The sequence below is a fragment of the Vanellus vanellus genome (genome assembly GCF_965231255.1).
Source record: "Vanellus vanellus genome assembly, chromosome: 3".
In the NCBI taxonomy this organism is placed as follows: Eukaryota; Metazoa; Chordata; class Aves; order Charadriiformes; family Charadriidae; genus Vanellus; species Vanellus vanellus.
In genome coordinates this window covers 110,886,713-111,030,891 of record NC_138907.1, presented here as the reverse complement: position 1 = coordinate 111,030,891, position 144,179 = coordinate 110,886,713, and the positions used below count along the sequence as shown (strand labels likewise).

At 41.6% G+C, this 144,179-nt stretch overlaps 3 protein-coding genes across 3 annotated transcripts; 1 reads left to right on the top strand and 2 right to left on the bottom strand.

Annotated features, from left to right (window-relative positions):
* Positions 1–55,685: 55,685 nt before the first annotated feature.
* On the bottom strand, positions 55,686–118,834 carry RNF144A (ring finger protein 144A). The gene is made up of 9 exons (XM_082481191.1): positions 118,655–118,834; positions 101,242–101,331; positions 79,506–79,651; positions 64,175–64,279; positions 63,903–63,963; positions 62,653–62,860; positions 60,652–60,799; positions 59,290–59,379; positions 55,686–56,218 (listed from the first exon to the last, which is right to left on the bottom strand). Exons 3-9 carry the CDS (start codon positions 79,638–79,640, stop codon positions 56,087–56,089), a joined length of 879 nt encoding a protein of 292 aa, XP_082337317.1. The 5' UTR covers positions 79,641–79,651; positions 101,242–101,331; positions 118,655–118,834; the 3' UTR covers positions 55,686–56,086.
* A 4,541-nt stretch (positions 118,835–123,375) lies between these two features.
* RSAD2 (radical S-adenosyl methionine domain containing 2) lies at positions 123,376–128,860 on the bottom strand (the record flags this gene model as incomplete). The annotated part of the gene is made up of 6 exons (XM_082481240.1): positions 128,519–128,860; positions 128,170–128,331; positions 127,505–127,734; positions 125,960–126,109; positions 124,102–124,134; positions 123,376–123,540 (listed from the first exon to the last, which is right to left on the bottom strand). Exons 1-6 carry the CDS (start codon positions 128,853–128,855, stop codon positions 123,376–123,378), a joined length of 1,077 nt encoding a protein of 358 aa, XP_082337366.1. The 5' UTR covers positions 128,856–128,860.
* Positions 128,861–135,018: 6,158 nt separating this feature from the next.
* CMPK2 (cytidine/uridine monophosphate kinase 2) lies at positions 135,019–139,596 on the top strand. The gene is made up of 4 exons (XM_082481346.1): positions 135,019–135,247; positions 136,185–136,386; positions 137,540–137,773; positions 139,452–139,596. Exons 1-4 carry the CDS (start codon positions 135,091–135,093, stop codon positions 139,570–139,572), a joined length of 714 nt encoding a protein of 237 aa, XP_082337472.1. The 5' UTR covers positions 135,019–135,090; the 3' UTR covers positions 139,573–139,596.
* The last annotated feature ends 4,583 nt before the right edge of the window (positions 139,597–144,179 follow it).

Sequence of the window (144,179 nt, the reverse complement as noted above, 5' to 3'; positions counted from 1 at the left end):
GAACAGGTTTACTCAAGATCCTGACATAAATTGTCATGTTATATTTCCTGAACTATGTTTCATTGGATGACCTTCAGAACAATTAGCAGAGCAACTTCTAAAGTTTTCAGATTGCTTTAATATATATGCCATTCAACTAATATTAAAATTTTAAGGCATTGTATTTATTGTGATGCAAACACCCTAGAGTTTTCCTTTCATGAAAAACCAAAGAACAAAGTACGTTAGCACATTGCCACTTTCAGTACCATGACCATGTTGTGCCAAGGCACCTGTATGAAGTTAGATCCTTTTATTGAAGACAACTTTCTGTCTATAAGTACAATAAAAAGTGTATTGAGGAGGGAAAGAACAAAGTGCTTTAACACTTTATCAAAAGCAATAGATCACTTATATCAATACACCTTTAGATACGTGGTGGGATAGTCTTGGCTAAGGACCAAACGCCCACCCAGCTGCTCCATCTCTGCCCTTGCTCAGCAGGACAGTGGTGAAAATAGGATGAGAAAGCTCATGCATTGAGCATCCATTACTGTTGTGAGCAAAACAAACTCTCCTAGTGGAAAATAAATTTAATTTTTTTGCCAATTACTATGGATTCAGGTAGTGAGAAACAAAAAGACAAACTTTAGAACAACACCTTTCATCCCCTCTTTTCCAGACTCGACTTCACTCCTGCACTCCTTCACTCATGTTTTATTTCCCTCTAATCTCTTTTTTCTATATTTCTATCTTTTCCTTCTACTCTATTATCAGAAATCATGTTTTTATTTCTTATTTGTTACTTTGAAACACTTACTATATTTTTAAGTAGGCAGCAGTGCAACCTTACTTCAGCAAACATTTTAGACAAAGGGGTTTTATAACACCCTTATTTCCTTTCAGCCATCAGAATTACCAGAACAGAGGAAATAGACAAGTGTTTGTTCTGTAAAACTTTTTTGTTGTTATTTCTGGAGCTGGTTGAAAAATAGAAATAGCTTTCTGTGAAAAATATAGCTGAATATGATTCCTGGTTTTAAAGATTCTAAACCTTTTTCAAAATGCTATGGAAGTGGTAAAAATATCAAATAAGTTCAATGCAAAAAGTAACAGTTTAGTGTTGTTAAAAGTCACCAAAAGCTCTCGGACATGCTGAAGTAATCTCTGTGAAACACCGCTGTGAAACACTGTTTCCAAAGCTATTCAGAGTGTATTTGATATCTACTGGTGAATTTCTTTTGTAGCACAAAACCATTGACAAGTTCAGTGGAATTGTTCTTATTTCACAGCAAATTCAGTTTCAGTGAAGTGTTGACATTTTTTAGTTAGATGCACTTACCTATCAAAGCCCGCATCGCTTGATAATTGATGCTGTTCAAAAGTAGCTTTGTAATGCTGTGGGCAATTATTAAGCATAGGAATTGGTCAGTTCAGTTCCAGAGTATTATATCAAAGGTATACTACAGTTAAAGCTGTATTGTCTCCAGCTTTGCTTTCAAAGTTATATGCTTATGGCAGCTACTCTGTTTTATGGAGTTCCACAAACTTCTTTTGTTTCCATTGCCACCGTATGTCTGGAATGATTTTCTTATATTCGAGCGCAAATCTTGCTTTGTTCACCAATTCTACAAAATATTTTAAGATTTTCTATCACTGCAGTGACACCTGGTGTTGAAAGCAAAGTTGTTAATAGCTCAAAGGGATCAGAGAATCTTTTTCATGATACGGATTTTCTTAAGACCGCCATCTGGGACTTTTCACCACCTGCCAACATGAAAGAGAAAAAAAGGGAAAGGAAAGGGGGAAAGGAAAGGAAAAGGTAAGGGGGAAAGGGGAGAAGAAAAGGTGGAAAGGGAAGGGGAAGGGAAGGAGAAGAAGGGAAAGGCAAAGGTGAAGGTGAGGAAGGGAAGGGAAGGGAAGGGAAGGGAAGGGAAGGGAAGGGAAGGGAAGGGAAGGGAAGGGAAGGGAAGGGAAGGGAAGGGAAGGGAAGGGAAGGGAAGGGAAGGGAAGGGAAGGGAAGGGAAGGGAAGGGAAGGGAAGGGAAGGGAAGGGAAGGGAAGGGAAGGGAAGGGAAGGGAAGGGAAGGGAAGGGAAGGGAAGGGAAGGGAAGGGAAGGGAAGGGAAGGGAAGGGAAGGGAAGGGAAGGGAAGGGAAGGGAAGGGAAGGGAAGGGAAGGGAAGGGAAGGGAAGGGAAGGGAAGGGAAAGGAAGGCAAGGCAAGGGAAGAAGGAAGGAAGGAAGGAAGGAAGGAAGGAAGGAAGGAAGGGAAGGAAGGAAGGGAGAGAGAGGGAGAGGAAGAGGGACAAAAGTAACATTTTCACAAGTATTAACTGATACTTATCCACTGTTGCATGGCTAAGACCTTCCCCTCCCCCCCCCCCCCCCAAAAAAAAAAAAAAAAAAAAAAGAACTTAGTTTAATATGAGCTTGTTTTCTGATGTTCCTTGTTTGTGGTCTTCTTACATAGAACAAAAATACTGAAATAATTCTCCTGCACCAAAGACTGGCTTGTGCATTAGCACAATTGATAAGGTTAATTTCTCAGCCTCAGAATACTGACTTTTAAAATTAACTAGATTTAGAAAAGCTCAAGGTGTCTGTGAAAACAAAGTGAATAGAGAAGTGAAAGATCACTGTTTACTTTTTTTGCCTGAGGAGAACCACTAACATTTTTAAATTTGTTTTAAGGAAAATTAAAGCATTCCTTTGTATGTATGTGTGTTTGTAGGTATATACATACGTTTCGGTTTCAACTAAAGAAACTGTAGCTGTGTGGTTGCATACGGAAAAATGCTTCAATAAAGCCTAAGTGGAATATACAATCAATGGATTTAAATCTATATATACAGTTTTGTCTGCAACAGAATTCCTGTGTGCTAGCATACATAAAATATGAGCATCACTAATAAACAGCAGCTGGAGTATATAGCAAGCTGGATCTTTGTGTGGAATATCTTTAAGGTGTTTTTGGCACAACTTCCAGGACTGTCTTGACCAACACTTTCCCAGATGTGTAGGATTATGGGATATATCTGTTGGAATCTCTCAGGAAAGCACTTTAATTCACAGCCACACCTGGGCTGGATATTGCAATCAGCTCCCATTTTCCATTTACAATTTTCCTACCTCGTTCATTTTAATTTCTCTGTTTTCTCCCTTATCACTTAATATATTTTCCTCATTATTGGCATCTGGGCTGTGTGTTCTAACACAAACACCGAAAGACCAAATCAAGATTAAAAAAAAAGAGCAAAAATATTCCCATTTCAGATGGAAGAGCAGATGGAGCTCTTGGCACTTCAGAGGATTCAAATTGACCCTCTGCACCAAGCTCAGGGAAGACAGACTGTCACTGCTGACTGGAAAACACTAAAGAGACCTGTTTTCCCATCGAATATACAGTAGCATTTTCTAATTCTTTAGCTCTAAGCTGTGCATGGCCATGAAAGAGCAGCTGATTTTTTTCAGATTAGACTCCTTCATATGTCATGGATGCGCTTCTCTTGCCTTTATGTTGAAATGATTGTTCTGAATTTTGAGATCTCATTTTGATTCTGCCATTTTCTTATCGGTGCCTAAAAGGGGCTGTGATTAAGGGGCAACTATGCCCTGCTCCTTTCCACACACCCCTACGCCCCCCTTCTTGGTAATTTTAGCAGCCACATAGCCATCATCCAGGGATTAAAACCTCTGAACAGAAAGGGCTAGAAGCTCAGCTGGTGCAAAAGGATTCAGTTTTGCCCAGAGCAGCTCACGATCTGGCCTCAATTCTCAAAGCCAACCTATGAATGTTCCCAGAAAAACCGTCTTTCCCAGGTACTGCGTACTATGTTGGTTGCCTACATTCAGCATTAACACAATGAGCCTTTAATGAGCTTTTCTGAATGTTTTATGCTGTTCCATTTTGGTTACAGCATTGTTTCAATAGACTGATGCAAAATATTCAGTAGGAAATGTAACTAATAATTTATTTCTAAAAAATATAAGGCCAATTTGAACTCTTTTTTTTTTTTTTTTTTTTTTTTTTCTGAAGGGGAGAAGAAAAGTTATACTTTGCATAAAGATTTTCCTGAAGAAATAGGCCAGACACAAGTGGTATAAATGTTAGCAAAACGTATGCCTTCTTAAAGGGCATCAAAGTTTCAGCTAAGTTTAGAAGCTGAAAGACAGACATAAACCAGAATCATGCAAAAGGTTCAGGTAAGTCAGGCTCTGACAGAGTCCAAGAGATTTCCCCCAGACATTTCCTACTTTGGTATCTCCATTTTACTCCTGTTTCTGATCAAAATGTGTCCATTGCCTTTCTACAGTCACATTCAGGAAAAATTCTGTCCAAGAAGGACACAGGAGTTTTGAAATTATTTTTTATGTGAACAAAACGGTGTCACTGGTTCTTGACCAGCCCACCTAACACATCTTTGTTTCTCCAAACCAGAGCAAAGGAAGGAGTGAGGGATTAAGTATGTCTACATGGCAGGTTCAGAAACAGTAATATGTTGTCAATATTTTAGGAAGGTCATCCCATGAAATGAACCGTGCTAAATCCGGTGTGGTAAGGAGCACACTGTGACAATATGGGGATTGCCAATGCTGTGAGAATTTTAATTCTCCTTTGACACAATGCACAACTGAGAATGGACACATCAGGACTTGGCAACTACGTGACTATTGTTCATGAGTAGGGAATTCTTCTTTTCCGAAAGCCAGACTGAGCACAGCAATAGTGCTCTGAAACACTCTGTTCAGCATATGTCATTTCAAGGAAAACACCAGAGACTGAAGAGGTTTTACTCTCCACGTATTATCTTCTTGACAAATGTATCATGAGAATTGGGTGCAAGTTGCTATATTCAAGACATTATTTTTCTAAAGAATTTTAATCAGCACTTCTAAAGAAAAGGTGGACTCCGAAAGACATGAAAATGCTCTCCCCTTCCTCCATGGAAGGGAACTCTACCCAGGAGATGCCAAGGATCCTCTTCCAAGACATCACTCATGGAAACACCAGCCTTTCACTTCTTTGTCCACTCTCTCTGTTTTCTTTAATGAAAGTCTCAATAATCACTGAGCTAATTTTAAAAACAACTCTGTCAAAAAGCCACCAGTCTCACTTTCTGTGTCATGTTGTGTCATGCCGTGGTGAATGTATTACAAAGAAGACTTAAATGTGATGGCAGTACTTCCTCTGGCAGGAGCTGCAGAACCATATCATGCAGAGCCTCCTCCAGGAAAGCTGCAGATATAATCTAAAATGTGCTGAGATCCCTCATGATTATTTAAATCCCAAATTAAAAGCCAGAGCTGTACAAAAATATTTCTTCTTATATTTTGCTCAAACTTGTATAATAAAGAAAAATCATTCACTCTATTAAATGTATAGCAAGCTGAATTAGGCCCTTCTATTAATAGAACTTTAGCTGTTGCTAACATAGGCTGGATTCCACATGGACTGAAAGTATAAACTCAATATTCAACAAGCAATCCCACTCTACCTGGATTTTAAAAATAACTCAATTTGATCATGTAGCCTTATTTTTCTCTGTAAGAGTGGCAAAACCAGCCTAGCTTCAAGTAACATTTCCTTTTTAAATAGTTATTTTTCAGTTTTAAGAGGACATAAAAGCATCTGAAATGATGAACATCATTTGCCACTCGAATATATTTTTGTGCCAAGTTTTGGTATAAAGCAAATTTTCAGCTGAGTGACAAACCAATAAATATGTAGGCTTACAGTAGCTCTTCTGAGAAACTGAACTTCAAAGAGTGTCTTTATAATACTAACAAAAATGTGCTAATTTTTATGCTTATTTTTCTTTCTTAGTTTGTTCCTGATGGTTAGGAAGTTGATCGTTCATTTTTCTGCTGCCATTCACACCAGCTGCTATAAAACAGCTATAAAAATACTCCCAGTGCAGATCTTGACCGTAGATCACTGTACCTAGACCCAGCTGCAGATGGATGGAGCAGCTGGTCCAGAGAGGTGCTGTTCCTGACTCCCACACACACTTGGTCATGATGCATGAAGCAGCACAGTTGCTCCCCAGCCACAATTCCCATTCAGTCACAGATTTATGAAGTAATGAGCCACCTACCAGAAAAAAACAAAACCAGCAGCTCTCCAGCACACTTTAAACAAACACCCAAGAATATTCCATAATTATAAATAACTGCCACTCAGCCATCAGATGAACTGCTAAAACTTTTTTACATAACGTGTTAAACAGGAAGCAAATACAGTAGAACAAGGAAAGAAGGGAATATGCCTATGTAGAGAGATAACAACGTAAAAATTGGCAATTATTTTTCAGGACACTTTTTTTTTTTAACATTTGTGTGATGGTTGATGGGGCTCTTCTGCAAGGATTTATGAATATTTCATGTGACCTGGCTATTCAATAATTATTGTGAGAACATGCCAGCTTGTCCTGACTGCAGCTATAAGAGAAACAAGCAGGAAGAATGAAGAACGGTGTGAGATAAGATATGAAACCTGTAGTAAATGCTAATATACTGTGGAGGGACAATAGACAGCCTATAACCAGTGAGGATGCAAACTCCTGACTCCGAGGCAATTAACATTATTTTTGACTAGCTTGGGTACAGGAGACCACCAAGGATTTATGGCTAAATGGAAATGATCTCTCCAGAGGGGAAGCAAGAATTTCTTGTGAGGTATTTGGACGGTGTCCCCTTTTGTGGTATGTGTGCAAAACAGACCTGTCCAATCCACCAGCTTGAGACAATGGCATTTTTGGAAAGGAGGGCGAGCGTAGAGAGGGCTTATTGTTCTGTAATGATTTTCCTCTTTGTGTTTTGCTTCCAGTTTTAAACTGTTCATTTAAGAAAACCAGTTATTGCAGCTACCAAAACCAGGGTGTTTTCAGGTTCCTTAGGGGTGTATCTATCTCCCAGATGTATCCTGAGACTGCATTAAGGCATCGAGCTGGTGTAAGCTGCTGTTCTCTCCTCATGTCTAATGCTAGGGTTTCCAGGTAAAAACAATCCCAGAACAAGACAGAAAAAAAAAAAAAAAAAACAGTGCGTAATTAGAGCAGTGGCTTGATCTGGACACTCCAGTTCCCAGAGGTGCGCTATGGTGCACCCCTGCATCAAAAGAGATGCAGCTCGCTTTCATCAGCGATCGTAGTCTCCAAAAGGCAAGAACTACAGTTGTCTAACCAGCTTGATCTGCTGGCAAAGTGCAGTGACTCTGTTGGAAAATAACAGCACATCACACATGGAAAAAGACTAGAAATAGGAACCCAAGAGTTAAAGTCATAAAACATGTCATTGCAAAAAGATTTATATAACATTTATCTACCCTGCTGTGCCTTTCAGAAACTTAATATTATTTGACTTTTTGCTTAGTAGCATTTAGTGCTGATAAGAATTGTGCTCACAGCTCTAATGAACCCAGCCTCATGCATACTATTTGTTTGTTACTACAGATGTAATATTAACCTCTATTATTTATGTACATTACTACTAATTTATCTTAGAAAATCAGTCACTGATCTTAAAGCTTAAAAATATTACAATAACAGTGGCTGATTTTATCAGATGTGAATTATCCTTGAAAGGGCAGGTTCAACCTTTTAGGTCTCTCTTCTTCAATGAGCATAAGTAATTCAATGACTTCTCCTGCATCAGCGGGGAGACTGCTGCATTATCTAATAGGCTTCTTCAATATCTAACTTGTAAGATTCTATTAATGCCAATGGAAGTTTGAATTGTGTAACAAGGCTAATGTATTTACAGAAAACCAAGATAATGGAAATAATGAAATCTGGACTGAGGAACTCGGAGATTTTAATAACATGATCTGTTGATTTTTTTCCCAGACAAACATTTTCTCTTTTGTACTCAGCAGCTCTCCTCATTGACTTTGTCCTCTTGCTTGGAGAGCTCTTATATGGATATAATCCCACAAGAAATTAACCATGGCCATATATAAACTGATTAGTTAAACAATGCTTGACAGCAGGGGCTTGTATACACGGAGACTGAAGGGAGTTTGGGACAGAAGTCCAAACTGCGACCTTCCCAGGTACTAACATTTCATCATGTAGGAAACGAGAGTACGCACCACCCTAGAGGAGCCCAGAGTGAAGTCCTCCTTTAATCTTTGCCTACTCCCACAGAATTCATTGACCTTGCTCGTTCCATTAACACTTTATCACAGTGAGATCTGTCCTATGCAATAACATGGGAAACAAAACAAGGGGTTTAAAATTGTCCCAGCCTGGGCTACCCATGCTAAGGCAGAAGACAGCTAATTTCATAAGGTGACTACATTCTCCAACCTGTCCCCCTCACAACATGTAAAAACACCAGCAAGTTGGGTTTAGTGGAGGTAACAGTTGGAAGAGTCTATTTTATGACGCACTCGTGAAATGCGCTCTTTGATATCGGTGACGTACCACTGATAACTCAATGTGGTCATAGAGATTTGTAAAACACACACCAATACAGAAAGCCTGTCCTTGCTAGCTGGGAAGTTTAATTTTATTTCCAAGAAGAACAGTTGCTAGGCAAAAAATATACTTGTAACGGCCACTTCATCTCTCAAGCTATGAACGAAATCTAAAATATGATCACATATTGAGGGTTTGCTGCTCTGTGGCAGCAGGCAGAGCGACACGCACCTGGCCACAAACACAACATGCTTTTTTGTTTGTTTTCTGAAGCGTTAGCTCAAACTCTGTGACTTTTTCCCTGGATTTTTGTGTGCTGCCAGATGGGACGCTCTGAGAGCTGTAATGTTGACTATTAGCACCCCAGCATCACTTTCTGTGAAGCACTTTCGGACTTGAGTTTATTTTAGAGGCACGTGAACAGCAAACGTCTCCAGAGGAAAGCTTGTTAGGATCGTGGCATTTCTGAACCTGCCTTCCCACAGCTCCTGAGCAGTGTGTGTGCACTGTGTTTTTTGTGGTACAGCGTCATTTTCCACTGGCTCCAAAGAATGCCTTTTTGTGCTGTAGTGGCTCACCTGCTTAATAATGGCAAATTGCTGTACAATCATTAACCGACCAATATCTGTTAAAGTAAAACTGAAATAAGGAAAAACAGATGTTGTTTTCTGTGTTTAATGAAAAAGGCTTATGCATCCTCATACCGTATTGTCTGACCTCTCTCGGGTTTGGACCTTATGTACCAGACAGAGGTATTTACCACGTAATCCATGTATTTGAATGCCGTTTACAGAATTACCCAGAATACATTTGAAAAGCAAAACAACAGCCCTTGGCAAACTTGCCAGTGAGCATAACCTCTGAGCAAATGAAAGCAGGACACCTGAGAGCTGCAGATCCCACAATGCAACCGCTCGCATGCTCAGTTGTCCCCTGGAGGCATATGAAAAGTTTTACACTTAACGAGAAGCCAGAACAGTTCGCTCACTTCAAAATTTCACAGCAAGGTGAGGAGGAATAAATACCACCCCATCACCAGCGCGCTTCAATTATTTCATTCTTTCTGTTGCGGGGGCGGGGGAGGGGGAAGCCACCATTAAAACAGTCTTCCAGATAGAAACAGTTTCTAACACGTCCAAAGTGAATGGCAGCTCTTCATGGCTGAATGGAATAAGTACTTAACCCACAGGGCTAATAGTAAATGTGAAATGGTGGGATGATTACTGCACAAATGGGGAGCACAAGCGAGAACTTCTGTTTTCAGACAGGGCAAGTCACCTTAGAGATAGCATTGACGTGGTTGTAAAGCGAGTTTCAAGGATATCTTTGAAGGTATTGGAGCCCATTTTACTGGTATAACTCAGATGATTAACCCGGGAGATTTTCATCTTAAGACAAGAGGTATTATAGCCTGAATTATATGATTCTTTTATGGTAATCAAGGCTTCAGCAGGGTCATCATTCTCTGTCTGTGACCCAGTCACCACTGGAGAGGAAGGGTATCATACCCTCTCGAAGAGGCGAGAATAGCAGTAAGAATAGCAGCTGCCATAATCTTACTTCGGCACTGAAGACAATATCTACACTAGTGCAAAAGGGCAGTGTCTCAGGAGGAACCCAATCCACTGCTATAATTTCTAGTATTAAGTAGCAAAGTCATATAGATATGCTAAAATTAGTGTCGTTGCTATCAAAACTATATTAAAAAAACACACCTCCACCCTCTCACTTATTGTCCTATAGGAAACCAACACCTTTCCTCTCAAGGGAAGTCTATCTGCAAGATTTTGACCCTCCTTGTATTCAGTCAGACCAAAGGTTCTTCCAGTACCTTGACTCTTACAGTGAGCAGCAACAGACAGTAGGGAAAGAATAAGAGCAGGTCACGCGTTGAGTACTCCCTTCCCTGTTATGCACTTCTGGTTTCTGATAGCCTATAAATACAGCAAAGTCATGCCTTTTCTTTTCAACTTTTTGTTTTCTTGGTTGTTTTTAACCTGTTGCCAGCTAATTTCACTGTTGTCCCTCATTGTACTTTGTCATACAATGGTCCACAGACACAAAAGTGACAATTTTCCAACTATACCAGTTGCTCTGATTAAAGATAGGGTTTCTCTTCCTGCCAACCTCGGTCTGCCGTTGGCTGCTTTCTAGCTCTTGCTTTCTGAGATATGATGATGAATCTACCCTATATATTTTACTCAAACAATCTGTGTTTTTTTTACACCGTATCACATTCCTCTCCAATTGCTCTTTTCCAGAAGAAGAGTCCAGGTCTAGCCTCACTTCTAACGGAGATGAGAAGAAGGAGTTACTGGTATAGTGTCTGAGATTCTTAGTCAAGCTGGTCAAGAATAGTTCACCAAAGTATTTATTCTTGGAATTGTCAGTTTGTAAAAACTTAGTATTTTTCCAAGAACATTCCAGTCTTGATAAATCTTTAGTAAGAAGTTTCCCAAGTCAGGGTAGCTTTTCTGGCCAAAATAAAAAGGAGAAATGAGGGAACAACTGCACATCCTTTAGCTGTTGGGATGGGTGAACATAGACATGTAAATGTCATAAACAACCTATCTTCACCACTGGAATGTTTATACTAAGTTAAAGAAATGAATGCTGAATAAGTAGTTTGTAATTTATTGTGGTCAAAGAATGAACCAGTAGAGTGGTATATTGTACGCACATATTTTCATGCTTTTGGCATTGCTCTAATCTCCCTGGCACAATGCACTCCTTTCCCCTTCACCCTAGAGCTCTTTTACCAAGACTAGCAATATAAAGAGACTTCAAATTGTAAAGTAAGAATAAATTATTATCCGTTTTCATGTCCTTTCACTACCTGTGTGCTGCTTCCTGAGAATCAAACAAATTGCTCTGAAATTATAACAGAAAGGAAAATCATTCACCAGAACTGTGAAATCTGCCTCTGTCACTGAATAGTGGCTTGAGCTACATCAGGACACCAGGCTCTGTCTTTGGTGAATTTGGCTTCAACGTTTTCTTTTGGAGGAGAGGACAGTGAGAACAAATTCATCATTTATCATTCAGGAAGCTAAAGATTGAGGTATCTAAGGGTCATTTCTGGTGAAAGGCAGTTTTTGGGTTGTATGCCACAGTTCTCAGATACTCAGCATGTCGCTGCTTATTTTGTATAAAGTCAGCTGTAGTGCTAGCTACACATCAAGGATGTCATATTTAACATTTCGTTTCTTGGCTCAGTTAAACATTTCAGAGAAGATGCTGCTGACTGTGAAAAGTGGGGAATGAAGTATTTGTACATGGCACTCACTGCTGAATAGATGTTTTACTTAACTTTGAAAAGTTTCAAGAATTTCTTGGTTTGCTAAGTTTAATACTGATATTATTTCAAAAGAAACAACTAAGGCTGAGCCTTCCAAGGGCTCAGTTTCCTAAGCTGCAGCTAAATTCCAAATTAAAAGCAGCCTTGAATATGTAGAGTGTGTATATGGTGCGGATCAGATCAATAAAGATACTACCTGGAGTTGTACAGCGACATTAGCCGTACAGCAGTTCCTGGCAGATATTAGCAGTACGGTGGTTCCCAGCAGCAAGGCACACCACTACACCACTTCCAGCCCTGGACATCATGTGGGCAACTCCACGCAGTAGTAGGTAATTTCTCTAACCCACGAACCCAAAGGGATAATTAAAAAGAAGTATGCTTTGAAAAAGATGCTAATTGTTTTCTCCGTGTAATTCTCTTGCAGATCGGAATAGTCTTCTGTCTCCATCCTATAGCTAGGGAGGCCAGTGAGCTGAGCCAAAGTGGAAAGATCAGTGAAGAATCAGTGGGTTTTGCTATTTAAGCACCATGTAAGAATACAGCTTTGGAACAAATTTACCTCTGCTGACAGGTGGAAGAGATAGACTTACTCATGTTGATATAGCTATATGAGAAAGGAGCTAAATTGTCACTTTTCTCTACCATTCAATATCCATGCTGGGAAGAGAGCTTATTATCGCTATGACAATTACTCTCCTGTGCATTGCTATATGGATAGTGGCTCAGCTAAAGCATGTTGTCTCTGCTGAACTAAAAATGACAAATTTCACAAACTCATATTCAATGTCAGTTCCTCCTTTGTTCTTCAATTTTTGTAATCCACAAGATTAATCTCCTGGTTAAACTACTTAACAGTGCGTACAGCTTTATTGTTTTCGCATTATCTAGCACATCAATACCCAAGCCAAAACATAGCCACCCAGGCCAAATTTTTGAAAGGGTGTGGCTACGAACAAGTTTTTCTTTGTGAATAAGGAAGCATTTATATAAGGGTTTGATTAAGACTGGATACTGTACAGCCAGTGAAAAAATATTAATTTCTTAGTGACGGTTACAGCAAAATGTCTCCTGTTCTGTACTGTGCTGTTGGCTAAAGTGGGAAATACAGTTTGTACCCTTATTTTATCTACCCATATGTCAGAGTCCACAGTTCTCCACATTGCAATGAGTTTACAAAAATGCAAGGTCAGGTGAGGAAAACCCCAGAATGATGAATGTTACGTTCAGACATGAATATACCCTGAAGGATTATCAAAGAGAAAGAAGAAAAGTCGCATAGAAAAAAAAAAAATAAAAAGGAACTTCATAAAATGTTTTTATTTTACTAAAAATATTTTTTCTTTTAACCTGCTAAAAAGCCCCAGTTCTTCAAGGACCATAGATTTAAGATCTTTCCAGGAAGATAATAAAACTGATTTTCGTTACTACATATATGTCACATATAATTTCTGTCTTAATTCAATTTTCTCAGTCTAATGAAAAAACATCATTTTAGTATTCTGGAATCAGATGCTTCCATTGAATCAGAGGCTTTACAGAAGGCCAGGTAGATTAGATTTTCCAGATTTTCTTTGTCTCAAAAATCAGATATATATCTTAAAAAAAAAAAAAAAAAAAAAAAAAGTGAACAAGCTAGTACATATAATCTGCCTTAAGCTCACTTTTTGTTTAGTTTTCAGTTGTATTTTTCTATGCTTAACGCATTCTTTTACAGTTTATTTTACAGTCTCATCCACTTTTAAGGTGAGACCAGCAGCCCCCATCAGTGCCTGCAGCAGCCAGATGTAGGGAAGACCTGCCCCAGACTTTTGCAGAGATTTTGCACTATTTTATTTGTCTGTGACTCCAGTGGTTATCTGTGAAATGGAACTGCCCTTCCTTTCGACAAGGTTGGGAAGAGATTAGCAAGACTGATATGTCTCACCCTATAAAGTACTTACATAAATAGCTGCATTCATGCATTTACATGCACACATTCAGCTTTTTCATTGACATTTTACAGCTTTTACAGACACCCTAGAAAGCATGAGAGTACTCGGCAGTATTTCTTCTCAGGCGACATGTCTTTCTGTGAGTGTTCATGAGGTTGATAGACACATCTAACCCGGTATCAAGCAGTCTCTGATAAAGGTTCTGGATGGCCGATAGGAAACATGACTTGCAAAACATTTATTGCTATGCTGCAGAAAAACACTCCGATGCCTCCTGCTCGCACAGGCTACCAAGTATTGCCTTTGCAAAAGGAGAAAAAACATGAAATTCAAGGCATTTCTGCATTAGAAGAGATAGGAAAGGATGCAGCAGGAGTAAATGTTGCAGATGTGGCTGTAGGGGATACAGATATCCTCTTTGCACTAAATATGTCTGCAGAAAAATACTTGAGATAAGCTTCGTTGTCTTTCTATAGTCACTTTTCTAACACAGGTGGGATTCACTTAGGTAACTAGTAGATGAAGGGTTTGCTCAAGGTCAAACAAAGTCGTCAAAGTCACTGCTAAAATCAGGGAAAAGAAAGTACACTGAAAGCCTCCTGCAAAAAAAGAAAAAAAAGAGGCTCTTTTTTTCTTCTCAAAATGCAAATTTTCTCAGAGAACTGTTTCATTTTTTTTTCCAGTTTTTCCATGAAAAGCGTGAACAAATGTTTGATTTTTAATTGTGATTTTTTTAAAGCCCTGCATATTTCATGTCTTTCCAGTGTTTTCCGTGGACAGTACTGCTTCCCTCTTAGCTGTAGTCAGTGCCAGTAGTGGAATCTGGAGGTACTGATTTCCAGACCCTTGCACTTAAGTATTTAATTTTCTGCTACAATATTTCAGAAACATTATGTTTAATAAAACAAAAAAAAAAAAGAAAAGAAAAGAAAACTCCCCAAACACAGCTCCAAATTATCTACATAAAGCAACAGAAATGTAGATACTGGATTGTGTCCAGGACTCCTGGTTTCCTGCGACACTTACAAGACAAAAGTTAGGGCAGCATGCTGCAAAAAGATACCGAGCCTTTCCAGCACTGATAGACTTCCCACATCTGCGATGCCGCGGCTATACAACCAGCTGTCAGACCCAAATTATCTCTACCGCAAGCTGCACTGCCTGGGTTTGCAAGGCTATAAATCAAGGCTATTCCCTGGAGATGGGGAGGGGAATGCTGGGCACTCCCATCCTCAGCCCCCCACGACCTCCCACCCCAGTCCCTTCCTCCGTGGCGGCTCTCTCAGAGGCCTCCTCTGCACCGGGTTTGGTAGGCATTAGCCTGATGAAGACATTGCTGGCTGAAAGGGGAGAGACACCGAGGCCAGAGCTTTCAAAAATGTTGTTCCAATCAACTTTTTAATCTGATGTTTTGGTTGGTTGGTTGGGTGGTTTTTTTCTTTTTTTCCCCTCTTGCTTATTATTTTTGTGAAGTAAGCAGTGGATTCACGCGATGGGACTGCTGGAACAGGCACCGGTGGGAGAAGAATAATGTGCCTTCAGAACTGACTGTTTTAATTAACAACTGAGGATACTCTAGGAACAAAGATAGGCTAGAATGAAAATCTGGATTTAAATATTGCTGAACTGTGACCAGCTCAGGCAAAAACTTCAGATGCAGACCGGTACCTTCAGAAGCAGCTCAACCACAACAGCAGAACTGAATTCAAACCTGGTTTGAGCCAGGTCCAAAATAAACGGCTCGATCTTACATCTCATTTCTTGATGCTTGTCTTTGTTGATTTCCACATTAATGGAAAGGCAGTATTTGTGCTCCCTTTTGATGTTGAAATTTTCTGGCTTCAGAAAAATCAAAGGGTTTCATGAGACAGGAGAAAACTATGTGCGTCTCAGGGCAGGGGGGGCTCCTGCATTTCTGAGGAAGCACAGTGAAAAAGAAAATTTTCATACGAGTTGGAAACCTGAACATACATCCCAGTAGGAAGGCAGCGGGCAGCTGAAGTGCTACAGCACCATCTTCTGGAAGTTGGACATTTCTGAATTTCTAAAACCAATTTAATACATAGGCACACAGACGGATGAAATTTAATGGTCAAAACTTGGGGTGAATTTAATACATTTTTCTTTACAAAAATTCTTTAACAAAATATAGAGCTAATAGAAAACATTCCCATGACTCATAATCTTTGCATATATTTTTTTCCATATAGGAGATTATTGTCTTTGGGTAGTACATCCTTAAATTCAAGCATTTGATACTAAATCATGAGAAGTCATAAAATTTGACAGCAAAGTTGGTTAGAAATTGTCCTTCAACAAACAGTATTTTGTTAGTTTTTCATTGTCTACAGTGAGATAAATAATAATAAAAATATCTAACTAATTTTGCAAAAAACATTGAAATTAGTCTTTCAGTTTTGAGAGAATTTTTAAATTACCAAATTCTGCTCTCCTAGAATCATCTTTAAAACCTAAAAGTATAAATTAGCCTCTTTAAAAAAAAGTGATAGTTTATGTGTACGCATGTATTTTAAAAACAAAATACAAGTTATATAATATTTTTCTGCCATGAGGGTTTATGATGATTTCTTCCCAAATACCAAATTTTTTTAGCTGATCATAGTATCAGTCTATGCAAGTTTTTTCCTGAAATCAAAGGTTTTCTTCCATGTTAAGAGAGCAACTTCCCACTCCTGCTGAGGACGTGACTCCTTGACTAAACGTGCCCTGTTCATCTCCCATTCTGGCTTGGACCCTGTCCCGGGTGTGAATTGCCCATAGCTTCTCCCAGCTACTGGTGGGATATCTACCTGAAGTAGCATTGACTCTTACCGCATGTAGGGTGGTGCGGAGCACAAGCCATGGCCTGAAAAGACCTGAGTGAGGCAATTCACAAACAGGATTTGGTCATTCACCTCTGTTTTCCAGTTCGAATATTTTGTGTTGGGACAACAAGTCCTTCTCTTGGTCTAGTTTTGTTCCATATTCATTTTATCTGAAGACAAGTGTACCCCACTCTGAAAAAAGAGTGGAAAATATTCAGTTTAAGAAGTAGAATTTAGGTGGTGCTCTGCATGAAAGAATAATTCAGAGAGCCCTGGAAAGGGGTTCCTCTTGCTACAACTCAGTTCAGCAATATTGATGAGCATAACAGGCACTCAACAGATCTCAATAGGCTTTACAACAATTTACCCTCAGGTACCACCGCTGTTGTGTATTTTGCTTTTTTACCCTGAGTCCTTCCCTCTTTTCTGCCTGCTCTCTGCAAGAAGCCGTGTCTTGTTGAGACACATCCAGAAACAGCTTATGTTTTTGCCGTATTCAGATTTCTGTTTTAAATTTACAGTGTGAAACGTTATCAGCCAAGTTTCGCAGTTTCGGGCAGATCGCTCCATCCTGCAGCAACACCGCTCCTTGCCGCAGCGCTTCCAGGCTCCCCCCGGGCGGGTTCCGGCGAGTCAGACCCCGGCACCCGGGCATAACGCCTGGCAACACGCTGCTGCAAGAATCCACACTGTCTGCAAAATCTGTGAATGATGCCGCGTGTTCTTCGATGCCATTGGCACCTTGGCTATAAACGCTGCGTGTTCCTTCTGCAGAGTGCCTCTTGTAGTGCTTGCCTTGCTGTTATGGCTCATGTTAATGTACCAACTCGGAATATTGCCTGGGTGCATCCCCTTATGGCCAGTGAACAGTCACAGAATCACAGAATGGTGGAGGTTGGAAGGGACCTCTAGAGAGCATCTAGTGCAACCGCCCCACCAGAGCAGGGTCACCCAGAGCAGGTTACACAGGATCACGTCCAGACAGGTTTTGAATATCTCCAGAGAAGGAGACTCCACCAGCTCTCTGGGCAGCCTGTTCCAGTGCTCTGTCACCCTCAGAGTAAAGAAGTTTTTCCTCATGTTCCGCTGGAACTTCTTGTGTTCCAGTCTGTGCCCACTGCCTCTTGTCCTGTCACTGGGCACCACTGAAAAAAAGCCTTATTCCCGTGAATGACATGAGAGAGACACCTCAGAGGAGTCAAGGGCTTCAAACTTTGCTCCCCTGAGCATTTCTGATCCCAGCTAGGTTCACCAAGAGAGGAACTCGAGCTCAGCACACAGAGGGTTGTTACAATAGTGCATTCAATGTGGAAAGTAAATTTCTGTGTAGACAAATAATGAAAAAAAAAATCACATTTAAAGATAGTGTTTAGCATAGGGCTTTTCCAAAATTATTTCAATTGTGAGTGAATCACAGCCAAACACTGAATTCCTCTTTCATTTAAAAAAATAGAACCGTAGAAACAATCCAAAATAGGATTAGAAGTGACCTCAAAAACCTACAAACCTACTCTTGTATGATGAAATCAGTTATACTTTCTAATTATACCCTAACTATACCTTCTAATTATAGGTATATACTACACCTATGCCTCCTAACCTCTAGGTAACCTCATCCACTGGTTCACTAATTTTGTTTTCATCAACTTTCCCAGTGTCTGACATGAATGTCTCCTGTTTTTCTTCAATTCCCTTGTTTTTCAGTATATCCCTACTGGACATGAAAAACAGATTATCCCTTTTCTCTTTGCACCAGCTCTCTACATACTTGAAGCCTGGTATTTTGTCTTGCTTCAGGTTTCTCTTCTTTAGGTTGCCTTCCTTTCCCCTTTCACTATTTGAGTCAATATTTCCTCATGCTTCATGCTTTTTAGACCTCTAATTCCACTTCCAGACTCTCCAGCTGGTTCATGTATTTCATGTAGTATGGTGCTCAGAAGTACAGTGCTCAAAAATAGCTGTGGTGGTCCAGCTGAGCCCGTACCAGCAACGCAGAAAATTGTTGTTAGCGATTCTTCTGACTTGTTTTTGATTTTGTTTTTTTTTTTTTTTTCAGCTACGTAGGTGTCTGCTTCCTTATATGCTCTTCTGGTATTCTGTCATCAAATGTACAATATATTTTATTATAATTATTATTCAAAACTCCAAAATTAATAAAAGCATACCCACCAGCTTGAAATCCACAGTCTTCAGTTTTGCATGTGAATTCTTCAAAGTCGAAGCACTCTCGTCCTTGAAACTGAGACTCGATGCATGTCAAATATATTAAAGATTGACTTTGTGATGAATGTTACAGTCTAACAAGAAGCTAGAAACCAAAGGGGCTGAGAACTTGGTTCCATTTAAAACAACGGCTCAAAGGATTGCTAAGCTAGAGTCATGACGGCATCAGCTGTAGTTTACATATTTTTATGATTTTTGTGAAATTCCAGGAGAAAGAATGTTGAAACACTGCACATTTTACATATCAAAACCACCTGGACAGATGTTGCTTCATCTATTGACATTACATCATGACAAGTGAAATAGCATTGCATAAATCTCTCTAATACCCTTCATGAAGGTCATCAATTATTTTCAAATGCGCAAAACACTGAAGTGTAAGACAGAGAAGGTAGCATTGCTCCTTCAGATATAGGGATGCAAGTCACTTAGCCACAGCATTTTTAATGAACTCTCAATAACGAGAAAGTACATAGTGGTACGATGATGGCCTGGATTTATAACTCAGTTACATCTGACAATTGTAATATTTTATTTTTAAGCAACTTTACTTGCAGTGTTTCCCATTCTCTGCTTTCTGATAGTTGTAAAATGGGCTTACTTTAAGGTACAGTTTGAGATCATTTCCTGATCAGAAATATATAAGGGACCTGGAAACACATAGCTCTTATTTTCACATCTAGACAATCAAGATAGAGCTAAGTAAAAATTAAAGACCTGCCCTAAAAAAATACTTTTATGAACCTTACAGCCCACTATTTGCCTGATTTAAGAACAGCAGAGGAGGTACCGTACCGCAACTGTTGTAAGGATCTTGCAATCTAAAACAGACTGGTAAAGAGCAGGGCTTTGGGCTATCTGATAAAATAAACTGGGAAGAATATCAGTGGACATAGAGTGAGGGACAACATTAAAATAAAATAAAAACGGCATGTCATTAGACGTGTAACTTGTTTCCCCTTTCCTTTTTGCCTTGAAATTATTAGTCCATGAATATCCTGCACTTATCCTGACGGCTGTGCCGAGTGGTGTGTGCCCACAGAGGGAGGGAGCTCCATGCGTGCCACTCTTCCCACACCGGAGAACCTTGTAGACCATGGACAGACCTGACGGCACTGGCAAGCCCAAAGCCCCAGGTGCCACATGCAGACCACCCCTACATCATCTGAGTGCCGTGGGGAGAGATTGGTTCTGTTTTACTTGTGTGTGCAGAGGTGACATCCTAAAAATGCTGCAGTTCACTGAGCCGAGCAGTTCCATAAGCAGTATGCCTTATGGAGCTAAGGGATCAGGAGATGGGAGGAAAGGAAAAAGGATGATGAGAAAAGGACACTGCAGCTAATGAAAGGAAAGGTGATGAAAATCGTTGGTGTGAGAACTGAAAGGAAACGCTATGCAGGATGAAGCGTAGGAGTTTGGAAAGGGCCTAAGCATCTCATCCTCCAGCCAGGCACCAAAGGGATCAGAGATGCTGAGAAGCCTTGTGAAACACACCCTCCTGGAGCAGGCGTCCCACGCTGGCTCGTCCCTCCTCGCTCCTCGCCTGGCCAGGTAACCCCCACGTCCACAGCTCTCTGTGAGTGAGAAGTGTATTAGATCTGTCCCTGGGGAAGTGAAGCAGCAGTTTGATTGAGGAGGAAGACAAAGAGCTTTTTAGTCCCATTGTGATTGTGCTGAAGGCGATAGTAAGGAGGAGTTTCCATTTATACAAGCACTAAATCCAAGATGAACGAGCAGGAAGGTCAGTTTTGAGTCATTGTGGGAATGTGGGGGAACCGATTTGACCACTTAGGGACAGAAAGTAAACCAAGGAAAGGTGGAGGTGTAAACTGTATATAACCAGATGACGTGAAAAGCGGGGAAGAAAGGGACTTGCTAAAGGAAATTACAAATTAAGGGTCAAAGTGACTGAAAGGAAACCAGGAGAGGACAAAATTGTGAAGTTCCAAAAAAGGACAGTGCATCCGTACTGAAAACAGCATTTCGTTAGGACTGGTGAGAGTTTCAGAGAACCTGAAGAGTGTGAATGACACAAAGGGGAACAGATTATATGAAGTTAAAGACATACTAAAGATTTGTGTTAAGCTTAGTCGAAAGACAGCAATTTGAAAAAAATAGTGTCTGAAACAAGCAGACAACAGGTATAGGAGGAGTTGTTTTTAAAACCTGAAATAATGCTGCAGTTTTACCACATTCAGGGAAATCCAGGAAAACTCCTGTTCCCTTTCTTCTCCTGACTGGAAAACTAGGAACCTGATAGGATAGGCACAAGAAAAGTGAGGTTGTATCAGAAATTGTGTTTAGAGGACAAACATACAAGATAGGAGGAGGAAAGGGAGGAATTAGATTGAGGATGCAGCAACACTCTAAAGTTAAAAATAAACCAAAACAAAACAGTAACTATTTTTCTGGAATTAAAATAGCTGTTTTTTTTTTTTTTTTTTCTCTCTGCCTGCTGTCTATGAATAACATTTAGCAATAGCTATTCTGGTCCTTTGCCCAAATGTATACTGAGACCACTGATAGCTCTGTGGTAACCGAATCATTTAAAAACCTCTGTCAGACTTGAGCAGATGAAAATATACTAAAGCTCATCATGAAAAATATGACATGAGGAAAAAAACAGGAGTGTGTGTACTGCATCTTGTTCTGGAAAATCTGTCATACCGTAGACATAATTCTGATTTGATGTAGAAAAATAGCCACACAGCAAGGTGGAAAAATAAGCTTTGCCACTTTTCTACTTTTTCTTGCAATCTCTTCACATCTTCCTGTCATCACATCTCCAGCGTTTAGACGATGGACAAAAGACCTGGGTGGATTTTTTAGAATTTGAGATTTTAGGAACCTCTCAAAGTACTTCGCCAAGGTTTCTGACTAAAATAATAATAGTCCTAGTCTTATGCTGTGCTGTTTAGCACTAACTCTCAGAAGATTTTCTAGAATAGGTAGTTGTTTTTTTTTTTCCCATTAACAAATAAGTGACACCTAGCTCACAGGTGGTTTTTCTTTGAAAAGACTTTTCTTTTAAAATATGACTGTAATAGCACTAGACTAACAATCAACCTGCTCTGAAGACTACAGGAATCACTACAAAAATCCCGGTACCACTAACCCCGATGGCTTAGGTCAGACTCAACTGCAGCTTTCCTTTAGATTCCTCTCCACCTCCCCAGCCAAAAACTTGTTTTTCTTCATTTGCCTCATAAAAGGTGCCAACTGAGGAGTTGCCAAAAAACAGGTAAGGAGTTTAGAGGGGCTGCTGCTGATCCCACTGCAGAAGTCAGTCCCAGAAATGAGTGGGGTCCTAGACAGCCCATTGCGCTTAAATATGGAGGTTTAACCCAGACTGTTCATCTGATCTTGACTGCGGTGGCTCAGAGACAGCCTTCGTGAGGGTTAGTTACTGCTTGTGAAATGTTGAATAGTAAAATGTGACTAAAAACCTTTTCAGCTCATCAACTGACAGGGTATCACGTTTTGATTTAAAATTCAGTTTCAGCTTTGAAATATTAAATTGGAGACTTAGAAACTCCCTTTCCCATAGAAAGGTTGGGATTGCTTAACCAGCAACAGATGGCAACAAGAGAGAACTTCATAAGGAAACTGGAATAAACCAGGATTCAGAGAGTTTACAGGGCTATGGAAAAAGGGTAATAAGGCTGAGCAGTTCCTCCTTGCTAAAGCTGACTCAGCAGCCAGCTCTTCCTCTACCTGCCTATGTAGGGGAGCTACGTCCAGACTAGGATCCCAACCATAGGTGCTTTTATCTGGGTCACAGTCTGAATTCTCAGTGAATGTGGTTTATAGCAGAATCCAGAGCGCCAGGAAGTGTAATTTCCTAGAAATCAAATGGAAGAATTACAGGAAGGGAGGGTGGGCTGAGAAGCATGAGGGAATGCAAAGACTTCATAGATGTACTAGACGTGGAGACTCCAAGAACAAAGAAGCTGAGGTCTGCAGAAGCCCCAGCAAAGGAAAAGGAACACATTTCTCCATGGGGAGAAAGCTGGCTGTGATCTGCTATTGCTGGCAGATGGAGCTTCAGCCTCAGCTGGCAATCTATCAAGCTTTAAAAAAAAAGTAGTAAACTGTCTTGGCAGTGAGTGGGAAACCAATTGCAATGCTGAAGGAAGGAAAACCACATGCTCTGACGGCTAAGTGGTTCATGACCGTTGCTTGCAAAAGAAAATGAAAGGTGGTAGTGGTTGGTGACTCACTTATCTCAGTAACAGAAACATCCATTTGTTGGTGTGACCTAATGCTTATGGAGAGGTTCTGCCCAAATCGGAGCTATTGCACAAGTTTGCCAAGGCTCATTCAGCCATCTGACACCTCCTCCGTGTGGCTCATTCACTTGGGAGCCAATGCTACTGCTCGAGGAACAAGCTAGAGAAAGCCATAAGAAACAGCAAGGCTCCTGAAGCGATGATGAGAGAATCGGAGCCTCAGCTGGCGTTCTTATCAATCCCATCGGAGAGGGTAAAAGCCCGAGCAAGGACAGACACATCCTGGAGATAAATATATGGCTATACAGATGGTGCAGCTTAGAGGACTTGGGTTTCCTGAAGGGGGGAGGAGGTATTCATAATAGGGTCATAAGAGGGACGAGAAGGAAATGACTGAATCAGTTGTAGATATGTGTAAAGCGTTTTGCCTTATATGATGCAGGATGCACATGTTCACTCCGAGATCTGGAATCTGGTGGGAGACAGACCTGTTGAAAGTCTCCAGGGTAATAACAGAAGGAGGAAAAGGGCATCTTTAGGAAAGAAATACAGCAGGACACAAAGAATGCAGAGCTGGGTATATTTAATTTAATTTTAGCCTTTTCATAGTTAGGTATCTAATTTAAACTAGTCATGTAGGCTCACATTGCGATCAGTCCCTTCCACCTGTCTTAGACCTCTACCTTACGATGGGAAGAATTGCCTCTGGATGAATCTGTCTCTTTACACAGACTATGGAGGAAAGCTAGATAGCAAAGTGTCTAAGATATAGTTAAAGTCAGATTAAATGATTATCCCTTAAACTGTAAATGTTGTGAGAAAATGCTGAGTGGAACCTCTTTTCTTCTTGATTCCAATCAAAAAGGAAAAAAATGATGGAAAACGAGGAGGGGCAGGCAACTTAAAGGAGAATGATCAGTGAAGTGGCAGAATTGATAACTCTTCAAATTGGAGGAGGAGAGAGCAGTGGGAAAAAGAACAGTGGGCTTCAGGAAAACAGATTTTCATAACTCAGAAATGATCGGTAAGACCTAATAGGAAATACAACTATAGGAAACAGAGTCCAAGGGATCTGGCAGGTTCTTAAATAAAGGCACAAGAGAGATGAACAGTAAAGTCAGTATAAGGAAGAACGGCCATCTCCAGGACTGATTTAACGTTCTAATTTAAGGGTCCAATACCATGTTCAGCAGCCTTGCAAACCAGAGCAGAGGAGACTACTTTCACTCCCTCACAAGTTTCTTCATCCCTGGCCTCTTAGTTTCCCTTTAGTTGTAATGAAAAATAATTTTAGTTATAAGTTCCACCTCAAATTCTCCTTAATAACTAATACCTGAACTTACCAGTGTGAAGCTAAACTCGGATCAGATCTTCAGTACTTCACTCTTAAGAAACAAATTAATATAAAATAAAAACTGGACAAATAGTTAATGACAAGCATGAAGAATAACATAAACATGAAGTGGCAATATCAGAAAGACCAAAACACAGGATAATTTCAGTACAGTTGTTCCAAAACAGTAACAAGAAAAACAGTAACTAGAAAGCATTCTGTTATTTTTTAAGTAGAAAGATCTAGTCTTCTGCTTAATGGAGAGGGAAGGCTAATGACAGATGTCACCAATGGATCTGAACTGTTTTATGTTTTCCTGGCTTTAGTCTTCACCAACTGTGATTAGATAGCTAACACAATTAACATCAATGTCAAAGAAGTACGAAGTCAGCTGGCATAGAAAAAGAGCAACTTGGAGGTTATCTAAATAAGTTAAAGGTTTTCAAATCATTTGATACCATGTTTAAATTCTCCTCAGAGTACTTAGGACACTGTTTAAGGCAATACCAGAAAATCTAGTGATTATGGAGGTTAGCTGGGCTCCAGAAGACTGAAAAGATAAAATACAGTGTCACATGTATAAAAAGGGGGAATGGAATTCTCAGGCATTTATGGACCAGTGGAGCTTAACTTCAGCTCTAGAAAGACACTGGAATAAATAGAAAAGATTGTAAGCATTCAGCTTGGTAAAGAAAAAACACTGTCAAGTCCATTGAAAGGCCTTTGATGACAGAATAAAAGGCTGTGTGGATAGGAAAGAAGAAATTAAGATGACATATCTTTGTCTTCTAAGCTTTTGACTTTGTCTTCTATCCCAATTTCATAAACAGGGTAGGAATAGATGGTTAAAATAAATGTGTGCACAGAATTAAATGAGAAATTTAATCCCAGTGTTTAGTACTAGTTGTTCATCAACATCAGGCTGGGAAGATGCATAAAGATGGGATCTATAAGGTTCTGTGGTTGGTATGGTACTCTCCAGTATCCGCATTAAATAACTTGGACAACAGAATGGGAATATGTTTCTGAAACCTGATATTGTGCCAACCTGGAATTGCAAATATATTAGAGGGCAGGATAAGAACTCAAAATGACCTTGATAAAGTGAATACATTCTTGACGTCAAGAATGACATTGAGAAATTGAATAAATAACATGCAATAAATGGGACATAATTCAACAAGGATTTGTGCAAATCATGGCACTGTAAGAAATAAACAAAGGTGAAGCCCAAGTACAAGCAGCAGTCAACTGGTTGGAGACATTCCACAAAAAAAGCTCTTTACGCTATGGTGGATCACATGCTAAAGATAAATTGATAAATTGATGGTGACATACACTACAAAAAAGGCTAACATTGCATTGGTGATAACAAGAATGTGGAAGACGTGATGGAATCCCTTCCACTTAAAATAAAATTGACTTCAGCCAGAGCTCCATTCTACATGTGCCCCTGAAAGACAGAGCACTTCTGGAGAGGATCCAGAGGTCAGTGACAATTATGATCAGAAATTTGAAGACAAAGTCGTAGCAAGGAAACTTGAATTAATTGCTTTGGGGGGTTGGGGTTTGTTTTTTATATTTAAATGTAAATAAAAGAAGTGGGGGAGAGGCTTAAAAGCCGTATTCAACTATACCAATGTTTACTGAAAAGGAGAGAGAAATGTTTGGTTCTAGGTGTTTCAGATTTTCATTTTTTCACACACACTGGAGGTAGAACAAGTATGGTGGGCTTAAAGTTGCAGCAGTGGTAATTTGCATTAAGTTTTCTTACTGAAAGGAGAGGGAAGCACAGATTAGGTTGCCAACAATGATTATAGAATGCTAAAAGTTTGTGGACCCAGTTAAGCAAACAGCTATTACACACAATAAGTAGATAGGTAGGTAGAGATTTTGCCTTAGGTTTAGGCCGTTTGGATTATTTCTTTTAGGCTCTTTCCCACATACTTTCTTTGATTCCATAACCCTTACTGGATCCTATTCTTTCTTTCTGAGGGAACAGAAATGATTCAGAGCAATATTAATCTCTTTTTGTTGCTTCAATCCTGTTGTCAGTTACTGGAAATGGCATCCATTTTGAGAAAGAGAAATGTGGAGAAGAGAATATGAGAAATAGTCATGACATTGGGGTTACTATCTGCTCTGGAAGGGTGCAAGATCTGCGATGGACATAACTACTGCTCCTCTGAGGAACTTTGCTCTCGCTTGCAGATGAGACTCGCTGTAAAGCATACGGTTATTCCAAAGGAACTGAGTTATCCGCGAGCCTAGAGTTAGAGAGCTATTTTTAGATATCCTTCGTTTAGACTATAGCCTATCTTGAAGTCTTTGAAAACACCGTAGAGCTTGGAAGACAGTTGTGTTGTTGACAGATTCATATTCTGGTGTACGGTATGAAGTTAGTCCGTTTGGGGAGTGAAAAAGGCATAAATAACTTCCTGTTCCTTATCTGTCAGGTAGAGCATTCTTTCATCAGCAGGGTATGACTGAAAGTTTTACCCATGAGCACTTCTGCTTGAAATCTTTGCACATAAGTCAAAAATCCTTTTAATCTGGGAAAATAAAAGGAGAGGCCTACACTCATTTTTTAATACATACAAAATAATAATAAAAAAAAGGAAAAACAGATGCAACAGGAAAGCATTTCTTGTCAGCCCTTTGTTTAGTGGATTTTGTCTCATAAACTCTAATGTAAAACGTATATGACAAGCCCCTAAAAATGTAATATTTACCTACAAATTGTGTGCTATAGACAAAAAGAAATTATGCTGCTTCCTTGATTTAATAAAGTCTGATGTCTTGTTTTATGTAAAAAACAAAGAAACAAAGGTAGTCTCTTTTATGATAACAAATATATAAAAATTAAATTACAGTTCTAATTACTGTGGAACTGTCTTACCTCTCTCCTTTTTAAATACATACCTTAATCATGTAATTTCATCATTACTAATGGCAATTTTAATTTTTCTCATGCATGTATGGGACGAATTTGTATTTCAGAGTGGGATTAATTGATTTTGCTTATGTACTCCAAGAAAAAGAAAATTTAAAAAATAATTAACAGACAAAACACCAAAGAGACATTTTTATGTACCAAGAGATCTATCATTACATCAAATTATTTCTAACATCTAACTGCCCTAGTCAATTTACATTTATATATTAGCTCAGGAGGGAAAACTCAAATAAAAATAAGTCTTCAGCAGTCCCTGTAGGTAGTTGAACTTTTTCTTCTAATTTCATGCGAAACGTGGGAATATACTATAGGCCCTCATAGGTTTTTTTGTTGAATATTTATTATCAATTCTATCATCTAATGCAAATTTAACATTCAGGAATTAAAAAAAAAAAAAGAGAAAACTTGATTGATTAAAGACAGGTTTTTTTTTTATTATGTACACTTTTTATGTGCATTGGAATTTTAAAGAAATTTATTTTAGGAATCTTTTCAGGGGACAAAAATTTTCATAGGTGTGTTCTATAAAATTACATGAGGCTTAGTCTAGGATAGATCAGGCAGTGATTATGTTCATCCAGCTTTTACCGTGTTAGAAGAATAATGATCCATACCTTTACTATTCATTTCAGCCGAGAATGTCTTGCTTTTTGAGAGTGGTGTGTACTAGAACTGAATGCTGTTTCACTTAAATGTTGTTTCTTCCTTTGGAAAGCTGCAAAAACAGACCTCAGCTACTTTTCTTCCTGGCAACGTTTTTCAGTGCAAATAATCAATGCCAGTAAAAGCCAGGTAAGAGAGCTTAAAGTTGACTTTAAATTTTTCTTACTCATAGGACCGTCACAATAAGAAAGATTATGGATTAACTTGCATGAATAAACTTTGTGCACTTTGCAACGCACAAAGGTCTAGACTGGAGACCACTTATTTTACATTATTTTTGCACTATCTCTGTGACATTGCAAGGAAAGCATGAGGATGATACAATCTCCATAAGGTAAAGGTTAGATAAAAATCTCTGTAACAAAACTTGAGAAAGATATATATACTAGTGGGGCACTTCAGAGAGAGTGTGGAACAGCAGGGAAACTGTTCCATGTGTCCATGTCTCTTGGGCAGTGTCAGTGGTTCTAGAAGTCTTCTGAGTGCATCAAGAAGATTTCTGCTTCCTGGTTTCTAGAGTGACTGATCTAAAATTAAGGCAAAATTCTGAGCAAATAAGAAATTCTGGGCACTTCCATCCACAGAATCACACATTCACAGAATCACAGAGCTGTTGAAGCTGGAAGGCACCTCTGGATCTCACCTAGTCCAAGCCCCTGCTCAGAGCAGGGTCAGCTAGAGCAGGTTTCTCAGGACTGCGCCCTGTTAGGTTCTAAATATCTCCAAGGATGGAGACACCACAACGTCTCTGAGCAAACTGTTCCAGTGTTCAACCAGCCTCACATTAAAAGAGGGTTTTTTTCTGATGTCTAAACAGAATTTTCAGTATTTCAATTTGTGCCCACTGCCTCTTGTCCTCTCACTGAATACCACTGAGAAGAGTCTGATGATGTCTTCTCATCAGGTATTTAGATACATTGACAAGATTGCCCCTGAGCCTTCTCTTATCCAGGCTGAATCAGCCTTTCCTCATATGTAAGATGCTCCACTTGCTTCATCATCTTTGTGGTCATTCACTGGGTCTGCTCCAGTATGTCTCTCTGGTACCAGAGCTCACTGTACTCTCAGAATTGGATACAGCACTCCACATGTGATATTCAGGGCTGAATAGAGAGGAAGGATCTCTTCTCTTGACCTGCTGGCAATGCAGCCCTAATGCAGGCCAGGATGTTGTTCACCTTTGCCATGAGGGCACATTGTGGGCTTATGGTAAACTTGGTATCCAACATAACCCCCAGGACTTTCTCTGAAAAGCTGCTTTCCAGCAGGCTGGTGCCCAGTGTGTACTGGTGCATGGGGTCATTCTGTCCCAGCTGCAGGACTTGCCATTTTCCTTTGTTGAACTTCATAAGATTCTTGTTGGACCATTTCTCCAGCCAGTCGAGGTGTCTCTGAACTACAGCACAAACATCTGGTGTATTAGCTACTCCTCCCAGTTTTGCAGCCACATAGATACAAGCTGATGCCATGGATTTACGTGCGGTATTGGTGGTTCTTCTTAACACAGAGACGTACATACACACAAACATAGATATTATGCACTAGAATATATAGAACAGGTACATACGCAGTTGGACTAGATGACCATCGTAGGTCCCTTCCAACGGAAATTATTCTGTTCCGTTCTGTTCCATATATGTGTTGGGGAGTGTGTATACATATAAACACACATATTGATATCCACATAAGTATATCTTAGGTAAGATAGAGAAGTTCATGTGGTGTGAACAGATTTTAGTTAGCTGAATCTCATTTTAAGCACATTTTAGAAAGTATCAGTCCCAGTCATATTCTACAGTCAATGGAGATAAATATGCTTATGGACAGTGATCCCCCCAAAAAATCGGATCACCAGCATGTGCCAAGCGCAACCACAGGGACAGCACACACCAACACCCTCCTAGTCCTATCTGTTCTTCAGAAAGTCTGGAGATTGCTATACATAGTATCATGGTTCATTGAAGCAAACACACACTGTCTGTCGGCCAGCTGAGCCAAACGTACCTACCTTGACAGTAAACCGTGGGGAAGATGGCATTAAAATGCCTCTTTGCCTCTACCCAGTGCAATGTGAAGGCAAAACCCCTTTTAAAAATTCTCTGCACAGCAAGAATTGTGCAAGCTGTTGGGGTCAGATATTCAAAATTCAGAAGTCAGTCCCACTTTGATGAGCATTTTAATTAAATGGTGCCTAAAGGTGAGCCAACTTTCTTGAATGTCCCTTATTAGGACATTCCAGCCAGCACCAACTCTACAAAAAAAGCCGTACTTAATGTCCTTAGTAAAAGGGTTTTCACGATGTAGCCAGAGCAGGAAGTAAAGCCTGGGCTTACATAGAAGCAAGCGGACGATTAGACTGAGAAAGATTTAGAGATGAGATTTAGGCAGAATGGACAGAAAAGATGTAGATGAGTAGACACAGTGCAGAGATGGAGAGATGAAGAGATAGATGCAGCAGATAGATTCTCATGAAATAGTCTTTCCGTGTTTGGTGTGCAGCTGCATAGCACCTGCCTGACATTTACAGCAGATAGCTTTTATTCATTTCATGGGATATTCATCAAAATGTGGTTGAGAGATGGAGAAAATTCCAAGTATGTGTCATCACTTTACTGGCTTGTGCAGCTGTTTCCTAAAGCACACAATGATGTTGTGTTGTTAAGGAAATACACTGTCACCCTGCTGAACAAATAAAGCATTTAGTTTTATTGAGGAACATTACAATAATGATGGGAGATAATAGACTAAAAATACTGTTTATTCAGTGAGAATAGACAAAAACTTTACTGTCCATGAAAGAATCACTTCATGTACAGAAAATAAAAATCGTGTGATTTATTTAGCTAATATTAATTAATTCAAGCTACCTTTTTAATAGTACTGGTGTAAAATACTTACTGACATAAGCTTTGATCAAGGATAAGAACCAGCAAGCATCCTTAGCAGAACTCATCAGAAATACCAGAGCTCAGGCTACTGGAACCCGACAGAGGACTGTCTCTATCAAGTTTAACAGATAGCAAATAATTATGCTGGGAAATGTATAAGTCTAAGATAGATGGGGGGTGAGGGGGTGGGGGGGTGGTGTTGTTGTTGGGATACTGAATTCATAAATTTCTGATCATACCAAAGGCTCATGTTACCCTTTCCTGGGAATAAAACTGTGTTGATTTTACATCTCTTTAAAAGATTGCTAAATATTTCTCAAAAACCGGTGCTTTTAGTAACATTTATTTAAGATATTTCCAATTATGATATTTCAGCCAAATTATCTAAGCCACAGCCCCACAGGATAAGACTGTTAATTGCATGGGACTCTTTTGCACAGGCAAAGGTAGCCCTATGTCACAACATTTTCTTCCTTTCAATTTTATTTCTTTAGATTTTGCAACCGCTGCAGAAGAAAAAGAAACTCACCATAGTATTTCCTTTCAGAGGGGCAGCTGAGACCCATTTTTTGGTCACGGTTTCATTTGTAATGATTCTTCATAGTTTTTTCTTATGTTTGAACCTGTGTTTTGAAGCTCTTGAATTCACGTAAAAGCTCAGGGAAAAGACATAGGTTTTACACGGCTGGTATGTGTGACTGTGTGTTGGCCCAGACTGGACCGAAACTAGACTTAATCTCAATCAAGACCCAGTTCACGCGCTTCACTTGCCTCATCCTGAACGTGTCACCAACCTCCCACACATCGGAACTGCCCTTCTGGGAGAGTCAGCAGAGACCCCCGTGCTTGCTCAGTGGCATTACTGCACAATATAATGACAAACCCCATCCTTGGGCTCAGGGCTTCCTTTGAGGGCAGTCTTGAAGTACACACAACCTACAACACAGCTGTGGGACAAAAGCTAAAGTAACGCCTTACTGGCCCAGGATTACCCAGCAAGCTAATACGAGCTCCCCTTGCACGGCCGCAGGCCGATGTGCAAAGGCAGGACACCAACAATATGTGACCTGCTACACCTGCCTGGCTGGAACGGAGGCCTGTAATGGTGCTGGGGGCCAGGAGAAATAAAAAGAGTAAGGCTTCTACAAGTGAGAGTGAGGGGAAAAATAGTGTTCAATAGATTTATGAAGTTTACTTACTGATTACGAATCTAAAAAAAAACTACGAAGAAGCTGCTGCAGAGGGCTGAGTGCTGAACTACTGATGTAAGACCTTAGGACGATCTCTGCAATCACAGATATGGTGACATGCAGTTACTGAACCCGTCCAGGCCATCTGTGGTGGCAGCTGAAGAAGGGAGTTGAGATGCACTGTTGTAATTTATGGAGAAAGGTTCGGAGCTCCCTGAGAGCCCTCACTGTTCTAGAGGCAGCCCTAACCACTGCGACCACAAGCTTTTCTAACTTGAGCACTCGGTAGCATCCTCTCAACTAAAAGGATAGTGGATTCAATTCAAAGTGCAAACTGTCCATTGAAGCCTCCTGCAGCTAAGTAAGGAACTCACGAGGGTTGGAACATTTTAGGCTTTGTCCTTTAGAACAAAGTTGTTAAACTATGACCTCATGGTGCCTCTGTCATTACCGTGGCTGAGATCCAAAAGCAATTGAAGTCAACTCCTATTGACTTCAGTGGGCTTTGGAAAAAGCCTTCTTCCACTTCAGCACAAGGCTATTTTTAATGAATCAAGACAGCCACATCAGAATCCGTTTTGGCCTTTAAAAACGAAGTGTACTGTTGCACTGGAACTGAAAGTCTCATCGTGATGCTTGGCTATGATATCAGGATGGAAGGGGAGATAAAAGCCCTTTTCTTGCATCAAGCTGCTCCTGCTGGAGCTGCCTTTTTCTTGTTTCTTGTTGCTAAAATAGCAGTACTATTGTTTGCTTTTATTAGTCTCATCTTTTGGGATTTGGAAATCCCTTCTAGGGGAGAGCAGGGCAACCTGCACGCACACACATACAGACACACCTGTCTTGTGTGCTCAATGCTGTCTATATTTCTGCAGAGTTATTTTATCTTTGTGGTCTACAAGTCACTGGTTCAAAATAAATTTATTCAAAATAAATTTTTTACTTATTTATAATCCAGGACAGATTTCCCAGAAGAATCCACTATCATATTGCTCTGCATAAGCACTTTTTCCATTCCTTAAACATGTAGCAGAACAGCTTTCATACTGCTTTTTGTGCTCAAGGGAGATTTTTTTACTTTATTGCCTTTATTTTGCAGTGTGTTGTCTTGTCTTAAAGGATCAAACAATTTCATTGTAACATAAACAGGAGATACTGATTAAAAAAAGAAAAAAGAGGGGAAAAAAGAGATTTCATTTGTTACTATGTTACTACAGAGCAGTTCTCCCCCCAGTTTAAAAAAAAAACAAAACTAAAATAACTGGATTTTTCAATCGTATTTTGATCACATTATGATGTATTACAAGCAGTGATAGTTAGCATTCAGACAGTAATTAATGCTAGATGTTGGCTGTCACATGCATAAAAAAAGAAAATCCCATTTCATAAGTAAAATATAAAATTGAAGAATGGTCTCTGACTTGATATTTCACAATCCGAATAACTACTTATGTTCTTATGTTTTATAATATTTGTTTCATAAAAATGCATTGTTCTAAATCAGAATGAGAACACATTTCAACACGTTACAATTTCTTATTCAAAATTAATTACAATTTTCAGTGGGCTCTGAGCTATGAAAGTAGTAGAAGGTAAGAAGACCTGTATTTCAAGATGAAAGGTCTTTGTCTTGCTTGATATTAATAGAACTCATAAGAGGAAATATTATGGGCTTTCACTGAGCTCTGTGGATGGAAGTCACTATAGAAGTGGAAAGTGTTGTTATTAAAAAGAGAAACAGCGATTTCAGGTCCTGAGCCAAAATGAGCCAGGATATGGAAAGAGTCCGATCCAAAGCCCTCTGGAGTCAATCAAAGCCTTTCCGTTGCTTGCTGTGGAACTTGATTCAAATTGTGAATTTCTCGTGGTGACATCTGCGCGTCCTTCATTGATGGATGTGGTGAAACAGTGCTGGAGACGATCACAGATAGATGCCATTGCTGCAAAATGACAATTTCCTGGCTTTGTGTAGCATTTCTTCAGTTTTTCATGCCATTCTTTGAATGTCATCATTCATCTGTTTCCCATGGCTCCTTTCTGTTTCCTACTTTGATTTATTTCTCTCTCTTTTTTTTTTTTCTTTCACAAGATAAAGTAATAACATATACAATCAGATGTAAAACATTACTTTGGAATATGACCAGTCAGACTTTAAACTCTGTTTTATTCTGTGGTGTTTTGTTTCTTTGCAACCATTGAAGTTGCCTTTTTCATTCCGTACAATACAATACAGGTAGGAAGGGTGGAAATGAAGTATTGCATTTGTGACAACCTGAAGAATAACACCTTCACTCCTTTCCCGTGTAAGATTAAATTATGAGCATCTTTTCCTGCCACTCCTCCGTATGTAAATTCTGCTGCTATCTCACATTAGAAATATGCAGGAAAAATGAAAGTGCAGCTGTCTCCTTGCTTTTCACCTCATAGGAAAACACATTAATAGGATTTTGTTCCACTGCTTTGGGAGTAGAGGAGAGTTTAGGTCCAGCTGGGGTCTACCAAACACGTGCAATATTGTGTGAGATCAATCTGTGTAAGGCTTGCATGAGCACTACCAAGCCTGACTACTGGTCCTCAGTGCATGTATTGTTCTGCAATATAATTGTCCAGCTCATAGCTAGCCCAAAGGGACTAAGGAAGAATATAGTACACACCTGGAAAACAGTAACTTGCCAATATGTCCCTGGGAATGTTATCTTCACTTTGATCTACACAAAGTGGGAGCAGGAACAATTTGGTTTTGTGCAGTCTGGATGTGTAGGTTTAGAAAGGGTCTTTCGATTCCGGAAACACCATGGTATGACAGGCTTTTGCGAGATGATTTCACTCCGCTGAAACAATAAGAAGACAAAGAGAGTAGAGATTTAGTCTATTGACTTCCCAAGTAAGTCTGACTTGGCAAACAGCACTGCCTGCTATTTCTTTCCCTTCATAAAAAGTTTTCCTTAAGCACTGCAGCCAATACTGCAAAGACAGCAAATCTTGACTCCAAGCAGAGAAGTATTTTATTCTGTTTTAAATCTAGTCAACCTGGCACAGCCAGCGTGCGAAACTGTCCTACTGTTTGGTTATCAAAAAGAGAATAAGGTTATTGAATGTGTCTACATCAGATCTTACCTTCTGGACAAGTAAACTTGCCTTCTATTGCAGGTTTGACATCCCCTTCTCTCAGTGTCCTTTTGCTTCTTTAGCTCTCTTCACTCCCCAGCTTTTGTTGAAACAATTACAAAGCCAGAGATTTTGTCCTCTTATTATCTTTTTTCAAAGCCTCTGTGAAACTGAGCGCATTGCACAGGGTGGTCTGTCCTTTCGTTGTCACTGCCTTTATTGAGGGCCTTTAGAAGGGCAAGAAAAAGCCTCTTCCATTTATTAAGAGAGACTCCACCTCTTTTGTTCACAAACAGCCACTTACTAATGACAGGAATTACCTGCACCCCTGGAATAACGTGAAGCAGCTGCTGGGATAGACTCAGACTCGGACTCTTTCTTCCATGTGCTATCTTGAGTATTCGCTGCCAGGGAGCAGGGGTTGGTAGCCTTCCTGGATTATAAAACACCTTAGGGGCCAGTTCTGTTTAAAATCTTTGTCAATGTTCTGAACGAGGGGATCGAGTGCACCCTCTAAGTTTGCAGATGACACCAAGTTGGGTGGGAGTGTTGATCTGCTTGAGGGTAGGAAGAGTCTACAGAGGGATCTGGACAGGCTGCATCGATGGGCTGAGGCCAATGGTATGAGGTTCAACAAGACTGAGTGCTGGGTCCTGCACTTGGGTCACAACAACCCCGTGCAGTGCTACAGGCTTGGGGAAGACTGGTTGGAGAGCTGCCTCGCAGAAAAGAACCTGTGGGTGGACAGTTGGCTGAATATGAGCCAGCAGTGTGCCCAGAGGGCCAAGAAGGCCAACACCATCCTGGCCTGTATCAGAACTAGTGTGGCCAGCAGGACTAGGGAAGTGATTATCCTGCTGTACTCAACACTGGTGAGGCCCCACCTCAAATACTGTCCTCAGTTTTGGGACTCTCACTACAGGAAAGACATAGAGGTGCTGGAACATGTCCAAAGAAGAGCAACAACACTGGTGAAGTGTCTCGAGCACAAGTCTTAGGAGGAGTGGCTGAGGGAACTGGAGTTGTTTAGGCTGGAGAAAAGGCAGCTGAGGGGAGACCTTATCACTCTCTACAACTACCTGAAAGGAAGTTGTAGCCAGGTGGGAGCCGGACTCTTCTCCCAAGTATCAAACAATAGATCAAGAGGAAACAGCCTCAAGTTGTGCCAGGGCAGGTTTAGATTGGATATTAGGAAAAATGTCTGCACTGAAAGGTTTGTCAAGCATTGGAACAGGCTGCCCAGGGAGGTGGTTGAGTCCCCATTCCTGGAGGTACTTAAAAGACTTGTAAATGTGGCACTTAGGGATGTGGTTTAATGGTGGACTTGGCAGTGTTAGGTTTACAGTTGGACTCAATGGTCTTAAAGTTCTTTTCCAACTTAAATGATTGTAAGATTCTACGTTTTCCCAGAGGTGCCACCATCTTGGCTAATGGGATTGGCTCTGTCCTGTGGTGGGGCTGTTGGAGCCAGTTGGAACCAGCTGCTGAGGTGGTTGAGTCCCCACCCCTGGAATTATTTAAAAGATGTGTAGATGTAATTTTTAGGGCCATGATTTAGTGGTGGACTTGGAAGTGCAAGGTTATCAGTTGGACCTGGTGATCTTAAAGGTCTCTTCCAACTTAAATGATTCTATGATTCTGTGGTGACCTACCCAAGTGTCTGAATGCACCTCTGAACTTTCCTGAAGGTTTGCAGTAGGTGCTACTTGAATGGTTATTGATAACGCTAAGCCTTATCATGGATTTAGAGTTGGACCGCAGAGTTTGGAGAGGTTTCAGGATGTCCCAGTACATCACCAGAATGCCCTTCCTATGAAATATTTGTCCAATCTATTATTAAAACCTCTAACACTGGAAACCACCAAAAATTCTGAGCCTGTTCTGGGGCTTCACTAACTTAGCCACTAGTAAATCTTTGTTTCTAGCCTCATTCTCCTTTTTTTCATGCTAAAGCCACTGTTTACCCATCCACTACAGACAGAACATGCCCCAACCAGCCAGCATCTCACTCTCCAGAAAAGAAAGCAGCTCAAGCGTTGCAGGATAGCATGCTATAGTGGGAAAAGGCGATAGTAAATGACCACAAAGCCCTGTCAGGTGAATTTTGATGTAATCTTTGATTTAGCAATATAAAGTACATATTTTCAAATGACTTCATAACTCCTGGTTCATAACTTAGAAGATTACAGTTTAGGTTTTCAAGGGCTGAATACTTGCAGATGCCAGTAATTGGCTGGAGGGTGACCAGTTTTCAAAAAGACATTCAACACCTACCCAGCTGTTAGGACTGTCCAAATTGAAGAGAACTAAAGAAAGCCCTTGCTTTTGTCATACAGCCAATGTAGCCCTCCTCAAATGCCACATATATTTCAGCAGCCGAGTAGGCTGCTAACTGCAGAATCCCCCAAACACTCAAATGGCTCAAAAATAAACTATTTTTATTTTAATTCTGTTCCCCAGGACCTTGTCACTTCGAGTTAGAAAGGGACTTAGAGTAAAATAAAATAAAATAAAATAAAATAAAATAAAAGGAATAGGTGTTTTGTCCTAGATCTTACTACTCCAGAAATAATCTTATTGGTCGTGGCCCTTCAGATTTAGGAGATTATGTTTTCAAACAAAAACGAACCTAGGGTGTAAGCGTGAGCCTTGAATTTAGCCAAAATACATTGGAGAGTAAGACTTGCCAAAAGTATGTTAATGGTAACAGCAAAAGAATTTAGTTTGACTTGCATTTTTTGAACTTCCTTTTCATTAATAAAATACCATTTTGGCCTATCAAACTGCTCAGAAACAGACAAATACTTGTGTTAAGCAAGTCCTAGAGAATCACACCAGCTGAAGAACTATTATTTAGCACATTTTTGAATAAGAAAAGATCAAAGCATTCATCCTTCATCAGGATTTTTGAATTTAACACACCCATCTATTTTTAAACTGATGAATTGCTCTAAAAACAAAGATCAGTCAGAAACAATAAACCAAAGGGGACTATAGACTACTTATAAATATTCAAAGTGAAGACATACGACTTCTGACATCAGTGCTCTGTGGTTATGCTGGAAGAGATACACAGAAACTAGAAGAGAACAGAAAGAAGGAATATTACCTGAGATGATATTGATTTAAACTATGAATGTCCAGAAACTGATCTTTTTGTATATGGGCTACATCTGGATATATGAAATGGTGAACTGTTAGCTGGAAAAAGCACACCTGCATACCTGATGGGTATAAACAACAATAAACAGAAGAGTTGCAAAGACGGCCCCAGGTGTTGTAGGTGAGTTTAGGCAAATCTGTTTCACGGAGAGCTCAGTTGACTGTTTCTAATCAGAGTTCAGAGCAGAAGACACAGAAGTTTAACCATTTGCCATTTTTACTCTTAATCAAATTCACTTTGCTTTCCCATGTATGGCTGTATCAAGTTCACTGTTTCCACTTACTCCAGTATTGGGTGCTTCCCTCAGGAATTCAACTGCTGAAATACGCATCTTGTACATTACTCTGTTTTCATTTCCCAAAAAGGTTTCTAGACTTTTTCTTTTCCTTTTTCACAGAAGTAACACCTGAAAACAGCAAGTGCATCCTCACAGCTCAGAAACCAGAATGGGAACCAAACTCTGTAGTAAATAGTCAGGAACAAAATCCTCTAACCAGTCCCACAAATGCAAACACACAAAAGAAAGCAGAAATAAAATTATTTCAGGACAATTAAGCAGCTAAAAGTTATTCATCTCAGATTGCAATTTTGCAGTGACTTCAGTGACCCTTCTGCTGGCTGCTGTGCCTGTGCATTTTCACTCTCCATTTTGCTGGACCTGGGGCACACTGGACTAAATTAAAATTTATGACTATGGCAATGTCCTGCTACATAAGCATGCGGAAAAGGATCCCACAGGCTCCAGTGTTGGTTCTTGGGAAGGGAAGAACCAAATTACTTTTGGAGGGAAGGCTCATACCAGCCTTCTGTCAGGCTGCCTACAGGGAAATGAACCCCGCGCTTCTTCAACATGAATGGACTGAAACAGTGAGCAGTTCATCTCATCCCATCCCTCTTAGACACCAAACCTAGAGACAAAACTGAATCTCATTGTGACCTCCGAAGGTAAATGTTTCTTTCTATTGAATGTAATGGGAGACTTTGCTTTCTAATTTCATAGAATTACAGAATGGTTTAGGCTGAAAAGGACCTTGAAGATCATGGAGTTCCAACCCCCCTGCCATAGGCAGGGACACCTCCCACTAGACCAGGTTGCCCAAGGCCACGTCTAGCCTGGCCTTGAACACCTCCAGGGATGGGGCCTCAACAACCTCTCTGCGCAACCTGGGCCAGTGCCTTACCACCCTCAAAGGGAAAAACTTCTTCCTAATGTTTAATCTGAACCCGCCTTCTTCCACTTTAAAGCCATTCCCCCTTGTCCTTATTGCTACATGCCCTAGTAAAAAGTCCTTCCCCAGCTCTCCTGTAGGGCCCCTTTAGCTACTGGAAGGCCACAATAAGATCTCCCCGGAGCCTTCCCTTCTCCAGGTTGAACAGCCCCAACTCTTTCAGCCTCTCCTCATAGGAGAGGTGCTCCAGCCCTCGGATCATCCTTGTGGCTCTCCTCTGGACGCGCTCCAGCAGGTCCATGTCCTTCTTCTGTTGGGGACTCCAGAGCTGGATGCAGTACTCCAGGTGGGGTCTCACGAGAGTGGAGTAGAGGGGCAGAATCACCTCCTTTGACCTGCTGGCCACACTTCTTTTGATGCAGCCAAGGATACGGTTGGCCTTCTGGACTGTGATTGCACATTGCTGGCTCATGTTGAGCTTCCCATCCACCAACACCCCAAAGTCCTTCTCCTCAGGGCTGCTCTCCAGCCATTCCCTGCTGAGCCTGTATTTGTGCTTGGGATTGCCCCGACCCAGATGTAGGACCTTGCACTTGGCCTTGTTGAACTGCATGAGGTTGGCTTGGGCCCAGCTCTCCAGCCTGTCCAGGTCTCTCTGGATGGCACTCCTCCCCTCCAGCGTGTCTACCTCGCCAAACAGCTTGGTATCATCAGCAAACTTGCTGAGGGTGCACTCGACCCCACTGTCCATGTTGCCAACAAAGATGTTGAACAGTACAGGCCCCAGTACCGACCCCCGAGGAACGCCACTCGTCACTGCTCTCCACTTGGACATTGAGTCATTGACTGCAACTCTTTGAGTGCGACCATCCAGCCAGTTCTGTATCCACCAAGTGGTCCATTTGTCGAATCCATGTCTCTTCAATTTAGAGACCAGGATATCATGTGGGACAATTTGTAGACATCCAGTTTGGATGAGACAAAAATTGCAAGAATCAGGGTGAGAAACTCAATTTTGGGCTCCTCACTACAGCTCTGTGAAAGGAATGAATGAATAACTTGGCAGAGCAATAGAAATGAAGCACACCAAATGTAAATACTGGGAATCTATATGTATGTATGTATGTAAGAGGGAGAGAGAAAAAAAGATTTTGAAGAAATAAGGCTGCATTGCAAATCTCTATTTCTTGTAAACACATTTCACTGTTGCCATCTACATCCCAGTCCCCAGACTGAAGTGTGATGTGAACTTGCTGGGTTACAGCAAGGTTTTGTTGCTTGCTACTTGACCACTGCTAGAGCCACCACCGTTGTTTTGATGCAGCTTCCTTTGCTGCTTTTTAAAATCAGAAGTTTCTCCAGGGTATTTAAGGATTTGCCTGCTTGGTAGAACGGAAGTAAAAGAAAGAAGATGATGAATAATATAAACCAAATGACTTTGTGGTTGCCTTTTGGGTCCATTTCTCGATTGGCCTTAACGTTTGCTTCGAACACTTAATACAACAACATGGTCTTAGAAACCAAGGATGGGAAAATCAGGGCCAGAAACTTTGCAAAGGTGGTATTCAGACATATTATATTGGAAAGACATTGGGACCCTATCAGCAGGGCCAGCATAGGTAGGGATCTAAAAGCCCAGTCTCCTACGAGAGGCAGCAGTTCCCAGCCGTGGCTCCTGAGGGGTTTGAACCTCTCATCAGTGGCACATTGTCTGGCAGAGATGCAGTGCCTCTGACTCCCATCAACTTCCCACCAGCATGCTTAACCTCTGCTTTGGGCAGGAAAAATGCTGACTGGCACAACACCCTTGAAAGGGTGCCAGTCCCTGATTTCAGTCCACCTTCTGCCAAGGTCAAATTCTTCTCCATTTCCAAATTCATTTCATTCAGTTTTATCCTCCGTGGTTGAGAAGAGTTTCCCACGGACATCTTTGAAGCCGCTTCATCATTCTTTATAGCTACATAACTCTTTGTAAATGTTAAGCAATGAAATACTAAAATCACAAGGTTTAGTTCTTGAACTTGCCCTGTACGAAGGTGCAAAGTGCCCCCTCTTTGGTGAGGTGGGTCGAGTGCTAAACGAAGGTAAGTCTATTTGGGCTCAGCCAGGGGGGAGTGCTGCTGCCCCTGAGGGACCGTGTCCTGCCCGCAGTCCTGGCTTGACTAGATTTGCACAGCGGGCGCAAAGTAACCCTGATCCGCACTTTTCTACACAAATGGTTTATCAAACACAGTAAGAAGAGTCTTTTACACAGATACGCTATGAAATAAAGTATGTATGTTTTTTCACACAAACATTTTACACCTGCTTAATTTGCATTTGGTGCTCTTTCTCCTTTCACTTATACTTGCATTTTATAGTTTGTTGTGGTTTTTGTTGTTTTTTTTTTTTTTTTTATTATACTGCTGTTTGTTTCTCTTTTTTTATTAAATACAGTATCCTCTTGTACTCTACCGGACACCTTTCCCCTGACTCTTTCTCAGAGCCTTTGTCCTTGCCCCACTATGAATCTGCTCTGCCAAGTTTTCAGCTGACATAACATTGCTCATATCCAGGAAGTTCCTGGGCTCCTACTGCTTTCCCACTCCTGGTTAGCTATGGATTAAACATACAGACTCTCTTCAGCTGCCTGCGAGGTCTCACTGTTTTGCTAACTGGGACCACATTTTTCACAAGTGGCAATTTGGGAGCGTGCCCCTGGGAAAGAGGGGTTACTGGTACACGTCAGTCATCTTCACCACTGCTTGCCAGTCCATATGGAAAAAAACCTGGGTCTCATTATCTCCCTGCATAAAAGAAACACAGTCATTTAAAACAATATCCAAAATAAGTGGCAATAGTCATTTGTGGAACCATCTGAAAACATGCTAGAGTAATTCAGATGCTATAAATCCTCCAGTATCATCTGTGGCTATAAACGGTGTTGGCTACAGGCGGTACGGATACAAAACACAGAAAGAGCCACAGTAGGAGAGCCACAGCTAAAGCACTGCTCCTCAGAGTAACTGAGGACTGGTAAATCTGTTTGTTTCCTTGTCTCTTACTCGCTCTTCTTTCGCCTCCCAGGTTTCTTCAGAAAGCTGATTCTTCGGGGGTACCACACAACAGAATGTCTCCATCCTCCATCCTGGGGAAGTGTCTACACCCCCCAAATATTTCTGTCAAAGAACTGAGTGAGTAACTTTCCTTCTTCAAAAACGCAGCTAACAGAGTCTTTGTTCATCTCTTTGATGCTCCATATGTGGAGACAAGAGGAATCGGGAAAGGTGCCTGGACTCATCTCATACATCTGGTAAGTGGATCAATTCTCCAACACACGGTATGGAGGACACGTGTCAATGTGTTGTTCAGTGCTTGTTCCTACTTTTCCCACATGTTCTTCCTCAGTTGTTGCAATGAGTAGCTGTTGTTCTAACATAGAAATTAGTCACAATATTTAGAGATCAGTTATGCAATACCACCAATCCCCGATGCCAAAGCCCGGGGTGGCATTATCTTCTGGAACTTCTACTGTCATCAGCTCATCTTGTGCAATAAATCCTAAAAATTGTGTTGAGACCACAAAGGCAAATAAGGGTGGAGAGACTTATGAACAAAGTGCCTTCCAAGTAGCTCCGACTGCAGGCAAAGGCTCGAATGACAGTGATGCTCACAAGCCTGGTGCCTAACTCCTGAGGGATTATCAACTTAGTTCAAGGTCTTCTCTTGCGTTCTTCGTGAAATCAAGAACTAAATGCAGAGAAACACATGAATATAGACTTTTTTTTTTTTTTTTCCCAAATGGATGTATCTTTCCATTCCAATAAAAATTAGCATTTCTCCTTCCATTTAAAAAGAAAGAGAATATCCTGCTTAGTCAACAGTAGGTTTGTGGTTACCTGATACCTGGAACATGTAATTCAGGACTGACTTGGCACAAAGGAAATAAGCTGCGTGTGAAATATTTCATACAAATAGAAGAATAAAAAAGCAACACCTTGTTAGATTTATTATTTATTCAGAAGTCCTGCTTTCGGAGCTTGTGCTGAATCTCAGTTTTGGTTTTGGTTTCTTTTGTTTTTTTTTTTTTATAAACACATTGATTCTGGTCTATCTTGCAGATATGGATACTTATGGTTCAAAAGCCACTTACGGACATAAAGAATCCAGAACTTCCTTTTTCTTTATGATTAGGCCTTCGCACCCCTCATGATTTTTGGGAAGCCGCCTCATAAATGGGTCACTCATTCATCGTAGGGGGTTATTTCTATGTTATGCAGAACAAAGACCGCAGGAATCTGCTCCAGGGAAATCTCAGTCTTCGCAACCTCTCCAACCAGCTGTGGTCCCTTCACAGGACACATGGTACGTCTGGGGGTGGAACTGCAAAATAGCCTCTGTGGCACAGATTTGCAGAACTGGCTTTCCAGGTGTAAGAATGCTATTTAATGGTTAGAAAGTTGAATTTAGTGCGTTATATTGGAAAATGTATGCAATATATGACTCTTTAGCAATGCAGAGCAGAAGAGAAAAATGAAGAATTTGGAACTTTGTATTTGAATGCGCAAGTGAAACAACTGTTAGGCTGGAAAGCCTCGTTGAATTTTCATTGAGTTCTCTTTGTGTACCATCAAAGCGTCTTTAAGGTTAAAGCATCATCATATCAAGACAGGTACTGATGAACATTTCTCAGATGAAACACATCCTCATATCTGATTATTAAGCCCATAAATCAAATCTTTTTAAAGAAATTGTTAACAGCAATGTTCATTGAGCTGTTTCTATTGTAAAAAGCATTCTTTATTTTACCCATGGAGTTTACTAAAGTTTAACAAAATCTGTTTCTCTTAATCACTTACTATCTTTTTCTGATTTTTTCTGATTTTTGCTTCCAATCTTCTTTTTTTTTTATATTTTTATATCAATTCAAATTCGTAATTTTCATTGGCAGGTTGCTACATGTTCAAATTAGACACCACAAGATTTATTTACCAGAGAAAGAAAAATCCTTAGTAGCAAAGAGTGCTATCGATATTGTTTTGGCAAAAATAAAATCACAAGGCCATGCTAAACCCACCATATAATGCAAGTAGAGGCCACCTTGCCTAGATTATAACTAATTTTGAATTCTTCCTGTTGCCATGACACCACGCATGAAAAGAAATAAGCCAGGCATTGTGCAGCACTCAAGAGCTTGTTGGAATTTGGGGTTTTGTTTCTTATGTTTAAAATAGCAAGAAAATTCCATTTTAGTGAAACAAAAGTCAGCAGTAACACCAGAGAGGTTTTAAACTCTGAAGAGTGGGAGAGGGGTGGATGCCAGATATCTTTTGAAATCCTGCTCGTTGAAGGAAATAATAATAAGGAGTCAGAGAAATTTGCTTAAATTGCCTGATTGTACTCGTGGCAAATCAAGTGATTATCGGCTTTTCTAATCTTTGTGGACTACCCCCATTTAATATTCCCCTGTGGCCACCCCCTCCCAGCTGCTTCAGGGGCAGCGATTAGCCGGAGCGCAGCACACAACCCACACACCCATCACACAAACCTTATGTTGAGTCAGTAGCTCTTTGCAGATGCTACAAGAGGGTGACTTCTTCAGGGTGAAAATACCTACTTTATACAAAGGACATACAGGACACTCTAGAGAGTAATGGAAATTTTTTTGGACTTCACGTTCTGACTGCTTTTATGGCCTTTAAGGAGATTAGGATGTTTTTCTGTAAAAAGAAAAGGTTTTCCTTCCCCTACCAACACATTGAGAGCTCCTTGCATCCAGGAGCTTTTACAGTTCGTAGTGTTTCACACATGTGGCTGTTGAATTCTCAGAAACATAAAGCCCTATAAAACCCTTCCACTGGGGCATCGTTAGCGGTTTTATTGGCAAATCCCACCCAATGCTGCCTCCTGACTGAGACCAATAACTGCTGCTTGAAGCAAGACACACAGTTGTCCCTGTGGGGTTGCTGCCCACCAGAATTTGCAGATGAAAAAAAAAAAAAAGGTGGAAAACGATCTGTGGGTGTTGGTGGACAGCTGGCTGAATATGAGCCAGCAGTGTGCCCAGGCAGCCAAGAAGGCCAACACCATCCTGGTCTGCATCAGGAATAGTGTGGTGAGCAGGACTAGGGAAGTGATCATCCCCCTGTACTCGGCACTGGTGAGGCCCCACCTTGAGTACTGCATTCAGTTTTGGGCCACTCACTACAAGAAGGACATTGAGGTGTTGGAGTGTGTCCAGAGAAGGGCTACAAAGCTGGTGAGGGGTCTGGAGGACAAATCTTATGAGGAATGACAGAGGGAACTGGGGTTGTTCAGTCTGGAGAAGAGGAGGCTGAGGGGAGACCTTAGCACCCTCTACAAGTACCTGAAAGGAGGTTGTAGCGAGGTGGGGGTTAGTCTCTTGTCCCAAGTATCAAACAATAAGACAAGAGGAAACAGCCTCAAGTTGTGCCAGGGCAGGTTTAGATTGGATATTAGGAAAAATATCTGCACTGAAAGGGTTGTCAAGCATTGGAACAGGCTGCCCAGGGAGGTGGTTGAGTCCCCATACCTGGAGGTACTTGAAAGACGTGTAAATGTGGTGCTGAGGGACATGGCTTAGTGGTGGTTTTGGCAGTGTTGGGTTACTGGTTGGACTTGGTGATCTTAAAGGTCTTTTCCAGACTAATCGATCCTACTCTATTCTATGGTCATCTGTGAGCGGAGACAATTGTGAGCATTTCTTACCGAGTGCTCCATGGTGCTGCGAGCCACAACGAAGGAGCAGGCAGGCAGCTTCCAGCTGCTTTGCTGGAGTTGGATAGCAGCTAGAACTCCTCTGTGAGCTTCATATTCGAGTTGGAGTAAGGAAAGTCATAGTCCATCCAGCCAAAAGAAGTGCTGACAGGCTGCACATCTGAGGTTGCCATCAAAAACTTTTAAGACCTTAAGTACTAAGTGTCCTGAAGGGTCATTAAGGTACCCTGTGATTTAAAGCAGATGTTGCTGGAACCTCAGGCGTTTCTCAGCTTCCTTTGCCTCGCAGCCACAGCCTCTGGCCAGACCCTGTGGCTCAGAAGGGGTTTTCTCAGGCACAATGGTAAAAGCTATGACAGGGAGATGGTTGCACCCTCTCTGGGTTTCAAGAGAGCCCTGGGATGTCTCTAGAAGGACCAAGGATACCGCTTGCAGGCACTGTGGCTTTTTGCATTCAGTTTGTTTCCGCAGACAAATGGCAGAGAAAGTATCTGGGTGAATTGCCTCAGTGCTAGCGCACAGGTGAAGCTGACTCGGAGGGTCAGCTCTCACATAAGGCGCTCAGACTTTAACTCGGTCACAGCCTCCCCTCTGCCTCCCTTACCAAGTCTCAGCTGTAGGGAGGTGCCAGTAATTGCCTGCAGAGCCTGCAAAGCAGCACATCCTAAGATCACAAGTGAAAGAATAAAAAATTGCTGGTAAAGGTGATGCCGCTAAGCACCAAACTTACCTCTCTATATGTCACCGCATAGATCGCGGTGAAAGCAAAAGGTGCCTCTCCCTTCTGCTGCTCCGGATCTCTCTGCTTTCCGTTTCCTACCCTGAGAAGCAGTGAGATGGCCCCTGTGGACATGTGTCTTCCAAGGACCATTCTTCGACAAGCAATGCTGCCGTGCCCCTAGAAACTATACCCTGTTGCTGGGAAGCCAGGAAACATTGCAAGCAGCACCAAAAGGCTGGAGGCATCCTCCATTGAGAAGGTCCTCAGTCTGTAGCCACCTAACCAATGCTGAAGGCAGGGGAAATCTGCCGAACAACAGGCAGCGATATGGTGGAAGCAAAGTGCTAGCAGATTGGTAGGACACGCTGTACTACCCCTATCCTTTAATTGCACCATTTTGCATAAGATAACTGCGAGGTCCTGAAAAGGAAAATTGGATCCAGCTGAAAAATGGGCTCCAAACACATCCCTAACAGGCTGTAAATGGCATGAACCAGAAGTTTCCCGGGAGTCCCTGGAAGTTTGGCAGGGAGACGGTGGCAGCCGGGACAGCATATTTTCTTTAAAAGTTAGTTTGTGTTAGTGTTGGCAGGATCCTGAAACATACCTCTAGACCACAAAAAAAACCAAACCAAAACAAAACAAGAAACTAACTTTTCGCTTTGCTTTACGCAGATATACTTGGGGAGTGGGGGGAAGGAAGACACAGGAACATTGGAACATATATAAATAGAGTGAGGTGAAGGCAGAAGGACTCACAGCAACCCCCCCGTTGCAGCTTGCCTCCCCTGCCAAACATGTTGACTGCTGAACGGATGGTTAGAGTTATTGTTTGGACAGTTGCATTGTTTCTTCTGAACATCTGTATTGAGGAACACAGATATGACAGCAGGCGTGGGTAGGAAGGGAGAACAGAATAATTTGGCTCAGTTACAACATCCGTCAATTATAAAATATAGAGAAGATGCAGTGTTATTAGCCAATACTTAATCGGTTCTGAAGCAACTCAATTTTAGTGTTCCCCCTTCTTCTCTCAGTGTGACTAATCAGTGTGCTCTGATCATGGTATTTTGAGAGAGACCTCTGGTTTGTACCTCTCATTTTACATTTGCAGATTGAAACATCTCTATGCTTATATCAGTTTTCTGAAAGTTCAAATACTTAGGCTTTTTCACTTTCAGAAAAGGTTTAAATACTCTCAGAGAACAGGAGCAGTAACATATGTTAATATCCAGAGACTAGAAGAGCCCCAGCAGAGTGTGCAGGCCCATCACAACATCGTTATTTTTAGCCATGATATCATTACAATTAACTCTGTGGAGGTTTGGAAACGCAGACTTTAAAAGCTTGAGATAGAAATCTTGTTAATATGGATTTATGTGCAATGCTCTTAAAGAAAGCCAGTGCTCATTGCCTGCGCTGGCGTTCAGAGACTGCACCCTGCTGGCTCACAGCAGCACCGCGTACCGCGAGGGCTTCAAATACCCTTTCTGTGCACTTTTCTAATGCATCAAGAAGTCTATCCATGCTCCAGCTCAGGTATCCCTCACTCGACCCATAGCCATCACAGAAGTTACGGGATACTTGAACAAAACGAGTACGCTAATAATTACTAACGTGTGCAAATAAAGACAGAAATGCTGCATTATGCTCATCTGCCACGGCAATTTTAAAATGAAAGAAGTTTAACGGGCTCTGAGCATCCAATTAATAGCATACATAGAGTACCACTTACTCAAACTCATAGGCATTTGTTTTGACTTTTCCAGCTATTCGAGGAAAAAAAGGCAGTGTTTCGAAGGAGGAAGTGTTTTAATTCTATTCCTAATAACACTTTTTTCCACATAAAGCTACAAAAAGTATCCCAGAAGCTTTATGGGTCTATTTAATACGGGCAATCTGCATTGCTCCAGGATCAGATTCCTTGCTCTACAAAATTACACAGTAGAATTTCTTCTTCCTGTAGACATATATAAGCTACAGTGACTAGAAGCCACATTTGACATTTAAGGACATGCCGTGCATAAAAATAAAGTACCACACATCAGCTAGACACACATATTTACAATCAGGTTTTAGAAAACGGCATTGAGTCAGGACACCCAGAATTTACTCCCAGGGTCTCTCGTCTTTGGACCTAGGTTTAAATTTAGCATTTATATACTGATTATAGTGCTCATTTCAATTTTGGCTTTTAAAAAAAAAGTGACCAAGGAACACCAGGAATAAATTAGGAGTTAGCACATACAGCTTGATATTGTCCTCTCCTGTGCACACACCACAAAGGAACTGCACTATTCAGTCTTTCAAGAGCATTTCCTTTGCTTGCGTGTGTGAATTGGTTTGCATGATTTACAGCATCTAAACGTTTTGTGTATGTGCCACATACGTGTTAAGTTATAGTCATCTCACCCCCCCCCCCCCCATTCATCTGGAAACACCGTATGGGAGCAGAGTAACCCGGTTCTAATTTGTACCAACAAGTTCTGCCCTGGTACCTGAAAGCAGTACTTGTGATAAGGCACTCTACGACTGTTTCACTCAGTTTTAGCCACGTAAAAGCTATATGCTTGGACAGGCAGTCGCCTGGACTTCTCTCATCAAAGTGGGTGGGGAAAAAAGCCACACCTGAAAAGCACCTTGAGAGGCTCCAAAAAGCCAAGCTGTCTAGACAACTATCTTGATAAGCAGCATAGGATGGGAAGGGAAATGTCCCAAAGACCCAGGAGATGTGTCTTTGCACTGACTACCATCAGTTAAGCCAGACGCCTGAACGTTAAGGCAAACCTCATCGTTAGAGTGGTGTCAGATTCAAGGCTGAATCTTTGTTCCCAGAGTGCAGAATCCAGGCAGCAAAGGCTTCCTTGTACAAAACAGCCTTTCGTCTCTTCTTATTTTCAAAATTAATGAAAGTTCCATCTGTTTCTATATATCCTGCATATAAAACATCATATAAACAAAATAAGACTCTCAGTATAGATGCACTGCTCATGGGCAAGTACCCACAGCACAAAATCTCCTATGAGAAACATCCTAGATGATCTCCAATACAAAAAAACAAACAAACAAACAAAAAAACACTAAAAAAAAAACCCCACCAAAATTGGGGTGTTTTTTTCTTTTTGGTTTGTGGTTGCACTGTGCTTGCAGGTTGGCAGTGGCAATTTGTAGCACTGCCCCCATCCGTGTGTGCGTACATAATTCAATTTGAACAGTTACATCTCTATTAGTACCACTATAACTAGCAGAACGCTAGAACTACCACTATGGTTTTGTGCTGTGGGATTCAATTGTCTCATGCATTCAGTTCTTTCCGGACAGTTGCTGGCATGATTTTGACCTGAACTCTCCCGCCCAATGCCCAGGTACAGTTCAGGAGTTATTCTGGAGCTGGGGCCCCTCCTAACAGAACTTACTGATATGGATGAGGGTCACCTCTGGTGACTGAATCATCCTGGACACTCTATTTATGAGAGCATACAGGGGCTAGAAGTTTGCCATTTAAGAATTCAAACGTAACCACTCTAATTTTAGACAGCTGAGAGCCTGAAGTCTGTTAAGGGTCTCCTTAAAACTCCACTTGAGAGTTTCTGCAGTGCTTGAGTTGCTGATTACAGACCTTTTGTGCAGAATCCCAGTCACGCAGCTAAGCAAAATCCTTCTGTGGCGAGGTAAGCTGACCCTGGCATAGAGACTGAGGAAATGCCCAGGAGCTAAATGTTACTAAACTACAAGATAATTGCAAGTGACTGAGAAATAATCCTCTTCTCTAAAAGAAAACTGCAAAGCAAAACACACCCTATTTGGAAGCAAGAGACTGTGGGAGCAGAGGAAGAAAGCAGAAAGATTGCTTTGTTAGTAATACCTGCTCCTAGAATAGGTCAAAACCCCTTGTGGTGTTTATAGACTATTTTCTGCCCAATAAATTGAACGAAATATCTAAACTGATCTTTCCCTTACAAAGAAAATCATTATGCTCCACGAAAACGAAAGCATGACTGAGCAGTAGCTATTATGTGGCCTTGATTTTTCTTAAATTGTCGGGTCTAAAGGCATACGTGCATATTATGCATACAGTTACGCACACCATTATTTTTTTTTCGTAGAAATCGCGCCCACGCTTTTTTTATGGGTATAGACAAAGTGTATCCTAACAAGTGAGAAAGAAACTATGGGGACTGAAGGAAAGACTGCATCCTAAACTGCAGTTCAGGCAAAATGCAGAGTGCCCGTTAACGGACTCGAGAACAGGAGAGCCAATTCCCACTGTCAAAGAGGGTTAAGTGTGCTCTGTTGTTCAGGAGATTGCACTTTGCCTTTAAGTTTCGCCTCCACGCCACCAAACCGAGGGGAATGCAAGCTACTCACAGCCACCTCCACCAGGCCTAAACCCGTGATGCGAGAACATACACACATCTCGGAGTGATCCCCGGAGCAGCACATTCACCCAGCTAGAATGTACATCAGTGGACTGCAACGGGAGCTGGACCGAAGCCCCAGCTGTGGGCCAAATTAGCTCTAGGGATAACCACAGTCACTCCTTCTGCCAAGCTGGGAGATGAGTCAGATACCAGTTATGCCAGGAGTGAGGCAGGACCTCTGCAAGCTACAGGCTGTGCTTGCTCTGAAGGAGCGACAGGTAGATACGCACAGGGAGTCCTACCGTAACAAAAGCGCTTTTCTTTCATGAACATATAGCACTGAAAAGTCACTACGAAGAATCACAGGAGACACATTCATTTAAAATATCTATTGAAATTACAAATTAAACTCTTCAATATGATTCAAAGTACAAAACACAACATTAAAAGGCATTCAACAGCTCTTTTATACATCACAGTGTTAGTGGCACAAAATGTACTTACATTTCAAATACATCAACAGAACTATTTTTACACCGGTCAAATACATTATTTATACATATGCATGACTCCTTCATGCTTATCCCTATACAAGTTTAAAATACACCCATGATAAATTGATCCAGAAAGGTTCAGTTATGCACCACGTACCTGTACCTAACATTCCTGGAATTCTTATAAGAGACATATACAAATCAAAGCAATAATGAAGACCACAGGGCTCCAAACACAAACGTCATGCCTTACTTAGTATAAGTGCATTAGCAATTAAGCACTGATGCAGACTTTTTTGATGTCTTTAATACCACTGTCATCAACAACCGTATTCTACCTGTTTTCCTCAGGATTTTAGATTACATGTGTGAAATGCACAAACTTTGGTTTTCAAAAAAGCAAACCCGCACAAAGCTTTATGCATGCTGCACCTCACTGGGATGAGAAAGGCCTGTGTTAAATATATTTATTCCTATACAGTAAAAGACTTACAGATGAAATGCACTGAACTTCGTTTTTATTGTCCTGCCCATAACAATTTTAAATCAAAAGCACTTCATCTTTTTCTGATCTATGAGTATTTTATCCTGTCAGCTCCATAAACAAGAGAGCTTTTCACTAATTTTGATTGGGTTTCCTGCACGTCAGGAGATCGACTGTAAGATGAGAGTTGACCCAGTCAGCTCTTATTTGGGATTTTGCCTAATTCATAAGCCGGAGTATTTGCCTGGTATGTGGGGGAAAGCATCCCAAATTCTTGGCATGCTAATGTCAGTAGTAGGAGGTTTCAGGACGCATGCCAACATGAATAAAATTGAAATATTAACATAAAACTACAGTAAGCATTTATATATAATCTTTCATCACAGAGTCCTGAAGAGCCTCAAACCCAATGAATTTGCCCTCACAGCCCTCCTGCGAGGTAGGTGAACATTGGTCCATCCATTTAAAAGATGGTGAAATTGAGGTAAAAGGAGATAAGTGACTTGTCCAATGTCACGTGGGGAAAACCCAACGCTACTGCCATTGAAGGTGGTGCGGGCTATGCTACTGGTCGCTCTCAGGACTGACTTCAGCCCAACTAATGAACGGCGAGACTAGGGAGATGCAAAGCCTCTGCCGTCTGGACTCCACACTCAGTCCCACGGTCGCTGGAAGGGACACCGTTTTACCCCAACAGAACGTGCAGATGACGTACTGTTACAAACTCCATTAAAAACAGCATTTAAGACAATGCAAAAACCTAAACAACAGCATAACTGTAAAAGCGCAACAGAACTCATGCAATGAATCTTATTTTTCTGGTGAAAACCTATAAAGACAAAGCTGTTGTAACAGAAATTCATCTGAAAAGCAGCAGAGACAAACTTTCAATTTTCCATGGCAGGGGGTTTAAATGTCAAGAGTTTAAAATAATGTATTTACAATTCAATCTCGGGGTATTAAATGTCACACTATCAACAAAAGCTGTAACATAAAAATGCCCCAAACTCAATACATCACTGCCAGAAGCTGCTACTTTGGAAACAAATCAGAATTAAAATAATAAATAAATAAAAATAAATCCCCGAGAAGAATACAGATGGCATGACATTTAGCAAACCTGAAAGGACTAGGTATTTGGTAAATATACGTAGGCATATAGTCTATCCCAACAGCCAGCATGTGAAACGAGATACGTCATAAAAATCTCCAGTAGCAACTCAAGTATGTTGACACCAGAGACAGAGATATACTGACAGAAGTACGCAGTTTTCTGATTATATATAGTTACCTGTGAGCATCGATTATAAACTATCAGTTTAAAATGTCTGTATTTGTAAAGGACTTCTTTTTCTTTTAAATCTGGAAATGCATTTATTTTGACATCGATTATTAACTGGCCACACAGTACTGTGAAAAACTCAAGTTTCACTATGTTGCCGCGTAAAGGCTGTCTTGAAGAAAGGCACAGAGAAAATAAACCTCATACCAGGACACTCCGGTACTGTTAACAGGCCACTGCACCTCTGCTGATTCCTATCACCCCAGTAGTAGAACTGGTCATTAGAGCCACTGCCACTTACAGCAGAATCCCTTAGTGCTCCCAATTAGAAAATTAACACCTTTGACACCCTGTTGTCCAGTTGTGGGTTTTTTTCCAGTTAAATGGAATTACAGGGCCAAGGACGAAAGGCCGCAGTCCAGGCTTACCTGCAGGAAGCTGTCCTTCGCAGAAGGGTTTCCATGAGTTCCGCGCACTGACGGACCGAGCTGCTGCCAGAGCCGGCGCGGGAGAACCGACAGCTTCACCGCCCGCTCAACGCAGCCGTGCTTCGCACCCCCCTCGGGGGCTGGTAAACAACGATCAGATGCACTATCAGGTATTTCTGAACAACTAAGCAATTTTTAATAACAAAGATAGCCAAAATACTAAAAATACCGTGATAACAAAACCAGGTATTACGAGTAAAGATCTGAACTGTGCATTGCCATAAACAATCCGAAGATATCACGAGGAGTTCAGACTTGCTGGAAACCAGCTATCCTTTTTATTCACATTATAATGGCTGAACTCATTAAAATCAAGCCAAATAAGTGAACTGCAGATAACCTCCAGCTCCCGAAGCTACAGTCTGTGGTTAGATACAGTTTGAATTTGGATACCATTAAACTTGGAAGAAGGGGAGGAGAGCCGTTTTATAAAAAGACAGTGGCCCTTGTACCCTACAGTCTTTTTATTTAACAGATAGACAGTATAAAATGAAAGATTATAAAGAAAGGAGTAATTTCCTTACGCTTAAGCTATGAAAACATACTCCCAGCCTGTGACAGCAGCCAGAAGCAGTTGCATTTAAGGGTCTTAATGCTTTTTCAGTGCAAACTTATCCTGGCTTCAACATATTCATCCATTTGAGTACACTGATAATGCACAGAAATAAACGATGATGAAAAACCCACAGTCAAACTTCAGTACACAAGCCATTCCAAAGAATGTTTTCCTTCCGTACTACACACAGACATACACATTGTTTCAGATGCTTCATATTTCATGGCAAGAAGCTATTAGTCAAATTCTTGTAGGCTTTAAAATCAGAGCAAAATGGTTTTCAACAAAATATTTCCGAAGAGAAACTTAACAGTATGTTGACTAGCACGCATTACTACCCTGGAAACACGGCACTGTGAATTCCGCAAAACTATCAAATCAAAGTGATTATTTTTCAAATGAAAACTTGTTTCATCACAGCATCATTATTAACAGCATACACCATACGATATTAACTCTGAAAATGGCATAAGTAGTTTAAATGTAAAGTACAACTTCCACAAATATCCCAGGCATTTTTATTATTAACTACAGGGATAAACCTGATGTATTTTTATACTTGGAAGGAAAGCTTCATTGATAACCCAAGAGTCTGCTAAATAGTAAAGTTAGTCCTGTATTTTTTAATAATTGCCCTAAAGACAGAAGCAAGCTATCTTGAACTTCCAAAATATTTCAATAGCACAGCTATTTACACATTTGGTTTAAATAGGATTATATATATATCTCTATATAAAAAGATTAAGATACCTGGATTAGAAGTTACGTAGCCCTGTAAGTGTAGCAGAACCCTAAACAACAGCAAAAAATAACAATTCAGAAAAACACTAGTGGTCCAGCGGTAATCAATACCATCAATGCATTTTTAAAAGAACCTTGATCACATAGCAGGTTTGTGTCACGACTCAACCTTACAGTTTCAACAATTTGTTTTAAAAATGTAGCTTTCGATCAAACAAATTCTTATAAGACTTCAAAAAATTCCTGGAAGGCAACAGGACCAACTTTGTCCTTCTAATCCTCCCCAAATTTCAAGAAAGGCATAGGACGGCCTATATGCACCTTATTGATTTTGTTATACTTGGAAAAATAGGTACTAAAAAGGACATTGTGATGGCTTTAACAAAAACAGATATGTAATAAACATAGTAAAGTCACACTAAATTGACTATCTGATTTAAATGATAGGCAACTCAAATATTTACAGGAATAAGACACCAAATTTTGAAGCGAACGGATATGCGGAAAGTTTAGATTTGTATGCATTTGTAGCTTGTTTTGTTGATGTCATTCAGCACAGTTCCCAGTCCACCAGCAGGGCATCAGAAACTTTTTGCATTATTTTTAGCAGTATCACTTCTTCATTTCAGATAGCTACCTGGGTCCATGATCTCCCTTTAGCACCAAACTCGCCTTCCATTACCCTCCTTGTCTATTATCTATTGATCTATGCAACAGTAGTAACAACAGTTCCTGGAACCAAGACTGTGTGTCAATGAAAAGCAGAACGGGGCAAGTAAGGCTACAGCAATGCGAGTGCAAGAGGGAAACATCGACAGCAACAGTAAAATCAAAACGCATGTTGTGATGAGTCCAATCTTCTCTCAGTCTAGGTAGGTAGAGGGTCATCATCTCCTTTATTACATTTGCACTTGCAGCACAGAACAAATGGTGTAGCAAGTAGAAGGAAAGGGGAGGCCACCAAAAGTAGAAGACCAAATCCTGCAAAAATTCCTACCACCTGCAAGAGAAGGGAATACCGTTGCATTAGGGATAACAACTGTCTAGATTCTGCTGACACCAGTGCATCATCAGTGTCCTTCAAAAGGATCTCAGCAAATGCCATTGACCTTACCAGAGCTAGGACTTCCCCCCAAGTGTATGCTACAGTCAGCTCCTGCCATCAGTAAACATGAGTGAAATCAGAGAGCGAACATTCACGTTTCATTGCTCCAGTCAGAACCATGCCACACAACTCAGCTCCATCACACAAACTGATGCAGATGGTTATTTGCCTTTTTGAGTTTTGCTAGATCTCAAGCAACTAATGAAAAACTGACTAGACACATTTTTCTTCATCAAACCTAAATACTAAGCATCAGGATCAAGACTACAATAGAGTTAGAGACTCTCATTTTCAGGTGCTCCCCCTTTTGCTGCAGAAAGCTCCAAAAAGAATCCGTCAAGATTCTGGTGGTATTCATGGAGAATCTGGGAAGACTCCCATAAACTTCCCACCAGCACAAACACATGCTTGGGGATCTCAGCCACAGATTACAAACACTATGGACGACAGAAAGACTTTACATATGACACGTCTTTTGCAGTCAGACCCGAGCTCACCCTGCTGCTTCAGGGGACATGACCTAACTCTAGCTAAAAACATTTTTTTCGTTTACATTTATTGATCATCCTCTTCCCAGCAAGGGCAGAGGACCACAGACCTACTCATTCTGTCGGTGTGACAAACTCTTATTAGTTTCTACAGTTTAAATTTGGAAAATTATTAAAAAATCATTCAAGCTGAGGTTTACTGCCTGAGGAAGTTTCCCATTTGCCACAGGCAACTGTAAGAGTAACGCTGCAACAATATGCCCACGAATTATTTGAGAAAATAATTTAGATTTATTCACATGAGAGTGTCTGTGAATAATTTTGAATAATGAAGGCAGGAGCGGAATGCTAATCTGCTAGCAAAACCTCACAGCAGAAGGAGGAATCAAATTAGAGTGCAGTACCCATTAAAGAACTCTTCCAGCCAGGGCTAGGTATGCCGCTTCAATTAACTGCCAAATATTTAATTAGCCATGGTATAGATGGGATGATTTACTAGTACTTTTGTTGGCCACGGACAATTTCTCGTTGTGATTGCTACCTATTTCTTTTCGCAATTCCGCTAAGCAGGATTCCCAGGCGGGGCTGGAGGGACAGGCGGGCGGCGGGAGGTGGCGCTGTGGGACAGCGCTCACGGACCCCAGGCTGCCTCCCGCCCCGCCGAATTCTTTCCACCTTGGCTTTTCGCTGTCCAGGGATAAAGGGGCTCAAACTTCCCTGCCCTAACCGTTTTCTTTCTTGCCAAGAGCAACTTCTTTTCCAGCTGCAGAGGTGTGCACGTTTCATTACTCATTCTTTTTTCTTGCAGGTGCTGAGAAGCTGATGCAACGTCCACTGACCAATATTTGCATTTATTTACTACAGACATAAGCCAAAGCTAAATTCTAATCTCTAAAAACCCTGAGCTGCAACTATTGCCATACTGCTCTTCAGAGACAGCCCGCCCCTGCCCAGCCCTCTGCAGCCCAGGCTAAGAGTGCGCTGATCAGACAGAGCCCAGCTGGAAGTCAGCAATTCAGTGAACCAGACTGACTACTGGTAATTTTTATGAGATATCTATTTATACTTTCCTTTCAGCCTCAATATGCCACCAAAGAATTCATTAAGTTTCATTTTGTTGTGTTTTTTTTTTTTTAATTTCTTTATTTTGTTTTTTTTTTGGGGGGGGTTGTTTGTTTTAAACAAAACTGCCTGCTGAGCATTACTTACTTTTTTTCTACTTGGTCCTGATGCTTCTGAAGAAGTTACTGCCCTATTCAGCATCAAGCTGTTCCCTCTGGCCAAAACAAATATTTTCTTTCAAATCCACTGACAACAAACCAAAGGCTCACCTCAATTTGCCTTGGATAAACAAACACTCAAAGAAACTTAACATAAGGAAATGACTGCAATGTTGATTTGGCTTTAGTGGGTTTAGCAGAATTATATCCTGATTGGCAGACAATTATCACTTTCTCAACAATGACCAGAACATCAAACATACTGACTCTCAAACGTATTTGCACTAACTACTGTGGCTAAGAACAGATCCCAAATATCAGATTAATCACCTCGTATTACAGGTATATCAAGAAAGCTTCTATACCCCCACACTTTCTAAAATACCATTGGCTAAGCCACGCAAAACCAAGTCCACAGCTCAGGCACCCAGGGGTGGATGCGGAGGGAGAGAAGTGTGATCCTTCTCTTTTTATTTCAGTTTAGCTGTTTGTCCAGACTTTGGATTTATGCTCAAATGGAAAGAAATCTGTCCTTCAAGAAAAGCACTTCATCTCAAGCTAAGGTATATATTTACCGGCACACAGTTAATTTAGGAAGAGATGACTCAGATACCCAGATGTCCCTGTATCTCTGATGAGACTGTAAAGGCAGTAGATTGGACTAAGTCACACACTGGCATTTATATTGCATGCCTTGAAGTAGTGCAGAGAGCTCTTCCATTACCAGCATTCATGCTGGGTCCAGCAAGACTGGATCTAGACTACAAGAGGTATCCCCACACTCCTTGTAACTGTCAATTTGAACTTCTGTTTGAAACTACTAAGCTCACTGGGTTACCTTCTATCCAACCTACATCAATGAGTCAACCGGAGTCCATAGCAAGATACTGAGCACACTCAGGCTGATTCCTTTCCAGTTCTGGATTTGGAGCTAAAGATCCCTTGCAGGATGAGCTTCCTTGTTGATAACATGGGTGGTGGCAACCAAGTTTGTCCTCCAGGTTTACTGAGAACATATCCAGAGTGGCACTTAACTGGCTCTGCAAATGTACCCTTTCTAGTTGTCCGTGGCTTTCTGCCAAGGAGTGTCCTCTCTGGGAAAGCTAACTGTTCCCCTCCAAGACACTGCCCTCTTTAAATCTGCTAGGAAGATCAGTTACCATTTGGCACAAAATTTTATTCTGAGGTGTTAAAATGAGTAAGATAAACACTGTGACAGTAGTAGCCTGTACAGAGCTTTTAAAGATCCAAGCATTACCTGTGTTCTGTGCCAGATAACAGACGCCCTGGAGTGTCCCAGCTTGTTTCGACAAGGTCCTTTGTCGTAATGTATAAGGAGAAAATCATCCTACAAAATATTACATTAAAAGGTAGGTAATAAACAGAAGTACAAACTGTTCTTCAAGTTATAAAATACTATTTCCTGAGAAGTTCTAACCAGGAATTGTATAGGAAGATAAAAGCTTAGTAAAGTGGATATGGCCAGGTCCAACCCTTCCAAAGTGCTTTGCTTACAGTTAAGTGTCTTCACAAACAGGTTTCTTTAGCAGATGTATAATGAATCCTTCTCCCAAAGGCTCTCAAGCTGCATATTTAAATACTAGCATGGAATTTAGCAAGAGGATCCAAGAAGATCCAAGCTGACCATTGCATATATTTTACACACATACAGGAAGAGCAAAAGAAAATGAGTACTTGTACCGCAGACTTCCCAAAGCTCATTCCTTTTACTAGTTGAAGAATAAAAGTACAATACAGATTTTTGAGAAATTATGTCCCTATCTGTCCTGTCATCCTTTCGCAAACCAGCCAAGATGTCAGACCCAGTACCAAGGGAACACTGCTTTTTAACTGAGCATGTGAGAACCCTGTGACTTAAGGACTGTTAGTAAAGCATTCAAATGGGACAACCACAGGATTTGAATAGTCAGAGTAGCTTTCAGGAACCTGAAACATTTCCTTTGCTATTGTTAACAATGCTATAAAATGAAACAGATGACATGGAAACAGATGTTGTATATTGTATATACTCTGATCCCTGGTCATGATAACAGGCTGATTTAAAAAAAAAAAAAACACAAACATATGACAGCAGCAGCTGACCAAGTCCTGGCCTTAGGAGAACATCGTATTCTTTTTCATATGTCAGATCTATTTCTTGTCCCACAGAATACAATGAACAATAAACAAATTTGCTGCTAGTCTCCTGCATGGTGACGCACCAAATCTACAGTTTGTCTGTTAAACTTCCACAGACTGAGAACATTGCTACACTCATCCTGTAACTCCTTCAAGTGGAACATTGAAAAGTCAGTATTAAATGCCCCTCCACCAGGTAAATTGCCATGTAAAGATTGCAAACAGAATATTTTCCCCAAATTTTATTTTTTAATAATGATTTACTGACTCACATAGGCAAACTACTAATATCCACAGGTCAGACAAGTAAAACAGAGCATACAAATCCTATCAAATTACCAGCATCGGCTCTGGTGGGTTGCAGTCCACCAAAGTGGGCAGAAGCTAGTAAGCTATTACTTAATTGATTAATGAGACAGCTGTATGGCAAAGAAATTAAATTCCAAGCTTCCAAGAACCAGAGTGCATGGCATGTACTCACATCAAGAGATTCCAAACAGTACCAGCAAAAGGCATGTTTGCAGTTCTTACACATCATCTGGGCACAGCCTTCATCTCGTTCAATGTAAACTTTACACTTTGGACAGCGTTTGATCGGAGCATCATCTTCTTCCATTTTAAAAACTGAACTGTGGGAGAGAGTGAGGAATTAATAAGACGTGTGGCCATGTCAGTTTAGAGAAGAACATCTGAGAACTGTGCTAAAAACGTAAGCCTACTTTTTCATTACAAAAAAAAGAGACATTACTAGACATTCAAGTATTCAACTGAATTTTATTATTCAGATATTTTGACCTTACTCTATTTTTCAAACATATCTCTAGAAAAAAATGGTTAATGACTACAGTGCCTATGTAAGAGTCTGGGCATTTTCTTTACCACATATTTTACCAACTGTTTTTGTCATCTGGTAATACTAACAGATATTATACAGTTTTCTCCTGGAATATATTAGATGAGCAGCAGCTAGTTCATTCCTAAATGCTTTGTATGTCTAGATCATTTTCCTTTTTCCTCCCTTCTTCTTTCTCAGAAAAGAAGAGGAAGCAAACCCTTGATGGCACAAGCCCATACCACATTCTTCAGACTGGGGCAATAGCGAGAGATTGCTTGTCTATGCCCTCCTTGAGGATCCTCCCTAGGAATTTCTTTCCAAAGCAGGAACCATGAGGTTTTTGGGACAAGCTGCTCTTTGAGTTGATCTCTTCATGTCTAACACTGTCCTAACGAGTCCTGGTCTGTGAATTAGGGCTACCACCACCTCTTCTTGCCTTGCACTACTGTGCAAAACCACAGGCTATCCCCTTATATAGTGGGAACAACACAGAGGAATATGGAAACATTAGAAGGACATTTATTTCCCTTGAGCAGCTTTCTACCATACCCAGGCTTTACGCATACCAATAACTAAAATGTACCTTAAAAAATGACACTTTCTGCAGCTACTGCCAGTGGGAGGTACAAGAATGACTGATGGGGAATCAACAGTTCACTGGAAAACAGGACTGACCCTTGACTGATTGATTCATTTGCCCAACAGCAGGATAAAGGGACACACACTCGTTAGTCACACTAGGGGCAACTGTATTACAAAAAAATGCTTTAAATCCATAAAGTGTATATGAAACTCCAAATGCATGGTAGCACAAACTGCTACTGACACATTATGCTTCAAAATAATGAAAAAACAAACCTCAAAGGAGTGAAAAATGAAGCACGAAATAAAAAAGCTAAAAGCAACCAAAATACTAAGGCAAATAAAATCAAGTTTTTCATCTTGCCATGAAGTTTTGTGAGCTTCAGTTCTGGTCAAGCACACACAAAGAGCATGTGTAAAAGTTACTATACTTGACTAGGAACTCATGACAGCATCCTAGCTAGTCATCTGTTACAGAAAAGCTTGAAAGAAGACAAGTTATGAATAGCTTAGTCCAAGGCTGGCCAGGGCTTTAATGATACCTTGAACTGCTAAACAATCTTTGAAAAAGCCCAAACATTAAGTAGAATACATGCACAACGGCCTTTCTTATTCACAGGCTGCAGCATGCCACTTGAAACAGCCTAAAGCAGAACTTAAGATCATTGGCCAAACGTGCAGCAGTTGGGATGAAGTACCCTAAAAATTGCTGTCTGGCATGATGTTACCAACCCTCACACTGCCCACAATAGCAGCAGCAACAAAATCTTCTCTGAAGGGAAGCTACCGAGCTGCTTGGATATTGTATTTTTCCCACTGGGGAAAAAGGACGGGTGATAGAGGCTCAAGCAGCTCCCCTGTGCTTTGTCGGGAATGGTGACAAGAAGTGAGACTGCCAAGAGCTATCCAGTTTTGTAGTACAGCATTAAAGGAACACGAATGACTAATGACGGAAACAGCTTTAACAGAAAATATCAGCAAAGCGCCTCTTTACTATTCATACTCTGTATTGTTCAAAGATTGAGTGTTTTGTTTCTAAACACTTGATCTTTTGCAATACTTTACCTTGTTTCTCCCGGAAGAAAAGAGATTGGCATGTTCTCTTGACAGCCTTGGCCTGGATGCCAATTAGATTTGCAAGCAGAGCAGAACTCGATGTCGCAGGCTTTGCACTGGACCAGCTGGGGGTCCTGTGGGCTTGGTTGCTGGAGCTGGCAAACTGCCTGGCAAGTAGAGGACGGACACCAAGTCCGACACGGATCCAAAAGCACTTCTGTAAAGGGGCATAAAAGAACGAAATTCAAAGGCAGTTACAAGACCGGCCTTCCATAACAATGTATTCCAGATGAGGTTGACTGGCAGGGCACTTGAAGACACCCTTTTTCAAAAGAAGCCTTTTAATTTCTGCTACCCATTTAGACGTAAATCTGGCCTGCTTTGCAAATGGGCACCAAACTAAAGTGAGTTTTCCAAGTTTGAATTAATTGCCTGCTTTCATTCACTGAACTAAACTCGTTCTGAGAATGAGATGTTGTATTTTTCTTCAGTTGTACTTGAAGTTAAATAGAGCATATACTATGCAGGTATAACCGATCAGAAAGTGTTTTTACAGTGCCTTGCCCAGTAGGACTCTCTTTCAAGTTAAGTCTCTTCCCCACATGATTAATAATAGCATAAGATTGTTATACAGTTTCATCCCTTTCTTGGAGGCTGCTTACTGGTAAGTCATTTCATGTTTCAAAGCCCACTGAAGTCAATACAAACCCACCAATGTCTTCAGTGGTTTCTAGGCTGGGTCCTGCCCTCAGCAAAAACTTACTGCAACTTCTCTATGGCCACACAGGTCCACATCCCCACAGGCACCCAATCAGCTTGTAACCTCATGCAAATTAATAAGGTTCATCTTATCACTACACGCAGAATGGCCTAGAATTCTGCACCAGGTGCCATCACAGGAGATAACGATGGCTTCATAAAGGGGGTCAGCCTACCTCCCCAGCCTCTGCAGTACTGGTAGTCAGCTCAAACAGCAAAGCTCGAAATAGAAGTCACTCCCTCTCTTAGTTATATAGCAATATAATACATAGCAATTTTCTTTCCTTATTTTATTCCCAGAATGTTGCAATTCTGGGAATCATGCAGGCAAGAACAGAAACAATGTTTTCTGGGGTTTTGGCTTTTTGTGTGTGATGACCAAACAATTAATGCATAATGTTACTGCATGAACACATGCAGAGCCAGATTATGATTTATGGGATCGCTCTGGCGTGATACCATTCCCACAGCCTTACAATGGGTAGTGTGACATGAGTTACCTCTTTCAAACTGTAGCTTCTTATACCTTTGCATGATTTCTGACGCAACCATACACTCAATCTGTTGAAAGAAGGAAAAGGAAAAGACAAATTTCCAATTAGGAACAGCAATAATCTAAGGCGTTTTCAACAAATGGAGACAAAATATTTGACCTTTAGAGAATTATTAAAAATGTGTGTTGGCAACAGTGGCAGCTGTAACATACAGAGCAAGACGCATTTAAACGTCCTAGAAAGAAAAGAAAAAAAACCTATTTGCAGGAAAAGCATACCTCATTTTCTTGCAGATGGCCTCGCTTTGGGCAGGCAGCATCAGGGCAGCTGATTGCTGTTTCTAGACCTTCTTTGATCAAAAGTTCCACATACTGTTTTAGGCACTGTAAGAGAGCCAAAGACTGAGTTAACTACCCCACCAAGAATAAACCATTCAGTATTTTAACAGCTTTCCTCTGAAAATCTGAAGAACTCAAACTTTATTGAAAAAACAGATACTACTGTATCCCTTTTAAAACCATAGGCCATGCTTTGGCCATGCCATGGTTATATCTTTAAATAGAAAACAGAACTTCCCCATTAAATAACTCTTCCTTAATTTAAAATATGCAGCAAATTAAATAGTAACAATAATGGGGAAAAGGACAAATCAAACAGGGAGCTAGGAGGGAAAAAATAATAAAACCCCACCAAGATAAAATTAGATTAACCACACTCCAAAAATCTTTGAGACTGGAAACCACAACACAACTTAGTAAGCAGTAACTACGCGTAGATAGACATCTGTCACGCATACCAAAGAGCAAAAGGGAGTGGTGTATCTTGCCTTCTATTTCTAGAAAATAACTATCTGAACTTCATGGTTAAAGATATATCTTTTCCATAGGAAGGAAAAATGTGAGAATTAGGACTCCCAGAAAAACTACAGTTTCCATGGGGACCAAATAATAAATATTAGTAATACTAATACTTTTCTTCCCTAGCAACCACAGCATTTTACCCAAGCCTTAACTGAAAACGTAGCATCTAACACAATAGTGCACAGCACGACCGTCAACAAATCAGAGAAGAAAGGCGGATATTTTAGACTAAGGACAAATTAAGACCAAACCTTGTAATTCTTGAAGAGCAACCACCACCCTCCACCTCCACACCTTCCACATCAAGGTGAGAGCTATTGCATAGGTGTCAGATGGGGAGGCGAGGGGAGCGATGGAGAGAGGCACAGCCTTCTCCCTGCAGATACCGTGCAATTTCTACCACCCTGACGCTACACAGAAAGAGCAAATGAGGGTCTGCTTCCCAGGGGATGGGTCACCCTTGGTGTTCTCACCCTGCTTGTGAGCTCAGCTGGCAATGACAAACTGGAGACAACGACAGAAAGCAGGTCCCTAACTCTTGTTAACAGACATGCGAATACAGAGCGAGGCTAGACCAACAGCAGAGTGAAATGAAGATATAAAACAAGCTCAGCATACAGCTGGGTGGGAGGTGAGAAGGATTACACACTCTGCAGCAAGCTGGCAAAACAGGGGCTTCAAAGTACCATCTCCAGACAGAATGGGCGAAAAGTATGCAGCCGCCGACCTGCCATCAGCCCGGGAAGGCAAAGGGCTGCATGGACCCTGCTGAGTCCAGCGTGCCTAATGGCAGGTCAGAGCACAGACCTGCTTCTGCCTCCCAACCGTGCCGTCAAACCAGCCCATCAGCGAGCACACTTCCAGCCTAACTCTCTGTACGTGGCTTCTAACTGCTAAGGTCCAGATTTTAGAGTCTACTCGTTCAGCCTCACCCCTTTCTGTTCTGTTTCTTGATATGTCTATTCAGTTCCTTTCAGAGACTCGCCTATATTAAGGTTTTGTTTTAGTTTTTAACTCTCGCAGCTTAACTGTGGCAAAAACTTCGCTTCCTGCCCACAGAATTTCTGCTGCTCTGGTACACAGCTTTTCTGGTGGCAACATGCCACCACCTTGCCAGCATAACAAAGCATTTCTGTCAGATTCCCCTTCCCTGTGTCTCCTACTCAACAGAGGCAGCAGGTCTATTTTTTGGAAAAGAAAAACACAGGCCGGATAATTGATATCTTTAAAAGTTTTACATATGTAAAATATCCACGTGTGATAGATCATTGTAGGGATTTAATGAGGACAACTGTTCATTCAGTAAATGGCTGACGTGCAGAAAGTTTCCAAGCTTTCGCTTGGAGCTCTGCAGGGTGGGTGGCGGAGCAGTTCAAGGGAACCCCTGGCAGCAACCACAGCAGGCCGAGCTCCGCGAGAACCGGGTCCCAGGTTGTGCGCCTCGGCAAACTGCGATTTCAGCTGTAGGGAGGTATCAGTGTTGCCAGAACGACACTGTTGGCTCTTCCCTTTCCCCTCCATTTGCAGACGCCAGGCGTGGATTAAAATGAAAACGCATACATTTTTAATGCCAGCACTTAGCACTTATAGAAAGTACTTTTCAAGCTGAATGATCTTTGCTGTCATTAATCATTAATGTGGTTAATTCTCTTCCTCAACCTGTTTGGGACCATTGCCAAAGCCCATTCGATTTGTTTCCCCTTCCTCCCATCTTCCAAGGAATGACACAGCTCATCCCTGCCACAAGCAGCGTCCAAGGCCTTCCCCTGATGTGGCCCCTACCTCCTCAAAACCAGCCCAGCAAAAGAGCACTTCTTATGCTTCACCTTCTGGGAACAGAGACACTGTCTTGAGGCCATGAAACATCACTGTAAATTAGGCAGAGGATAAAACACTCTGTCCAATAAAGACTTCCTCACTCCAGAGATTTCTTGGGTGGAGAAGGAGTAATCCAAAGTGGTTGCAAGAGAATTTGAAGCACAGGGTAGCTGTGGCTTCTCTTGAGAGCGGACACAAGATATGCCACTTATGTCAGAAAATTTTAAACTGGCTACAGTGCTAGAAATGCACCAGCATGCAAGCAAAACAACATGACAGGATTAGGTACTCAGTTATATACTATGAAAAAATCATTACAAAACAACTACAAAAAGATGACAAATAAATTGTTGCTTGTTTTCTATGCAGCCTGCAGTTGATCCCTTGCTGGAAGAACACATCTTCATAGCCTTGCCATTAAGGCAATAAAGTACTGTATGGGATGAACAAAAAACATAGGAGTTTAAGTCACCCCAAACAACTTTTAAAATTACCTGTATTACATAATTTTTCTCAGACAAAACAGGAGCTGAGATTAGGTAGCTAAGGGCTGAGGTTGAAATAAGGTCACAAGATAACCTTCTTGTTGTACATTTACCCTTATAAAACCAATACGCTTAGGAGCATCTTTATTCTTCCTTTAATGGACGTGTGTCAATGGAAAGTTACTCTTATTTGGAACAATACTTTTGCTGAATTCCACTTGTTTCCTTCTGTAAAAAACCCTCATTGTAGTTCAGTAAGTAAATAACTAAATATTATTTAACTAAGTCACACTTGGAGATACTCTAAACCTATCAAAACCGATGGTAGTTATTCTGTACATTTCTGCTTATGTATATAAAGTGACATGATGAAGCCAGGGTAAGACTTGGCATTTCACAAAAAATAGCTCGTTAGTGAATTATGTAGGCCATAAGAGGAAACATTTCCTTTGCATTCAAGTTTTGGACTTCATTTCTGTACTCTGACAATCTTCACCTGGAATAATGAAGACCTGCCCAGCCAGCAAGAAGAGACGACCAAGTGTGTAAGCTTAAGTCATTAGTCCAGCTACAATAACGAACCATTTGTGTTCTCCTACTCCTTCTCCAATCCAGAATTAAAACACGTCAGTTTATAACAATCGTTAGGCAAATTATTCTGTTTTACACTGCAGTTGCAACACGTGAACAGGTAATTATAGTAGCTTACATTTCTGTCCAGCATACTCTCAGCATAGCAAATGACTCGGGGGGGAGAGAAAAGAACAATTATTACACAATGGCATTCTAGGACAATACTAAGGTTGTTTGGCTTCCTTAACTATACAGATCTACACCTTAGCATTCATTTTATAACTTCATATATTTTTAAATTAAAAGGAGATTGTAAAATATTACCATATATGAATGTTAGACAGGGAACTACATGAAAACTGCCATATAACTTTTGCAATTTCCTTTAGACAAAGGAAAGCAAAGCATTGCACAACATATGTGTTATATATAAACTATATATAGACTATATAAATGATACAGATATAACACATATATGCACACTATATTGAAAACTTTATGTAAGGTTATATAAAGTGCAGGTCAAGATGCAACCCATGCCCCAATTGCGGCTGAACAGCCTAAGATCAGTCAGAAGAGACTGCTGACCTCCCCCGAGCGTTACACCTGTATTTTCCACCGTGTACGAACACTCCTTGTGCATCGCTGCTCTGTTCTCTTTCTGCACATCACCGTTGTCCTTTCTGGTGTCTGGATGGCTTTCTGGTGTCTGGATGGCTTTTTCTTTCACCTGGCAATCCAAGAATCCTACTGTCGTTTGATGTCCCCATGACAACGGACAGGAGCACATCCACTTTGAGGAGTTTTGGCCCAGATCCATTCTCTCACAAGGATCAACTGAGAGCCCAACTCCACACCGGTTTTACTATCGGCTGCCTATGTAAACTAGGAATGCCTTTTTTTTCTTTTTTTCCTCAGCTTCAGAGATAGACGGCTCATAAGGGAACAACTTCCTTTCTGAAGCTGCCAAGCGTAGCCTAATATTTAAAGCTCTGCAAAATGAGTTGTACTTCTGACCTTCATACATCAAGGCTTGCACCACACAGAAAGGTATGTTCCGTGACCATTGATGTGCTGTCGCTTTAGAGCTGCACATCATTTTGTGTAACGTTATAAAGATCAAAATAGCCTATAAGAATCAACAGGGTCATTTTTTGCCTAATTTCCAACCATAACACGTAATTTTACTCCGCTGCATTTAACTCTAACAAACCTGCACAGGCCACAGCAAAATCTTAATACAAAGAATTAAAACGTCTGGCTTTTAATTTTCTTTCAGGAGACTTTGAGCAACAATTACGCCTATTTCTGATGATGGTTCTTTGACTTATTTCTTTCTCCTAACACCCAAAACCAAATAAAAAACATTGTAATTTTGTGGCCTTCCAGTACCTAAAGGGGGCCTACAGAAAAGCTGGGGAAGGACTTTTTACTAGGCATGTAGTGATAGGATGAGGGGGAATGGCTTTAAACTGGAAGAGGGCAGGTTTAGACTAAACATTAGGAGGAAATTTTTCACTTTAAGGGTGGTAAGGCACTGGAACAGGTTGCCCAGAGAGGTTGTTGACGCCCCATCCCTGGAGGTGTTCAAGGCCAGGCTGGACGTGGCCTTGGGCAACCTGGTCTAGTGGGAGGTGTCCCTGCCTATGGCAGGGGGGTTGGAACTCGATGATCTTCAAGGTCCTTTCCAACCTAAACCATTCTAAGATTTATGATAATTCCTGAGAAGGAATCTTGCTTTCATTGTTTCCACGTGGGGCAGCACTTATCTACCATCTACTTTGACAGAAAAAATGCATTCACTTGGTGCCTAGGGTAATTTTACAATACGAAATGGATGCAATTAAAAACAGTTGAAGATATTTTTGGTGAACATCTTCATTTTTTTAAATAGAAGAGCATACCTTTTTGAAAAGTTACAACAAATTAAAGAACACATTATTGCTCCTGTTGCAGGAGATGAGGAATGGCTTTGCAAGATGTCACCTTTTATTTGAGAGTTAGGCAGGGAAAAAGATTATCCTGTATTATTTTCTTAACAGCTGCTAGGTGGATTTTGTCAAAATGCAGATTTCTGACTACGCTAATGCCACAGATGCAAGTGCCAAGTCATATGGGAAATTTTATAAATAAGTCAATGGATTTGGAAAGGCCAAAAAAAGCATGAGAGGATTGCAGAGCCAAGTATATCATCACCATAGTTTGATTTATTTCTTAAAACTTTAAATGTATTTTATTGCTGGCACCAGGCCACAGCTGTCCCAAAACAAAACGTGCACTACACACAAAATTATCACATGCCGGTATTGGTGAAACATTTTAAAACACCCAAACACCTACTGATAAAATTGAAAGGGGAAAAGGAAGAAATAAAAGGAAAGAAATCTAGCATTTACCCAGTTCTAAAAAAGAAAGGGAATGAAATTTTTACAACGCATTTGTTAAAGGTGACTATTAAACGTAGATGAAAGCAGTTGCTATGGTGCAGAAATATTAACAAGGTAAACAACCTTCACCTTGGGCAGAGGATGACTAAGAGTTTTGCACTGTACTTCAAGAACACAGAGAAGGGCTGATACGTTTTTTCAACAAGGGAGATTTATTTTTTTTAACCAAAAAAAATCTGTTTCTAAAATTAGCAGGCTTAAGTTTCAATGCAGAGAGGGGAAATAGAAAATAACACTGTGAAGAAAGCTCAAACTAAACGAGAAAACATTACCAAGTAAGATGATTAATGCGTAGACTAAATTGCTGAAGTCTCGTAAATTCTGTATCATCTGTAATCCAGGATTAGATGAACTTCTAAAAACATACACACATGCATTTATAAAAACTTGCATTCAACCACATGAAGTCAGGAAACACTGGTTGGTATTTTATCATCCACATTACAAATGACATCAGGCTAGATGAATGTAAAGATCCCTTTTGGCCTTATATTTTAGGAAAGAATACGAAGAATATGAAAGGATATTGAGCGAGAAGCACTGATTTAGCAGTGTTTTGTAGCTACAAACCTATAGTCTATGGGTAGTTTTTGTGCGAAAAGGATACTAAGCCAAAGATCAAAATGTACGCGATGAGGCTACACAGATGAACAAAACTACTGCAACTACTTTTGATAGTATTTCATAATATTTTTACGTTCTGCATACCAGGTATTTTTTCTGTATATTCTTTATATTTCTCTATATTATTAATAAATACTGAAAGTGTTATCTTTTCTTCCCTTAAGACAGTGTAATACCAAGGTTACTCCACTGCTCTGTGCCAATTCCACTAAGCTACTTCTGCAGTCAGCCTGGTGAATGGGTATTTATACTGGTAGACACATTGTAAGTCTCTTGGGTAATGTGATGTAATATTCATTTTTAGCTTCAAATTAGGATAGTATATAGCAATACAGTGTGCAATACTCACTGGGGCAGGGGGAGAGTGAGTCAATGTTTCTCAGTACAAATAAAACAGAGAGGTGAATTTGGGTGTCTATGTTTCAGGTGGAGACTAATACTCTTGGAATAATAGCTCCACTCCCTTTAGTCCAAACGGAAAATTCACTCTGGACTAGGGAGCTTCTCCCTCAAGAAAACATCACTTTCTAGAAAGACTTTCCATTTAGACAAAGCTGAACAATCCCAAGAGGAAAAACTCCCCTAAAATAAGCAGCCTACAGCTGAGGTCTTCTCTGAAGAGGAGGAAAGAATGACAGAGTAAAGTCTGTCTGAGCCTGAGTATTCTTTATTCCTGAAAAGCGTGAATTCCTGTAGCCATATATAACCGTCATACGCTCCTTTTTTTTTTTTTTTTTTTTTTAAATATTTCAGTGGATACTTCTAACAGCAACAGGAGTGCTCATCTGGTGATAAGACAAATGCACTTTTAATCTTAGTGCTTCATAGAAAAAGAAAACTACTTTCTGCCTAATTTCCATGGTACACTTACAGCATACAAGAAAAATGTCAGATAAAAGAAAAAAAAAAAAACACACACAACAGTAGGTTCCTTGGAGAGCTTTTAAGCTTCTTTCAAACTTACTACATGGCCTTTTTGTGTAAAGTAGCAGTTATAATCCTGCTCAAATCTATTCCTATTTAATCACAGGCTCAACTTTGAAATACTCTTGCATTGCTGCTCCAGCATGCGCAATTCTCTATGGCAGATCAACAATCTGGCTTTTTAGTATCACCCTAATCCTACTCGGTTAACGAGTGACTTACTGGAAAATGTCTGTACACACTTAATCATAGAGATCTGTTTGAGGCATACACATGACCGTGAGAGTGATTTTTTTTCTTCTTTATTAGGTATACTGTCAGCTATACTGACCAAATCCAAGAACACAAGCTATATTCAACCTCACAAACCACCTAGATATCAGACAGATGTACATTAGACAGATGTTTAGTGTTTGTGATACTTCTTTGAACTTTAATAGATCATTTCCACTTCTACAGACATCTTCTCAGAGACAATAATCTACTTTCAAAGAAATCTTTACTATCAAAATTCTACATTTTTTATTAACCCTGCAGCTGATGTGTTATCCTTAAGAATAAATCACAAGAGGAAACAGTCACTTTTTTTGACATGCAGTAGTTCAAATCTACAAACTGAAAGCAGTGACAGAATAGTCTTACATGTTTGTTCTTTATATCCTTTGTTTTGCTGCAGAGACAAAAATTATGCTACACAAGTGTACAAAACCTTGACTCTAAGACAAGCACCTGCAAGGCTCTCCAGAGCTCTGCAACATAGAAATACCTAGTGCCCAAATTTGGCCTCATATGCTGTGAGCAAGAAGGTACACACCAAGAAAGGGATCTCATCCAGGATCAGAGATGGCTAAAGTCACAGCTGATAAATGTTTTCCCCAAAGTGGCAAGCAATTTGAAAAAGCTTTGTTTGACAGGCTTCCTGCCTCTACCTGCCCAACACTCGGCGTCTTTTTAAAGATACTTTATTGTTTAAAATTGCCAAGGGTAAATGCCTTTTCCTCCCCTCATGATGTCAGTTTTTAAAGACCGCACCTGCTCTTCTATAGCCCATCTTGTCAGCCTAAATTCAGTCACAGCGTCTTGCCTAGGGACAATGGCCAAATGGTGCCTTGGCTGGAGAAAATAAATGCCAACCCTGTGCTTCCACATCTCAGGATAAACCATCCGAGCACCCTTTCCTGAGATGTAAAAATTGGTCTTGTCCAAAAGTCCCTGTGCTCCCATCAGCTGGTGACTCCCTGCCAGGAGCAGGGACTTGCCCACTGCAAACACCACTGTGGTTAGTGCAAAGACAGCAGTTGATTTATCCTGTGGACAGCAGTGCAGATTTTGCTGCTTTAGCTCTACCTCTGTCCAAGTACTTTCTGCCAATACACCCAAATATGACACTTCTTTACTGACGCAAACAACTCACAGACAAAAGATTCACATTAGGGATGAGGTGCAGCACCCCTCTGCTTCAGCGCAGTCTCCAAACCCTCCGCATTGGAAAAACTGCACCCGTTGGGAGTACAGGGAAGTGTCAGCATCAGGCCATCAGTCAACAAATTATGAAGGTGAGGCAAGAAGAAATGCATGTATCAAAGATGCAGAGAGAGGAGCCCTGCTGACTTCTTCAGCTTAAGAAATACTAGAATATGGCAAACATCCGTTGAGACACAGCAATCAATGGCTGTAGAGATCATAAGGACCCAAGCAACAGGAACTAAATAAACATGAAAAACAAGCGCCTGTTCAAGCTGAATGTCTTAATAGCGAAAGAAAGGGAAGGCAATGAAGACTTACAGCTGCCTAGTCTTTGAAATGGTGCATTGTTTTTTGGGAGTATTTTTGAGGGAGTTTGTATACACATTTATATGAGTGTGTACTGTAAAATACATAGAAGATGAACAATTTTTCTTCAGAGAAATCTTTCACATCAGTAGGTAGTCAGCAGAAAATGGCCAAATGAGACAAGGATAATATCTTGCGGTTCATGCCTATCTTCATCTCTGAATAGATATTTCAAGTGGATGTACATGTAAACATTTTTTCACATTGGATTTTTACCCCTCCATTAGCTTGCATAAGCTGCCTCTTCTCACTTATTCCGGGCTGCAATTGGCAGAAACACACAGTGTAAACTTTTATTAAAGGAATTTGTTTTCAAATGTCAACATATGCAGGATGAAACTCAAATATTCAGGAGGCAAAAACAACAACAGAAAAATTCATTCTTCCCTTATATGGTTGTTTGAGAAATGTTTATTCTATTTCAGAACAGAATGAATATTTCTGAGTAGGAGGACAATACACCTGCAGCAAACAACGGACTTTTCACTTTCATGTGGAAAACATTATGCAAACAAAAATGAACTAGTTTTCTTAAGACCCAGATGAAGACAGATAACATTAATCTCATTTAATAACACCACAGAGGAGAGGGGAGACCTGAAGGCTCAGGATGAAGTTTAGTTTTCACTCAGGGTTCTGCAGTTCCCAACTGTACATAAATAACAAACTCTCCTATTTATGAAATAATTAAAGTTGGGAGTTTTGTCATCACAGTACCTACAAGACAAGTCAGAACCCAGCCAGCCATGTGAATTGCCATGCAAACACAGAGTGACGTCTAACCATGAAGCATCTACTGACAGATCACACGTCAAGATTAGCATCAGTTCTCTGCTAAGGTTCGGGGGAAGAGAGTACAAGCAGCAAGCTCTACGCTTTGCTAGCAGCTGGTGGGAAACAGGAAAACATCACAGCTGCTAAGAAGTACCCAGAGCTTTATAAAAACTCACAAGCCATTAGGTTTCCTCCTCCCTCCTGTTTCAAAGCAAGATCGCCCTTGGTAGAGGGGGGACAGCCTGGCCTGAGCCCGGCACTGCCCTGCTAAGGTGGGTTTCTCTGGGGAAGCAGAGACAAATCACACGGGATGGGGAAGGCAGCCAAGCCCACCTGCTCCCATCCACAGCTGCTCTTGGTACCTGCCTTGCCCCAGGGGAAGCAGAAGCTGATGTCACCTCATTTGGAGTGAGGCAGAAGACTAAGGAAATCATGCTTTTTCCTGTCTTTCAACTCAGAGGCCAGCAAAGCTCAGTGTGCTTCCAGTCAAGCATGGCAACAAGGAGAAAAAGGAAAAAAAAAAAACCAAATGCCTGCTGCCAGTTACAGGCAGAGTAATATCTGCCTTGCTGATCTTAGGGTCTTCCCTTCCTTTCAAGTCTTCAACCTACGAAGAAGCTGAATTAGGGGAATGACAAGAATTAAGTAGACATGTATAAATAGTCATGATCATGCAAATGCAGTAATGCTGGTTAAAGAGGGCTAGGGATAGCAGGAAAGTCTGTCACTATTCCACTGTCATGCTACTTGACATAGAATACATTTAGATATAGACTTAAAGCACAGTTCTACCAAATTCTGAGGGACACCTAAACGTCCAGGAAATATTAACCATCTGTCCCAAGGGCTTAAGATAGAGCCTATGGGTAAGAATCAAGGTACAAGTATCTATTAAACGGATATAAAATTGGCATAGCAGTGTTAGTTTCAAACATCACAAAGATGATCTACACGTCCACAGCTGGCCAACAAGAAATCAAACAAGCAGCAGAAAGTAGGTCTTAACAGTAGTTTTGTTATTTTCTTTTTGACTCTATGACCTCTCTCTCACATATCTGAATAGCACTCTCTTCTTCCACTGGTAACAGGGTGGATTGCAGAAGAGCAATCTCAGTAATTTTTACCAAAGACAAGTTCTCTCTCAGGCCTTGTATTTCTGCTAGGTATTTGCTTCTCTGGAGCGCCTGCTTGACTGGTTTTCTTGAGAAAGGTAAGCAACAAATCCTCTGACACCAGAATGATCAGCACTGCATAACATCTTGAAGGGAACTGACAGCCTAATGTGAAGCCAAGAGGTGCTTCACACACCTTCAGTAAGAGTAGTGCCATCACTGTACTTGCAACATGCAGTTTGGCACTTCTATGTGTATGTTTATATATGTAAAAATTATATATATACAAAAATACATGTAAATCCAGAATCACAGAACATTTCGGCAACTGATGGACTTCCATGCAAGAATATCAACTGGAACAAAACCTGCTGTAACTTTAGTATATATACAATTGGTAACACATCAAGGGAACATCCTGTCCTTTAAGACACATGAGAATTTCATCATAGATTGGTCAATGGTCAGAATTTCAGGCAGGAATTGGACTAAAATCGCTCCCTCCCTATCTCCCCTCACCCCCCAAAAAGCAAAGGCTTAGTAATAATGGAACAATTTTGGTGCAGTAACTAATACAAAATAAACAAAAAAAGCGATGCTCTGTTTGTTTTACTCTCCTTTTCCTTGCGTAAGGAGGTAAGTGTCATAAGGAAAGCTTTCTGAAGCAAACATGCAAAATTAATTACTTCTCCTGGGGCAAGCAACTGCTAAGTGACTATCTTGACATTTAGGCTACTAACTACCTACTGCGTGCTATTCAAGCAGGAAAATGTGATTTAATAAAAAGCAAGACATTTCAGCGTTTTGGCCCAAAAATCTGAAAAGCACACTTAAGGTCCTGTTGCTGACATGATTCCAGAAGGAAAGAGATATTAGTTTGCCCCTTGACAATACTCGGAAAACGACCAAACACAAGCCAACAGCAGATAGCTTGTTTTCCTTTCTACTCTCTGGGCTTTTGTTCTTCTGCTACCTTGAGCACTCCAACAACGGATACATTCCTAATGGATGAGATATACAAAACTTGAGAGAGCTCACAGCATTGTGTGCGCAATAATGATCATAACGATAAAAACCATAATGGAGTATTGTACTAACAGCCACAACTGGCAAAATAATACGACGGGAAATTGTAGAGTCTATGCCTTATCAGCAGAGGAGCGGCAGTCTGCTCTATTCAATCTGTGCCCAGCTCTGTCAGAGAGCAAGAGGAAACAGTGTCCCCATTCTATCTTTCTGAATAGCAATGTTATGTTATTGTATGTGTGTCGGGAAGAGACAGTCCTTCGTGAGATCTTTACCACAGCACCTCTACTGACAGAAATATTATAGGATCGAGAAATCTGCACGTTGATCTAAATTCTGCTTACATACCAGTAGCACTGCACTTGAAAAATCTCTTTGTAATACATACTCGTGCCGCCTCAGCTTGCTGGGATTCAGACAGAAGGGCTACAGCTAGGAGCAAGAGCTGCAGCAACAATAGTTTTCACACTTGTAATGGACATCCTTTTTTCTGTTTTGCTCATATCACTGCAGAGGCCTTCAGTTACCTCAGATCATTTACATAAAAGCAAGAAGCCAGAACAAAATTATACATTGGTCCATCAAAACCAGAACAGAGACAGTCAAATATTTCTCAGAGTGTATTTCCACTTATCCTAGTAAAATGTACTGAGTCTACTGTATGTAGATCCAAAGTCTTGAGTCAAAAAGGTATTTTTTTTCCTATTGGTTTTTAGTAACTTTAATTTGGTTGTTTACAAAAGACAGTTCATATTGAGGATTGCAACAATGATTTCCAGAAACACCAAGTTTCTGGAACTGGAGGAACACCAGGGGAGGAATCACAGAATTTTCAGAGTTGGAAGGGACCTCTAGAGATCATCTAGTCCAACTCCCCTGCCAAAGCAGGATTGCCCAGAGCACATTACTCAGGACTGCATCCAGGCGGGTCTTGAAAATCTCCAGAGAAGGGGTCTCCATAACCTCCCTGGGCAGCCTGTGCCAGTGCTCGGTAATCAGTGCATAGTTGTCACACTCTTCCACAACCATGGTAAGTGGGATGAACAGTCTTGCCTGACTTATTAGGGGAGTGTTTTCTTAGGCAAATTTATTAACCTGGAGGCTGTCCACAAGGTAGAGATGGAGGCCTTGGGTCTCAGTCATGCTGAGTTCTTGGGCTGCCAGAGATTTTTAGCTATTGCTCCTTGCAACTATTGGGATTGATTCTTATTTCTTCCCCACCGCCATCAATTAAAACAAGGGTAATATTATTTTCCTATTATTTCACAGGAAAACTTTAGGGTAAATAATTTTTTCAGGGCACTCAAATGTCACTGTAGTGAAGCTCATACACGCGGCGGACAAGAGGCAGACAAGGTACACTGGTTCGTTTGAACAGGACAAAACTGCATGAACTGTTCAAGACAATCAAATACAAGTGGCAAAAATGGACCAACAATTCCAGCTGTATAGAGTTCAACACAAGAGCATCTGACATTGCCATAGTAAGTTTACTTATGACAGATCCTAAGAACAGACTATTGGCAAAGGTTACATATTTAATAGCTATAACAGGTTATGTCTTTTGAAACAGCAGTAAGTCAGTAACCATATTCTACCAAGAAGAAATGGAAGATCAGTGGTGGCAGAAACATCAGAAGGAACAAGGTGGAGAGGAAGAGATATCTGGCACCCCAACCTTTCTGCTGCCACTTAAGTGTTACTGAAAAAAAGGAAATTAAAATATTCTCCGCATCCAGGCAACAGAGAGAGAGACAAAACTCAGCTGTAAATACTAGAACTATGCATTATGCAGTAGAGAACAGTTTTCATGAAGCCTATTATTCTGTTTTTCATGAAGCCTATTATTTTATATACCTTTGCACGCTTGAGCAAACACTCTTTTCAAAGTGCGTAACGAAGCAATACTTATTTTTAATTGGACAGGCACAGTGTTTGCAACAGACTGTATCTGTTTACCTGCCGGTGTACTCACTTTCTCTTTTCCCACAGAACATCAATGTTAAAGTTGGCTGCAACAACCTGAAGTTTTTAGAATATTACATTTATTAGAAACCGAGCCGTTTATATTGCTTCCTTTTTGCTGTTTTCAGTAAGCAACTAAAAGGAGTTGTCTGTTCTGCTGGCAACCCCCTATATCTTCTCAGTAACCATCAGAAAAAAAAAAATATATCTAGTATTTAAAAAAATTGGCAATACTTCCAGGAAGAAAAATAATATAGAAACAACTAAAAAATCCTTGCTTTTCAACATTGAAAAGAAAACCCCAAAAACCACAATTTTGTTGAAAAGGACTGCCAAATTGAAAATCACGCGATCCCATGTCTGAACCTATAATTTCTCAGGAGTTTATGACATGGTGTTAAAGTCTTTCAGCATCATGTCTCCCAGAAGTTATATTCTTACTGATTTTACTGTAATTTTTCTGCTGCTGAACCATCGTTACAAGGTTTTTGGTGTACCCACGCTCATCGCAAAATTAAAGGATTAACATTTTCACTCCAAAACATCATTAGGGATGGAAAACTACTACTGCTTTTCTTTCTCTAGTCATAAACTAGCAATACCCATTTACTGTGATGATGATCTCTGCTACATACTACACTTACATTCACCAAACAGTACTTAACTGACAAGATTCTTGTTATTCCAAGCACGCATTTGTGCAATATGGTAATGAAAACCTGTTATGTGATTGTAATTATGATACGGTGAAATCAGAATCTATAATATATTAAACACTTTTCTAGTTACAAGTGTATGCATGGCTCTGTTCCTGAAAGACTTGGGACTAAAGGTAAAAAACTAAACAGAACAACCACCAACCAAAACACCCCAAAAGCCAAACCACTGATAGATAAAAAGGAAAATGTGAATAATCTTGCAAAGGAGGTAATACAGCAGTATACATAACTGCTGAGTAAAAAATATTATTTTTTTTTTTAACAGGAAAACAGAAAAGTTTATTTGCTAGCATTTGTGGCAAGTATGCCGCAGTATTTACTTCCACAGCAGCATTAATATTTCAGGGTAAAACCCACTCAGCAGAAACCCACATGATTTCTGCAGTTAAAATTGTGCGTTTTTTTTTTTTTTTTTTTTTTTTTATACCCAATAAAAAAAGCAAACTCACCAGGGTACAGAAGATGCATTGGCATTGTGCTATTGTTGTCATCTGCTCCACAGGATATTCCCCAAGGCAGAGCTTGCAGGACACTAATGGGTCAAGTACCAAGTCCCAGGTAGGCCTATATCTTGCTGTAGTCATTGCAGAGCAGTCTGAAAAACAGCACAAAAGTAAAGACGCTCCATCACTTCCTTATTTTGATACTCACTACATTTCTGCTGCTGAAAATATCACTGTCAGCTGCTGCCTGCTCGCTATTTGGGAGGAAAAAAAAAAAAAAAATACAAACAGTATACATATGCTAAGTTCACAGCATCAGCACTTGCAGCGGGCTATACATCACCTGCCTGATAGAACATGCAAATAACAAGCAGAAGGGGAAGAAAAAAAAACTAAACAACCCCAACACATCATACACTCACAAGATATGACAGCAAGCAGGAAATATCCTTATGTCACAGACTTTTGTCAGACGTTATACATGCAAAAATCTCATCCCCAATTCCTGCCATTTCCACCACTAGTTACAAGCTTGCTTTCGCCAACCTTGATTTCCCATCACTTAAAATACATTCCTTAACCCCCACAACTCCTGCTACCCAGGCGAGACTCACAAGGTCTCTTTCATGAGCCAAGCATCTATTATGCCCCTTTTCCAGCCTGATGACACTGCAATTCAAACAGAGCCAGGTATTTTTGTTCCCAAGAGCATGGCAGATCGATCACTTTGCTGAGTTAATTTTAGAAAGAACGGTGAATATTCTGAGTATCCTCAGGATTTCTTAGCCTGCATTTTTCTCCCAACGCTTGCTATATGCCACGAACACAAATTTGTTACAGCAATAACCAACCAGGGGAAATAAAAACACAAGAGATGAGCTACAAGAAGAGGCTATAATACCCCTAATACCACCCTCAAGACAGCAACAGGATGTGACCATGCAGAGCATCTTTATCTTGGGCTTCAGGGCCCAAAAGGGCCCAATTAGTCATATGACTAACCAGAAAGAAAGAAAAAAAAAAAAAGTCGAACACATAATAAATGTATTGCCACAAAGAGGGAACTAATTTACAAGGTACACACATGAGAAAAAAACAAAAACAAAAACAACAAACAGCAAAATGAAAAACCACACACTCCCCCAGACATGTAGGGTAACTTATGTAGCACACCTCATCTTAACACCATATTTACTAGTATTGTTTTTTGTCACTGTGACAATGACCTTCCAATTGTGGGAAATTCACATCCCAAGGCTGCTGGGAGGTCCACATTACCTTGCCTCCCTCCTTCCCAAAATTAGCTTCTGCACACCAGCAGTTGATTACAGAATCTTTTGTTTGTCGATTTTTTTTTGGTGTGGGGTGTCCCCCCCCAATCAGCACTTGCAAGAACTGCTTATATCTAACTCATTATCTGCGAACTTCCCAAGACCTCCAGAACTGCAACAAATTAATTTTATGCTTCCTAGACTAGGTTTAGGCAGATGTTCAAGCAAAATATGCTTTTTGCCCCAAAGAAATCACATGGAGAGTTCAAAGAAGTGTTTGTGAAGTCTGAGTCTTTGACATGCAATTGATTGTGGACATGACTCCACCAAGGTCTCTAAATTCTCTGAAACGAAATGAAGATTTTGACACTAGCCCGCCATTCAGTCTAACTCATTAGAAGATGCCCTCTAAAAGGTACATAAAAGGACACCAAAAGAGCAGAGCCTAGTCATACTTGGTTCTAGTGCAGCCATCAGGGACGAGAGGGGGAGAGAAGGAAGACTAAACCACTTCATTTCCAGGGATGCTATGGATCACTTAGCCCAAAAGCCCACAGACAAACACCACACTGTTTCAAAGGAAACAGATGAAATAGTCCCACAGAATGGCACAGGAATAATGGCTCCACGTCACAAAACAGGACTTGTGCTGTGCAGTCCCTTCTGAGAAAGTCTGACATGGTCACATGAATGAAACCCCAAGATTTTTAAGGCTATTAGACTGCTTCTTTACAGTCAACTGCCACTACTTATTCATTTAACACAAGATATGAGCGGAAACTTGTTTTCTTCTTCCAAACTTTTGCTTAGCTGACATTTGCAGATAGACTCATGAAATATGACAGGCAGTCATCAAACACACCTGAACTAACTCTGCTATTAGTGCGTGTCCTTCATTTGTCCTGCCCAGTTTGTTATACATCTGTTGCTTATGGCAGAAAGCAGATAAGCGATGAAGAGGGATAAATTTAAGATAAGGATGTACTTGCATACATCAGGCAGACCAAAATCCTAGCAAGTTTTATGGTGAAGATGTAAAATCTGACACAATTCAGAGAAAAAGCTGGCCAAATATATTGATACAATTTAATCCAGACAAAAAAGAAATGTATATATATTCCATGTGGGTTAATAAGTGATAATAAAGGGGAAAATATTAACCTTTCATCTTCAAGGCTTACACTTACTCCCCAGGACTTTCAACAAAGGCTTACTGGTATCACTGTGGTAATCCCTCTTTTGCAGCACAACTATACTGCAGTAACACCTCACTGGGAAACACTTCTTTGTCTTGTGCTGCAAAGCAGAAGTGAATCAAAATTAAACCTCTTTCAAGCTGGCATCCAGCAGAAATTGGCTGCCCGATACAGTTGGCGTGTAATCCATGACGAGCTCAGCCACGGTGATAACAGAAAGCAAAACCTGAATGCAGCTTCAAATGGCAGCAGAGCCATTCCTGCTCACTCCTCCTGGCCAAACATCTTCTGCTGAGACAGCAACACGTGCAGCAGAGGCTGATTGCCTCCATTCACAGGAGTACCTAAAAAAAAATGCTTAGTTGACTCCTAAGGGTTTCTAGCCCATGCTGCCAAAGAAAACAAGTTCCAAGTTACCAAATTAGTCTTATATTTAATTTTGTATGCCACTTTTTCAAATAGAGTACAAATAGTACGAGATAGCATTGTACCACTTCACACCTTTCACTACTGCCTACTGCAGCATTATATGCACACACAACCATTACAAGCACAATTACTCACTAGATCTATGCTAAAATAGTCTTTAGTTTCAGTAATTAAAACTTACATTCACTTGCAAGGGAATAAATATCCATTGTCACTGGTGGCATTAAAGGAAGGATCAAGAAATCTGCCACCTAGCCTTGGAAAACATGTACAGAAAGCTACCGCATCCCAGTGGAACATCTCTGCTGGGTATCCCTGTAGAGGCACACAGGGAATGCAGCTTTCCAAAGCACAAACTAGGTCTTGCTTCACAAACACTGCTGCAACGAAATAACAATCTTCTGTGTTTACATCATGATGCTTAGGAAACCTTAAAAAAAAAAAAAAAAAAAAAAAACACACACACACACACACACACACAACCACCAAACTCACAAGATAACAACACAGAAAAAGCTACCTTCTGTCAAAACCAGATTAAGAATGTTCCATAGCTGTGGTCTCTTATGGCTTCAGATTGTATTCTCATGCTTCCTAGTGATTTGCAATGCTTCAGGGAGAATGCAAAGTAACAGCAAGAAGAAAGAAAAGGTAACTGAAAGGAGCTCTAGAGGAACAAAACATTGAAAAAAAGGCACTGGCATACCCCGGTGCTGGAGACGACCAGTTAGAGCACCAGCCAGTGGAAAATTCTGCTTGATGGTTTGGCTATCTGCAGGGAGGCCCCAGGAAACACAGCTAGTAAAGGTGTAGAGCAACAGTCCAACCCACCCACTGAACAGATCTTACCCCGATAACTGCTTAGTTCATTAGAGATTTAGTGTTGGTTACCAAACTCGGTACAAACATCAGTACTTCACAGGCCCCGATAACAAATCGCGCTGATGAAACAGAAAACCAGAAGAGAAGTTGGTCAACATTTCAGACTCCAAACTCCACTGCAGCCAAGGTCAGTCTCATTTACATATTTCTGCACTGTGGTCTGCAAAATATCTGGTAATACTGAAGTTGTAAGAAACCTGGCAATACAGCCCATCATTTTCTACGACAGCATCCCAAAGCAAGCTGGGAGTAGGAAACATGGAAACATAGAAAATAGCTTTAGTAATTGTTTGTCCAGATTCATAAGTAATCAGCAGGCTGACTATTTAATTCTGCAACGATGTGCATGTCCACACAAAACAGGAACCACTGCATAAGGAGACAGAAGTGACTGAAGTCTTGTTGCTGTAACACCACGTTAATATATTTAAAGTGTGTTCTGGGAGATGGGTATGGAGGGGAAAGGAATCTTTCATTATTTCTGCATAACAATTAATGAATTAAGTGAATACAAACTGGATTTCTGAACAGTAATCCCTTAGTTTTTGGTCCACCTACACAGACTGCATTTTCAAGCGAGAACAAATGGCTGACTTCATCTCTGGTAAGTCAAGAATAGAACAATTCTTTCTTTCCAGGCTTCAAAAAGTTGCAGAAAACAGTGAAACAGAAATACTGTGAAAACTTCTGTGGGAAAACTCTGTGAAAGCAGGAAACAACACAACTTTCTTCCATGCAAGTCATTCAAGAAATCGTAAAACAGTCTGATTTTTCTTATGACACTGTAGTCAAGTATTTCATGGCACTGTACAGTCAAGCTGCAGTTGCATCAAGTTAACACTTCACAGATCCATGACCAGCTAAATGAGAAAAAAAATGACTAGAAAATATGGTCGAATTAAACAGTCACACAGAGCACACTAACTGGTGGGTCTTTTTCATCAAGCAAAGCCCAAAATAGAGCTTTCAACAGAATCTTAAATTTAGCTTTAGATCAGGGATGGGTTTAATTTCTAAATTAAGGGCTTTGGTCCTCTCTCCCACCAGACAGCTAGTTAATCAGGTACACTTAAGTCATCTGCCTTAAGGAGTTATCTTAATCTGAATTTACTGACATGATAGAAAACAGCTCTTTTAGAAGTCAAAGGAAGGGATTTAAATAGGATTTAAAATTGGTTCTCATTCCTGTTGTGTCTCTGTCAAAACAGCTCTAGTTAAAATAATCCAGGCTACTAGCTGAAATCAAACACATCTGCTATAGTACAGTTTCAGTTTTGTGTATATGTATTTGTATATATAAATAAATATATGTGTGTGTATATAACCCCAAGCTACACGTCTTCCTACATGAAGTCAAACACATCTGTCACCGTACAATTTTAAATATTTTATATATAAAGTATGTTTACAGATTATATTTATACATTTAATATTTATAAATATATAAAAATAATACTATAGCATTTTATCCAGATTTTTTACTTATGTGGAAAGAATTGCACATTTCTGAAGTGGAGTCATCTGCAGAAAGGCTATTATTATACTGCACTCTGGAACTGGCACTGCCTGCCACATCTATTAAGTGACTATTTTAACTCACTGACATAATTCTGAGCCTTCCTATGTAGCCACAGCTGTAGCTCACTGCACACAATTCAATAGCTATCTCCAAAACACCCAGGTCAGCAGGGACTAGTTTCCATCATCAAGGTTGGTGGCTGAGGGTGTTCAGCGACAGACCTGCAGCTTGGATTATTTGTTACCCCTCTGTCAGTTTGAACTTGATGCCATTTTTCCTCTGTTCCTAGGCTCTTCCAAGGATCCTCAGAAGGATTAGATGGCTACGGAAATACGAAAGAAGCCTGCGTAGAATAGAAGCATAAAACAGAAGCCTGTTTTCTGTTGGTGTTGCCAGTCTTGATTATGCAAGAATACCATAGACTTATAGAGGGACATTTAAATGGCCGTATCAAACAAATCAATGAACAAATTCACCCACTAGGTAGATTTTACAGTTATAGAAGTTGACAGGCAGACATGATATCTCTCACTTCTCAATCCCAGTTAGTTAGTGGCATCTATCACTGTACTATATGTCTTTTGAGTCTTCATCCTCACAGAACTGCTTGGGAGGTAAGTAGAATAATTCTCTCTGCTAGATGTCAGAAAAACTAACGCACAGAAGACTGGATTTACGTAGACATTTAGGTTGTTAGAGAGGACTTGCTTACAGAGCAAGGTTGCGTTCCTTCCTTAGGTTCTTAAATCCTGCCAAATGCGCACCTAACTCTTAAGGCTCACTCATAAATCCGATCCATACTCAACTCCAAGTCCAGCAGCTATCAGCCCTCCTTTGAATTCCAGACAACTCCAACCAGTAAAGCCATGTTCTGTCTTCCAGCAGTGTAAGAGGCTGCTGTTTTCAGGTATAACTCTTTTCAACACATAAGGAACTTCAGATCATACAGAATACTGCAGAAAATCACGTCAACACATAGTCTATCGTGAACCCTTCAGACCTGGCCTTTAAGTCCTTACATTGGCTAACCGTCAACTCCAAGCTCACCATCTCTGTTCTTATCTTCAACCTATTCCAGGGCCCGAGCCCAGATGAGATAAAGCAGCATGTAAAAGCTTAGAGTACTGTCAGCAACTTCAATCTCCTAGCCAATACAGCATGTGGGAAACAGGCTCTTCCTTGAGCTGAAGGAATTATTCCAGGGACTTCGGTCCACCTCATGAATAGCCACTATTTCTTTGCTTTACTTTCCTGACTAATTAAAAAAACAGATATTTATATGAATTTAAATATATAATACATATGGACATGTATATAAATTTTTAATATATATACATGTATAAAGATTACATTCAAACATTCCAATGCCAAAGAAAAAAAGAGAAAGAACAGATGGTTTCTCACTAATAAGAGGTGCCTGAACAATAGCATCAAGAGTTAAAAAAAAAAAAAAAAAAAAAAAAAAAGGCTACTGGACCTCTTCTGGGACAAGTCACTGCTAGGGGGAAGTTAAAAAAAAAATTCTTTGCTAAATACCCAGCTAACTTTTTTTTTCTTGTTTCTTTTCCTGAGAAATTAGAGCATCTTTTAAATATTAGAAAAGTAATGGACAGCTAGATCCATGGATGCATTTGACCAGGCTCCCTACCAAATGCACAGTGGGTAGAAAGGAAGAGATATTATGGAGACAACCACAGAAAACAAACAGATTTTTAAAGCTCCAACTTCTAAAAGAATAGTGCAAATAGATATGCCACAAGCAGATCTTCCATCCACGCAGAAGTACCTCAGAGGGCAAGATCCTTTCATGTATCCCAAGAAATACAGCCGCTGAATAACGTGACAGAGCCAAAGACTTTTCTGACCTTGCATTTTCCTGTGTTTGTCACCAGCCCTGGTGCCACTGTGGCTTCTCGAAGCACTGCCAAACAGCAGCAACCTGAAATACACTGGGTGGGGCTGTTACTCAGACCCTGTGGGCAGGGGTGAAAGCATTTCAAAGGGGGGGGGGGGGAAAAAAAAAAAAAAAAAAATCATTTCACTCCATGTGAAAGAAACTGCAGTAAGCCAGAAGAGAAAGAACTGGAAGATTCAAAGGTATGGAGAAAAAAAAAACATAATTTAATAACAAGAAAAAAAGGGGTGAGAAGAAAGACACAGAGAACAAGACAGACGGGAAAAATAGGAAGAAAATAGGGGAAAGGAGGGTCCTGCACCTAGAAAGGAATAAGCCCAGACACCAGTACAGGTTAGGGGTTGACCTGCTGGGAAGCAGCTCTGCAGAGAAGAATTTGGGAGTCCTGGTGAAAAGAAATTGACCATGAGCCAGCAATGTGCCCCTGTGGCCAAGAAGGTCAATGGTATCCTGGGGTGCACTAAAAAGCGTGGCCAGCAGGTTAAGGGATATTATCCTCCTCTTCTACTCTGAGGCCACATCTGGTGTAGTGTGTCCGGTTCTCGGCTCCCCAGTTCAAGAAAAATAAGGAACTACTGGAGATAGTCCAGCAGAGGGCTACAAAGATGATCAAGGGACTGGAGCTTATGAGGAACGGCTGAGAGACCTGGGTCTGTTTAGCCTGGAGAAGAGAAGACTGAGAGGGGATCTCATCAATGCTTACAAATATCTCAAGGGTGCGTGTCAAGAGGATGGGGCCAGACTCTCTTCAGTGGTGCCCAGCGACAGGACAAGAGGCAACAGGCACAAACTGGAACACAGGGAATTCCATCTCAATACAAGGAAAAACTTCTTTATGTTGAGGGTGGCAGAGCACTGGAACAGGCTGCCCAGAGAGGGTGTGGAGTCTCCTTCCATGGAGATATATTCAGAACCCGCCTGGATGCATTCCTGTGCAACCTGCTGTAGGTGACCCTGCTTTGGCAGGGGGTTTGGACTAGATGGTCTCTGGAAGCCTCTTCCAATCCCTACCGTTCTGTGATTCTGTGAAAGAGATCCTCCTGGCTGTTTCCAGAAGAAGCATATTTTGTTGTACGGAGTAAAACAACTGAAGTGGAATTCCACTGCATTATGCCCCAAACATTCAATATCCCCAAAAGACAACATGAACAAAAGGACAGAGATGTGGTAACATTAAGCAACATTGATTAGATACATGAATTCTAAGCAATGTTTGACATCCAAGAGAGTACACAAGTCCTGGAGCAGCAGAGAACCTCAGGCAAGAGCTGGGATGTCCTTACACCATCCCATTTCCCAGCAGTGGTGTCCCAGACCCTCAGTTTGCCTCAGGACACACTCAGCAGCCAGAGGGAAAAAGCTTCACAATAATTTGAAACGGCTAGGCCAAGATGATATACACATTTTAAAAGCATCCTCCTCCACATGGAGCAGGAAAACTTAAAATACCTTAAACCTTAGGCTGATTTCCACCCACGTGCCTTGCCCTTTTGCTGGTTCTAGCTCTCCCACAATGAAAGGAGCCCAGGGGTGACTTGATCAGACAACATCTGTAAGAGGTCTTGAAGTGAGGTAAGATTAAGCCAACCTAAGAAAGAACAGTCTTAACCAAAGCCAACTGTAACCTAAGCATGCAACTTGGCAGCTGCAACAACCCCTGAACACTATCTAGCAGTGGGAAGTCACTCATAGCTGCATTGTTTTCTAGCTTGTGAAGGCAACAGTAATAACAAGGGCACAAACAATTCCACTGCTCTCTAGGGTAACATCTTACTTTATTACTTTCCAGAAACTTGTAAACCATCCAGTTAAAAACAACTGCTTTGCTGTGTCTTTCCTCCCATCCCTAACATTTTCCCATGTTTTATTTTTCTCTTCCCCACCTCATTCCCCCTCCACCCCTTTCCTTGCTTCCTCCTATTCTTTCCCTCCTCTCTGCTTACAAGAGACTGATGAATTAGTGCACTCCGAGCTGTCTCCACAGTAACAATAAATCAGCAAGAAGCAGTTTGAAACTTCAACATACCATAAGGTTTTTCCTTCTCCACAGTTGAATCTCTCAGAAAAGTAAGAGCTATGTTTACACAAAGCCCAAATAACAGCTAGCTCGAGCTCTGTGGGTTTTTTCCTTGGGCGGGGGGGGGCGAGAGAAAAGCCTTGGAAGCTTAAAGCTAGAAACCACATTTAAGCCTATGCAAAATTACTGTGAAAATGCAAATACAAGCAAGGGGAGTGGAGCCCTAGTTCTGACTGAGCCACTTGGAGAGACCAGCTGAGCAATTCTCTCATTTCCACCAGTCAAAAGGAAATCAAAATTGTCTTTTTCCTCGCAACCGTGGCAAAATCCCTGCTTGGTGCACTGCAGTGCGGTACTTCCACAGCATTTTACAAGTCTCAGATGAAGGAACAAAGTATGTTGGACTGAAAAAACCCACCGCAGACCCTCTTGCTGTCTTACACCTGTATACTAACAGGGGAGCTCAGGTTTTAACAACAGCTCACATCCTAGCTGTAAGACAACACACACACAACTATCATCCCTTCACATGCTACACTTGAACTGCAAAGCAGATACCAATGCTGATAGCTGAAAACAGCATTCAGAGCTGAGTAAAGTCTTATTAACTTACCCACAGCTGTCTTTGTTCCTGTGACTCAATAATAACCACCAAATTCCAGGCAGATATTTGTAAGAGACAGCCTTTTTCACAGCTCCCAGTGTGGACAGTGAGTTCCCAGTCTCATGCCCCAAATCTACCCCTCAGATTAGCATGAAGGTCTACCTTGTTGTGAAGAGTTGGCTTCCACATCTTGAGTATATGTGCTCTGTTGGTTCTTCTCAACAGGACTAGCAAGAAAACATCCCCGAAGTATAAGAAAAGAGAAAGACTTTTCATAGAAAGAGTAAAACTTCATAGAAATGTTTTGTGCAATAATTACAGCCATCTGGAAAATTACTTTTTTTTTTCCTCCCAACACCATGTCTAAAAACAGCAACTTAGCTAGAATTTGGACAACTTCTCTGCAGAAGTAACAGCTTCCATCATACTGCACCACACTGTATCAGCTGTGACCCAGAACTGCCCCTCTAATTTTCAGAGGACAGAAGAGTACAGTGTATTTTAATTAGATGTTATGGTATACAAACTCACTCACCATGTCAGTGTGACACACTGGACTAAGCATAAGGAGAAACTTAGGATGGGATGCGGACTACCTAAGACAGTCACTATTGTTGGTGCCTGAAGAAGCAGATATTTTAAGATAATTGCCTCAGTGAGAGGAAGGAAAGTGATTTTGAAGGCCTTCAGAGAGAGATTGTATGTCTAGTATCAGGCGCCTCAGCCAAAGGAAAAAAAACACCCAAACAGGAAAAAAAACCCACCACCAGATCTTTCTGGAAGAATTCCGCCTCCTGACAACGAACCCAATGGCTTGGGCTGTGCAATGGAATGGATTATACATCACTAAGATTCCCCCTTCCCCCCCCCCCCCCAGCATTGAGAAAACTCTGATACATCGTGCTTGGTACACCCTGCAAACAGGATCCAGCCTGATCAACAGTACTAGATACTCACTGTTTCTCTTAACAGAGGTACCAAATTTAGAAATGGTAGCAGAGGAAAAGAGTGGAGCATTTCTGTATCTCTCACCAAACAGTCAACCCTCCATATCATCTGATGCTTCACATGATAAAAGTTAGACCCATCAGCTAGGACATTTTACAAGAAACTTCTGGCCTGACAAACTTGATGACTCTGGATTCAAATCTCTCTGCACACCGATCATTTCCCTGCATGCTCCTAAAAGTTTTATTTTCTTTGTCTTTTTATCTCCTTCCTTATGCGTAATACTGTTGCTCTTATTTCCTCCTGCTTGAAGCAGCCTGCCCTCTTCCCATCACAACTTCTGTATCACAATCCAGTTCTTCAGTCTCACCTCCACTGCACAGTGTCCAAGGCAGGGTAGCCCAGGTTGGCCAAACAGGAGAGGTCAGGGTGTCCTACTAGGCAACTGGCTTGGGACAAGTTTCCTTCTCTCTGGGAGAGGAGCAGTTTGCCTTTTTTAAGCAGTATTACAAAATTTAATTATATTATGGTTTATATTAATATTTCAGCCACTCTAGCTTGGTGAATGAAGTGTTGTTTGTTCCCAAGTTTCCTTTCACGCATTACAGAACTACACGTTCTAACTACATTTCTCCAAATCATGTCCTGACGTGATGTTCAGCCAACACGTGCCTGGGCACAGACCTGTCACTCACATGGGCTAGGGCACTTGAAGACAGATTCTTATTATCATAGAATCACAGAATGGTTAGATTTGGAAGGGACCTTAAAGATCATCTCATTCCAACCCCCCTGCCATGGGCAGGGACACCTCCCACTAGACCAGGCTGCTCAAAGCCCCATTCAACCTGGCCTTGAACACTTCCAGGGATGGGGCATCCACAGCTTCTCTGGGCAACCTGTTCCACCGTCACAGTAAAGAATTTCTTCCTTAGATCAAATCTAGATCTACCCTCTTTCAGCTTGAAACTGTTACCCCTCATGCTACCACTATACTCCCTGATAAAGAGTCCCTCCCCATATTTCTGTAGGCCCCCTTATTATTAAGGGTTATTGCTATAATAACAACATAAGAACATATAACACTTTCATTAGGGACAGATGTTTAAATTGGTCTGGTTTCTTCCTCCCTTCTTATCAGTAATCCAGTCAAGTCACTTAAGCCCAGGCCTTGGAAGACCTTCAAGAAACACAATCAAGAGAAAGTTCGTATGTCACTGCAAAACACTAAGATTGCACACACCAAAAAAAAGGATGATCTAGTGATCAGAACATCACCTGAGTTATAAGAAACTACTGACAACCTCTTCTGCCTCAAGCTTACTGCACAACTAAGCAGCTCATAGTTTACTTGTGCCGCAGACACGTGAACTGGTACCTACCACATCACATCGGCTGGTGAGCAGCACATCAGATACCCGAGTGCATGTTTTCCTCCTCTTCTCCCTCTGCAGAGGGACAATCAGCGTTCGCAGTATTTACAGAGGTGTAACGTAATAGCCTCAACATCATCCCCAGCTCTAACCCTTCACTAACATTACTGTCGCACAGCAATGCTTCCTGCTTGATTGGTGGTGGTGGGTTTTTCCCCCTCTCCTCACGTTTACCATTTGCAGTGTAACACGTGTACCTGGTTACTGCAGAGAGCAGAAGTGCTGTAGCATCCCATCCACGCGTGGCAGAGACTGTGCATAACATCTCTGCAACAACAGAGGCAGAAAGACCGAAACCGAAGGCTGAAGCACTGAGGGCACATAGAGACAGCAGAAAGCATAGGCAGAAGAAAGGAAAAAGCACAGGTTCACTGCAGTGGAAACACTCCCTTCAGGGCTCCCCACTCTACAGTTCTTGAGATGACAAGTACCAATACGTTACAGACCTTTGATTGCAGCAACACGTGCAGAGGAATGCCATGGGGAATTTCTCCATATTGCTTTGTAAACTTGAGCACAGCTCTTAAATCAATACATATTGGACCTTGGTTTATTACTTCTAGTTTTCTCCTCTTACTCGTTGATTAATTGCAGTAATTTAAGACGCTTTTGCAGCTTGAGCCATAGTTTTTCTTTCCTCATTTATAACAAAACCTTAAGAAAAATAAACTACTGGCAGTTCTATATTTGCAAATGTTTTTTCCTGGCAATTAATTCATTTAGTAAGGACAGTATGGAGCTAATTAAGACTTTGAGTTTTTAGCCTTTAATATTATTATTTGACTTTTGAGTTACTCAAGCAGAACAGATGTTTAAAATTAAAGGAAAATGTCAACTTGGTATAGAATAAGCTATCAAAAAAATTAAATAGAAAAGCTTTTCTAATACTATGTCAGCATAGTTGAACTTCAGTAAAAAATTAATAAATAAAGCACATTATTAAATAAATAAATTACATGTCACTGTATTGTTCGAAAGAGAAGACTGAAGGGACTTAAGTCACACCCTTAAGTCACACCTCACACCCTCCACATACCCACATAATTCACCCTGCTAAAAAGGGAACACCTCAGGTTATGATTAAACAATGCAAAACCACCCAGTTTGATCAGAGTACTTGCCTTTGCTATCGATTTGATATGCAGTGAAAGTGACAGCCTACTCACAAGACGGGACATTTTGCATTGCCTCCCAGTGTTCCTAGACCATACTAACCCCTTCCCCAAATTAACACACGGATTGCAACAGGTACTCAGTTCTGGCGTGTTGGGTATATCCCACGCTGCATATTTGTAGGAGCAGGTTTGGTTTGTGGTTCTGGGCAAGTCACCCGCGCTCCGCTCCGTCTGCGACTCCCACCTGCTCGTGAGTGTGGGCAGGAAGGACACGGAGAGCCAGCCCTCGCCGCACGCTTCTCACGGGCGGCAGCGCTGACCTGCTTACGAGCAAAGAGCACACTGGCACGGGGATAGAAAACACATCCTTCTTCACAGTTTCCCAGCAGAGAGATCTGGCCTGCAGCACAAAGTGAGGGAAATTTGCATAGGCTTATTCTGGCAAGGAAGAAAAACATTTCTAGGGCAGCTTAGGTTTGTGCTAGAGGTTTATAAAGAGCAGCTTTAAGAACAGAACAGCAGGTCTTCATGGTTTTTAGAGGAAGTTAACATTAGCAGAATTAAGTCTTTTTACTTCCTTAAAGAAAGAAACAAAAATAAAGAAGCAACACGTATTTAAAGGATCAACATATAAAAGACACTGACCTTCCAACAGGGCATATAATAAAAGTTAGCTGACCTCAGTTGTTATAGCAATAAGTATAACCAAGAGCCTCTCTGCGTACCATTCCTTAGTATTAACTTTAAACATCAGACATTATCACTCTGGAAGCAGATGTTGCCTGAAAATATGCTGCTGATTTCAGAGTGTAGTTAATTGGAAAAGACTTAACTGAAAAGTAAAGTTACTGAAAAGAAAATTGGTTCTGTTTTATCTCAAACCAGGACATCAGAATAGGGTCAGTATCACCCTCAGACTGCAAACTCCTCTGTGGAGAAAGAGATTTTACTTTTACTTTTATGTTTGCGTAACACACACTGCAGTGGACCACAGGTTTCAGAAGTTAACATCAAGACAAAGTTCTAGAACAATGCAACTAATATTAATACCCTTGGTACTAAATTCTCCGCCTCAGAATATGGATGAGTTGCTGAATTTAGTGGACAACCATTTTCTCTAGACCCACTTGGGTGTCAGGAAGTATCTTTGAAACAGTATTTGTCTGAGCAGCTCTGACCCCTGTAGCTTCCTCCCTTTTATATGCAGCCTAAAAAAAAAAAAAAAAAAAAAAAAAAAAAGCAGAAGTAATCCCATCAACCATTTAACATTATTTCAGTGTTAAAAACAAAGCAGAAAAACTCTAGTAAAACAAAATTTCACTGGACGTTATTATTAAAAAGGCTGAATTAAAGAGTGTTAGTTAAGGATATTCTACACTTTCTAGAGGCCACATGTTGAACATTTTAGATAGTAGGAAACTTTCCAAGTTCAACTCATGCTTTCCCAAACCAAACATAAACCACAGAAGCCTGCCCGTTTTTCAGCTTCTGGGAAGATCACAGATGAGGTTGCTTATTTTGGTCCAAGTCAAGTAACATGGTACACACACACCACCCACCCAGTTCTTCAGACATACCCCCTATTTAAAGGGAATCCAGTGTACAAATAAATTAATCTTTTTTTGTAAGTGCGGTAATTGTTGCTTTTTTCTATTTACTTTAATGCTCACCCATAGTGTTTTAAGTTAAGGACACCATGAAAGAGCAGCCACAGTGGTCTAACATACCAGTTTAAAATAGAGATGTTTGGAAAGGAATTGCTCCAGAGGTTCTAAACTAAACAACACAGATTGCAACCCACTGCTTAAAATTAGCTTTTGTGGTTAGTTTTGGATATTCCTAGTAACAACCTTAATCTGGTTGCTCTCTCTTGGTTGACTTTATTGCACCCAGCAATCTAGGAGGCCAATAATAGAAATTTCATTTAAAATATGGCTATTAATGTTCCTAAAGATAGCCTATTACATGAGTAAGCTGTGTCACAGGCCTGAAATCATTCTCTAGGGTTTTTTTTTATTTGGGTCCGTCCCCCCCCCTTTTCAAAGGACAATAAGTGCCTGGTTAGGAGTTAAGAGCTCTACATGCTTTTAGGATGAAATAGTTTGTCAATATTAAAACTAGACAGGAAGAAAACTTTCAGAGGGAAGGAACTGCACCCTGGAATGTCTTTGAATTCCTATTCTATGGTCAATGAAAAGAACACCCCACCAAAGAAGTGGTTAACAACCAAAGGTATCCCACATTTCTTCTCTGAAATCCTTGGTTAACCTACATTGTCTACTAATACAGTACTTTGCCCTAGTTAATTGGCAAAGGCAGCCCTTTAGCACTGCTTTGCTCTTGAATCTATTTAATTGGTTTCCTGCTGGAAAGAAACTACTTTAAAAATAAACAAGAGGGAGGAGCACAGTAGCTGGCTGCTGCTTCTTCAAAAGACTTGGAACAAGCCAGTTGTTTAAAAATTAGAGACACAAGGGCGGTGCATCTCCTTTACACCGGTCAGCAGAAATGGGAACAAGAGCATAGCAACTTGAACCAAGGTGCTTGGTGGGCTTCAGAACTCATTTAGGTGGGAAAAGACCAGAGCACTGTAGGAAGATCCCACAATGCAACAGAAGATGGGAAATTCAGGGTTTGTTTCATCCGTACCAAACTCTGTTCTAAATGGAGAATAGGGAGGTTTTTGCACAGGACTTACTGCACCATCTGCGAGCCAAGGCAATGCTACATAAGCTTTAAGCCTCTGAAGTCTAATAGCTAAAGTCATGCAGTTGACTTAATGAGGAGTTTGGGAATACGACTGACAAAGCAACTACGCGAGTAACTGATTAACTATAGGCACATTTGTAGTGTATGCATACTTTAAAAGAACAAAAAACCCAAACCCCACTAATGAAGGTCTTCAGAGAAGGACGTGCAGACCAGGAAACAATCAAATAGAAGATTTAAAAACACATAAAACATAAGCTGATCACATGGGGCTTCTAACTACGTGGGTTTTAGTAAATGAATAAAAGTAAGTAACCACTTGTAAAAACACCTGATAAACATGACAGGAGAAAAAGAATAGTGAGAAAAACACAAATACAAAGCAATATAAAAGAAACCAACCATGGTCACAGAAAAATGGCATGAGGACCACAGTCGAGGCTGCTGGGCAGAGACCTCTTCCCCCAGTCTCTGGTCAACAATGCAGGCTCTCTCACTTGGGCACAACACTTCAATACAGAGTGACAAACCGGACTTAACTTATAACTATAGGTTTGAATCAACTGAGCCGGGCTGAGGAGGATGCAGCAATACCTGCTAGCGACCTGAAATAAGCAGGACGCTGGGGTTCCTGCAATGCCAGCAGAGGTCGGAGACTTTGCAGATGGAAAGAGGCAGGCAAAGTGGTATGTAGTGCATAAAGCAATATAATTATCCTGTGTCACAGACAGTTTGTACTCTCTCCTGCCTTCTCTACTAATACTCAAAACGAGATATTTTCTTCTGGGGGAGACTGGCTTTGCATTTTGGTTAAAGCAAGCATGGCTGAAAAGTGGGTGTTCTGCTTGGAACAGCAAGCAGTGAGGTTTGAGAGGGCTCCAAGTTCCTGGAGAAGTTCCTTCCACAGCCCCTGAGAAAACTACTTCGCTTGCACAGCTCAGCTTGTGCCTGTGACAGACCAGCCACCAGCCCGCTTCTTCCTCAGCCATACGCTCTAGCCTTTACAGAAATGGGAACCAGCACCTCAAAATTATGATAGACACATTAAAAGGACTACTGATTAATATGGCAAGCTGTAAATCAGCCTTATACCATGGTGGCAAAAGGAAAGGGATGAAGCTGACAGGTCCTCTCTCTGAGATGCAGAGCTCTTTGGCAGCTTCGTTCCCGCCGGCAGTTCTTATCCTGCAGGATGGTTTCAAGCCAACCTGCAAGTTTTATAGGAAAGGGAAACTGGATTGCGAATGCAGAAAGCAAGCCAGAATTACAGAGAAAAGAAGGAAGAGCTGAATTTCCCCTATTGAGGCAGGAGGAAGAGTCAGTAATACTGAGACTAGTGCAAACAGAGGGAGCTTCTGAACTGGTTTCACTTGGCAGGAGATGGGATCAACATACTAACAGGAGAATGAAAGACCGATCAGCGATAAGATTAGAGGCCTCAGTGTAATGTCTGAATCTAGGGAGGGGCAGGAAAATTTCTCAAGTATTGTTGTAATGAATTAGTGTAAGTGGAATTCAAGAGAAGTCGAAAAAGTGGAAGTTCTGCTTGTGAAAGCTTGGGAACTGACTTTGTTATGCAGCAACAAGACCCTTTCGCACAAGACAGGCGATTGCTACAAGGACTGGTATGCAGTGGTTGCCTAACTCTTCTCTGTGAAGGTCAAAATACACAACAGCAGACAAGTGTCTTGACTTGTGCCTCTTTCCCTACTTCGTACATTGCCAGTACATTCCTCACATTTAAGTACTGGAATCCTACTGCTTTTCCCTGTTGCTTTGCGCATCTGCAGTAGTCAGCGTCCCTTACTCCCTTCTCACTTGCTGAACAGGAGAAAGAAAATTAACTACCCCCAACTCCACTGAATCCTTCAATCCCTTCTTAACAGAAAAGTGATTAGTTATACAGAACCTGGAACAAACTATCCAGAAAGCCAATTTCACACGCACACAGAATTTGTTCAAAAAGTAAACATTTGCAGCCAGATTTCATTTCTACAGAATGCAAAAGAAGGGGAAAAATAACTCACATTTAGGTTTTGGCATATGCTACAACCCCAAAACATCTTATTCAACCTGAACTTACTGGAAACTAATACTAGGTTTAAAAACAAACAAAATACCAGCAACAAAAACAAAAGAGAAAGAACTCCAATATTTGAAATAAAACTGCAGAAATGCAACCTACACCTATTTATTTCATTAGGATGCTAAGTTCTCCTGTAGTAATAATGAGACATTCAGAACTAAGAATTAAAAACCTTGAAGCCCGAGGAGGCCTTGCCTGGTTAAAACCACTCCATGTTGCTCTGCACCAACCATAGACCTCCACATATAAACAACCAGGCAAACAAAGGAATCCAGGATGCTCTAAAATGAGCTGATATAAATTAATTTAAATTTTTTTATTTTTTTTTTTTTGTAAGCAAGAGTAATTTCCCACCTTTGCTCTTGGGGGAGATTTCTTGTGGACTAAAGCCAATAAATAGGTTTTCTTTTACATCCTGTTTCGTGAACTATAATTAAAAACAAACTTTACTTTGTGGCTGTTGCCACAGAATGAGTTTGTCACCTCTGCAGGGCAAGTCTTCCTTCTTTTCATGGGCTGAAAAAAAGCACTACTTGACTTTTGTGGGCAGATTATATTTACATCTTCACAAAATTTTATTTTACCTATCAAAGTTTTCTATGTTGGACAGAGCCAAGCTGTGCCTTTGGCTACTGCAACAAGACATCATCATCATAATAATAATGCAAATTATGAATGTGTCACTGGAGCTAGATCACCCACACTGCACGCTTGTTAGTAAACCACGGTACACCAACTCAGTTACAGAGGTCTCAGCTGCCATTAGGGTTACAGACAGCTACTTAGAAAACATTATCTTTATCCAAAGCAAAGCCAAAATATTTTGATTGTTTCCTTCCACAGCAAAATGAAACATTGTAACTATTTTAAGGTTATAAACAATGAGACAGAAATAAACAACTCTGTAAGAAAGCCCCATAATTTCAAGCCAAGACTAGATCATTAAAGAAGAATTTTGCCTTTTACTGGCAAACTCTGACTTTCCCCATCTGCTCCCTTCTCTCCCCACTAATGAGCAGGAGCAAGCTGTGGCTATGAAAGCATCTCTAAAGATGACGAGACCCACAAGCTTTTCTCTAGATGCTCAGGAAAGGCCAGTAAGCTCTGGCACTCTGCTCAGTATCACGCTGGCCGGGCGGTGGGCTCTCACCTGCTTGATGGGGCAAATCGGAGGGCAACACTCCTCTGCTTTGTAGTAATAGTCTGAACTATGTATGGTATGTTCTTGTTCCCTACACAAATACCTCACGGTCATCCGTATGCCACAAATATTTTCCAATACAGACCCTTGCCAGGATATGCTCCTTTTCAGTAATCCCTCAAAGCCGTTTCAGTGAAACAGGGCTGGCGGGCAGCAGAAAGACTGAAAAACTCCAGGCACATTTCAGCTCCGTATGTGCACAATACATCAGAGCTGCTCTCACATTGACCACACAAGTCCACAAAAGATCGTTGAAGCACACAGTCGTTTCACATTTGGCAGACCAATGACACTAAACTGAGGTTTCTACTTCTTCAAGAAGAAAAAAAAAGGAAGACCAGCTCTGCGTACTTTTCCAAGAGGTTTGACACAGGTCCTGAGAGTACTTCATGCACGCTTTGGCCCTTGCATTTCAGAAAAGGGGATATGGTGCCTGGAGAGGTTTGAGGACCTTTAGAAACACCTCAGCAGAAAAATAAACAAATCAGGGATGTGAGAACAAGCTGCACTTCTGGTAAGAGCAGAGTGTGGAGTGGGCGCCGAGGCAGAGCACTGTGCCTGGAGGAAGGGACCTTAAAGATCATCTACTTCCAACCCCGCTGCCCTGGGCAGGGATACCTCCCACTAGACCAGGTTGCTGACATTTAGAAAAAAGTTTCTAAGTGTCAGCGATGCATGATATGTTTCTGGTACAGACTTCCAAAAGAAGCGGGGGGAATAGAAAGACTGGTTATTTGTAAGATGAAAGGAATTATATAATCTACAGTCCAAACTGAGAGACCCAAGAAATCCGTTCCACTTCCCTGTATTTAGGTTTTAAATCAACTGGTTAAAATAAAAAGCTGTGGGACTATGGAACTGTAGAAATGTTTTTTTGAACCTCAACTCGCTTTTCAAGAGAGAGATACTAAAAACAACATCAGAAATTTTGTTTTTAAATCAAGTTTAACCTCTCTTCCTTTTCCCCCCATTTTGTTTGCCTGCTAGTAAAAAAAGATGTGACAAAAAGATTTTTTCACTTAGTAATGAAAAAGTAGAAAAAAATCCCAGATGAAAGATATTTCAGCAAGCTTTACAATTAAACAGTATATCTTTACACTAAGACACGTTACTCAAGCTGAACATACAGCTTGTTACATTAAAATCTCAATACTGACATTCAAGCCACTGAGGGCATGATTTTGTTTTCTTCACAACAGTTTTTTTTTTTTTCCTGTGATCAGGAAAAGTCAAACAAGAACATCGTTACACTTTGATAACTGAGTTAAGAACATGAGTTTTAAAGGAAAGGAGAAAAAAAAAATTAAATCTGCCAGTCTGTAAGTATATGACTTTTCAGTGCTATTTCTAGCAGATGAACGCCTGCAAAAGTGGCATTGCTTGGGAAAATGGAAAGCTACCAACAGCAAATCACAAGCTCAGGCAAATGAAGAATCTAAAAATGTCATTATTTCCACATATACCCACGTATTAGGGTAAGCATAATGCAGTACTTCCAGCTCTAGTGATATTTACACGATGATCTTTTCCAAACCACAAACAGAAAAATGGAAAGATTTTAATTATTTAAACAGAGTTTTTACTACCTTCTAGAAGATAAACGTGCTACTTTTTTTTTTTTTGATTGACTGGAAATGCATTTATCAAATATATCAACAATTTTCTTTAGTGTAGATCTAGATCTGTAGCCATCTCAAAGAGGAAATAACTTTTTTTATGATCTCATTTCCTTATTTGGAGTATGGATTTACTGCTGTTTAAAACTGAAAATGCAGTCCTGTGTGACATTAAACTATGAAATCAAGGACCGTATACGAAAGCAAAAGAACTTTTGTTAAAGATACGTATTTTATATATTATACATATACACAACAAACATGTATATACACACGTGATTTTATATATAGCACCTTATGTGTTATATATGTGTGTTATACAGAGATATGTATCATTTTATATATATGTTATATAGAGATATAAAAATAAAAGTCTAATGAACCCATTTTTGGCAGTACAGTAAAACTGTGCTTCAAAGACAGTTATTGAACTGCATCAAAACAAGTCTGTCTCTGAGCCTTGGACTTTGCTAGGAAGTTAACTAGAATGCAGATTTTGTTTTCCTATGTTTAATTGGTAAATGAACCAACCCTTTTCATTCTAGAGCTCCATAATTAAAAGCAAGCTTTGACAAATTCCCTCCTCTGCAGTAGTTTGGGCAATGTGGTTTTGATTTTTATGGGTGAACACAACAATTCCAAAGACTATAAAACCATCTCTCAGGCTTTTTGCCTTTTTTTTTTTTTTTTCCTCCCAGCTCCTGTTGGCATAAGAGTCTTATGAAAGAGCGGCTGCATTGGAAACTGCATCTGTCTGCGCCCAAGCCAAGTGTTGTCAAGACAGTCAATGCAAACGCCTACCACAACAATCTCTCCTTTGTCAGTCACAGGGATCCCATGAGAAAGCACCAGCCAGTCTAGGAATTTGGCTCAAGGTAGTGTTAGACAAGCCTGAAAAACAGAAAAAAGGGTCAGACTTTATTTAGATTTACTGTATAAAACCGGAACTAACAGCTCCATTCGGTTAATGAGCTTTTAAAATGGTGTGGTGGCACAAGTAGTCTTAGTGCAGGAAGACAAAATTCACCTCTTAACCGTTTCTACTCTGTGTTTACTGGCTCAGTTTGTACTTATCAATTTGGGAAGATTAATCCCATCACACAAGAGATTTGGTTTGTTTGGGTTTTTTAATGCAACAGATTTGCAAGCCTGAAGAGGACAAATACATTTTACTATCATCTTGCATAGCTGCAGACCCCATGATCCAGAACTCCAAGAAAACATACTCTGAAGGATCGCAAACCATATCCAGCAGTAGGTTTGGGGACTTCTTATGTAGAAAACCAACAGTGAACTACAACAACTGTCCACACACTTAGCAACTGTACCAGGAAAACTTACATACAAAACCCCATGCAAAGCCCACTACTTTGAGCAAAACCAGTCTGTAGGCAGAGCATTTTAATGTGATGAGATGCCAGGGAAGAGGAGGAATTCAGAACACAGCAGTTGGCAGGAATCCTTACTTTTGCTTCAAGCTATTTCCCATTTTCAGATTTATCCAGCAGTATTATTTCAGACAGAGAATTTCTGAGCTCAGTTCCTTTCCAGTGAATACTCAGAAAACATATATCGTCAAACTGATTTCCAATTTTGTAGATTTTTAGCATCAAACCTGTCCTTTATTCAAATAATAAATAAAAAAAAAAAAGGCAGCTTTGGAATGAACTTATAGCCAAACATGAAAGACTGGTCTTCCCTACTCAACTTTTAAACAATGTGCTATTTAAATACTTCTAATTATTGAGGTGTGCATTAACCTTTGGAATTTCTAAAAATAAGCATTTAATTTCTGCAATGTTCTCACCCTCTACTCTCTGACTTCCATTTAAAGAGATGTGATACGGAAAAAATATCTACTATACTTTCAGAAAAAAGCAAAGCAAAAAGCAGATAAAGGAATGGCCTGACAGCTCAGGCAACCTTTACTTGAACAAGCTTAGATACACACACACTGTAAAATTTTAGGCTACTGATAAGTTATTCAACCAACAGTTATGTCACCAAAGACATTCCCTCCTCCCTTCTTGAACATCCTCCTCACTTTAACCTTCCCCTCCTACTCGTGTCTTTGCGACAAATCCTGCTTGAAAATTAGGAAAGCTGACAAATTGTGTTATTGCCCTCTTCCTACATTCTGTTGACATTTTCGGAGGAAAAAAAAAGTGACAAAATCTATTTTCATTATGGTATATCTAATTGTAATATCAGAAAACAGCTTCCTGGAGCTTAGGGTCAGAAGGACCATCGGACGTGTTGGCTTGTTGACCCAAACACCACAAATTATTACCCGTTTCCCAAGCACCCTGAAAGTAAGACAAGTAACTTGTACGTGGCTAACAAATACTGCCGGGCACATCACCTGCCTTGGGCTGGACACTTCAAAGAGATCCACCACTTCCTCTAATGGTGGGAAGGGCAATTTACTCATTTGAAGAGCTGCAGCCATTCACCTTATTTCCATTTAGAACTTCAGCCAGTGGTTAAGATATGCCTCTCACTCTCTAAATGGGAGGAGGAGGAAACTAAAAAATAAAAAAGGAAGTAAAAGAAAGTTACTACAAGATACTTTCTTATCAAGGCAGCTCAGATGCTCAGTCTCTTCTCATACTGTCGGGGTACGGCTAGTGTTTAAGCTGCTTGGAAACTCTACCACAGATGTTTTCCAGTTCTTCTGCCAGTCCTTCTTCCTTAGCACAAAACTTGTGCTGGCCAGTACTCTGTCATTGCATCAGCTTCATCAGACTCGGGCGTCTCCTGACCTCTTTCTTCTTCTTAAAATCCTGCCCTTGCCAGCACCTCACTCACTGCCCCACCAGCGCTGCCGTCCCACGGCCCTCTCTCCCACTTCTGCCTTTCAAAGGCAGGAGGGATCCTGAGGAAACAATTCCCTTTTTATCAGCGGTGTTTGTCTCTCCTGTTTGCTCCTAGGCAATCCCTTCCAGCCACAAAAATTCAGTCATCCTCTCTACAGAGGGACCACACAGATTTACCTGCTACTCCAGGCCTCTCTCTCCTTATCCAAACTGGAAATTTCAATCCTCCTCTCTGACATTACCTTGGAGATATCCAGCTACTAGATTAAGCCCTACACAGAGCCAGACAAATCTCTTATCTCCCCTCCCACACATGGCTTTCCCAAGAGGCTCCTCCCCGATTAGCCAGCAGCCTGCCAGCTACCCAGCCTGCGGGCTCATCATGGTCCTCAACGAGAACCTGTACAACGAAATCCTGTAGAAAGAACATGCGTGATATACAGAAAATGCAGTCTTTTCCTTCTGATCTGTCAGGCAACTAAAAAAGCTCATCCGGGGACTCTAGATCTTCCTCCTTTGCTTGGACCTCAACCAACAAAATTCGACTTTGAGATATGTTTCTGAAGGGACATAAGCAATGGCGATCTCCCCTGCATGCCGCCTTGCCATTTTAACCCCTTTTTTTAGTACTTAATTCACGTAAAAAAACCCGAACTCTTTCTCCATAATTTTAATAACCTTCTTAGCCCATCTTCTCTTGATCATTTTTTACACCAGCATTTAAGAGCCAGCTGACTACTTCTGATCAGCCAGTGACACTGTCCTTCATCACCAACAGAGCAATCCATCTCACAGAGATGGACCTGACCAATCAATCCATCTCTTTTATACATTTGTCTTTGCATAAGATGAAGTCTATCCTAAAATTAGCTGGATAGGGATCCAATAATTACAAATAAGACAAATGCAGGAAAAAGAAATAAAAGCTGCTTGCACCCCTCCCTTTCCACATTAAATCACTACCAGCATTTTTTTCCAGCACTAATAATTCTTGTGGCTCTTTTTCTGTACTTCCTGCAAGTTTTCAAAACTCCTTTTAAAGGTGTGAAAATTAGGACCAGATACAGAATTTGAGTATTACTGTCATTAAGGTCACGCAAAGAGAAAAAAAAAAAAAAAAATGTTTCTTTCATAAATCCCATTTGTCAAGGATTAAATTAGCCCTCTCTCCTCTGCCTGCAACAGTGTACCAGCAACTTAAAGTTCTGTATCCAGCCTGATCCCTAGTACCTTTGCAGAGCTGCCGTCTCCCATCCTATGGATGCCCAGAAAACTTGTCACTGAGAAATCTGACTGCATTCAGCCACAGCCTGCACATCTACCTTTGGTTTTACTCATCAAAAAGAAAGAAATCATTCTCTGTGACTGCTTACTTATCATTAAAATCTGGGGATGAAAGAATTGTAAACAGCATAATAAGCTTTTTTTTTTTTATGCTCCTGTCTTACAAATGAAACTGTTAAATGGTGTCTGGTTTAGGCTCAGTCCTTCTGGAGCATCTCGATTCCCAGTTTATTTGCGACAGACATCTACTTGTTTATATTTCGCAGTCAGCTGCTGCTCCATTCACCCGGCATGCTTTTGCTGACGTGCTGTAATGGCTTTCCCAACAAGAAAGCTCTATTGTACAGAGCCACAAGCTGACAGGCAGAATTAGGAAACCTGTGTCAGGCTCAGCACAGGACCAGTGACAGATGCGGAAAGAAAGGCTGCGGGATCTGCTCTACATTTGTGTGACAGCCCATGGTTCATCTGTTTTTTTTGTGTCAGCCAAGAGTAGCTAGGAGGCACGAATGGCTGTGAAACTCATCTCCCTCCGCTTCATCCTGTCAGAACTGACGATGCAGCTCACGGCCCAGCAGCCACAGGGTCCAAGGACGAAAGCTTAAGGACATGTAGAGGATGAAGTTTGACAGGTTATAGGCACAAGAGGGAATTTAAGCTTTGGATTCTCACCTTTACTTATGGTGGTGAAAACGTGTGATTATGCAAAGCGCGATGTCCTCACCAGTCTCCTCAGCCTTGTCAGGAGGCTGCGTTTCATACAGTCCTACACTGTCACCACTACAGAAAGAGGGAAGAACCACAGGGTGAAAGATGGGATCCCTCGGCAGCACAGCTCGCACAGGAGCCAGGGACACAACGCGCTTGTCAAAGGGAGGTTCTGCTGAGCGAGGTATTTACATGCCACAATCAAACCGACGTCCTGTGATCCCTGGGCCAGGAAGATTACACCAAATTATGTCTTGAAACACTTAAGCAGAACGTAAACATATCGTTCAGTGATAAGAGAAGCACCTACAGCCGCTGGGTAAAGCTCCTTGCTGCTCAGCACCAGCCTAACTCTGCTGTCATTCAAGCCAGGAGGTGAAATTCCCATGGACTCCCTGGAGCAGAGTCTGAAGCTACCCAGCCACCGCAATCCTTCCCCTCCTTCCCTTGGGTTTACGTATTGCACATCATATTCTCTTGGCAAGTATTATTCAGGTTACCACAGCTGAACAGTTATTCGTCAGGCTGGTTCATAACAAGACGCTTTTTATCAGATCAGATGTGGGAAGCTCTTTAAAGGCTTATTACAGAAAGCAGTTACGCGATTTCATGAAGACAGAAAAGCTCAAAGCATAGTGATAAAAGGTACTTAAATAGATCCATTCATACTAATACAGGAGATACTGTGTGCTGAAAACAGGGAAATATATTACATTTCTAACATGATAGGCCAGAAGATTTAATTACTAGCTTTGCTTTGAACCTGACAGCTATTACTACTCTAACTCCTGGATGCACTTGCAAAAGAAGCCTTGTCATTTTAGATTTGTAAGGAAAGGTGGTCTTAACTTGGATTTAACTACCAGGTTTACTATAGTATGTGCAGTAGAAAAGCACACACAATTAAGCCTACATGAGAAGAACTCCCACCACACACGCACCTGCTCATTAAAAAGTTGGAATGGAAAATGTCTTCCCTATACTTATTTTTCCCTCCGGTGAAGAACAAACAAGCAAAACCTACTGTTAATGAAATCAGCATTTCAGATTTATCTTACTGGAGAAGGTTTTGTAGTCCTTCCAGATGATCTTCAAATGCAGCAAAGTTGATGAAATATTGTATGAATTCCTAAAGAAAGGGAGATGTTGGCATATCACGCCACTTTGAACAGTCTTAATCCTGTGTTAGGAAAAAATGCTTCCACATGGCTTGCTAGTCTAGTTTAAGGAGAAAGATTAAAACAATTTGACTAAGATTTGGATGGAAGTGTCAAGTGGTATAAAAGAGTCTGAATTTGGGAAAATTTCCATCCATCCCTCAGACATGTATAGAACATAAATCTGTTTTTTAATTCCTCCATCTGCAAATATTTTTTAAAGCTACTGTTCACTTGAAGTACTAGATAGAAATTAAACAGGAACCTAAGTGCAGGTTCAGCCTGACCTAGAATTCCACACAGATTTAACCTGACCCCATTTTGACAGTCAGTCACAAAGGGACCAGAGAAATTGCTGCTTATCTCAGGTACTTTGAAACACGCAAAGAATTTGACTAGAAAAAATTTAGGGGTTTTGAGGTTTTTTTTGTTTGTTTGTTCTGGGTTGGATTTTTTTTTTAGGAAAGCAATTTTCATTTTAAATGACCCAGATTCAGATTTCTACAGTCCTGCAGTACCTACATCCCCCCCTTGAAACTTGAGCACCCAAGAGATTGACTGGGTGAAGAGAAACACATGGGGCAGCTCCTTTCAGGCCACAAAACATCCACATATCATGAGACGAAGGTACAGAGGTTAGCAGAGGTACAACTGCATTTTGTATGGTCTACAGCCAGATGGGGAGACTTGGCGATGGTTTGGTCACTGCTGACTGGCAGTGAGCTACATAGAGAAAACAAAGGCAAAATAGGAGGCAAAAAGAAGTTGCTATAATGGCATTATCCCAAAGCATACACTCCCTATTATCTCCAGAACTTTGTGGGGGTACTCTCCCTATGCCTCTTGGATTAGAGCTGTGCCATGACCGTCAGTGCTCTTCCCTTAGTATCTTGTGTTGTATCAGCACACTTGCCAAAGGCACCGTGTCAGTTAAGAAAGGACTATGGTCCTTCGACGGAATAGGGAATTAGACGTGCAATTCATCTTCAGTTTTCTGCCTCAAGTTTCCCACGTAGCCTCAAAACCAAACCACCCAGCGAACACCCCAATACGCGCACAGGAGAACAGAGGGAGAGAGCATAAAAGAAGAATGAAATGATCCAAGTAAGAGTTGTCAGGAAGGAGAACACAGCTCCGTATACAGGGTGCACAGTCCCTTCTCTGTGTACGCTGTTACTCATTTATGGCATGGCATGCGATGCTGCAATTCATACCACCACAGCAGTCAAAGGCCCCTATTCAGCCTGGCTGCCTTCACAGCTAACACCAGACAATCTTCCAAGAAAGCTCTGAAATAATTTGCATCTTCCCTGTCCTACAGCGCTGCTCACTCATTTACAGACACACCGAGTCTTTACACATTAAGAATTCATACACTTTTAAGATGTACCATCGGATGGCCAATGCTCTTGTTTGTTTTGAGACAGATTGCCCTGAAGCCACACCCTTTGCATTTGCGTGCTTTGCATATGTGGTACTTCCCCAGAATAGATGGCATCTGCCAAAGCATGCTGCAGTGAGAGAAAAAACACTATATTTACATTACTCTTTTCTGAGGAACCCGTATCTTGTTTTCTTTGACAGTTCCATTATATTACTTAACTGTTAACATCCATAGGGAATGTCAACATTCAAAAACAGCAAGTATTTTTGGAAATAATTTATGCAAAGTATCTCTATTTCAAAATATCCTCATTTCCTTGTTTCTGTGTACTGAATGGCTGCTGAGTAGGAAGAAAAAAATGAAACTGGAGGAGGCTTTTTGTATTATTATTATGAAAAGTAACTGTTGTTTTAGAGAAATACGAGAATAGTATATTTAGAAAAAGTTCTCAGGCAAATCAGGGAATCTCTTCTGATCCTTGCAGACTTCCCATCACCGTAGGCATGTATTAATTTTAAATGGCAGGAGCCACTTCAATTAAAAAGAAAGTCAATTTGGCACTTAAACTCCCTAAGCATATAACTATGCAATCGCAGAAGATACAGTTATCACAAAGTTCTCTTTAGCTTTTATAAATGCATTAAAATATGATGTGCCTTTCATGTCTGCATTCAAGGTAAGAGGTCCATACCAGTTAGGAACCCAGGTCTTTTAAATTATTTCTTATTGTCATGTTACAGCATTTACCATTTTTAAGTGCTAGAGTTCTGCATATCTTCACTGAATGGAAATAATTAAAGCTCTGATAAATATCTGGGAGGGATCTCGCTGAGGATCCTCTGTATTTTCTCCCACTCAAGCACTGGAATGTGTGGACAGCAGATGCAAAAGACTTTGGCTAACGTGAAACAATTAAACTCAGGTCTACAACTTCTATAAAGAGCACTTCCCCACACATTTCTTGGAAGACCTACTGGCTGACGGTCAGATACTAATCTCCTGCAGCCTTCCAGCAACTTTCAAGTGCTCAGATACCTACTGTCTTCCCAATCACCACCGCAAATACCTGTCCAGAGGTGGGCCATTCACTTTTAGCTTCAGCTGATTCTCAGTATGTCACTTAAGCTGCTCTCTTCCATCAGACAAACACCGACCCCACAGCCTTACTCTGTACGTGCTGGTTTTCCCGTTCCCCTCCCAGAGGGCGGGCAAGCAGCCTGCTACATGAAGGCATTGGCCATTTGAACTTCTTGGCGATTTCACACAGGCCTTGCAGTAATGCACGCGGTTACATAGGGAAAAGATAGGGCTGCTGTTTCTGAAGCAACAAAGTTTACTTATAGTACAAGTTTGTTTTCTCCATTTGCTTCAGACCCTCTCCCTCCCCCCGCAAAGGTTACCAACTTTTTAGCACAATCAGCAAACATTAAAGAAATAAAAAACAAAGTCCATATAACATTTACCAGAAATCTTTAAACTAGAAAATATCTAGACCTTGCCGTAACCTGACAGATTTCTACTCTTTCATTTCAGCCTACTTCCCTTAAGTTTCTCTAACTGTACAGTTGATTTGTTTGAGGTTTTTTTGAGGAGAGCAAGAAGTTCCTCTTTCATATCAAACTCCAGATACCGTGAATTCTTCAAAACCTCCATAACCAGTAGGGCTGGACAACTCCCATGTCACCCTTGTTAAGGTAACCACATGAACGCTCCCTTAGCATTGACAAGACAAATGGATTTTCATGTTAGTTGAGGTGACTTTGACAGGATATCCCGATATGCACATCCAAATATTGTTTTACCCTGGCACTCTCCAAGTTGTAATTTTAATAACACTCTGGACAGAGTAGCACAAAACATGTTTGGTTGGTTGGTTTGGGTGTCGTGCCCCGCCCCCCCCCCCTTCCCCCCCAAATAGTACCATCTTCACCCTTCTTCTACAGTTCAAGACCAGAATTAGTTGATACCAGAGTGAGAAAGACACAGTTATTTCAATTAAAAGAATGCTTCAGCCTTAAGGGGCGAGAAACGAAGCTGTATGAGAAAAGATACCAAGGTGAGAGGAAAAAGCGGAGATCCTCAGTGACCCTGCTGCCCTTCCAACAATCCCTCCCAAAGCTGCCGCTAGCAGCAGCGTTGCCTGCCAGAAAAAACAGTACATCGCTATTATTAGCACAATGAGGGGACGTGATGGTTTGACTCTTCCTTATACTGGCAGCTATGTTGAATCATCCCATCCAAAAGCAACTATTCCCATTAATGAAAGGTACTGGTCTCCAGACCAAATGCAGGCCTGTCCTTGTTCAATATAACTGTAGAAGAGAGGAAAACAAAACCAAACCAACAAAACCCCGAAAAAACTCACGCAGACCTTTCAGACAAGAGAAAACAAAACAGTGATCTTCCCAAGAAAGAGCAGCCCCTGAAAACACGTTTACCTGTAACTATAATAAAGCTTCATAGCAGTAGTCTAAATTGAAAGGCAGGGAACACAACACTATATTTCATTCAAATATGTTAACTTCAGCTGTTTAAGGAGCTAATGGAAATGTGAAGTGACTGGTGAAAATATTTAGCGCTAACTGACAGTTTGCTAAAAAGACTATCACACTCTTTGGATTTACGAGCCGTCTAAGGATTTGTCATAACTTGATTTTAAGCTAAATATCTAACGTGAACTGAAGCTGGAACTACATCGCTGCTCCCTCTGAAGTGAGATTTTCCAAAGGCAATGTCACCCTGGAACAAGAGATGAGAAAGAAGTGGGTTATCACCCTACTAATGTCTCTTTACAGATGCAAAGGGGACAGTAAAATGAGCAAGAACTACACATTTTACCCTCAATAACAGTCACTGGTAAAATATTTGAGAATGCATTTCCAGACACAAATCCATGCAAAGTATGTGGCCAATGCCGCTGCTCCAGTGGGATATCATGGAAGAAAGGAGATGGGAGGTTACTTGTTCTGAACACCACCGTGGCTGATGCCCAGTGACGGCAGCAATTCGATGCGAGCCAAGCTCTAGTGGCATTTGCTCAGGCGAGTGGCAGAGGTAAGGAACGGCAGCGGAGAGAAGGATGAGCTCACACTGTGGAGAACGGCTCCCTTGGAGCCACACGGATCCAAAGTACAGGGCACAACCAGACGTACTGGAGCCAACAACAGCATGGACAGGCGCCAGGGTCAGAAGCACCGTGCAGCGCAAGCCTTGCGCAGCACAAACGCTCCCAGCATAACATTTCCCAAGACCAGGGACTGTCGTGTCACAAGATAAAGAAAAACAAACTAGTTCGGAGCCCCGGGATAAACTTGCACCCTGCAGGTGAGTATGAACAGATGAAACGCCATGAACACATAGGCTTTTTACCTGTTTACCATCAGAGCTGCCGATGAGATAATACACACCACACCCTTAGGAAGTGGTTGGTGTCAACACATGTAGCAACTACAAAGTTCACCACCACATTGTGCTTAACAGCCTTTACTGATTTCACCTCTTGGTAATAGTGAATAGGAAGAGTTGCCTGATCTATTTTACCGGCAGCTTACCTAAGGCATCAAGGCTATGACCCCAGCTTGGTCTTTGGAGCAAGCCAGAACTCAGCAGATTCCTGACCTGTCTGCCCCATGCACATGTGGCAAGGTTGCCAGTGTCACCTTGATCCATCAGGAGCCCCCCTGCCTCCTCCCAGGCAGCCCCTGCAGCACACTCGCTGTGTTCCTGCCTCCACAGCTGGCGAGTCTGGTCCTGAGGATCAGCTGAGACCAAACCTCAAGATGTAATGAGCACCAGCAGCTCCTCTGAGCTGGCACATGCAGCAGTGACCTTGGTCACCCTACCTCTCCCAGCCTTCCAGCTGCAGCTGGTGAAGCCCAGTGGATGTCGTCACTTTGTCTTTACTAGAAAGCTACACACGCATACACAACGAGGAAACAATGATCGACACAAGCATAACCCAGTAATTTAAAGTAGAGAGAAATGTCATCTGCAAACCTTTCAAAAATCTAAGATGTCAACAAATATCAGAAGTTCAAAGAGCACCAGGAAAAGAACTGGGAGGCTTTAAAGTTGTCGGGGTTTTTGAAAATTTACATATAGACTGCCTCTCCACAAATCTAACACATTTCACACTTACCCTCAACATGCACATTTGGTCAGCAGTTTTTCTACAAAGGTAAGAAAGGACGGTACACATCAAAGGTAAGAGCAATGCATAATTAATCTAAAGAAAGTAGGTGTAGGCGTTTTCTCCTCTAGGCTCCAAATGCATGACAAGAAATACATTATATATGAAGGAAGATGGTGGTACAACATTAATCAAATCAGCATGAAGAAACAAACAGAAGACCGTAAGGTGTATTCAGTGGGTATCAGTGTGCAAAAGTGATCAGCTAATTGAAAGAGTCACATAGGGCGTGCTTATGCAAAACAAGGACAGAGGAGAAATACAGAAGTAAGATTGAACTCCATCAGTTTGTGTCCTATCAAGTAACACGCTCCATTCAGGGAACAATCTTTATACAAGACAACCACAAGAATCCTGAAAGTTTCTGGGTCTCTAAAGAATTGCTATGACAAGTCAAAATTAATAAAAGAAAAGAGTTAAAATAATTATTTTAACTTAGGGAATTAACATAAGCAGCACATTATTATAATATATTATAACACTGTTATTCATATAATGTTTAAAAAAAAAAAAAACAAAAAGCCTTTTCTGCACTTTATCCCCAAATAGATTTATAATACTGCAGAAAGACTAAACACTTGCTCTTCCTCCATATTCAAAATGGTTACAAAAATATCCGAAGAGGAAGTAACAGTCTAATTTGAGATAAGGTCAAAAAAATAAGAGCACAATACAAGTTGATTCGCAAGCAGCTGAGCCAGTAAAATCCAGTTTCCGAGGAAAGCGTGTCAAAGTGGTAGGAAGAGTTCAGACCGCAATCTCTCCTTCAGCAGGCATCTTTCCATCTGCCCACGCTGCCTACTGCCAGAAAACTTGTAGGTTTATTGGAGATAAGCTTCTGCCCCTCTCACAAATGCAACTGGAATTGGTCAAAAGGTTTACAAGTTATCAAGAGTGAGAGCAAGAGACAGGCATTCACAAGAGTTGCACATAATCTCTATTCTCTCAGAAAACCAGGCTAAAAATACATATACACTGACTGCAGATAGCTTGGTCTTGAATTTACAGTCGCTGTTACAAGATCGCACTAGAGATATAAACCTGACCACACAGGTCACAGAGCACCACTCTCAGTCCATCCGGATGGATGTCTTTCTTAATGCAGGTATAGAGAAATGAAGGGAAAACTGTTTCCTTAAGTAGCAATAGAAGGAAACCAGAGTTAAATAACATTAATTCTCCTCCTAAAAGGAAAAACATTAGCTAAAGCATCAGGCCCAGAAAAATACAATTGCCTTAAGCAATATGGCGTGACCCCTCCTGTCACCCATGGGAGGAAGCATTTAGATACGGGAGAGGGCTCTGCACACCCATGCACACCACCACAGCTACCCTGCCTGGTCACTGTGGGTGGTCAGCCCTGCCTGCAAACGGGGTGCGAATTCCTCCTGGGAGGGCCTGATGTCAGGTAACACCCCTGAGTACCTGGCAGCCGCTGGGCACTTCCCAAAAGTCCTTCAAGCAAGAGCACCTGGCTGGACGGCAGGCTCAGAGCCACAGCAGACCCACCATCCCAAATTACTCTGGGAATCACACTGCATGCGTAGCTTCAGCAATCATCTAGCAGGCCCATCTATGGCAATAACAAAAGACTGATCTGCCAGAAAGATCCTTGTAAATACCAGAAAAAAAGATAATAACCCCAGGTTCCTCATCACCGGAAGTGTTCAATGAAATGCCCACAAATACAGGCCGGGCAGAGAAAAGATTGAAAGCAGCTCTGGGGAGAAGGACTTGGAGGTGTTGGTGGATGAGAAGCTCAACATGACCCAGCAATGTGCATTCAGAGCTCAGAAAGTCAAATGTGTCCTGGACTGCATCAAAAGAAGCATGGCCAGAAGATCGAGGGAGGTGATTCTGCCTCTCTGCTCTGGTGAGGCCCTACCTGGAGTCCTGTGTCCAGCTCTGGGGCCCCCAACACAAGAAGAACATGGACCTGTTGGAGCTGGTCCAGAGGAGGGCCACAAAGATGATCAGAGGGATGGAGCACCTCTCCTACAAAGACAGGCTGTTGGGGTCGTTCAGCCTGGAGAAAAGCAGGCTCTGGGCAGACCTTATAGCGGCCTGCCAGTATCTAAAGGGGGCCTACAGGAAAGATGGGGAGGGACTCTATCAGAGAGTATAGCAATAGCACAAGGGGTAATGGTTTTAAACTGAAAGATGGTAAGTTTAGATTAGGCATTAGGAAGAAATTTTTCACTCTGAGGGTGGTGAGACACTGGAACAGGTTGCCCAGGGAAGTTGGGGAGGCCCCATCCCTAGAAGCGTTCAAGACCAGATTGGATGGGGCTTTGAACAACCTGGTCTACTGCAAGATGTCCTTGGCCCATAGCAGGAGGGTTGCAACAGATGATCTTTAAGGTTCCTTCCAACCCAAACCATTCTGTGATTCTATGATCAGTGATTACCTGGCTTCCTCACCACTTCTGCTACCCCACCAGGAACAGGCTGTACAGGTCTACCACAGTTTGTGCATACCAACTACCTGCAACAGGAGGCAGCTACTCCGAGTCTGCATTGCTTGGCAAAATGAAAGCTTTGTTATCAGCATACTAAAATCCAGAAAGGATGTATCTCAAGGGAAATGTGATGAGAAAGGCACCAAAAGTTGTAATAACGAGTGCTTCAGGAAAGCCAGTGTAGGTAGGACAGTATGCAACCGCTTTTGACAATTCTGCCAGATCTGGCTCCTACCACGCATCATTTAGAAAAATTCAAAACTAGATTCTAGATATATAGACACAGCATTATACATTTATATAATATATGAAATATTATATGTAACACATTTTATATACACACAACTATATATAAGAGGAGATTAAAGTCTGTGAGATAAAGAAATACACACCTGGTTCCCTCTATGGATCCTCACCAGCAATAAAACGTGAAGCAGACCATCTGGTAAACCACAATAGCAGAAATAATAAGCATAGGAAGAAGATTATCACATAACAGATTATGGTGGGCCAATAATGGATTGTTGTGTTAATATGTTTTCCTAAATTAATCTTCATATTCCTCACTAGCTAAATATAAGAGTCCTCCACAAGGGCTGGATGTGTACAACAGTTGTCAGGTATTATCCAATTCTTATGCTGCAGGTGACCTATTTACTAGAGGCTGAAGCTGGGATGAAGATAGGTCAGCTGAAACTGTCTCCAAGAACCACAGTGGTAGCTTTCACAGATTGCCCAAGTTCACAGCGGAGTATTATGATAACAGAAAATAACCCCAATACTCCAGAAGCAGATCAGTCAGTAAAATTTCCAAGTGAAAGTCAAGATCAAATATAGACTCCAAAAATCTGGAACAGCTGCTCACAAGCAAAGCTGTGATCAATGCAAAGTTGTGCACTTGTATATAGTGGAAAAAAAAAAAAAACCTATGCCTGAACCTGCCAAGTCAGAATCTATTATTTTCCAGACAACCTGCAAGACCCATCTTCACTCCCAAATATTGCAGATGATCCTTTGCATATTATATGGTAGAAAAAAGGTTACATTAAGTAAGATTTAGTCCATTTCTTTAGTCATAAGTCCTTTCCATTCAATACAAACAGGACGCGGTTGTATTATACTATCATAGTGGTACCTAGAAGATAACAGCAAAATACTTTAATACAACAAGCTACCACTCACTTGCTATTCTTTGAATGAAAAGATGGAAATGATGCTATAAAAAGGAAATAACGTTGTCTTGCCAAAACTAGAACCATCTGATGAGAATTTTTTTCCTCACAGTAATTAAGACTACCAGACACATTGGTTCACTCTCTCTGTTCCTCCTTTTCTTCAGCCTTTTTGAAGAAGGACACTTATGGTGTCACCACCACAAATGGCACCATCAGCAAACAATCAAGCTATTTGAAAACCCATTTTGTACTAGCGATGCCAGCTCCAGTATTCACTGACTGCATACACAGAAAAGCTGTAAGCATTTCTGATCTGATTATGAAATAGAAAAATCATTCCCATTACTTTGCAGCATGCAGCCAGAGGAGCGAGTGTATTTTCAACAGCTCCTCCCAAGCCATCAGGAGTGGAAAAAATAGAAATTAACATTACGATCTTTTTGTCTGATCTCCTTCAAAAGGTCAGAGAAAGATGAACATTATGAGCTCCTTTCTGCAAAGCAGAATAGAAAAGGATCCCGTCTTATAAAAAGAACAGCTGACCACAGCTTAAGTTAGACACAGCAGAATTGCTAAACTATTCGAACTGAGTGGTGGGGTGGTTTGTAATTGTCTTCCATTTCCTTGTTGGAACTCAAGATACAAAAAGGAATACAGTTAAAAAGCAAATCTCCTAATCAAATCATAAACTATTAACTCAACTGCCTAACTATTAACACTACTCCACAGGAAACACCGTGAGAAATATGACAGGTACTGATCCCCCTGCTACATCAGGTCTCTAGGAGAAAAAGGGTCTGCATGCGCAGATCAAGCTGCGGGATGATCAGAGTTTTCTTTTTCCCTGAATCAGCACTGGGACGGCAAACAACAGTTTTCTGCCAGCCTATGAGAGCATTCTTGTAATTACAGCCGATACACTGAAGCCATTCATACTCCTGGTATGGCACCAGAGCCAAAACTCATGGTTAAGACAGCAGCCTTGTCGTTTGGCTTAACTGAAAGGAAAGTTGTCAGAACTTATGAGAAAAAAAAAAAAAAACACAAACCCAAACCACACACCACAGAAAGTGTGACAAATATCTGGAATGTAGTACTGGAAAAAATGTTAGAAACAAAAGCAGTTAAGCAAATACATAGTCTTTTTTTCCCCAAAAAATATTGCTTTGAAATACTGAAATATGAAAAATCCAGACTCTAAATAACTCATAATACTGGACAAAAATCTACAGTAACTGTTTGTAGATGATAAATGCATGATTTGTTCTAGCAGCAGAATAGGAATCAGGGCAATTTAGAAGGCCAAGGGGGTGATGGAAATCAACCCTTTGTTTTACCTAAAGGATGTCTCATTCAAAGTAGTTATATCAGATTGAAACATCCGTCACACTACTCATATTTCAATCACAGATGGTTTCTCCCCCTCATGAACAATATACAGATTGCACAAGAGGATAATGAAACATGATGGCCAGGGAAAGGAGGGGTAAAGGAACAAAGCTTCATCATGAAAAAAAAAAAAATCCTGTATTTTTCAAGTAGTACCTAGGCAAAAGCTTTTCTCCCCACACTCTTTTCTCACTTGATCTTGCTTCTATTGGGTAGTTAAACTCCAAGTCAGGAAGGGATGGTCACTCAAATTCTCCCACACTGTAAAGTCCCATCCAAGTATGAACAGAGCAGTTTCTTTAAAGGCACAGATCTGCCCTCAGCACACCACATCCCCATGCACCCTTCTCCCCACTTCCACCCCTTCACCACATCTCACGTCTAGAAGAGAAGCACACAGAAGCAGACAGAAAGGCCAGCAACCAGGAGTTTAAACTACTGATGTAATCGCTCCAGTAGCCCTCTGCCCAAGAGCACTGTAACTTCAGCTGTAGCCACTCCTGGGTCAGCACTGATAAGCTAATGTGAAATGAAGCAATCCGGTTCACAATGTAAACAGTTGTTTGGCTACACGGGAACAATATAAACAAATAGATCTATTTATAAGTCATTATTCATGCTTGTCGTAGAACAGAGAATAATATGTTCCAGGGCAGAAATTACAGTATTTCCAAGAACACAGTGGAAATTCAAACAGCTTGTATCTTCTGCCACCAACCTGTCCCATTGACGCTGCCTATTCCAGTTCTTTGGAAGCAATAAAACCAGAGTGATACAGGACCTGATTTTTCAGGAATAAGATATCCTTGATTTAAAACGACACTGGGGATCCGGGGGGGGAGGGGGGGGGAGGGCAAGCTTATTATCATATATATGGTTTCTTCCAATATCTCAAAGAAATCAAGGGTAGCATCTCTTACGAGTGGTGCGGGAAGAAAAGAAAAACAAGCCTGAAAAAAAAAAACAACGACCCTTACTCCTACTTTTACCACCCAAACAAGCCGATTTCTCCCCCAAACACCACGCTTCACTTGCGCCCGAGCATACCGACGGCGGATGTCAATCCACACGCTCCTTTATTCATTATTTTTTACCACCACACATCCGCCCCCACTTCCCCCCCCCCCCCCTCCCGAAGCGTGGCTATTGCGCTCCGAGGCACCGGACTGTTTCAAGACGCTTCAGCTCGTTTATGGCAAAAAACACGCCAGCCCGAGTACCCGCTTTCATTACGCGCCCAAAAACCACCCGCACCCTTAAGGCGGCGCCCCCTCCCCTCAGGCAGCCTGCGCCCCGCCATACCCCCTCACCCCACCCCAGCGACCCCCGCCCGCTACAGACACCCCCTCACCGGCCAAGGGGGCGCCCACCGGAGCGGGTGCCGTTGGCTACCGCGGCCGCCCCCCCCGTCCCCGTCCCCCGGGCGCGGCGGGAATCACGTTGGTTCTGCCCGTACCCCGCGGAGGAGGCCCGCAGCCCTCCGACGGCCACGTGCGCCCCAACGGCCCCTTTACATAAGGGGATGCGGCTGCCCCGCACGGCCCGGCGGACGCCTCCCGCCGCCCCGGAGAGCGGGGATACCCCCTGCTCGCCCCCCCCCCCCCCTCCCCGCTCCGCCGGCGGAGGTACCCCCACCTCCCGGCTCCCCCTTACCCTGCCGCTCCAGCCTCTGCCGGCGCGGGGGGGCGGCCCGCGGAAGGTGCGCGGCGCCCCGCGCTATCCCACCGAGCCGCGGCAGGGCACCGCCGCCGCCGCCTCAGGCATGGTCTTCCTCAGCCGCGGGGCCGGAGTGTACGCGGCGACCGCCGCTCCCGGGCTTTTCTCCGCCGGGGGCGGTGGTGGAGGAGGAGGAGGTGGAGGCGGAGGGTGGGGTGAGGGGGGGCGGGCGCGCCCGCAGCGAGGCGGGCGCCATTAACCGCCGCCGCCGCCGCCCCGCTTTGAAAGCGGCCGCCCCGCACAGCGGCGCCCTCTGGCGGCGGCGGGAGGCGCGTCCCGGCCCGGCGGGCGCGGGGATCCCGGGGTTTCCCGCCCGGCAGCGCCCGGCGTGTTCCCCGGGCGGGTGGGGGCGGTGGAGGCGGTGCATGTGGCTTCCCCATATTTTAATATTATTTTTAAGGTTTTGGTTTTGGTTTGTGGGTTTGTTTTTTTTTTTCGGTATCCTCATTTTATTTTTTTATTATTTTTTTTTTAAGGAATCGCATCTCGGGTTGCCCAAGCGGCACGCTCCGCCCCCCCCCCCTCCCGCCATCCCCCGTCCCAGCAGGTCACCCAGCGGCAAGAGAGACACACCGGGGACGTGGGTTCCACAAAGGAGGGCAGAAGGTTTTGCCTTGCTTGGGAAGAAGGGAAGGAGGGAACCGTGAGGAAACCGTGACGGCCGCGGCTGTTTAGCAAAAAACAGCTGCTTTCCTGTTGCCGGTTTGTGCGCGGAGCAACCGCCCTGAGGCGCGGGGGCACGAAAGGAGAAGCAGCGGTCCGGAGCGGCGAGCGGGAGGTGTCGGGTGGAGGTAGCGAAAGGCAGCCCGAGTCCTTGCCCGGAGCCCTGCAGGGGTGACAGGGACACGGCAGCCCCGGGGGGACACCTCGGGGAGGCCGCCGGGGTCCGGGAGGCACGGAGCATCCCGCCGCTGCTCGGCTCCCGGGCACCTCCGCTCCACGGGAACGTGCGGGAGAAAAACCTGGGAAAGGGCGGTGGGGGGAGGGTGTGGGGGTGTGGGGAGAAATGGCAAGCCTCCCACCCCCACCCGCACGACGAATTACTGTGGAAAGCTCCGTTTCAGGTTGTCTCATACAAGAGTTCATGCTGCAGCGCGAAGATGAGCGGATGAGCGTGAGAAGCCGCTTGTCTTCACTCTTCTAAATTTTCTGTCTTACCATAACACAAGATAATGTGTTGTGTTTTTTTATTTTCTCCTCGGATATTTATGGACAGTTGTGTCTTTTGTAATGGCTGTCGTCGGAACAGCACAAGGTATTTTTAACGGTCTTCTCCCAACATAGGCCGGTCCACTCAAGCGTGGAACAAATGCTTTTCATCACAAGGAGAATCACCGCTATTGTTCTCCGTTTGGGCCTAGATGCTGCCCTTGATACAGACCGCATTCAGAATTACAGATCTCTTGTGAATGCAGTCACACATTCTGCTATTATGGTTCTGGGTTATATTTAAAAAAAAAAACCAAACAGACACACTTAAGAAAATAGAAACATTTATTGAAATGCGCAACGTACTCATGTGAAATATTTAGCATTAATTATGTTACAATATCATTTAAAAATTCATCATTTGTAGCATTCAAATATATCAAGCATCCTTCGCGCTGAAAAAGGGAGCATCTTAAATGACAGTTTGATTCGTTACCCAAGGTATGTACATGATGATTTTAACTGAAGTAACTCAGTCTCCCAAACGCTTATTCTCTACAAATTTTCTAAACATGAACAGCTGCATAATACTGGTAGACTACAGTGTAAGTTCCTTCGCAATTCAGCATCTCTAGCAAGTGCTTAGCTGCAGTACTCTGAGATTACACATGAAAATGCAATTAGGCATATCTGTGTTTACAGGACTTGCATTTAAATCCTGACTCTTCAGTGCCACAAAGTGCATGTAATCTCTAAGCCAGGGAGTAGCCCTACTGAATTCAGTGTTATTTTCCTAGTCCCGTGCTGAAAGTCAGACCCAACTGTAGAATGAAAGCCTGAAGTCCATTTTTGGTCCAACGTGAACCGTGTTTATAGATTAAAAAATAATAAACTAGGTTAATCAAGCTGTAGCCAAAAAACCCTTAGAGATTTTACACAAAAAGGAATTTTGCATATAAAAATACCAATAGCTATTCTTTAACTTCTCTGTCAAACTCTGTTATGTCAGATTCTTTATTTCCCGTGTACACAACTGGCATTTCCTTTGGAAAAGAGTACCACAAGAGCAAAAACTTTCTTTTTATTATGTATGGTAGCAAGAGGCAATGTAAAATCCTTAAGATTTTAAGAAGATAAGAACTTAGAACCTTCTGATAAAAGACTCTTCAATGTCTTTACATTATCTACTGGATTTTCACATTGTCAGCTCCAGTTTATCCTGCAGCTTCCTCCGTTGGCACAGAGGATCCCTTGCAGCAAAAGAACAGACATTTACAGTGGAAAACGCGAAGCAAAGAACAGCAGGATTTCTGGATCTGAATGGGAGTTTGTGCCCCTCACATCTGCGTGCCGTGATACAGCTGGCATTTCCCGCAGAAGTGGCGAGCTGGTGGATTTAGTGGTACATTGACGCACTAAATCTTTCCCCATGCTGGGACCAGGCCAGCAGCAAAGGAAAAATGCTTCTTTTCTATCATGCAGCGTAGATGCTGAGGAAGAGGCTACATTTAACATCTGAGCGGTGGGAACGCAGAGGAAGTCAAACCCCACAGTTCCATAAATTTGCGCTGCCCGTAGTTGCTACTCAGGCAGAACTCCAACTGAGGTCAGCGAAACAGCTGCCAAAAGACTGCGGGGTTAATGTGTGTGGGCCACATTTTAAATGTCACTTAGTATTAATACAAGAAAAAAAAAATAATACTGAAATGTAAGTGTCTAGGAAGTGTTGTGATTGCAAAATGCAAAATACAAAGAGACAAAAGAGCACTACTGAGACACTGTATTTACAGTTAGGATAGTAAAAATAGCAACTGAAGGAATTATAAAGGGAAACATTTTCACAGTGTATTTAGAGCTGCACCTTCCTTTATTCAGAAGTAGCAGCTCCTACTTAGGCGCTTTCCTCCTTCAACTTTGAAGCTGCATTAGGTGAACGCAAAACATTTCTCTTGAAAAACTCTTAAAAAAAAAAAATCAACTAGCATTACCAGAAAAAGGAAAGAAGGTGTGATTTTCTCTACGTGGGACATTAATGCATGCTGTCTCCCAGCTGCTGCAGATATTTAAACGTGTGAGACAGTGCGGGCGCCGAGTTCAATGGACAGTAAGAAAGAGGGGTGCCAGCTCAATTCTGCTGTGTGCAATGCTTATCCCCGTGCCCTCCACACAGAGCTTTGCGGCGGATGGGACTAGTTAAATTTGGAAAACTGTAATTATAAAGCCGTAAAAATTGCCAGAAAACCAAGAGCAGGGGCAGCATATTAGATTACTGGTTTTGCAGGGGGTTTTTGACTTTTCTGTATTTTCTGTTGATGCTGCCAGAGCTCTTAAAATTAAAGAGAGCTATCACAAAACCTGACTAGTTTCACATAACACCTGCATGTTTGCAGTCAGCAAGTAAGAATGATTACTGAGCCAAGCAACCTTTAAAACAAGGCTAGATGGTATACAAATATATGAAAATTAAAAAAAAAGCATGCGAATAACACAACTAGTGTGCAACAGAAGTTATGTATTAGATCTGCTACATAGTATTAATTGATTTCAGAAGGAATCTTCATCAGAACTGTATGTATGAGGAGAGAAAAAATGTTGAAAATATTAAATCAGTATTTACAGATAGAATTAAAATGGAGGAAGTTATGACTAAAATGCAAACATTGTTTTCACTGCAGATATTTGTTAAAACTAAGGTCATTGCCAATGTGAAATAAGTTGCTTGTCATTGGGTAAAATGCGCTTTTATGTTTTAGGACAAATATAATATTTTTTCATGACTAAAAATAGGTTTTCACAGAAAATTACACCCCCCAATATTTTTGCAAATATCATGTGTGTATACGGAGGAGAAGGAGAAAAACAACAGACGCTTTTACAGTTAAGTCTTATAGAATGAAAACTGCCAATTTTTTTTATCTTGATTTCCTTTCAAAGATATTACTACAGACACTGACTCTCAGATTCTGACCCTCAATTACCCCTGAAAAAGGCAGGGACCGCTCCCAGAGGGCTGCCGGCCGGCCCTCTTGTGATGGAGTGGGGAACTGCAATCCACTTTTCCCTACGAACCAGGCAGAATACCTTCCCTGATAAGAGCTTCTACTTATCCATCATCACAGCTGTTTATCAGGAATTAGAGATTGGGGTAGGTTTTGGGTTGTTTTCTGCACACTTATGTATTATCTTAAAACTGTTTCCTGGGTGACATTATATTAACAGTTTGCCATTAAGCCTTTCATACAATAAACTAGAAAGTCGATTTCAGAGACCTATATATATGAAAGCCCTGAAGGTGCTTGGTAACGTTCAACCAAACAATAGATAAAAGCATAATCTACATTCTAAAAACATTTAACACATTCACATATATAGTTATACCAAATGTCAATCTGTATGACATACCAAATGTAGTTAAAAGCAATGGATACATAGATACATATATACATGTGCATATATACACTCACCCATTTTCTTTACATAATGCAGCTGCCCTAACCCAGTATATTGAGTTACCAGTCCAGTTTCATGTCTGCTTTACTCCACACATACTTTCCTCCTCTTTTTAGGAACATGTTCTCATCGAATCCACTGAATTTTATAGCTGCCTCTACGCCGACATCTAGGATAGACTTGGAAGGCTCTTTCCGTCCTTTTCTACAGTTTAGAAAACGCATCTGGAACATCAATAGATAAGATATTAGAAAGTCAATTTGTAAAAGCTTAATTTTTCTACAGAATTAAACAAGTTGCACAGCAATCCCATAAAAGCCTACGTAAGTGCCTGTACAGTTTCCCTGTCGTCCTTAGAAGACTCAGAAGCTCATGGTTAGACACACTGACACAACTTAGCAGGAAGAAAGCTATACCATAATTCCTGAAGATTAAATGTTTGCTCTTCAGTTAGATGTAAACGAAGTAAGCTCTTTGAAACTTAACTTTCAGGACAAGCTCTGTATTTTTCAATTAAAGGAAAACAGCAAAGACATCCTGCAAAGATGCGCATCTACCCTTTAAGATTTGTGATGCAACGATCATGCATGCAGCCTGATGGCAACTCCTCCTTAGGTCATGCTTAAACTGAAGTTCCCACTATGTCTGATGGGAAAAATTACATCTATTCCTTGTACTACGTGGTAAAATTATTTTATAGAACGCACAGTAAATAGAATTGGTTATCACTGTTGTATACATACATATATTAGCATACAAATAGCAAGTATCAAACAAAGACTTACGTATTCATCCAGAATGAGGTATGAATCCCTCATCTGTAATAGATCAAAAGAAAAAAAAAATTAATACCCAAACCAAAATTCCATTATCATGAAAAATCAAGGACAAAACAAACAACTATTCATTCAAAGACTGGTCCAAATCTTTGAAATCAGGTAGTGTCTTACCACTATTTCAGTGAGCTTGGATCAAATTTGTAGAAATAAACAACAGGATTGCTATCATGACTTAATGCGTAAATAAACCAGTAATGCTTGGAATATGACGTCTCAAGTGTCTAATTGAAATATGGGTGCCCAACTGGATAAAGGGGCTTTATATAATATCCAAGTTTTCTATTAACTTCCACACCAGCAGAACTTACACTGGTTTGCATACTGGAATGATCACGTCATTTTCCAAACAAATGACATGACCATTTAAGCTGCAGGCAAAGGTATTCTTTCAGCTCAAAGGTAATCTCCCAGCTCAAAAAGCTCTCAGGTCTGCACCAAGAAGCAGGCCAACAGCTGAAATAAGACATGTTTTCTCAGCTAACTGGGCATCTCCTACATGATACTCCTTAAAATTCTCTGGGTAGCTGGCGCTTGCTGCTGTGTAGAATGGGAAATGCGTTTGATCGATTTGGTATCCATCTTTCACACAGGTTTAACAGAAATCAGAAACGGTCTTCTAGAATCAAACCTACTGAGGGAAGTCTCCTCCTTTTTTGCAGGACTTCTTACATGTAAAAAAACGTAGAAACAGTTCTAGGTTCTCATCTAAACACCTCCTCTGATAAGTGCTCTCTCCCACAAAATGCTTTAAACACCAGACTGCGCTTCTAGGTCTTCATAGTAGAGGCAACCCAGTCTGCACACTTGAGCTCTCTATACATTAAAAAATAAGCTGTAAATGGAGAGTATTAATCTGTGGAGAGGAAATGGAGGGCAAGATGCGAGATTTAAGGCATTCCTGAACTTGATTCACCTTAGCATCTCCTCGCTCAGTTCATAAACTCTCTTAACAGTGCGACTTCTAACTCTCCTCATGCCATGTACAGGGCCTGTAGGCATCTTACAAAAGATGCTGATCTCCACCCTGAGGCACTTTACTGCAGCTAACATAAGCTGGGTGGCAGCTCATGAGGTTACCTGCCGGGCTCTGCAGTAGCACAAGGAGTCTTCTTGTAACTAAAGAGCCTGAATGTGCAGTCCAAAGGAATTCAGATAGACAATGTTAAAAATGTGATTTGATTGTGGGAGGGAGTCCCTAGTAAGACGTGTCAGGCAAAAATACTAGTTCCTATTCCTCGATACCCAATATAATGCCGACTGGGATGATATCTTACTTCATGTAGGTCAATGACTGCCATAGCGTAACACCACGGTGACTCTCTATTAGGAAACTATGCTTAGAGTATAAAGTGTGCCTACATTAATATTCAACCTTATCAGGCTCTTGTGCCCTGGTGGGGAAGAGTTATTAAATTCTAAAGGGCTTAATTATTGTTTAGAGTTCACCACTCAGCTGCGGAAAACTCAGTTTCTCCAGTTTCTGCACTGATACTTTATACATCCATCTCACTGAGCAGAGGCCCAAGTGACACTGTGAGAGGACTCCCCCTGGTTTCCATGGGATTGGGATCAATGAGTTTTCACTCTTCTGTTAATCACTTTGTGCTCAACAAAAAGCTTTAAAGAAAATTAAAAACCTTGGCTTCCACCATAACAAAACCAGTTGCTGACAAAGTTGTACCATACCTCTTCTAAGCCAACATTAATAGAGGAAATGTTAATTGCCATGAAAGCTTCTAGTTCTTTTTCCACCTTTCCAACTTTATTTCAAAGTAAAGTTACAAAAGGACAGTTTCAATTTTACCTTCTGATTAGATTCTGGTACCAAGCAGGCAACATCTTTGTGGCGATCCAGGAATTGTTCAAAGTCTTCATCGCTGATAACAAATTTCTCTGCTTCTCTCAGGGCATCCTCACCAGTGTTCTCCCCTTCAATGAGCAGACACTGGAATACCTGAAGACAAAAGACACATGATAAAGATTAGATGTTTTCACTTGCCTGGAGTATAAGACAGTCACCATGACAAAAACCTCCAGTTGTCTCAGTAGCGATGACTTTAATTTTTCTGTCACAGAAGCCACACTGACACAAATTGTGATAAGTGAATATTATACGAAGGGCACCATACAGATTTATTTTTAGCAAATCAACATTACATAGTTCTGAATGTAATTATACAGTCATGGTTCCTGACCAGGTTTCCACAGAAATCTTAACTGCTCTGGTCTTAATAAGGGCACAGATAATAAAAGCTCAAATTAACTTTTGATTTAACCTCAAATAGTATGGCTGTATTATAAATGCTCGTCAGTCATTTGTACAATGCAGACTATCAAGTAAATCAGTATTTTTGAAGATTTGAACCTGATTTGTGACTGTAAGTTTAACTAGTTTCAGATGGTCACAGAAAAGATACAGAAAACTCCCCAGAAACAAAATGCAATAGTTTGTCTACTTAACAGCCTCCTTCTAATGGCCAAGTCCTCAGCTACATTCAGACTTTGGGGGGAAAAATGGTGCCTTTACCATCAACGTGCTCTGTAACCCCAGTAAGAAAGTAGTCCAGGAAACATGATAAAATATTAAAATGTATGTCGTATTTTCCTTACACTTCTTTAATAAGACCAAGATTTCACAGTCTTTTTTTTTTTTTTTTCCCTGGGAAATCATGCACAGACATGAATTTCCATGAAGCAAATAATGAGAAATTAAATTGCGCGGAGAAGTTATGGATGCCCCTTCCCTGGAGGTGTTCAAGGCCAGGCTGGATGGGGCTTTGAGCAACCTGGTCTAGTGGGAGATGTCCCTGCCCATGGCAGGGGGGTTGGAATGAGATGATCTTCAAGGTCTCTTCCAACCTAAACCATTCTATGACTCTATGATTCTATGAAATTATTCCACAAGTTCTCCCATATTTATAAGTCACATTATCTCTAACCATTTTCAAACTGATAACATAATGTATTTAATACACTTCTAGGAGAAAATACCATATATTCACACTAACCACTAATACTCTAATAACAGAACATTAACGTCTAATGTACACTTAGATATTGCTGATGTATTAACCTTAATGTATCATTGTACACTAACTTTTCCCCATTTTCTTGACGCCATGGCACATTTTCAAATGTTAAAGACCTTCTATCTTACTTTTAATATCGTAAAGAAAATAGATCTGTGTATGACGAAGTATTTATCATGTAGCACTGACAAGTAGTCCACTAATGCTAGCCCAAGATAGAGCTGGCGATCTGACTGAGGTCATTAGAGGTTCAGACAACTCCACAACTTCATCTTACTTTTCTCTGAACAGGAAAACTATGGTATACACCGCTTTCTTACCTTCCAGCGCACAGGGTTAAGTGCCTTGATCTGCTCATTCATATCTTCCTCAACATTAAATCTGTTGATCACTGAATTTATTTTGAAAGCAACAGCATACTCTCGGCACCACTGTCTCAGTTTATGCAGATTTTCCACATGGTTCTTCTTTCCTTGACCACGGCCAATTAAAACATTGACATTCTCATCAAAACTATCACATGAAATTGCCAGAATGTCTAAATATTCACCTGAAAACAAGTTTAAAAAATTGATTAATATTCAGTCCTTCAGTTTAAAGCTGTCAGGACTCTGCCCACTTTCACTTCCTTGTGATCTGTCACGAACTGCCATGTAAATACAGTTCTGGGGAGTCACCACAAAACCACAAAAGCCACAGCAGAGGCATCATCAAAACATCATCGGTTTTGTGTGTGTGTGTGTGTCCAGCATTATGGAGAGAGCCTGAGCTATTATTTTGTTATACTATTATACCAAAGAGGCAATAGTACAATGACCTACGTTCACAACATATAACTAACAATATTTCACTGGTATTTATGTTTGGTTTGTGTTTACTGTAGACGAACCTCTAACAAACCATTTCCCACTTGCACTGGTGAGGCTGCCCTGAGGAAGCTCCCAAACCCCGCCAGAGCTCCTCTGCCACACTGCTTTTTCCTTACCGTACTTCTTGAACCACCGTTCTCTAATCAGGCTGCCGTTGCTGACGATGCTGACGCTTGGTAGCTTCAAGTCCTGCTTGCAAAACTGGACCAGTTGCCCTACAAATTCGCCTCTGTCCTGAAGAAACGGTTCTCCTCCCGAGAAATTTATTTTCTCCATTCCTAGAAAAGGCCCAAAGAAAGATGCTGTGAACCTCTGCCTGCAAATTTCCCCACTCCTCCCACCGCAGTCAGTGCCCGACCGCAGCGATGTGAAGAGGGACCGCGGCCGCCTCATGACAGGGATAACTTCTCCGACGCCACTTGGTCCTGCTGGGACGCGCACCCCCCGCTCCTTCCCCGCACTCACCCGCCTCCTTGAGCATCGCCAGCCCCCTCTTGGCCTCCTCCAGGGGCAGCACGAAGGAGGTCTTGGCCGTGTGAAAGCAGAAGCCGCACTTATAGTTGCACTGCCGGGTGAAGTGGTAATTGACGCTGGTGGGCGTCGGGGACAGGTCGTCCCACTCCTGCTCCCGCCGGGGGCCCGCCGGGGCGGCGGGGCTGGGAGCCGAAACCCGCCGCCAGCTGGGCAGGGACAGGGACAGGGGTGACAGGCTCCAGCACAGCGCTCCCAGCCGCCCGCGTAGCGCCGCCAGCACCGCCTGCGCCACCGCCAGCGGCAGGCGGACCAACGCGCCCAGCGACATGGCTCGGCTCGGCGACACCCGGCGAGACCCGGAGGGATGCGCTGAGGTTCACTTGGTCCCGGCGGGACGCGCTGCGGTTCACTTGGACCCGGCGGGATGCGCTGCGGTTCACTTGGACCCGGCGGGATGCGCTGCGGTTCACTTGGACCCGGCGGGATGCGCTGCGGTTCAGTTAAACGCGGGGCGGCTCGGAACGGTTCGGCTCGGCTCGGCTCGATCCGGCTGGGCTCGGTACGACTGGACTCAGCTCAGCTTGGCTCGGTTCGACGCGGCTGGCCTCAGCTCGACTCGCAAGCTGCAGAGAGGATCCCGGCGCACCGCGTTTAAAAGCGCAGGGGGACCGGTCCCCTCCCGTCCCGTCCCGTCCCGCCCCGCCGTGCCGCGGCGCGGCGCGGGGAAGCGCTCGGTTTCGTTTCCCTTTCTCGCAGAAGGGAAACTTGGCACCGAGAGGCGGGCGCTCGCTCGCTCGCTGGTTTGCTTCTCCCGACCCCGACCCGCTTCTCGGCCCTGGAGGGCCGTTGCGAAACCCGCCGGCTGCCCGGGGTTGGTATCTGGCTTGAGCACCTCCAGGCTTGAGCACAGGTGGCACCTGAAGACCCCTTTTGATGGGTGTGGGTTCAGTGGCTTCAGTTCTTCTGGTCAAAAGGGTGTAGCTCGCGAAGCAGGGGGAAAGCTGAGCTTATGTGACTGTGCCGCATCCTTCTCAGAGACAGCCGTGAGCTCCTGGAAGTTTAAGTGGGTTTGCATTGCAGAGCACTCCAGGTTAGGGGGCCTGATGACTTCAGATTCGTGACAAGGAAATGCTTGAAGGTTCTTAAGTTCTTGGTCTCCAATACTGCCTAAAGCACCTCAAGCAAAGCCACTCCACCAAGTTGTTAGCCTTAACAGTAGGAAACGTTGGCAGTTGCCTGAGGTCACACATTGGTGGGGCAGATGGCTGCCCTCTCATGGTAACACCAGCAGAGACCGGGACCAAGCTGCCAATTCCCGAATTCCTCAATTCCTCAGTGAAACAACAGCTATTGCTGGAGAGGAGCATCTCCACCATAGCACCAGTTGCTATCTGCAGTCCTCTAGTATGTCTAGAAACACCAAGAAGTTCTCCACAGCTTTTCAGTGCCATAATGCCTTCAGTCAGTCTGTCCTCATTCTTGCATGGGCAGTTTAGTGTCACCACTGCTGCCAAAGTACAGAGCCACACTCAACACCTACCAACTGCCTGTTGGCTATGGTGGCCTTAAATTGGAGCTTTGCTCACTTCCATTGATCTGCCAGAACTGCTAATGTAGCAGGACAGTCTTGCTCTTATGTTGACTTTTTTTTTTTTTTTTTCCTCTTGAAAAAGGGGTAAGAGAACTAGCTTAATTCTGTTTGCAAATTTTAATGGGAAACAAAACGTGCTTGTGAATAAAAAAAAATGTTTCTTTTATGTTAATTAGCACTGTCATTTGCTATCCTTAAATTCCCATCACTTTTCCTTCTCTTTCCTGGAAATGATCTACTGTCTCAGTAACGGCCGGATCGGTGAATAACGGGGTCTCAGGTTTTCCCCTTCAGCCAGTATTTATTGTTATCTCTGTCAGCTGTTTCTTGCTGGAACGGATTCATGCCAGTAGGACAGGATGGGAGAATTCTTGCTGTGTCTAGCCCCAGTAATGCCACCTCACAAATCTGTTGCTTCAGCATGATGGGAAACATCTCAGTTCCTGAGGCTTTCCAAAATTGTCTCAGAGTTTGTCAGCAGAGATTATTTCAGCGAGTTACCATGGGAGGAACTATCCATGTGCCCTTCCAGTTCCTTGAGGTTTATGTAAGACACAAGCTTAAGGATGAAAGCAGGATTTTCTAATAAAATAAAGGTTTTATTGCAAAAGGAGGAAGAAAAGACAATGCAAGTTTAGACTGACACCTGACATTGAAGTTGCTCCTTGGTTGTTTCAGTATTTCAATTAATTTGGAGAAGTCTGATGTGCTCTCTTTCTCCCCTTCTGTTTCATGTTAGGAACTCTATCCCATTTCATATCTTCTCTGGCCCCAATTGGAATTCCTTTCTCACCTCATTCCTGCTTTTGTTCGTGTCAAGGTAAGCCAATGCAGATATAGGGAGTACAGCCTCTCTCCCTCCTTTGAGCTGCAAAACTTTCACTAAGAATACTTGTGATAAGCACAAGATCTTAAAGACAATCGCAAGACTTCAAATTGTGCAGCTCAAGAAATATTGTTACATATGTGCTTAGTACACATATATACATGAGTGTATTCCACCAAGCTCACAATCTCTGCATATAGCTTTGTATAGAGATCTTACTGCAGGTGACAAATTATCATGTAGCTCACCTTGTCTCAGAAACTTCCCCGACCTTCTGAAAGTCTGGGCATCGCAGAAGGTCCCCCGAGGCTGGCAGAGCGACCTAGACCTATTGCAGCCTCAGCCCTGAGCTCGTCGCCTGGTGCTTCAGCTGGATAGGAAAATTAAGTTCAAAATACTTCTTTTCCAAAATCAGTAAAAAATCCTTGATTATTAGCAATTTCTCTCAACACAAGGCTTAACATCTGCTACACAAACACTCCAAGAGCATGTCAGAAGAGTGTTGCTCAGTGACTCAGTAAACTAAAACTTTACAATTTTTGAACCATTTTTCTGTGAAAGGGAAGGTCTCTGATTCAAGGAGCAAAACATCTAGAGAACCTAACACTCGAGCTTACTCAGGACTTTCTGTTCTCTGTAATTTTATCTGTGCTTTCTTAGAAAATGACAATTATAAAAGCTCTACTTTTTGCTCCAACTAAATATGTTTTCAGATGATACTCTGTGCATTACTGTAAAGCCCCACAAAGTAAACTCAGATTGGGATGTGCCCCCTACAGATGTACAAGTCCTAGCAGCAACAAGACAGACATTCATATTTTAACTCCCAAACTGTTCTAACTCACGTGCTCTAGGGTGAGGCCTACAAGAAAACACAAATTTTCATTTTTATATGCTAGCTTTGAATCTACAAGAAATGTTGCGAGCAAGAACTGTAATGAAATTTTCTGTTCTGGAGCCACCTAGAAGAGGCTCAGAAAAACATAATGTTCTTTAAAAGCAGTAGGAAGTCTGATTCCTTCCCTTTCTTTCCCATAGAATTAATCTTACAGTGGCACGATGGAGTTCCAGTACTAAAATATTTCAGTTCTGCAAATCTACACCAAAAAACCTTTCGAAGACAAATATAATTTCTCAAAAATGATTGAATAAGAGTATTAATGGCGCACTGGATCTTACATAGGTACATTAACTAACACGGAAGAATCAAACTGTATAAACATGGATAATGCTGTTGTGCTCCCTAGTTGCTAGGAAAAGCAAAACTTTAAAACAATGATGTATTATTTATCCAAATGATGTACTTTGTTTATTTAAATAAAGAGATTGATTTCTCCAGTGTGGCTAGTTGGTGGTTCCAGTCAAACAGTATCTTTCTAGGGAAAGCAAATTACTGACACGAACTAATAAAATAAACAAGGTTAAAGGAGGAGCCGTTATCACATCACCTGTGAGGACCAGAAATAGTCCAAGAACAACCAGGCAAGTCACACAATGTCAGATGTAGTTTTTAGTGTTTGACAAATGTATTACTTCATGCTCCACTCCCAACTGGAAATGACTTCTCCCCCACTGCACCTGCAGCACCATAAATGGGACTCTGTCAAGGACGTTGTACTTGTACTCATCCCTCCTCGGAATGCACGAATGCAAGGTGTGCCACTGAAATTGCTAAATAGAAAGTTAAAACCCACAGGCAATCAAATTATGAAACACAGAATATATATACACAGATTAGGCACATTTGAAAGAAGTCCACCATGGGCCCTTAATGGTGTGTATGTGATCTCCAGCTCAGGAAGTATTTGAACAGATGGCTTCTAGAACCTGGGACAAGATGTTGGAAGAAGGATCTTTCTGTGTTCTTTCCATACTCTTCTCCAAGTATCTGGCACTGGCCACTGTCATGGGCAGAAGAGGAGGGTTTCTGGCCTGACACTACTAACTTATGTGTTCTTATGATCTTATTTCCAGACATTCATCTTTACTGGAGGGCCCTTTACTGGTGCCCTTTAACGTTTATTCAGTATGAAAACAGCTGTATTCTATTTGTGTTTATTTTAGGTACCTATGCATTTTATGGGCCTTCAACTTCCCTAATTCCTGCCTTGTGTCTCAGACAGCTGTTTATCTACATTACAGGACTGTGCACTTAGATATATTTTTAAAGTTACAGGCTGATTCATTTCCAGTTGTTTGGTTTTTTTTTTTTCCCTCTTTTTCCACTTTGAATTGATGAAAATATTTTTGAATGGTCATAGGGCTTCTTGTTGTGTTTGGGTCTCTTCCCTACAGCAAGTACATGCAAGTACAGTGGGCCCTCAAAGGTGTGAAGAGGCTCCAGAACGGTGCTTTTCACATAATTAGCACATTTGCTCAACATCATTTCATACTATACAAAAGGTAAAATGATAAAGGTCCTCGTGAAGAAACTGAAAAATAGTTACCATAAACTAATTTCAAAACAGATTCATACTCTCTACACTGACTTTAAATACAAAGACCTGTCTTGGACATCAAAGGAGATTCTCTCTTCCTATATTTTTAACTGAACTGCGTGTATAGTCTGATGGGAAATACCTAAAATCTTGCAAGAAGATACTTTTAAGTAATTAGCCAGGACAGACATCGCACGCCTGTTATAAGTGATCACATAAGCACATTATAAACGGGGAAAGAAGCAGCACCAGCTTGGTTTACAAGGACTGCTTGTAAACAAGCATGTATCAAAGCGGTGGGAGGGGAAAAGAAAAACTAAAGTAAGCTCTTCCCATTGAGTCAGCAGGGAGGGGAAAGGCAACAGTGGCATCAGAAAAACAGAAAAGCAAGGAGCCAGACAGGTCAGTGAGGAACACGGCCAGCTTTTCAAGTGCTTTTGAAGCGAAACTTGGCTGCAAGTCAACTGGACTTGAAAAAAATGAGTACACAGAAAAGTAGCAGATAAGCTTCAGTGTAGATTAAGGCAATGCACAAAGGAAAGAATAATCGAAACTGGGTATCATAGAATCATAGAATGGTTAGAGTTGGAAGGAACCTTAAAGATCATCTAGTTCCAATGCTCTTGCCATGGGCAGGGACACTTTCAACTAGACCGGGTTACTCAAAGCCCCATCCAGCCTGGCTTTGAACACTTCTATGGATGGGGCATCCACAACTTCCCTGGGTAACCTGTTCCAGTGTTTCACTACCCTCACAGTAAAGAATTTCTTCCTAATATCTAATCTAAATCTATCCTCTTTCAGTTTGAAACTGTTACCCCTCATCCTATTGCTTCACTTCCTGATAAGGAGTCCCTCCCCACCTTTCCTGTAGGCCCCCTTTAGGTACTGGAGGGCTGCTATAAGGTCTGCCCGGAGCCTTCTCTTCTCCAGGCTGAACAACCCCAATTCTCTCAGCCGCTCCTCATAGGAGAGGTGCTCCAGTCCTCTGGTCTTCTTTATGGCCCTCCTCTGGACCTGCTCCAACTGGTCCATGTCCTTCTTATGTTGGGGGCCCCACAGGTGGACGCAGTACTCCAGATGGGGTCTCCCCAGCGTAGAAGTAGAGGGGCAGAATCACCTCCATCCCTGTGCATTTGTGCTTTTTTTTTTTTTTTTTCAATTATTATTATTTTTTGAGGAGACCACCAGGATTCACCCACGGGAGTCTGTGGGAACGTGACCCTTTTTTGCTGGGGGGGGAAGGAGGGGGGGGAGGGGGGTAGACAGACTGGATCCCGAGGCTGAGACCATATTTTTCACTTTCACTTTCCAGCCCATCCCATGCATAGAGCCGTTTCCCGCGGGGACCGAGCCCGTTCACTCCAGTGCCATTAAAGCGGCGGGGACCGGGGGGGTGTGGGAGGGCGGGGAGGTAGGAAGGCAGAAAACCCGCCCCTCGGAGGGGCAGCCCGTGCTTTTCCCGGCCGGAGGAGATAGTTTCGTTTCCCGCTGTCTCCTCCAGCCGCCGCCTCCCGCCTCTCTCCGCGCTGCCGCCGGCCCCGGTGGCGTTCCCGGCGGCGATGCTGCGGCGGTGTCCCCCGGTCCCGCCGTGCCCCCCGCCCCTCCGCCGCGCTCTGCCGCCCACCGCCCCCGCCGTTCGCCGCCGCCTGCGGGAGGTAGGTGAGACCCCACCCGGGGTTCGGGGGGGGGCCGCTTGCGCGGGGTGATGGGGCGGACGGGGGTGAAGGGTGCCCGTCTCTCCTCGCAGTGCGCAGGGCGCATCCCGGAGGCTGGAGCAGTGCTCGACCTGCTGGAGAAATGTCCCGAGTACCAGAAGAAGGGAGGTTTTCCCGTCGTGGTTTTTGAGGGGCTGGATGCCACAGGTAAGAGGGATGTGTGGGGTGAAGGACCGCGGATGAGGAATTGTTGGGAAGAGCAACTGCTATGGCTTGCAGCCAGGTGTAAGGCTTAAAAATTTAAAAAAAAAAAAAATCCTGGAAACGTGACTTATTTCAAATAATTTGCCGGGTTGGATGGGGCTTTGAGCAACCTGGTCTAGTGGGAGGTGCCCCTGCCCACGGCAGGGGGGTTGGAACTAGATGATCTTCAAGGTCCCTTCCAACTCTAACCATTCTATGATTCTATGAATTAGTAATTATAAAGACCAGTCTGTCTTCTCTTACTTGTAAAAGATCAAACAGTCCATGCTAATTTTCATTCAGTGGATGAATTCCTTGTCTATGTAAATGAAAGAACACAAAAAGTGGAGTCCTGGAAGTTAAATTTCTGGTGCAGATGATGAAACATACTTTTACCGGAGAGTTTTCAAATAAGTAAACTAAAGTAGTGGTAGCCTGGGAAACTGGCAGCAGTTTGTCTCAGAGAGAAATATTAGTTGTCTCTGAATAACTTTTTTTTCCGTATTTTCAATTGAAGAGAACAGAAAAGGCCCTCTAAAAAGAAAGTATTGGGTAACAGCATTGCAACATCCACAAGAATTGTGGCCTAGGAAAGTACTGTAAATTAATATTTAGAGAAATTGCCATTTAATGCACTTTAATGCATTTAAAGGAGTGAAGACAGAAAGCTGCAAGAGGGAGGGGAGAAAGGCCTTGAGAGTAGGAAGTGGAGTAATAATTCCTGGAACCAGACTCGTAATGATTTTCCACCGAAAACCTTATCACAAGATACTCGGGTTACATAGTCAGGGGTCAGAACATGTGCTCCAAGCGAACAGGTAGGAGAATTTTTCAGTTTTCAAAACTCATTTGTATCTGCTATGCAATATAACAAATATTTCCTTCTGTAAATGAAATGCAGGCAAAACTACCGTAACCCAGTCTGTGAAGGACACCCTGAATGGCGTTCTGCTAAGGTCTCCACCAGCTTGCATCAGCCAGTGGAGGACAATATTTGATGATGAGCCGGCGCCCATTAGAAGAGCATTTTATGCTGCGGGCAACTACATTCTTGCTTCAGAAATAGCAAAAGCGTCCACTCAGGCACCTGTGATCATAGACAGGTTTGTATATTTAAGAAGACCTTTTATATCAGTGCCGTCATACAGTTGTTCAGTGCTACAAGCAGAGGTCATCAATGATGGTCTCTGGGTTTCTTATATTTTCCTTTTTTTTTTTTTTTTTGGAAGTGCTACTTTGCAGGTAGTCAGATAAATATTAAATCTTCTGATGAGTATTACTTATGAAAACAGTAGGGTGGGGGACTTCCATCAGCGTAATACCTATAACTGCCTTTAGCACACATGAAAGGTGTTATATCTTCAGTTAGGAGTAGTTGGGGGTGTGGAGTGCGCAACCTCAGCCACAGCCGGGCTCTGCGACAAACCTGAGGAGAATGAGGGCTGCTGGTAATGGCTATCTCTAAGAAGGGTCTGAGATATGGGGTGGGCTAGAATAACTGAGTTTTAAGTAGACTTACTCTTTGAGGGTGTAAAGCCAGTAATATGCTTCCCACTTTTGGGGGGTTTGTTTATATCATTTTTTGTTTTCATTGTGTAGGCAGTTTTCAGTATTACTCTTAATAAATACGTGCACTTTGAAACCCCCGGCTTGTTCCAGTAGTTTTACTGCAACCTCCTGCCACAACACACGTACACAGAAGTTATTTGCGTATGCGTGAGTGCCATTTTTAACCAGCCTCAAAACCACATAAGTATGTAAAATACAGTGCCTCATAGTGGTGGGAACATTAAATGCAAGTGAAATGCGTAACCATTAGTTAAGGCCGTCTTCATTCACATGTGAAGACCGCATGACCTCTGCCAGATCTGTTGCATGAAGTAGGATGGGAACCACAAAAAAGGGACTCTCAGTATTGGATTTTGACATATATTGTAACTCTTCTTTTGACCTCTCACTATATGAGAAGACTTTCTTTTGACAGGAGTATCTGGAACACTCTGTCCAATGTGTAGCTTCTGCCATATGTTTTAATTAATAATTCACAGTACTTTTAAATGTTGCATTGAATGTTATCGATCTGTTATGAAAAAAATGGATGGCACAGAATTGTTCTTTACAGTTCCCTTCAAAATCACAGTGTCACCCACCGAGTCATTATTGTACTTGTCATTATATTGACACCCGTCTCCTATATTACTGAAGAATTAGTGTCCTCTTTAAAATTTCCCTCTCTGTTCTGTATTTTCCTGGCAGATACTGGCACAGCACAGCTGCCTACACAATTGCCACTGACATAAATGGAGAAGTCCAGGACCTTCCACCGGTTCATGATGAGGTGTACCAGTGGCCTGAAGATCTGCTTAAACCTGATCTTGTTCTTCTCCTGACTGTTGACCCTGAGGAGCGAGTCCGGAGGCTTCAGCTTCGGGGGCTGGAGAAAACAAAGGAGGAAGCTGAGCTGGAAGCTAACTGCTTGTTTCGCCGAAGGTACACTTTAATGAGGACTAAGAGGATGGAGTCAATCTTGGCTCCTGTGGGATCAGTAGCAAAATGTCCCAAGGATTCATAGCTGACAAGGCGAATGAATTCTGTCATTTCTGATTGAAAGTGTTTGAAAGCTACAAGTGAAGAACTTAATTCTACTGCAAAGGAGCTTTGAGTTATAATACTTGTATTTTGTTACTTGCTGCTTTTATTCTAGCACCTTTCTTATTGAGGTCATGAAGGAGAGGGACCTAAAAGTTCCAGAACTGGGAAGCAAGAAGTTGAAACGCATAGCTTCCCCAGAAAAGTCTGGAATTGAGCTCCAGATTAAAAAAACCCAAAATTTAGATCTCCCCTTGTAGATGTCTTTCGTTGTGCTAAGTGTCTCAGGTCCATTCAACGGAGCCTTCAAAGTGATTCAGTTCACCACCCACTTGGAGCCCAGTGATCTAAGCGTAAGTATCTAGAGCTGTTTGATATGATCCGAGCCATCCGCATGAGGCTGGCAGATGTGATGCAGAATCTGCGGGCCCTTTCTGGACCAGCAACTGGAAGCTAAATGAAACGGTCCAAGGCATCTCAAGCAGTACTAGATACATTTGCTTAGGCAACTGAATTGCACTGTAGGTATTCTACTTCAGGGTGCACTGAATTGCTGTCTAGGCTCCAGCAAATGTATGGATTAGATCATCATTGTCTACAGTGGAAACTTAAATACCTGGTGCTCGTGTAGATACCTGAATATAGACACTTGACTGTTGGTCTCTGTATCTACAAATCACAAAGCCAAAATCTACCTCTAGGGTTTTAACATTTGCGGTGATGGCATACCTTAAAAATATGCATTGCGTCATTCTGACAGGAGCTGTGTGCGGACACACGGTTCATGTAGTGGGACCTGCAGAGGGATGGGTGAGCTAAGGGAACATGCTGCCATTTAAGAATCTTTTGTGTTTTAATTCTGTTACTTCTTATACCTGTCAGAAAGCCTTGGGTTATTTCTATGTGTTAATTGTGTCAGCCTGGATGTGAGAACATTCCGAATCCTGCTTGATTCATCTTGCAACTTGTGGCCTGAATGTTGGGCATTATTAGTTCTTGTGGAACGTAGAAAATTATATTCCCATTCTCATTCACATCCTCATGGACTAAATGTGTGTGAGTTCTGCATTATGAAGAGGCTTATATTACAAGCGAGGAGGTTTTCATCCTGGATTTCATCCCGGTATTTATCCAGTTAGCAAAATTGATCAGAGGAAAGGGTTAAACGATGTGTCAGCTCCGTAATCCGGTTCTCCAGTGACTCAAAGCTGAGATCAGTCAGTGAGCACACCTACACAAATCCATGCCATATAGTTCAGAGACACCAGGGGGCTCTCCATGAATTAACTGGGGTGCTAGAAGCAGGCTGTCGGCTGTACGCCAGACTGTGTCTAGTGCTAAGCTGTAAAGAAAGAAATACTTGAATGCCATGCCGGGTGAGGATGGATAGAGCTCTGGCAATCAGTGTCAAGGAAACTATGCGCTTTGAGGTTGGCATTGTAACAGTTACTAATGGTTTGTTGCTTTTGCAGTAGATTTCATTCTGCAGTGCAAACATTTTCTTCCCAGGCTGATGACTAATGCCGTTTCATATCCCTGCCATTTGTAGTTTCATTTCTCTTGTTTTGTTTTTAAACAGAGTTGAGGAGTCATACAGAAGGATGGCAAATCCTGCGTGCCAAGAGGTCGATGCCAGCCCCTCCAAGGAAGAGGTTCTCAAGACAGTGCTGCAACTCATTAAGAAACACTGTGCCTTGTGAAAGCAATTTCTGTGTAATAGCACTTAAAAGATACTTTTTAGTCCACTTAAAAGATACTTTTTATTGCCCCTCTGGTTTTGGTACTTGAAAAAGCACTGTGATGCGTTTCTTCCCACAGAAGAATCTTCTCTTTATTCTGTTGACAGTAATCTGTGTGGGTTACCTGTTTCACCATTGCCTACTGTACTGTTCTGTATAAGGCAAAATACTACTCATGTTATTCAGCATTCTTAGTAAAGCCACAAACATATTACGGCCATGTGCGGAGTACCTCAGAGTGCTCTCTGACACTATGACATTTCAAGACACTGTCGTGTTGCATCTTCATCACCAGGAGAACCTGTTCCCGCATCCATCGTGTGCCAGAATTCACTGGGCTGCAGCAGGAGCATTAGGTGCCCAAGAGTGGCTGAAAGGTCATCCAGCTGTAAAATGATAAAATGATCATAACATTGAGGAACAGAGAATCCGGTGGCCCAGTGGTGGTTACTGGAATAGAGGATGAGCAGCTGCTGCTGTGATGGGCATCCTGCAAAAAATGTGTCGTAAATGAGGACCAGTAAGCCTCTAGGCCTCTAAGTAATAAAGACCAAGGCTGTCGGCATACGCTCTGCAAAGGCTTCTTTTTCTGTACCTCAGTTTCATTGTTCTCCTAAGTGTAACACTGAACATACGGATAAGCCTTTGTGGGATCAGAAATGGAACTGCAGATCCAGAAAGAACATAAATAAAATGTACATTTGATTTAAAACACTATTTTTACTTACTTTCCTGTGTTAAGCGAGTGCAATTATTATAGAATCTGTCCCATAAGTAAAAATGTACTCAGTACTTCAGTTCCTGTGTCCAATCTGTATATGCAATGTGATAGAAAAACCTCTAAAACCATATTTTATTCAGGCACTATTTAATGTTTGTGAATATATGCTATTAATAAATACATTTATACATACTAGTAATATCCACTGTAGTATTTGGTGTATCATTTGTATAACCATAGCCTTGGGATTTGCCATACATGCAGACTAGAAATACATAGTTGTGGGTACTCCACTTATTTTAGAAATTATGAAGCATTCAGGTATTCAGTCCTGGATAAAGGAAGTTCACACCTAGAGGACATCACTGCACATGGGTGATTAGGATACAGTGTGCCTGCCCTGAATGTTTTGTAGCCTTAGCTTGGCCAGGTAAGAGATCACTTGGGCTGAGGAATGCCACAAATAGCTTTTCTGCTTATGCAAACTTACACATGAAGCCAGACTGCCTGTTTTTTTTGATGCCATGTTCTTAAAAGTGTAGGTTCGTATTTAAAAGAGTGCTGGTAATATATATATGTGAGTGGCATCAGATGCTACTAATTACACACATGCAGTATATATTCATGGTCCACACTTTTCTTTAACCCAAAGCTACTTATGTAGACTAAGAGAACAACAAGGCAAGGTAGAACAAACCAAAGTGTCCTTTTCTCATGCCTTTGTTAGAATTAAAGGTCTACAAGAGGTTGTGTGCTACATGCAGGATGTTAAAGTGCATAATTACTCCCATAGTTCCCAGTTCGGTGGCATTTCTGCCACATTTTTGTCCACAGTGTCTACTTTAATTTACATTTATAACAAAAGTAGAGGTTTGTTACTGGCTGCTGAAACACAGGCAGGACCGGGAGAGGACCAGCAGGAAAACACAAACCTCAGCCATCACATGCCCAGCAAAACCATCACCTGCTTCATGTGTTATAAACTGTTTTATTGGGCAGTTTGATGGCCACAAGAGGTCAGGATTTTGGTTTTGGTGCTCAAAAGACCTGAAGCTCCAAACGATTCCACACAGATCCAGAAACTTAGGCTCTCTTGGTAGATAAAACTCTTTTTTTCTGCAGCTTTGGAGTGTGGTCGTTGTGTAAGACTGGGAGGTTAGCCCATGACACAGCGCTGGCCTGTGGCCACCAGCCTCTGCCCCGCAGTCACAAGGTGGTCAGCCCCTGGACCATCCCCGCTCACTTGCAGCCAGCCCGCTCTGCAGGCCAGGCGTTTGCTAGCACAGATGAAGGCTGCTCTCTGTCAGTCATCCTCAGGGCGGAGGACATGGTGAAGCATGTTTCTTTTATTACCACCCCAGTAAATTTAGTAATTCGATAATTTACTGATTTACTAGTACAGATCTAGCTCTAGGATGTGATCCGGCAAGGATCCTGATATACAGTCCTCAGAGCATCCGGGGGATTGGACCAGTAAAGCAGACACACAGAAACTTGATACGAAGTGTCTTAATAGTTCTGTCAGAGTCAGTGAATCCAGTCCTTACTGAACAATAAACAATATTTGTAAAGTTTGGGTGTTTCTTGAAGTACAAAGCAATACTTTCATTTGGCCAAATTAAAAATTTTGTACTTTTTAGTTACTTTTTAAAAATCTCCAAGAGTTTTATATGAGAGAATTTTACAAGATATTTTGGCTATGTTATGTTATGTTATGTTATGTTATGTTATGTTATGTTATGTTATGTTATGTATGTTATGTTATGTTATGTATGTTATGTTATGTTATGTTATGTTTTGCTATGTTGTGTTATGTTATTTATGTTATGTTATGTTATGTTATGTTATGTTATGTTATGTTATGTTATGTTATGTTATGTTATGTTTTGCTATGTTATGTTATGTTATGTTATGTTATGTATGTTATGTTATGTTGTTATGTTATGTTTTGCTATGTTATGTTATGTTATGTTATGTTATGTTATGTTATGTTATATATGTTATGTTATTTAATAGAACTCACTGTAGTATTTCAAACACCTTTTTTCTCATTCTAAATCTCTTTTGCTTCCATTTTTTTTGTCTAGAGGGGAATAGATACTTAAATAAAAAGGTATTCAGTTGCCTAAACATAGGCATCCACAGCCAGTTAGTCTCCCTAAGGTATCTGAGATGTCTGCGTGGGGCTGCCAGATATGACACGAGACATTTGGTTGAGCTGTTGATCTGCAGAGTGGCAGCTGGAGGCCTGCAGGGATACCATATGGTGCCTAAAATGGCACTATTCACCCATTTAAGCAGTGAGAGGGTTAGAAAGCAGCACTGCAGCCTCTTTGGACTGTGTCTATATTAGCAGGTGGCCTGGAACAAGTAGGGCAGATCTGTAGCACCGAGGAGCTGGTGCAGAGTGTGCCCTCCATGTATTTCAGAGATTCATTTCAGACCAGCTTTACTCTGGTTGCCTGGACTGGTCACTCTGTAGCACAGTAAGTGCGCTTCGACACCGTATCTTTTGGTTTAGCTTTGTCTGTATGGACTCCAGTTCGCCGACACCAGGACTGTTCCATGACATGAAGCAAAGCGTTGGTGAGGAGGGGTGGTCAGGAGGAACGCTTCAAAAGTGTGTTCCTGATCCAAGCTGAAGTGCTAACGTGGATGTATAACGTAGATGTAATGTAGAAGCAACACATATTGCTTGGAAAAGTTTCCTTGGAGCCAAAACAGACTTTGGGTCCGGTTTCCTCAGTGTCCAGATTGAGGGCTCACCTGGAACATGCTACAGCTCCTTTTGGTGCACGTTGCCAGGTTTCCTGCAGGGGGGAACCGCAGGATGGGAGCAGGGCAGAGTGGATTTTGGAGCGTGGTTGGCCCCATCCTGCCGTAGCATGGGGTGCAGCCATGGTGCTCATCCGGTGCGGGGAGTAGTGAGTGCTGCTGTCAGCCTGGGAGGGGAGGAAACCACTTGTGAGCAAAATACTAAACTTCAGCAGTGAAATGTAAGGCTGGTATTCAGCCATTCCCCTCCCAAAAAGACAAAGACTAATTGCAAGTCAGATGCTAATTCCCCAAAGTCAGATGCTAGAAGATGACATGCAGGCTCTTTCAGAAGACACAAAATATTTATCTCTTACAGATACAGTTTCATAGTCATAGTTTTTACCGTCATTTTCTGTAGAGATAACAAGTGACTTTACGTACAAACTGGTGTTTTATCAAGTAGGAGTTCACTGTACTGAGTGCCTGGAACTACCATGACACCTAGAGAGTTCTCCACCAGGTTTTCTTCACCATTCCACATTTTGTGTAATCTCCCCATAGCATTACTAACTTCTAGAAATTTGCCTAAAAATGTGCATGCTGCCTCCACTGTCAATTCCTGATGGTTTCAGAGGCAGGAGGGTCAAGACACTGCATGGGACTTTGATGGACGGAAAAATGTCTTTCATCAAGCTTGGGATAAACAAAGGCTCCCAAAAGGTTGTATTTTTATTTTTATATTTATTTTCCTTTCTTCTTTTTTCTCTCTCTGTCTTTTCTTTTTTTTTTTTTTTATAGGAATGATTAGTTGCTAGTTCTCTGTTAAAATTCATTAGCTTTTTCAGTCCCGGTTCCCCTATTTTTCTTAATCTGAATATTAGAAGAAACACATAAGACTGCACTGTTGCTGCAGGGGGCTGCACTGACTTTGATCTTTTAAATGGAAAGCTATGTTCAATAAAATTGAATCAGCTCTTCTGTGAAGACAAAGATCATCACCCTCTGGCTTAATTTAACTAAACAGATGTAGGGTTTATGTAAATATGCAGTCATTGTAATGTGAAACAAAAGCTAGAATACCCTGCCATTA

Excerpts from the sequence above, each read along its gene's own strand:
- RNF144A (XM_082481191.1), bottom strand. The coding sequence starts at position 79,640 with ATGACTACAGCAAGATATAGGCCTACCTGGGACTTGGTACTTGACCCA. Across the intron at positions 62,861-63,902 it reads GAAGCTACAGTTTGAAAGAG|AAGTGCTTTTGGATCCGTGT; the intron begins GTAACTCATGTC and ends GCCCCTTTACAG. Across the intron at positions 59,380-60,651 it reads ACTGTTTGGAATCTCTTGAT|GATGATTTTCTCCTTATACA; the intron begins GTGAGTACATGC and ends AATATTTTGTAG.
- CMPK2 (XM_082481346.1), top strand. The coding sequence starts at position 135,091 with ATGGGGCGGACGGGGGTGAAGGGTGCCCGTCTCTCCTCGCAGTGCGCA. Across the intron at positions 135,248-136,184 it reads TGAGGGGCTGGATGCCACAG|GCAAAACTACCGTAACCCAG; the intron begins GTAAGAGGGATG and ends AATGAAATGCAG. Across the intron at positions 136,387-137,539 it reads GCACCTGTGATCATAGACAG|ATACTGGCACAGCACAGCTG; the intron begins GTTTGTATATTT and ends TTTTCCTGGCAG.